This window comes from Heptranchias perlo, chromosome 10 (assembly GCF_035084215.1).
Source record: "Heptranchias perlo isolate sHepPer1 chromosome 10, sHepPer1.hap1, whole genome shotgun sequence".
Taxonomy (NCBI): domain Eukaryota; kingdom Metazoa; phylum Chordata; class Chondrichthyes; order Hexanchiformes; family Hexanchidae; genus Heptranchias; species Heptranchias perlo.
In genome coordinates this window covers 70,870,520-71,014,698 of record NC_090334.1, presented here as the reverse complement: position 1 = coordinate 71,014,698, position 144,179 = coordinate 70,870,520, and the positions used below count along the sequence as shown (strand labels likewise).

Genomic DNA, 144,179 nt, shown 5'->3' with positions numbered 1-144,179 from the left:
GACAGGACAGGATATCTATGATTTCTCAAATGATGAGTTCCATTGTCTCAGCCAGGCCATCAGAGAAAGACTCTAAGTGTAATGCTTCTATACAGAAAGTAAAACTTGCATTCATTTAGCGCCTTTCATGACCTCAGGACATCCCAAAGCACTTTACAGCCAATGATGTACTTTTTGAAGTGCAGTCAATGTTGTAATGTAGGAAACGCGGTAGCCAATTTGCACAGAGCAAGGTCCCACAAACAGCAATGAGATAATGACCAGATAATCTGCTTTTTTAGTGATATTGGTTGAGGGATAAATATTGGCCAGGAATATTGATCAGGATAAATATACAGCGAGGGAATAGACATTAAATTGGAGAGTTGGTCAAACACAGGTTGCTTTTGTCAATGTCCTAATACCTGGTTGCAAAATGGAACTGGAAAAAGCCTCAAGAAATAAAACTGGGGAAATGCATGTTCAAGCTGAGGCAGCTGATACTCGAGGGGTATCACAGTGTACCATTGAATATATATAGCATTCTATCACTCAGGTCAGTGTGACAGCACTGAAAATTATTTATGTGAACACATTTTCTTCAGGAGAAGTTGTCATTATGGATGCATTAAGCCCAGTAGAGCTATGTACCACTGGCCACATCTTCTCTTTCCAGTGGGTGAGTGGAATGCAGCTTAGTTCTCCATGGTCAATGTCAGTATTGCTTAGAAGCCACTCTTCTGTAGGATGCAAACAATCCTTAGTTTTACCTCCACCCTGAGAAAGAGCAATCCTATGTCACTCAGTATGGTCCCCGGCACTTTCTGCTCCCTTTGATCAAGTAACTCCTTTCCATACAATGCTCTGCCCAGCAACTCAGCTCCAAAATGATACAAATGCAGGCACAAAATGTTGGTCAAAGCTGATATGCAAACGCATGGCTCATCATGCATGGGTGTCATCAGTTCTAATTATTCAATTTATTTAAGGTCTTAAAATAGTGAGGATTATGAAAGGTGAGGATAATAAGTTTGTTTTGTTTCCTTTTGGTTTGGAGTCCTATCATCTTCAATTCTCTCAGTAACAATACAAAATTGCACTGAGCATGAAAAAATATTTTTCTTCCTTAACACGATTGTTACACACTTTTTTCCCAGAACATTCTAATACAACCATGACATTCAGTCTCAAAGGGAAGGAAACATTTGTATTTAATATGAAACCTTCTGCCACCTGTGGCTACTGCCTCCCTACTCTCTCCAGTATGATTGATGCAACTGTTGTATCAGAATATTGTTTAATTATATCAACTGGATCCTATATCAGAAATACTGACAGAAAACTCCACCAAAAACCATTAATCCCATTGTTTTTAAGGAATATGAAATATCCTGACAGCCTAATCAGGATTTCCTGCTATGCACAGCCAGCTGTGAGGAACAAGCAGACTTTGCTGACCTGGTCCTGGTACAGAGACGTAATACTCAAAAAAAAATTAACACTTTTGCCACCAACAGTTAAATACCCTTTTAGAAATAAATAAAAACAAATATAAATGGAGATAAAATAAGTGATACCCGGGTGAGAATTACAGACTAATCTAATCGAAGGCTTTCAGTGGTTTAACATATAGGTACGTGCATCTGCAGGAATGGCTTTTATTTATTTGTTCTCAGGATGTGGGTGATGCTGGCAAGGGGACATTTAATACCTATCTCTAGTTGCCCTGAGAAGGTGATGATGGGCCTTCTTGTTGAACCACTGCAGCCCTTGTGCTGATGGTTGTTCCCACAATGCTGTTAGGTAGTGACTCCAAGATATTTATCCAGTGACGACAAAGGAATGGAGATATATAAGTCAGGATATTGCGTGACTTGGAAGGAAATTTGGGGTGATGGTTTTCCCACAACGTTGCTACTCTTGTCCTTCTCGGCGGTAGAGATCGCGAAGGGGAGAGATGCTGTTGAAATAACCTAGGTGAGTTGCTGCATTGCATGTTGTAGATCATACAGACTGCAACCATAGTGCACCAGTAGTTTGTTGGGGTGGATATTGAATCTAATGACAGGGACACTTATCAAGTGAATTGTTCTGTCCTGGATGATTTTGAGTTTCTTGAGTGTTTTTGTGGGGCTGCAACCTTCCATATGAACGGTGATTATTCCATAACACTCTTAGACTTGAGACCTCTGGATGGTGGAGAGGCTTTGAGGGTTCAGGAGTTGAGCCACTCGCTGCAGAGTATCCAGCCTGTGCCCTGCTCCTGTAACCACAGTATTGATATTGCTGACCCAGGTTAGCTCCTGGTCAGTGGTGACCTCCAAGATGTTAGTGGTGGGGGATTTGGTGATTCTGGTGCTGTTGAAGGCCAAGGGGAGATAGCTGGGCTTTCTCATGTTCAAAACAGTCATTACCTGATTCTTAGGTGATGCGAAAGTTACCTGTCACTTGTCAGACTGGAATCTAATGGAGGAACTGGGGGGGGTTGATATGTTCTATCAGAGCAAAGCTTAAGGATTTATGACTCAGGCATGAGAATGCAACTTTGAAATCCAGTGCATGCAGTACAACAACTTTAGAGACACAGAACCCCATTTCACAACACCACAGCACGTTGCTTACCACAGTTTTGAACAAGTCCTGCTCAAAACAAAACAGAGGGCTAAAGCTACAATAAAGTAAAATAAAAAAAACTGTTACAAATTATTTCAGGAAACAGGAAAAGGAAGAAGATTGGAAATTATGCAAGAATGACTTAAAATTGAGAGAAGAAAGAGTGGAAAAACAAATCAGAAAAGAATTAGGGAAATTAAATAGAGATCCATTGTGTTATGCATGTAGAAAAAAAATGGGGCTCCTTTAAGGGTGAGAGAGGCAATAACAGTGTGACTCAATTTTAATGATTTTCTTGTTTTTTTCATATATTTTACCCCTGTGTTCTTCAGAATCCTGTATGAGGTTGGTACAGGATGCAAACAAGATCACAATTGTCACCAGGTTAATGACCAATAAGCTACTGGAAAACTTAAAGGCACAAAAATTAGAATCATAGAATCATAGAAGTTTACAACATGGAAACAGGCCCTTCGGCCCAACATGTCCATGTCGCCCAGTTTATACCACTAAGCTAGTCCCAGTTGCCTGCACTTGGCCCATATCCCTCTATACCCATCTTACCCATGTAACTGTCCAAATGCTTTTTAAAAGACAAAATTGTACCCGCCTCTACTACTGCCTCTGGCAGCTCGTTCCAGACACTCACCACCCTTTGAGTGAAAAAATTGCCCCTCTGGACCCTTTTGTATCTCTCCCCTCTCACCTTAAATCTATGCCCCCTCGTTATAGACTCCCCTACCTTTGGGAAAAGATTTTGACTATCTACCTTATCTATACCCCTCAAAAAAATTCCATCAGGACTAAAGGGAATGTATTTATATTTGAGGCGTGGGGAAAGAGTGCTGTAGTGGAATATTTTTAAAGCTCTTTGGATGTAGGGATATTCAAAAACTGGCTGTTATGATTCCTCACATAATATTTGTGGTTAAAGTGGAAGTTCACAGGTGAAAGGTGAATGCTGTAAAATGAGTAATAAAATTGGCTTGATAATGTGAAACAGAAGATAATTACTAACAGTATTCTCTCCACTGAATTGACTAGTGGCATTAAAGACTGTCTCAAGGGTCTCCGGCATTTGAAATTTATCATTAGGTTTGATAAAAGTATTTGAGTAGAAGTCTATAATTGCTGTTGAGGGAAAAGATGCAGGAGCCAGAGATCAAAGATGATTACAGTGCTTTCTCCTCTCCCCATTCCTCCTTGGTTCTATAAGCTATGCAGGTCAATAATCAATATTATTAATCAGTATTAATGAAATAAATTTATGTTGGAAATTGTGGCATATTTAAAAAATGACAATGCTGTAGTGGAGTGAGTTTCAATTATAGCTCACAAGGTCACATGTTGCTAACTTTTCTGCCCATTGACTATGAATGGGCAGAGTTCTAGCCCAAGATAGATAGTCATGAGGAAGCCTAATCAGCTGGAAAAAACTGTAATCCCCCCACCCTCCCCCAACTCCATCACTGTATCAAACTGTTTCTTTAACGATACCAAAGTTTTTACTTCCACTACCCCTCCTTGGAAGTTCATTCCATGTGCTGACTCTCTGTTTGAAGAACCTCTTCACATCAGTCCTAATTGCCGCCTTATCCTATCAAAGCAGTGTTCTGTATTTGGTTTTTATTATACTATTTGTTATATTTTATATTCGATGAGGTGCCCTCTAAGTCACTTCCTTTCAAGAATGAATAGCCCAGTTTCTCTAGCGTTTCCTCACAACTCATTCCTTTGATTCTAGGTATCAGCCTAGCTCCTCCCTGTACCTTCTCGGAGGAGGGGTGGCGGGCTGAATACCTCTCTTATGTGTCAATTACCAAAACTGAGACAGTACGCAAGGTGTGTGCTATGTAGAGCACTGTATATATTTAATGGAATAGCCTCCAACTGTACTCCACTAAATCAGTTATATCTATATATATTAAAAATATTCTGTACGCATGAATTTCCTGTCCAACTTCCGACTGTCACAATTTTTGGTAAGACGATATTTTATGTCAATATTTACAATGTCAAAATGTTATATAAATATTTATAACGGTAGTTTTCCCATGTAAGCTTTTGCCTGTTACAATATAGTTGCAGGCTTCGGCCACTACGTAGCACTATGGTGAGATTGCAAAGTATGTTTTCCAAATTGATTTTCCATTTTCTTTGTGCATTTTATGCAGGCCACTAAGTGCCATCTGGAGGATAACAAATTTCAAAACCAAAACAGAATTTTTTTGACAAGCTGCTTACAAGCATAGACAGAAGAATTTGAAAGCATTTTTTTGTTGTCAGGAGACTGACACCAAAATAACCCCTCTGCATCCCTCACACCCCTCCCGCCCGCCCATTGGTCTGTCACACTTGCGTCACATCTCAATTCATTCTGCTGGAGGGCCTGGGAATTTGACATTGAGCCAGTGTCACAAACCAGTACACGATCAGCATGTGAGCACTCTTTTTTATTTTATCTATTGCTGCCATTTTGTGAATAAATCCTCATCCTTAAATACATTTAATTTTAAAATTTAAAACCCATAGTAGTTTATTTTGTCTTATGCTGGCCTTTTTCGGTACTTCTTTCCCCAATAAATAATTATCTGCCTCTCATTTTGGGGCTTCCTACTCCTTTGAGATATATGTTGCTGCAAAAATGTCTAAATAGATCAATCACAAGAAGAGCGTTATCAAACAAAATTTGACACCGAGCCATATAAGGAGGTATTAGGACAGGTGAGGTAGGTTTTAAGGAGAGTCTTAAAGGAAGAGAGAGAGGTAGAGAGGCAGGGAGGTTTAGGGAGGGAATTCCACAGGTTAGGACCTAGGCAGCTGAAGGCACGGCCGCCAATGGTGGAGCAATGAAAATCGGGGATAGGCTAGAGGCCAGAACTGGAGGAGTGCAGAGATCTTGGAGGCTTGTGGGGCTGGAGGAGGTTACAGAGATAGGATGGGACAAGGCTATGGAGAGATTTGAAAACTAGGATGAGAATTTTAAAATTTTAATTTACTAGGCAATTATGACATAAGTAATCCTCATTGTTAATCCTGAAAATTAGTTCCTTTATTTTATCCATTACTGATGCAGCATTAGTGGGTCTACACTTGTCTGGGTATATTTTATCACCTTTTTTTGGAAAAAATAGGTCCCATGTTTGCTTGTTTCTAATATAGCATGTCCTCCCCAGCATACACCAACTCCTTCATGGTGATTACCAGCACCTCACAAATTTCATCCCACATCTCTCTTAGTGTCTTAGGATAAATGCCATCCATTCCTGAGTTTTGAGTCCTTTTATACTATTTAACACCTCCCTCTCACTAAGCTTTTTTGGATTATCTCTGATTATGGAGAGCATGTTACTCAGCCATTACTGTGCACAAATCCCTTGAATAAAATCACAGATTACTTTCACTGAAAGGTCGACAGACTTCTAAAAATCTTTTTTGCTTTGGAGTAAGAGGTACATATGAGGAATGTTCGAAACCCAAGACATACCAGCAGGAAGCTTTGTCATTGGAAGTCAAGGTGCCACTACACGCCCTCATTAGAGCTGCACCTGCTTAACAAGCCAAAGAAAAAAGTGAATGAACACAATTCATTCTGGAACATTCAGTCTCCCTCTCTCTCTCACTCACCGGAGATGGGATGCATATACTGGAAAGGCAGCAGGGAGATAATCAAACATTGATTTTGGTCCGTCCAATGCCACTGGAATGGTCATTTAAACTAAACCAGTATTAAATATTGCAAACATTGATTTTAACGCACTCCTAGCTGACTTTCTATAGAGCATCTGTCCAAGGTGCTGGTGGAAGATGAATGGCACCTTAAGAAATGTGTTAAACTATTATCACTGAGAAACTTAGCAAGACCGAGCCCATATGAATGAAGTCAGAACAAACTTGGAAGATAAAAGGAATTAAAAAAGTAATGAGGATTGGGAAACAGAGAGAAGCCATTTAAGATGACTGAAATGATTAGATAGGGCGAAAATAAAAAGGCAGGTTAGAAGAAATCTTCTCCCACATAAATAAGTAGAATAAGCTCTCATTAAAAAGGTTTAGTATTCTGTTGGTTGATTCCTGTATTAAGGAATTGGACAAATATCTGATTGGTAAAGAAACTGAGGATTAAAACAACAAGTATCAAATAATCTACAGAAGACTGTGAGGGAGATTTGAAGCATAACAGATGTAATATTCAATTAAAATAAGTCTTCTCAGAAACACAATTGGTGGAGTGCAATTAGTTAGCGTTGAATATATTGCAACATTAGACCAAAAACTTGGAGTTTTTGCTTGATCATCTATGGTGGTTCAGGAGAAATTTTGGAGGCTTATCTTAAAACGTTTACCTTGCTCAGGAGACTAAATAAGGTGGGGAATCTGACAGTGCAAGTTGTACACAACCCACTCCAAGGACTGACCACTGCTTCAAATATTTTACAATCACCTGGCCACTCTCGTTTATCTCTTACTAGCTGGCTAACAGCAACAATGGTAGGAAACCTGGCAGTAGGTAACTTGAATGCTCTCTGGATTGATGAGCTGACATAGACCAGCAAAACTACAAGGGGGGAAAATAGAGGGAAAGTTGAAGGATATAATATATATTTGGAAACATAAGAACATAGGAACAGGAGTAGGACATTTAGCCCCTCGAGCCTGTTCTGCTATTCAGTGAGATCATGGCTGAACTGTGACCTCATTCCATATATCCGCCTTAGCCCTATATCTCTTAATACCTTTGGTTAACAAAAATCTATTATAGAATCATAGAATCATAGAAGTTTACAACATGGAAACAGGCCCTTCGGCCCAACATGTCCATGTCGCCCAGTTTATACCACTAAGCTAGTCCCAATTGCCTGCACTTGGCCCATATCCCTCTATACCCATCTTACCCATGTAACTGTCCAAATGCTTTTTAAAAGACAAAATTGTACCCGCCTCTATTACTGCCTCTGGCAGCTCGTTCCAGACACTCACCACCCTTTGAGTGAAAAAATTGCCCCTCTGGACCCTTTTGTATCTCTCCACTCTCACCTTAAATCTATGCCCCCTCGTTATAGACTCCCCTACCTTTGGGAAAAGATTTTGACTATCTACCTTATCTATGCCCCTCATTATTTTATAGACTTCTATAAGATCACCCCGAAACCTCCTACTCTCCAGTAAAAAGTCCCAGTCTATCTAACCTCTCCCTATAAGTCAAACCATCAAGTCCCGGTAGCATCCTAGTAAATCTTTTCTGCACTCTTTCTAGTTTAATAATATCCTTTCTATAATAGGGTGACCAGAACTGTACACAGTATTCCAAGTGTGGCCTTACTAATGTCTTGTACAACTTCAACAAGACATCCCAACTCCTGTATTCAATGTTCTGACCAATGAAACCAAGCATGCTGAATGCCTTCTTCACCACCCTATCCACCTGTGACTCCACTTTCAAGGAGCTATGAACCTGTACTCCTAGATCTCTTTGTTCTATAACTCTCCCCAACGCCCTACCATTAACGGAGTAGGTCCTGGCCCGATTCGATCTACCAAAATGCATCACCTCACATTTATCTAAATTAAACTCCATCTGCCATTCATCGGCCCACTGGCCCAATTGATCAAGATCCCGTTGCAATCCTAGATAACCTTCTTCACTGTCCACAATGCCACCAATCTTGGTGTCATATGCAAACTTACTAACCATGCCTCCTAAATTCTCATCCAAATCATTAATATAAATAACAAATAACAGCGGACCCAGCACCGATCCCTGAGGCACACCGCTGGTCACAGGCCTCCAGTTTGAAAAACAACCCTCTACAACCACTCTCTGTCTTCTGTCGTCAATCCAATTTTGTATCCAATTGGCTACCTCACCTTGGATCCCGTGAGATTTAACCTTATGTAACAACCTACCATCTCAGATTTAAAATTAACAATTGAACTATCATCAACTGCCGTTTGCGGAAGAGAGTTCCAAACTTCTACCACCCTTTGTGTGTAGAACTGTTTCCTAACTTCACTCCTCAAAGTCCTGGCTCTAATTTTTAGGCTATGTCCCCTAGTCCTAGACTCCCCAACCAGTGGAAATAGGGTAGATAGAGTGAAACTATCAGTTCACCTTAACATCTTGATAACTTTGATAAAATCACCCCTTAATCTTCTAAATTCCAGGGAATACAACCCTAGTTTGTGTAATCTCTCCTCGTAATTTAAATCTTGGAATCCAGGTATCATTCGAGTAAATCTATGCTGCACTCCCTCCAAGGCCAATATATCCTTCCTAGGGTGCAGTGCTCAGAACTGAACACAGTACTCCAGGTGTGGTCTAACCATGGCTTTGTATAGCTGTAGCATAACTTCTACCCTCTTGTATTCTAGTCCTCTAGATATAAAGGCCAGCATTCCATTAGCCTTTTCGATTATTTTCTGTACCTGTCCATAACATTTTAATGATTTATGTATATGGACCTCTAAGTCTCTTTCGACCTCCACTGTTTCAAGCTTTTCACTATTTAGAAAGTACTCTGATCTATCCTTTTTAGGTCCAAAGTGGATGACCTCACATTTGCCTACAATGAAATTTATTTGCCACAGTTTTGCCCATTCACTTAATCTATTAATATCTCTCTGTAATTTTATGCTTCCATCTACACTGCTTACAATGCTGCCTATCTTTGTGTCATCGGCAAACTTGGATACGAGGTTCTCTGTCCCGTCATCTAAGTGAATAGTTGAGGCCCCAACACAGATCCCTGTGGGACACCACTAGTCTCATTCTGCCAATTTGAGTACCTGCCCATTATCCCTACTCTCTGCTTCCTGCCGCTCAGCTAATTTCCTAACCAGGTCAATAAATTGCCCTCAACTCCATGAGCTTCAACTTTAGCTAACAATCTCTTATGAGGGACTTTATCGAATACCTTCTGGAAGTCTATATAAACAATATCCATAGATATTCCCCTGTTCGCTACTTTAGTCACCTCTTCAAAAAATTCAATCAGGTTCATCAGGCATGACCTACCCTTTACAAATCCATACTGGCTCTCTCTGATCAGCTGAAATTTTCAAGGTGTTCAGTCACTCTATCCTTAATTATAGATGTAAGAAATCTTACAACACCAGGTTACAGTCCAACAAATTTATTTTAAAATCACAAGCTTTCGGAGATTATCCCCTTCGTCAGGTGAATGAGTGAAAGGTTCTCAAATCGCATATCTTATATTAGGCTGGGGACACTATCACACCAATCAAAAGGTGTCGTTGGTGTTAGACAGATTAGCGACGGAGAACAGTACGTCCCAGTACACTGAATATACATTGTGTCAAATTATACAGACAGAGAGAAAGAGACCCAAATGGCAGAGAGAGAGAGAGAATATTAAAAACAGATAACTTTTTTTTCCCCTTGCTGGTGGGGTTACGTGTAGCGTGACATGAACCCAAGATCCCGGTTGAGGCCGTCCTCATGGGTGCGGAACTTGGCTATCAATATCTGCTCGATGATTTTGCGTTGTCGTGTGTCTCGAAGGCCGACTTGGAGAACGCTTACCTGAAGACACGGATACCACCATCACACGAGAGGACACCACCCACCAGGTACATGGTTCATACTCCTGTGACTCGGCCAATGTTGTCTACCTCATACGTTGCAGGAAAGGATGCCCCGGAGCATGGTACATTGGCGAGACCATGCAGACACTGCGACAACGGATGAACGGACACCGCGCAACAATCGCCAGACAGGAGGGTTCCCTCCCAGTCGGGGAACACTTTAGCAGTCAAGGACATTCAGCCACCGATCTTCGGGTAAGCGTTCTCCAAGTTGGCCTTCGAGACACACGACAACGCAAAATTGTCGAGCAAAAATTGATAGCCAAGTTCCGCACCCATGAGGACGGCCTCAACCGGGATCTTGGGTTCATGTCACGCTACACGTAACCCCACCAGCAAGGGGGAAAAAAAGTTATCTGTTTTTAATATTCTCTCTCTCTCTCTCTGCCATTTGGGTCTCTTTCTCTCTGTCTGTGTAATTTGACACAATGTATATTCAGTGTACTGGGATGTACTGTTCTCCGTGGCTAATCTGTCTGAACACCAACGACACCTTTTGATTGGTGTGATGGTTTCCCAGCCTAATATAAGATATGCGATTTGAGAACCTTTCACTCATTCACCTGACGAAGGGGATAATCTCCGAAAGCTTGTGATTTTAAAATAAATTTGTTGGACTATAACCTGGTGTTGTAAGATTCCTTACATTTGTCCACCCCAGTCCATCACCGGCATCTCCACATCTTAATTCTAGATGCTAGTAATTTCACGACAACAGATGTTAGGCTAACTGATCTACGATTCCCTGATTTCCCTCTCCCACCTTTCTTAAATAGTGGAGTGATGTGCAATTTTCCAATCTAAAGGAACAGTTCCTGAATCAAGAGAACTTTGGAAGATTATAGTTAAGGCATCTGCAATGTGCTCACCTACTTCCTTTAAAACCCTGGGATGGAAACCATCTGGCCCTGGGGATTTGTCACTCTTTAGTGCCATTATTTTCTTCATTACTGTTAATTTCCTTACGTTAATTATGGTGAGTCCCTATCCCTGATTCAAAATTAGTTTCCTTGGGGTGTCTGACAAGCTATCCTCTTCCTCTGCTGTAAATACTGATGCAAAGTAATTATTTAACATGTCTGCCATTTCCTTATTTTCATTTACAATATCACCATTATCAGTTTTTAAGAGGCCCACATTGCTCTTGACCACCCTCTATTTCCTAATGTACTTGCAAGGAAAATCAAAATCAGCATTAAGCTGATTTTGATTTTCCTTGCAAGTTTCTTTCCACATTCCGTTTTTGTAGATCTTACTATCTGTTTTGTCACCCTTTACTGTTCTTTGTATGTCTCCCAGTCACGAGGATCTGTGCTATTTTTTGTATTTTTGTATGCTTTTTCTTTTAATTTTATATTGTCCCTTTACCTCTTCTGTCATTTATGGCTGTTTCTTTTGACAAGTAGAGCTCTTGCCCCTTAGGGTATAAACTGGTTCTTTATCACATTCAATTCTTTTATGAATACCTCCCATTGATCTTCTGTCGTTTTACCCATTAACGGATTTGCCCAGTTTACAATGGGCAGTCTCTGCCTCATCCCATTGAAGTCGGCCTTACCTAAATTTAGAATCTTAGTAGCTGATACAGATTCTTCCTTTCAAACACAACGTTGAACACGATCATTTTATGATCACTATTAGATAAATGTTCGCACACCGTTAGGCTGTTAACTAAATCTGGCTCATTACTCATTATTAAATCTAATATGGCCTGCCCCCTTGTTGCAGAAAGCTGTCCAGAATACACTCAAGAAACTCACTACCTTTCTAACATGAGCTTGTCTGCTTATCTCAATCTATATAAAAGTTAAAATCCCCCATTAAAACCACTCTGCCTTTGCTACATGCTTGTCTAATCTCTGCATTTATACATTCTGCTGCTTCACAGCTGCTACCAGGGGGCCTATTCACAACTTCCACTACAGTCTTAAATCCTTTTCTATTTCTTAATTCTACCCATAAAGTCCCCACTGCCAGCTTACCTCTCCATATTTCCTCTCTTATCATTGAAGTAATTTCATCCTTAATCACTAAGGCTACTCCTCAGCCTCTATCAGTTTCCCTCTCTTTCCTATAGACCTTATAACCTGGTACATTCAGTTCCCAGTCCTGACCATCTTGCAGCCATGTCTCAGTAATGGCTACCATGTCGTACCCTCTAAGTTGAATTTGCGCCTGTAATTCATTCAGTTTGTTCCTTATACTCCGTGCGTTTGTATAAAGAACGTTTATTTGGGCCACACGCCCTAACCTGTCCTTCTGCTCTAATGTTGTTTTTCTCATTTCTTATTTCTCTCCTGATTTAATTACTTTATATCTTTTAGTTTTCCCTTTACCTGTAGTGCCTAAAGCATGATTTCTATCACTCTACTCTCTTCCTTTTAGTTTGTTTTAGAATTATTATTTATACTACGTTTTCCACCTGAGCCCTCCCCCATTTACTAGTTTAAAGTCCTTGTGACTGCCCTATTTATCCTTTCTGCTAGGACCCTGGTCCCAGCTCATTTCAGGTGGAGCCCATCCCAATGGTAAAGTACCTTCCTTCCTAGAACTGGTGCTAATGTCCCATGCAATGGAACCCCTCTTTCCCACACCACTCCTTTGGCCACGTGTTCACCTCCCGAATCTGCTATCCCAACACCAATTTGCACATGGCTCGTATAATAATCCAGAGATTATAACCCTTGAGGGCCTATTTTTTTAAATTTAGTTCCGAGCTCCTGGTACCCTCTGACCAGGACCTCTTGTCCACTTTTTCCTATGTTGGTGGTCCCAACATGGACCACAATGACTGGATCCTCCCCCTCCCTCTCCAACATCCTTTCAAGTCGGTTTGAGATGTCCCTCACCCTGGCATCAGGTAGGCAACTTACCATGTGGGACTTTCGATCCTGCTTACAAAGGATGCTATCTGTCCCCCTAATTATTGAATCCCCTACAATTACCACATCATGCTTCTCCTCCTCCTCCCCCCTTTCGGAAGCTTCCTGTTCCAGAGTGCCATGGTTAGCATTCCAGTTGTCCTTCCAAGTAGCAAGTACATTGTACCTGTTGGATAGGATCAGTTTCTGTGGATCCTCGTTCTCTATCTCACGTGGGTGCCCCTTACTTACATAAGAACATCAGAACATAAGAAATAGGAGCAGGATTTGGCCAATCGGCCCCTCAAGCCTGCTCCGCCATTCAATAAGATCATGGCTGATCTGATCCTAACCTCAAATCTAAATTCATGTCCAATTTCCTGCCCGCTTCCCGTAACCCCGAATTCCCTTTACTTCTAGGAAACTGTCGATTTCTGTTTTAAATTTATTTAATGATGTAGCTTCCACAGCTTCCTGGGGCAGCAAATTCCACAGACCTACCACCCTCTGAGTGAAGAAGTTTCTCCTCATCTCAGTTTTGAAAGAGCAGGCCCTTATTCTAAGATTATGCCCCCTAGTTCTAGTTTCACCCACCCTTGGGAACATCCTCACCGCATCCACCCAATCAAGCCCCTTCACAATCTTATATGTTTCAATAAGATCGCCTCTCATTCTTCTGAACTCCAATGAGTAGAGTCCCAATCGATTCAACCTCTCCTCATATGTCCACCCCCTCATCCCCGGGATTAACCGAGTGAACCTTCTTTGTACTGCCTCGAGAGCAAGTATGTCTTTTCTTAAGTATGGACACCAAAACTGTATGCAGTATTCCAGGTGTGGTCTCACCAATACCTTATATAACTGCAGCAATACCTCCCTGTTTTTATATTCTATCCCCCTAGCAATAAAAGCCAACATTCCGTTGGCCTTCTTGATCACCTGCTGCACCTTCATTCTAACTTTTTGATTTTCTTGCACCAGGACCCACAGATCCCTTTGTACTGCAGTACTTTCCAGTTTCTTGCCATTAAGATAATAACTTGCTCTCTGATTTTTCCTGCCAAAGTGCATAACCTCACATTTTCCAATATTGTATTGCATCTGCCAAATCTCCGCCCACTCACCCAGCCTGTCTAAATCCCCCTGTAGGTTTTTTATGTCCTCCTCACTCTCCACTTTCTCTCCCATCATTGTATCATCTGCAAACTTTGATACGTTACACTCGGTCCCCTCCTCCAAATCATTAATATAGATTGTAAAGAGTTGGGGACCCAGCACCGACCCCTGCGGAACACCACTGGCTACTGGTTGCCAGTCCGAGAATGAATCATTTATCCCAACTCTCTGCTTCCTGTTAGTTAACCAATCCTCCACCCATGCCAGAATATTACCCCCAATCCAGTGATTCTTTATCTTGAGCAATAATCTTTTATGTGGCACCTTGTCGAATGCCTTTTGGAAGTCTAAATACACTACGTCCACTGGTTCCCCTTTATCCACCCTGTACGTTATGTCCTCAAAGAACTCAAGCAAATTTGTCAGACATGACTTTCCTTTCGTAAAGCCATACTGACTTTGTCCTATTAAATTATGTTTATCCAAATGTTCTGCTACTGTCTCCTTAATAATAGACTCCAAAATTTTACCCACCACAGATGTTAGGCTAACTGGTCTATAATTTCCAGCCTTCTGCCTACTACCCTTTTTAAATAAGGGTGTTACAATAGCAGTTTTCCAATCTGCCGGGACCTTTGCCGAGTCCAGAGAATTTTGGAAAATTATTACCAAAGCATCCACAATCCCTACTGCCACTTCCCTCAAGACCCTAGGATGTAAGCCATCAGGTCCAGGGGATTTATCCGCCTTGAGTCCCATTAATTTACTGAGTACCAATTCCTTAGTGATTTTAATCATATTTAGCTCCTCCCCCCCTAGAGCCTCCTGTTTGTTCAGTGTTGGGATATTCTTAGTGTCCTCTACCGTAAAGACTGAAACAAAATATTTGTTCAGCATTTTTGCCATCTCCATGTTTCCCACCATTAATTTCCCGGTCTCATCCTCTAAGGGACCTACGTTTGCCTTAGCCACCCTTTTTCTTTTTATATAACTGTAGAAACTCTTGCTATCTGTTTTTATATTTTTTGCTAATTTATTTTCATAATCCATCTTCCCTTTCTTAATCAATCCTTTAGTTACTTTTTGCTGTCTTTTGAAGACTTCCCAATCTTCTCTCCTCCCACTCAGTTTGGCTACCTTATATGTCCTTGTTTTTAGTCGGATACTATCCTTAATTTCTTTACTTAGCCACGGATGGCTGTCATTTCTTTTACACCCTTTTTTCCTCAGTGGAATATATATTTTTTGAAAGTTGTAAAATAACTCCTTGAATGAACACCACTGCTCATGTACAGTCTTACCCTTTAATCTATTTTCCCAGTCCACTTTAATCAATTCCGCTCTCATACCATCATAGTCTCCTTTATTCAAGCTCAGTACGCTTGTTTGAGAACCAACCTTCTCACCCACTAATTGGATATGGAATGTAACCATGTTATGGTCACTCATTCCAAGGGGATCCTTAACTAGGACATTATAAATTAATCCTGGCTCATTACACAGGACCAGGTCCAAGGTTGCTTGCCCCCTTGTAGGATCAGTTACATACTGCTCAAGAAATCCATCCCTAATACACTCAATAAACTCTTCCTCAAGGCTGCCCTGCCCAATTTGATTTGTTCAGTTAATATGATAGTTAAAATCCCCCATAATTGTAGCTGTTCCCTTATTACATGCCCCGACTATTTCCTGATTAATACTTCTTCCAGCAGAGTTGCAACTATTCGAAGGCCTATATACTACGCCCACAAGTGTTTTTTTCCCCTTATTATTCCTTATCTCTACCCAAACTGTTTCATTATTCTGATCCTTTGTCCCAATATCATTTCTCTGTATTACAGTGATTCCGTCCTTTATTAAAATAGCCACCCCACCTCCCCTTCCTTCCTGCCTGTCACTTTGTACACTATTGGTCACACCAACCCCATTCTGATCCCGTACCTCTCTATGAGGTGTGACTGAGGTCTGCAGCAAATGGTCCAGATACTCCTCCCCCTCCCTTATGTGTTAGTGTCTCCAACTGGCACTCCAGCTCAGTGACTCTGAGCTGGAGAGATTCAAGGTAGAGACATCTACTGAAGATGTGTTCACTCAGGACATTCTCGCTGTCCACAGCTCCCACATACTGCAGTCCAGACACACAACCTGCTCTGCCATATCTTAATCTATATTTATTTATAATTACTTTTTAGTCTGTTTTGGGGTTTTCTTTGCTTTTTTTTTCAAATTTAGCACCTCTTTCCCCCTCAACACCTAATTCTCCCTCTCACCAAATTCTCAAGTTCAACCGAATCTATTCGGTTCATGATTCACTCTCTTCACAATGCGCTCTGTGCTTCAGTTATTCGAAGGCCCACTGACTTTAGTAGTTGAATGCTAAAGAAGATGCTTCTAAGAATTTAATGAAAGCATTAGTCAGTGTTCACACATATATCAAGTGACTTTAAGGCAGGAGACATAAGCTTCCATTAATCTAAAGTCATTTTAAAAAATTTGTTCTTAGGATGTGGGTGACACACTGGCAAGCGAGTATTTATTGACCATTCTGGGTTGCCCTGAGTGTATTAAGAGTCAATCACATAGTGTGGGACTGGAGTCACATGTGGACCTGAGAGTGTAGGGGTGGCAGGCTCCCTTTGCTGAAGCACATCAGTGAACCTTCTTATGGAAATAAGTTAGATTACCTGTCTTCAGCAAAGACTTCCTCATTCTGTGATTGAAGTACTACAGCAATCTTCAGTTCTTATTCACAAAGCCACTTTGCAGAGGTGATTGTACCTATACAACCTGGAATCATTTAGAGCTCCAAATCCAAGGAAGGAGAAGAGGGGCCGGAAGAGTAGGAACTATATTTATGGAGAATAAACTGCAATCAAAAAATGAGGAAGACTTACCGAAAGAAGCTAAAGTAAAATTACGAACCCTCCATATGGTCTTCTTCATTAGATTGGGCCCAACATCAATGGAAAATCATTGACGTCACCAATTAAGAGTTTAGGCCTGCTGTACTCTCAGAAGAGCCATATGATCTTCCACAAGAGGAAGAGGAGGATAAAAGTCCATGACAGAATCACACCTAGATTCTGATTCCAGCAGGCGTGAGGGGCTGAATGGTCTTTACTGAGTGAGGGCTGTCATATGAGATATGTGTAGGATAAACTGAATGCACAGAATGAAGAGGACAATAACAACAGCAAATTACTTTCTTAAATTCGTTTATCCTCCTCATGTTAGGATTATGGCCAAAAGGTTGTGAAAAACAGATGGGCCAAAACAGCATTTTCCTTAAAAGATTAATCCAATTAATAGCGTTTAGCAAAGGCATCTGGATTGCTACACATGGCCAGCTTCCAAATTGAATCTATCACAACGTTTTTGATGATTGCCAATGAGGTGGCTGTAAGTGAAGTGGAATGAGTTTTTCTCTTTTATTGCCAGCTTTTGTACCTACCAGTTTATTATATCAGATACATTTTTAGGTGAGCTCTGGAATTTAAGTTGTCTAGCACCATAAAATTATTCAGTTCTATTGGAATAGTATAACAGAGCTCTGAAGAACTCTACATTCAATCTCTGAGGAATAAAGTGGCAGGAATAATACAATTCCATTATCTCTTAGTAAATCACAGCAAAGATTGCTTTAAGTCTGACCCAATAAGATGGTGGATCTGATCTGATCTGATTTGCTAAAAGACAGAAATGCCACTGAAAGAGATTCCCTAGGTTTTCCTTCTCCTTGGCTACGGACCGGGTGCTGGAAGGTGGGATTAGAATGGACACCTGGTTGTTCTTCAAGCCGGCGCGGACATGTGCCGAATAGCCCCCTTCTGTACCGTATCTTTTCTATGGTTTAGCAAAGGTTCAAAAGGAGTTTATATTGAATTGTGCATAACAAGGCTAAGATTGCATTATGATGTTAAGGATCGACCAAAGGACTGGATATTGTAATTCTCCTTCATAAACTACAACACTAGACATACAGAAAGGGGTGAATGTTTGCAATGGTGCCAAATGAACTCTGATGGAACTATATTTGCACTACATTCTAAACAAAACTGTCAGAATTTATAGCTGTAAAGTGATTATCCCAACCATAAACAAATCTCCTCACAAAAGCAAAATACTGCGGATGCTGGAAATCTCAAATAAAACAGAAAATGCTGAAAACGCTCGGCAGGTCAGGCTGCATCTGTGGAGAGAGAAACAAAGTTAACCTTTCAGGTCGATGACCTTTCGTAAGTATTTGCTTATAAACTGTTTAATTTCTGACTTCTTCCAGTTCTGATGAAAGTTCATCGACCTGAAATATTAACTCTGTTTTTCTCTCTCCACAGATGCTGCCTGACTTGTTGTGTTTCCAGCATTTTCTGTTTTTAAACAAATCTCCATTTGCTTTGCATGCCTTTAGAATGCCACATTTTATAGATGCCAAGTGTGAATAGAGAATCTTCACTGCATACTCCATTCTTCACAGTAGTAGAACCATGTGTTGTCAGTTCAGAGAGGAACTGTGCTGCATTCGACAATCCTTAGCCAGCCAATCCAACTTCTGAAGTAGAACTACAGATGGACAATTGTTTAATAGATCAAGTCTCCCAGCACAGGCACGATGGGTCGAATAGCCTCCTTCTGTGCAGTGAGGTTCTATGATTCTAATGAGTCAATGTTGCTCTATTTGCCCAAAGATTCTGAAGAGGGAATTTTCAATGGTTCACTGGTTACTCTCAAATCTACACATATAGAATTTCTTTTGTCCAATTTAATACCCTGACAAGAATATTCATCAAGGACACCAGACGAATTCTTAACCCTTCAGCTTAACTCCTTGTCACGGAATCGTCTGGGGTTTACTACCTAGTCTGTGCCTCGGAGTTAATGATGCCTATATTTGGCTCACCTAACTTATGTTAGCATTTACACTGCCAACCTCCCATCTGGATCTACACAAGCTACTGAGTGAATGAATTAACTCATTCTTACCAATTATCAAAGATGTCAGACAACAAAACCATGAATTAACAATTGTTTATTATAGATAGAATCATACAGCACAGGAGGAGGCCATTCGGCCCACCATGCCTCTGCCGGTTCTTTGAAAGAGCTATCCAATTCATCCCACTCCCCCGCTCTTTCCCCATAGCCCTGCACATTTTTCCATTTAAAAGTATATATTCAATTCCCTTTTGAAAGTTAACACTGAATCTGCTTCCACCACCCTTTCAGGCAGTGCATTCCAGATCATCATAACAACTTGCTGCATAGATACATTTCTTTCATTTATTAATCTTAGAATCATAGTTAGCAGCATTAAACATTGAGCGTGCAAATAATTAGGAGAAAGGGTTAATTGACTAAATAAATAATAGCTTCTCGGGTTTTTGATAACAAATAGGTCACACACACAGGTCTAGATAAGGCAGGATATCTTTATGTTCCCCTTAACCAACTGTCTCTGGGCTTATGATCTTGATGGCTTGTTGCCCATCCCTGGTAAGGAATGTTTTGTTTGTATAATCCATCATAGTTTAATTAGTATTTGCCCTTTCCTAGAATTTCATCTAACAACTGACCACGTTTTGAGAGTACATTTACAGCAATTCTTAGGGCATTTCTCCTACAAGACTCTTTCCCATTGGGACACAACCCACTTACGCAAATGTGGAGACCTTAGGTGCAGTTTGCAAATCCAATGCTTTGGGATAGGGCAGTACTGGAGGATCGTCATTGGTTGGACATGAAACAACTGTTGAGAATGGGTTTGAGTCCTTGCTAGTTGGATAGTAGATACTAAAAGGTAAGCAGCGCTCTAGATATGCATATGCTCTGCCTCCAGCTAATGCCTTGCCAAGTCTCCGAGCTTCATCGGCTACGTTACATTTTTGGGTCTTTTCAATCCTTCTTTTCTCTAGACTTTTCAGCTTTCGTATTTTAAAATCACTCTCCTAGGTGATTCCAAACTCCCTGCACATTCAAGAGAGTCTTCACTAGCCTTACTATCTAGGTTAAATATCCTGTGATGTGCCTGGGACAACCAACAGAAAACCCTGGTCTGACAATTATTTTTAAGCTACTTGAATTATTGATAAGCCTCCACAAAATGTATCTTGAGTCTTCGATAAATGATAGAACATCCCATCAGACTTCGTTATGGTTTAAGATATTAAGCAACTTAAAATAAACAATGAACAAGCAAACATGTAGGTTTATAATATATAGTAGAAATTCTATCATTGATCTCCTCAAAGGGGAAAGTAATAAAAAGTCATGATTCTAAATGCTAACCTATCATAGAATCATCTTACAGTACAGGAGGCCATTCGGTCCATTGTACCTATCTGGCTCTTTGAAAGAGCTATCCAATTAGTCCCACTCCCCTGCTCTTTCCCCATTGCCCTGCAAATTTTTCCTTTTCAAGTATATATCCGATTCCCTTTTGAAAGTTACTACTGAATCTGCTTCCACCACCCTTTCAGGCAGTGCATTCCAGATCATAACAACCTGTATCACCAAAAACAACTTACATACACACTTATATACTCCTCCTGCGAGAGACTAGGGGCCCGATATTAGGGGGGAGGCAGGTTGGCAGCGGGGGGTTGACTGGGCGCAAATCGGTGGGTTTGGCACGCGATCGTAAGTAAATTGAAGCCACTTACCTTGGCTTCCGGGTTTCGCGCTGCGCAGCGGGCGGACTGCGCACCCGCATCACAGGAGCCCTATTTAAAAGGGGCAGTTCTCCACTGACTGATGCTGCAGAAAATAGGCAAAATTACAGCATGGAGCAACCCAGGGGGAAGGTTGCACTCAGGTTTATTGATGCCTCACTCCAGGTCTTACTGGATGGGGTGAGGAGGAGGAGGAGGAGGAGGAGGAGGGAGATCTTCCACCTGGCGGATGGGAGGTAGTGGCCTGCCTCTGCCACCACGAAGGCTTGGCTCGAGGAGGCAGAGGAGGTCACCAGCACCACCAACATATCACGCACCTGCATACTGTGCAGGAGGCGCTTCAATGACCTAAGTAGGTCAGCCGAAGTGAGTACTCTTACTCATTCCCCTACACTCCTTCTGCCACATCACTGCCCCCACCCCACATCTCCTTCTGCACTGCCAACACTACTCTATCACATCACTCCTCACACCCACTGAACCCTTATCCTTACCTTACCTGCACTTCCTCACCTCCCCGGTACTCATCCCAGCACTACCACTCAACCTGATCCTCATACAATCTCATGGCTCTGTCTCATACTCACCCTCTCATGCATCTCTCTCACGGTCAGCCTCACCCAACCTGCCACTAACTGTGCTGCAGCCACAGAGCAGGCATCACGTATGTGTAGTAGGAAGCGTAAGGCAAACGTGTCATGAGCATGAAGGGGATGCACAAGATTTGAGGGTTTGTCATGGTTTTTAAACTTATATTTGATTTCTGATCAACTCACATTACATATTATATTGTCACCACTACTGCCACATCTTGGCCATTCTTGACTGGCTTGTGCAATAAGGCCCTATCATGAGGTTCTCCATGAACACCTTTGATGCCACCCATTGGGTCACCATACAGTGGGTGTATGTGTAGTTGCACGACTACTTTGTGCAGGTGCCTGTTGTGCAGCACTGTGTTGTGTAGCTCCACGTGGCGGAGGTGGACGGCGTGCCTGGCGAGGCTGGTGATGTTGCTCATCCTCCAATGGAGTGATGAATGCAGCTATGGAACCCCACCCATCCTGACGGTGAGAGTATGAGGGGGTCTGCAAAGTAGGTAAATGTGTTTGGACAGCAGAGTTTAGGGTATCATGTAATAATTTTGTGTGGAGACAACGGTGTGGCAGGCAAAACTTTGTCTGAGGTGATAGAGTGCCCTTCTGCAATGAATGAGGTATTCCCCCCCGCAACTGTCAAGGAATCCTCTGCATATCTGAAACACGTCTGCAAAAACAGGGAGTGTTTCCCACACTGAGGAGAGTCCAAAATCACATCCCTGCTAAAATCTCTTCCCAATGAGGTCTGTCAACGATCTTAAGTACCTCCCTAACTATCTAAATTGTCATCCCGCCAGCTTTAATTGCCGGTGGGAGTCCCGCATGCGGGGGCTGCACGCGCACCAATTCACGTCATTGGGGAACCCGGAAGTGGGCGGGTTGGAGCCGGGCTCCGGACCCACTCCCGGATTCCCCAATTTTAGGAAACCCCCCCTGCCACGAATGCACCCGCTCGGCCATCCTAAAATTGACCCCTGGATCTCAGTTAGTTTGATTTGAGTACACTTGCAGGACATTTTTTTAATAGCCAATGTTACTCAGAAATTCATAACTGCAAGCCTCATTCAAAAAAATTAGACACTGTCATATCCATAACTAAACTAGTCATGAAGTTTGTATATATTTGAAAATCATTTTCAACTGCCTCTGAAGCCTGTTACCCAAGAGACTAAATAAACTTTGCAATATATGTAATAAATTGGCTGAGGCTACAGGGGTCTTTTTATAAATTTGTATTGTGCCTGATTTAAAAGGGCAGCTACCTGACCAAAACAGAACAGAACTGCTTCACATTTGTCACAAGCTATACAATGAACATCTGCCTTCAGCATGGCAGAAGGACCTACACAAGACAGCTTGGGTCAGCCACCTTAATGTTCTAAATGTCTAAGTCCAATGGTGCGTAACAGGCTTGCTCATCACCCAAAACTTGGTCCAAATCCTTTCCGCATTCTGGCCATGAAGCTGACCCCCCCCCTCCTTGGTACGCAGACAAGTTGGTGTGAGCAGAGCCCTGTCTGCCTCGAGCTGCTTCTCCTTTTTCACACCTCACAGTTCGGGTGTGGATCTTGTGCTTGAATTAGAGGAAGCACTTTTTTTTTTAATACCCAGGAGTTCTGAACCACAAAGCAGAACTGTTTGCACACAAGTCCTATAAAGCACGGACTTAACCAACATTGTCTTCAATGGCAATAACAATATAGTCCCAAACATTGCCCTTTCCCCTTGCATCAGTATAGTGAGAAAATTAATTACCACTTATCCTTAAGGCAGAGGGGGAGGCCAATAACATAATAAAGGGATGAGAGAGGATGGTTAAGTCTCAGATTTGGCTGGCTAAGAGGATGTTGGTGCCATGGGCTCCATTATCCTGGAATTCAACACTGTCTCCTGCTGATAGCCAATATTGTTAGCCACAAATGTTAATGGAACAAAAAATGTAACTTGGTTGTGAAGCAGATATTCATCTTCCTGTACATTTTTTTTCTTTTAATCAAAGTAGCCGATATCCTATAGTGTTGCTTATCGCTTGTCTAGGGTTGAGAGCACACTTGTAGTGTTTGGCAGTTAATTTAGCCCACCGGTCACATACTCCTTATGGGATAAGTGGTATAAATAGGTCCTGAGGTTAATTACTGTCGTCAAAAGCTTCTCTATATTAACAGTTGTTTGGCTCCATTCCTGATTATCTCAAAAGCAGAAAAAAATAGAAGATAAATGGCTTTTGTTGTACGCTTTAAGATCGTATAAAATACCAATAAATCACAGCTGAACAAAGTGTGACATCTGGAGCATGGTGGATGCTCTCAAAACTTTTATATAAATAGATAAAATGTTTAATATTTTCTTCTGTTACATAGCTGCATTTCTAAAAAGATTCCAAAAACGAAAAAAAGAAATGACTACATCACATTCATTCACTTTTAATCATAAACAGTATAAATATTCCAAAAAAATCAAGAGTATCCATACCATCAAGCATTGCAAACAGCGCTCAAAATATAAAAGTATCTGTACCAGTCTTTTACAAATAAATAACATTCAGTTCACAGCTAAGCACTGTTGAGCTGGACTATTTACATGGTACAATATTAAAACCATCCCAGTCTGGCAATACTAGTGATAGAGTGAGAACATTTACATTGAAGTGGACAACACATGATCGGTACATTGTGTAAGCAAAGTGCTGGTTCTAGTTTAATTATTTTTTTCCTTTATACAGTCTCCAAGATCACCTCCCTACTAACTGTCCATCGGTATAACTAACGGAGCTACGCTGCTGGTGTCGCAGCCAAAATAGGTCTTTGCATCGGCCCTGTATCACGAAACCCTCACCCCACCATTTCTGAAATTCACAATACCATATTGTGCAGGTTGATTTTATTAATACTCTGGAATGACCAATGGTGACACATGGAACTCCAGATCAGGAAGGGGAACAACGATGGGATTAGCTATGTTTCAATGAACATCAATGCCTCCATGTGTTAAATCTCACCCATGATATTGGATAGAAAACCCCTGCAGACTATGTCCACTCGCCAGTGCTCAGTGCTGCAACAATCAAGCTATGTTAAAGCAGATTCTATTTACAGTAGAACTCAGCATCGACGAGCTGGAAATTAAAACAAATTTATCTCAATCTGCTTCTAAAAAGACAAATGATACAAAGCTTGGTGCTGGCCAGCAGACACACTCCATGGGGGCCCATCGTCTGAGCACGTCTGCAATGAATCTGATGGATTAAAACAAGACGACTCCTACATTCCATGGAAAAGCCCGTCAACAGACGAAACCTATGAAATGTTAAGTAAAAGCAGTAAAAACTGGAAGTACACAGCAGGTCCGTTAAACAAATTAACGATTCGGACATAGGTCCTACGTCAGAACTGGAAAGTGGAACTGATTTATCTTTCCATTTGCAGTTCTGGCAAAGAATCCACACCCAAATCTTTAATCTTTTCTTTTTACATCTGCTGACAGACCTGCTGTGTATCTGCAATACTTTGTTTTTATTTCAGCACTTGCAGTTTCTTTTTCTGTCAAATGACTGTGGGATCCACACAGGGCAAGTACTTTCCACTTAAGTGGTGACCCTGATACTAATGATCCCCAATAAAGAAATCCCATGCAGCATTTTGTTATCACCATGTCACACCCCTAGCTACTGTTTCTATGCACTTAAAAGATTTTTTAAAATTCCTTTCAGAAAGAAAGATAAGCCATCAACACAGTAAAAAAAATCCTCTTCAACTTAAACACTAGAGGGTAAAAAAACAAAAATCACCATTTTTATTAAGTCTGCCAATTAAAAAGCCCTCCTCTCTGGACATTTCTAACTTGTGTGTGCATTTCAGCTGGCAGCAATATGTCTACATTGGTAACAAACGTCTGCTAAGTATCTTTTCACAGCAGTAAATGTCTCCGCTCAGTAACTGGAAAACATCTGCTGTGAAGCTTTTTTTTAAACTGCATAGATAAAAATATTAAGAGTTAAGTTAGCACTCATCTCCTCAGTGTGATTATTGTGATATCCTTCCCCTGCTACACGTGCTACTCTTAATTCCTGCAACCCACCCCCGCCCACCCCCCCCCAAACAATCTGTTCACACCGTCCGTCTCAATATACTCACTCACTCACAGCATTGGAAAGGTTTTCCCCCAGCATACTTCCTCAAAGCATTTTATGAACCCTTTCTCCCAAAGGTACTCATCTTACTGCATTGGAAAAACCTCCTCCCCAATACAATTCCTCGTACCACTAGAACATTTCTTTCCCTCTCCTCTCCCCTCCCCTCCACCATTCATTCATGATGTACAACCTCTATCTACAGCTGGGAAAGCACTGAAGAATCTGAATCCGCTTTCCGGAGGCCCACACAAATCCTCCCTCACCAAACGGACAACACACTCGTTCACAGGGAAGCGCAGGCTGATGCCAGTTGGAAAATGGAAGCTTTCCACCATCTACTCACAGATGTACAAGAAAATGACTTGACCCAATAACACCTCCAGAAACAGTGAGATAGCATCTATGAACCAGTGACTGACTCCTCCCGCCTCCCCAACCTGAGAAGAATGTAAAATGACTGTGGAAATAGGCACAACTATGCTATTAATGTACCTTCTTGTAAATGTCATGTTAAGAAAATTTAGTAGAACTGTACCCAATATGTAAATCAGTGTACAATCTTTCTCTTTAAAGAATATATTTATTTCTTGGCTGTTAATTATTATATGTTTGGCTGCTTTCCTGTTTGGATTTATAATGATTGGCTTCAAGAAATAAAGTTTATTAAAAAAAAACATTGCTTGGCTTCACAACAAGAACTTGTATTTAGATTAGTCTCGCCTTTTCATACAACAACTTTGCAATTTAATCCTGTTTAAAGTGGTTTATCTATTAAAACAAGGAATTTTGTATTGAAAAAACACAGTACTTCCAGATGAGGAATAGAAAAAGAGACAGTGGACAAAATCTGCTGGCAGGAATGAACTGAGAAGGACCACACACACAAGTGAGCTTTACTGTGCAGTGGCTGTATTAAATACGCTTCTCCTCGTAACAAAACGATATCTACAGTGGTAAAAGAAAACCTTGATCTATGCACGCCTTCCTGCCTTGTTTAACCTAATAATGTGCTACATCTGCTGGATTATTTCTGCCCCTTAGCTCCAGGAAGACAGAGACTTCATACCTTTGCAAGGTCACATCTGAGTTTTGTGTCCAAGGGTACATTCATGCTATATTTGTATCTGCAGCCTGAATGGAGAGTCAGGAGCCAACCTGACACCAGAACAAAGAGGTCAGACACCCTGGTAGTTCCCCCCTTCTCTTTGGAGTCAGTTTGGGCCTTGACATCCAATTTCCACTCCAAAGTTTAGTATCAGTATGAAGCCAAAACTGCTTTGCACCAATTCTAAACTTCTAGTGTGAATGCACTGTTAGACAGAGCGGTCTCCTCTCACCTCATTACACTGAACATCAGAATGGGGTTCGAAATAACTCCAAATTCCCCTGCAATTCCGTCCCCAAAGTACAACATGGTCACAAACCAGTTTTTCTAGGCACTTAACTGCAAACCATTCTGGGATCTGGATTATGCACCCCAGAAATGAATTTGCAAATCAGACTAGTAGTTATAATGCAGAATGGGACTTCATCAAAATCAGCCACTTGAACTTCTAAATTACCAGTGCCTTCAGGTCAGCACCTGGGCTGGAGGAGGCCTCGTGGATGGGGCAGCCATTGCCAGCTCAGCTAAGCAGCTCTTTCCCCAGCTTTCAGAGCCAATGTTGCAAGTTTCTAGGAGCTACTGGTCAGGCTGTTAAAAACAACCTGAAGATATACTAATAGACAAACAGCACTATAGGGGATAGTACTTTGAAAGCAAAACTCCTTTTAATTTCATAAAATGCATTTTTTTTTAAGAATCAATTCCCATTAGTCAAACATTTATTTGCGCTCACCAACACACCCAGGTAGATGCCTGACACTTTAGATAAGCAGAGGCTTTAATGCCCAATCAAGAGGTGGCTACAGCCCTATTTCTTTAATGATTTTGTTGCTCCTTTAAGCAATTTAACCCCTTTAAATTGTGCACTGATGACATTACGTAGCACAGTCCAAACCAGAATATCGACTATTCAGGATTGAAAAGCATCACATCCCAACAACAAAAACAAACTAAACAAACAACGAGTGAACTTTGCTTGCAGCAGGAACGAGCTCCAGAATCCGAACTCCCACTTAAAGCACTTAAGGTTATTGACATATGATTCTGAGATATACTAGAGAGATAAGCAGAGGGAGGGGAAGAGACAGCCAGACAGACAGACAGACCAGCAAAGATAGGCACACATAAGATATGTCACTTACTGAGGAACGCGAGTAATATACGCAAAGTTTTTTTTTGGGGTGGAGATTTTGGAAAATGCAAAAATCCCCAATGTTTACAAGGGACTTAATGTCTTCAGAAAGTGAAATTATACGTTATGGACTTTCCTAACCTAGAACTCTTAGATCCTTAGAATCCTTACTCGAATAGTGCCTAAGGCCGATGTGAAAGACTGTTAAAAACTGCTCTTTATCTGTGCTAAAAATAAAATCAAACTCATTCTTTCCATTTCTTCTTAGAGGTGTGTATTGTGTAGTCAAGTTTCTTTAAATTCTGGCAGCTACAAATATATTTTGATGTTTTCTTGCTCTCTGACCTGTGTTGTAAAATCTGTACTGAGACCTGGCCATATGTGGAGGAGTTCAGGTTATGATTGTTTTTGTGGGAGGATGGAAGAGGGAAAATTAAAAAGGTAGTCACAACCAGCATCCCTCATTGTTACTGGTTACTATGTGTGATACCTGAGTGGGGAATGGAGAAAGGTTGAGCTGGGTGGGGAAAAAGAAACACTATTTTGAACTCTTCTTTTGTTTTATCTGTAGCTGTTTCTGTATCTAGCAAGTCTGTATCTGTCTCTTAGCTGAGACATTGAGGCCAGAGACAGTCTCCACCCTCTTGACTTCAGCTTGTGATAAAAAACTGGATCCATGCAGGTCTCCAGTAGTACAGGGAAACCTGTCTTTAAACACCACTTTATTCACATTAGACCATAGAGTAATCTACTAACTTCCCACCAGAATTATCTGCATTATACCACAACCTGATACAACATACATCTGCCCCATTTCAACCACATAAAATAATCTCTTCTTTCTAACATGATCCTCATAACAAGGCTCCTAAAGACAATGGTCCGGATTTTCCTCTGAGTGGCGACCGAATGGCATAAACTTTTCTTGTTTTTTTTTCCACAACAAGTTCCTCTCATGGGATGCTGAATCCAAAATGGCACCCTCTACAGGGCATCTGGGACCTGTGTGAACGGGGCAAGCAACTGCCTATCCCCTTAACCAATCACAGATTGAAGCATGTTAATAAGCAGTGAAGAGTCAGAACCAGGAAGTGTAAGTTAGATAGTGAATTCAATGTCAAATCAGGTACAGTAAGCGAAATAAAGAGAGGGTAAGAAATATTGAATTAAGAGACAGAGGGGTTGTTTGGCAGTCATTAAGACTTACCATGCCGTTAAAAGTGTGCTTAGACTTAAATAACTTGACATACCTTATTTTGGTGAAGATTACTTCGTATCCATCAGGGCAGTGCAGGAACTTCATGCTGTTCCATTCGTTTGGTGAATGGTGAGTCAGCCGGCAAGATGTCACTCTCGTGCAGTTTACGGAGGTGCACTAGTAGAGCAACGTCCGGATTTCTGCGTTTGACTGCGTACGTGCGGTCACCGGAAGTTGCTGTACTAAGTGCACAGAAATAACGGTGAGCGCTGTCAGCCTCGCCATTATTCTCAGATCAAAATCCGGCCCAACCTTTTAGAAACAATTTAGCATATAATTGAAAATTGGGTGCAGCCCTTAATTTCTGCTTCTAGAGATCTCTGGAATTTGTAATGAGTGTTACACGGTACTCTATTTACAAAAATGCACGAGACATCTAGTGGTAGAAATTCAGTGCTCCCACATTTCAATCCTCTTCAGTGTTGATCTACTCATTTTTCTTCCACTTCATTAACTTAATTATTTAACAACAAACTCCTGAAAATTGCATCTGGGAATTTGAATGACATCTTACATCAAAACAATTTCTCCCTTTTGTCAAACCTGTGATTGACTGGAAGAAGCCTCAGAGCATCAGCAACAATAAAACACGCAAAAAGTGCAGGTGTCTGAAGGTTTGTGAGGTTGGTTGTGCAGGTCATTCATCAAGGAGGAGGCTAACAGCCTGGCGGTAGTTCACTTAACAGGAGAATCTGGGCGACAGGGCACAGCACCTGGCAGTGCTTTTGGTTTCTATCACAGCTAAGTGCCTGGTACCATAGGATAACCTTGTAAGGTCAGAGGTCAGCACAAGGTCATCAAAACCCTCGACGGCTTGAGATTGGAAGTCCAGGTACAAGCCCTTTCTCAGTCGTGTGCACAAATGCTATTTGACACAGAATGCTGTGCGCCACAGCAACAGATCGACAAAGGGAGTCCGGTAGTTGCTTGCCAGCATTCCGAATGTGCTTTTTTAAAAAAAATCTTCTTCCTGACAAACTTGCAATCAGACGATGAAGTCTCTAAAGCATCTCCCAGTTTGAGCTATTGGTAAATCAGACAAATGCAGAAGGATCACTCTGATCACATAACCTGGAATACCTCCGCTTCATTTTGGAACTGAGCACTTGTTATGTACTTCTGGCAATACAGGCCAAGTTTGGAGAATGTTGACTGTAGCACGCTGATCTCTCTCAGTCTTTCAAACCTGCTCATCCAGCAACTGAAGGCGCAGGTTAGAAAAGAGCAGTGATTACCATTGCTGAATCCATTTCTTTCTTGAGAGCGGTATGGTAGATATGGGCAAACCATGGCAATCTTTAACCTGGCAGCCCGGGGGCCCTGCGCTGTTTTTCTCTGTATTCCACTGGAGAGATCCACATTTTATGTCCCTGGGCCTCACAATTACAGCATCCCAAATCCTTCGCTGCCTTCATTAATGGCCAGTTTCAGCATTTTGTGCAGCTCCTCATAGGAATCATAAGTAGGAAGGCACAACTGGTTAAAACTATATATACACATATAAAAAAAAACAAGAATTGGTCAGTGCAAAAGTCATTCAGGGTGGATCAATCCCTTCCTCCACCATTTTTGATAAAAACAATATCCTTTCCACCAAGTATCACCATTTCCTCAGTGTTAGCAATATAATGCCCTTTGCGTCCATACATGTAGTGGGGTGGGGGGGGGGGGTGGGGGAAGAGTCTGGGGTCAAGCTCCCCCTGAAATGTTTTTATTTTTGACACTCCATTGGGTGCATTGTAGGAGATTTTGCAGTAGAATTTATTACATTCTTTTAATGGCACCCTCCTTCCTCCCCAAAGCACCACTTCCAGCTTCTGTCCACTCCCCTCTCCCTTTCACTGCCATCCATGTCATGCCCACCTTTTTCGCCTCCCTCTTCATTTGGGGTCTCTCCTACCTCAGTGCTACTGTTAGTGGAGGGGGAACAGGTTCCTCTCTCCTCATCCGCTTCCAGCATCACACCCCTAGTGCCATTGCTAGTGGACCTTCCACCCCCCACCACCATCCCCACCCATGAACACCCCCTGCCCGGTGCTGCCACTAATGAACCGGCCCCTCTCTCCAGTTCATTCCCCATTGCTTCTGCTATTAAAAAGGGATTCCGCCTCTGTGTACTGCATGTGGGAAGTCCCACCTACGGTATACAGAGGTGGGAGCAGCTTTTGAGGGTTAGCACTGAGGAGATAAAAGTATACAGAATCATAGAATGGTTACAGTACAGAAGGAGGCCATTTGGCCAAATTGAGTCCATAATGGCACCATTTTCAGCAACTGAAAAGTGAGCATACACTTTTCTCCTGAAATGCCAGTGGGTGTGTACCCACAACTACACCCCGACTTGGACTCCTTTCGCTGAACTACTTACCAAGTATGAGCTGTGGGCAAGGAACTCTGGGTAGGTGCTGCGATGATCTGAAAAGACGGGCACAATGTCACAAATCCTCCTGGAGGCAGCTGGGAGGAGCCCGTCGTGAACTGCAACAACCGAGCAAGCTCTTCTTGGGTGAAACTGGACACCACTGTCCAGAACCACTTCATTACCTGTGGGTGGGGGAAGAGAGGGGGAAGAGAGGGGGAAGAGAGGGGGAAGAGAGGGGGAGAGAGGTGTGGGGGGCACAGATTTAAGAATTCTGATAATCTTATACGTTACTACTATTCAATGCCACTAATCTGGCTACAGTTCCTGGTTGGGGAAGGTACCAAACTATGACATTTGAAATCCTTATTCCTCAATAGCGCCAACAAAATACCAAATCATCATTCCACAAAAACGACTGGCATTCAGACCTATCCCCTCCGCTCCGTAAACAAATGCAAGACTTGTCCTGTTTCAGATTAAATTGATTGAAATAATAAAGATTTGTAAGGGCTGTGAGACACCACAATGGTAGTGCATATTAAAGAGAGGCTAGTACAATTTATTCTGACAAAGGGTGTACAGCCAAAGCGTTTACCAAACTTCTTTTTTTCCGTGGCAAATCCTGAGCTGCACAGACGACGGGAATTCACTAATGTTACAGTTCCACATCATATCACTATCTAGGGCTTACCTTCTCTCGGAAGTGCCAGGACCCTCCAACAATGACAGCATGGGTCTTGAAATCAGATACGTTGATGTTACCAGTCCCACACATTAACAGCTGGAGGTCAGAATTCAACAATGAGAGCCACAAAAGTTTTATCAATTTGCATAAAAAACAGTTCAGAGCAGCAAAGCACAGTCAACACTTATTCATTTTATTTAGGAAAGATACATCTTAGGTTACTGGGAAGTAAGGGTGGAAATTGCGGAGGCTCTGGACACAATCTTCCAATCCTCCTTAGAGATGGGGATGGTGCCGGAGGACTGAAGGATTGCAAGTGATACACCACTGTTCAAAAAAGGGGAGAGGGATAAACCCGGTAATTACAGGCCAGTCAGCCTAATGTCAGTGGTGGGGAATCTTTGAGAGATAATAATCTGGGACAAAATTAATTGGCACTTGGAAAAGTATGGGCTAATAAATGAAAGTCAGCATGAATTTATTAAAGGAAAATCGTGTTTGACTAACTTAATTGAGTTCTTTGATAAAGTAACGGAGAGGGTTAATGAGGGTAATGAGGTTGATGTTATGCATATGGACTTTCAAAAGGCATTTGATAAGGTACCACATAATAGACTTGTTAGAAAAATTAAAGCTCATGAGATTAAAGGGCCAGTAGCAGCGTGGATACAAAATTGGCTAGGGGAGAGAAAGCAGAGAGTAGTGGTGAATGGTTGTTTCTCAGACTGCAGGGAAATATACAGTGGTGTTCCCGAGGGGTCAGTATTAGGACCACTGCTCTTTTTGATATATATTAATGACCCTATAGAGGGTATAATTTCAAAGTTTGCAGATGACACAAAACTTGGAAATGAAGTAAATAACGTGGTGGATAGTAACAAACTTCAGGAGGACATAGACAGATTGGTGAAATGGGCAGACACATGGCAGGTGAAATTTAACAGAGAAGTCTGAAGTGATGCATTTTGGTAGGAAGAATGAGGAGAAGCTAAATGGTACAATTTTAAAGGGGGTGCAGGAACAGATAGACCTGGGAGTGCACATACACAAATCTTTGAAGGTGGCAGGACAAGTTGAGAAGGCTGTTAAAAAAGTATATGGGATCCTGGGCTTTATTAATCGAGGCAGAGTACAAATGCAAGGAAGTTATGCTAAACCTTTATAAAACACTGGTTAAGCCTTGTGTTCAATTCTGGGCACCACACTTTAAGGAGGGTGTCAAGGCCTTAGAGAGGGTGTAGAAGAGATTTACTAGAATGGTACCATGCATGAGGGACTTCAGTTCTGTGGACAGACTAGAGAAGCTGGGGTTGTTCTCCTGAGAACAGAGAAGGTTAAGGGGAGATTTGACAGAGGTGTTCAAGATCATGAATGGTTTTGATAGTTTCTCCTTATTTATTCTGTTTCCAATGGCAGAAGGTTTGGAAAAGAGCCAGAGGCAACATGAGGAAACATTTTTTTTTAAACGCAACCAGTTGTAATGATCTGGAATGCACTGCCTGAAAGGGTGGTGGCGGCAGATTCAATAATAGCTTTCAAAAGGGAATTGGGTAAATTGGGTAAACACCTCTAGCCAAGCTGTTCCAGTACAGCTACAACATTGGCATCTACCTGACAATGTGGAAAATTGCCCAGGTATGTCCTGTCCACAAAAAGCAGGACAAATCCAATCCGGCCAATTACCGCCCCATCAGTCTACTCTCAATCATCAGCAAAGTGATGGAAGGTGTCGTCAACAGTGCTATCAAGCGACACTTACTCACCAATAACCTGCTCACCGATGCTCAGTTTGGGTTCCGCCAGGACCACTCGGCTCCAGACCTCATTACAGCTTTGGTCCAAACATGGACATAAGAGCTGAATTCCAGAGGTGTGGTGAGAGTGACTGCCCTTGACATCCAGGCAGCATTTGACCGAGTGTGACACCAAGGAGCCCTAGTAAAATTGAAGTCAATGGGAATCAGGGGGAAAACTCTCCAGTGGCTGGAGTCATACCTAGCACAAAGGAAGATGGTAGTGGTTGTTGGAGGCCAATTATCTCAGCCCCAGGACATTGCTGCAGGAGTTCCTCAGGGCAGTGTCCTAGGCCCAACTATCTTCAGCTGCTTCATCAATGACATTACCTCTATCATAAGGTCAGAAATGGGGTCCGAGCCCACTTGCAGCAAGACCTGGACAACATCCAGGCTTGGGCTCATGGAGAGTAACATTCGCGCCAGACAAGTGCCAGGCAATGACCATCTCCATCAAGTGAGAGTCTAACCACCTCCCCTTGACATTCAACGGCATTACCATCGCCGAATCCCCCACCCTCAACATCCTGGGGGTCACCACTGACCAGCCATATAAATACTGTGGCTACAAGAGCAGGTCAGAAGCTGGGTATTCTGCGGTGAGTGACTCACCTCCTGACTCCCCAAAGCCTTTCCACCATCTACAAGGCACAAGTCAGGAGTGTGATGGAATACTCTCCACTTGCCTGGATGAGTGCAGCTCCAGCAACACTCAAGAAGCTCGACACTATCCAGGACAAAGCAGCCCGCTTGATTGGCACCCCATCCACCACCCTAAACATTCACTCCCTTCACCACCGGCGCACAGTGGCTGCAGTGTGTACCATCCACAGGATGCACTGCAGCAACTCGCCAAGGCTTCTTCGACAGCACCTCCCAAACCCACAACCTCTACCACCTAGAAGGACAAGGGCAGCAGGTACATGGGAACACCACCACCTGCACATTCCCCTCCAAGTCACACACCATCCCGACTTGGAAATATATCGCCGTTCCTTCATCGTCGCTGGGTCAAAATCCTGGAACTCCCTTCCTCACGGCACTGTGGGAGAACCTTCACCACACGGACTGCAGCGGTTCAAGGCAGCGGCTCACCACCACCTTCTCAAGGGCAATTAGGGATGGGCAATAAATGCTGGCCTTGCCAGCGACGCCCACATCCCATGAATGAATAAAAAAAAACTTGAAGGGAAAAAATTGACATTGCTATGGGGAAAAAGCAGGGGAATGGGACTAATTGGATAGCTCTTTCGAAGAGCTGACACAGGCACGATGGGCTGAATGGCCCCCTCCTGTGATGTACCTACTATGATACTAGGCGATCTGCCGCAACACTGCTCTCAGTCCCACTATCAGAGAGTGGGATACAGGAGTAGGAAGTCTATCGGTCAGGAAGCAGTAGGGGAAAGACTGGTGGGAGGGTATAATTACAGAATGACAAGGTCACATAGGCTGTTTCCATTATAATTGTGGGCATAGGAATTTATAACGGCAAAAGTTGACATGAAGTGTGTGGAAATGTAAGGTTTGTAATATATCATGTAAATGCAGGACATACATTAAGAGCACAGCTTCAAAAGCCACTGGTTGGAAGAAATAACTGGTGAAAGAACTACTGGAGTTTAATGACAAAAAGGAAAATGCGAATGCTGAAAATCTGAGAAAAGCTAGAAACACACAAAAGAGAAAGACAGGCTAATGTTTCAGATGTCACACTGGCTGTCTCTTTCAGAGGCTGTTAGACCCGCTGCGCATTTCCAGCATTTTCAGTTTTTAACTGTAGGATCTCAGTATCACACAGAGTAAGCACAGGTTTTTAACACATACAAGTGAGAAATCGAGATGCTGCAAGGTGCAAAAAGGCATAATCCAATAAACAGTGAAGACAGATCAAATTACACTCCTGGGATTTTTGAAGAGTGGGCAGAAATAGGTTGGGGAAATGAAAGAAATTAAAACAAGTGAGAACACTGAATTTAGAATTTAGCATTTAAGATTTTGTAAAAAAAGTTCAAGAGGAGAGAGAGAAGAGAAACAAAAGAATACTCTGTTCTTTTGTGAAAGGCAATATTCAAAGACCCCTTGCTACTTCAAGGTATTTTATACACATTTAGTTCAGTGTCAGAACAAGTTGCAGGGTGTAGGCTTTCACCCATAATGACGCACATGACAGATAAATTCTTGCCTGATGCTTTCACAGTAGGAGAAAGAGAAAGTCGGCAGTCCGGGGAGCCACTCGCATATAGTTCTTAAATCCTAAATCAACAGAGCCATAGCTAGAAGCCTGACAGCAGCCAGCTGTCCTTGCCTCTTGGTCACAGAATGGTAGCTTTACTCATCCACCAAGTGCTTCAGCTTTAAATCTCCTATGCTGCAGATCATAGCATTGTACTGCTGCAGTGCTGCACTCAACCTGTAAACAATTGTAAACAATTTTACAACACCAAGTTATAGTCCAGCAATTTTATTTTAAATTCACAAGCTTTCGGAGATTTTCTCCTTCCTCAGGTAAATGTTTCAAGATCTCCTTGAAGCCTACGCATTTATAAATGCGTAGGCTTCAAGGAGATCTTGAAACATTTACCTGAGGAAGGAGAAAATCTCCGAAAGCTTGTGAATTTAAAATAAAATTGCTGGACTATAACTTGGTGTTGTAAAATTGTTTACAATTGTCAACCCCAGTCCATCACCGGCATCTCCACATCATGACAACCTGTAAACAGACATTGTTGGTACCAGCTGGTATTCTAGGTGCATTAGTGCCATCTAGTGATATGAAGAGATTAGTGTAGGAATGTCTGAAGTTTGCTTCATAATCTCCACAACAAAAATCCCCAAAAATAGCATTAGAGCACAAAATTTCACTGGCTGTCCAAATGGTCGAGTGTCCCAGTGGTGAGCCATTCACACAGGTAAGGTTCCAGGTTTAACCCCGGTCTGTGCTGATCCCGGCCTTCAGCATCGGGAGAAGCAAAAAAAATCAGCCAGGGTTCCTGCAGTGAAGACAGAATCACGGTTGGCTGCAACATCCTTTTGTGTTAAACAGCCATCTCTCATACCTAGGTTCACATATGGAGAGTGGCTTTTGGCAGAGTATTGGAGAATCGTCAATACCAGTAGAACCATACCCTACACATGCTGAACAGCCATTTGGCCGAGGCAATAGAGGGCCACCAGCACCCAGGGAAATATACCCCAGCAGTAGTCACCACCTTCAGCGCAGGAATGGAGAGGAAACTGGAGGAGGGAAGTGGGAGAACCCCACCACACAAATAAAATGTCTGCCCCATGAATTCAAATTGTTTTACAGAGATAATTCAAGGGAGTAACTGATATGCACGCATTATGGACAAATCTCAAGAACATAAAGGCAACTACAATAATCAGTAGTCCACAGTATGGTGCCACACCACCCACAACAAGATGAGACAGCGCAGCAGTCCTCTATCATGAACAGCACACTGACACCCACAGTAAACTGTAAACAAAAACAGCAGTATATATGCCAAATCAGCTGATGTGGCAGATACTCCAAACATGCTCCAAGACTAAAACCTCTGAAGCCAAAGTCTCACAGAACCAATTTGAAAGTTAGTATTATAAAGCTTAGAAAAATAGAAACATGGAAAATAGGAGCAGTAGGCGGCTATTTGGCCCTTCGAGCCTGCTCCGCCATTCAATATGATCATGGCTGATCCTCTATCTCAATACCATATTCCCGCTCTCTCCCCATACCCCTATATATTTAAAGTTTATATTTAAAATCCTGGTTGGCAGCCAGCAACCCCTGCTTTAAGCATGCACATGTGACGCAATGGGTCAGGACAGGGTTTGGAGTCAGCTGTGACGTCTTCTATGGACAAACAGTTCACCAACAATCAACGCCCATGTTCGCACATAAAGAATGAGTACTTGAAGACAGCTGCTGCCTGTGGTACTGTATCCCAGCATGTATCACTCCCTTAGGACAAGAGTTTCAGCATCAGTCACTTCCAGGTCCAGTATAGTATGGCCACACTCAAGTTAGAGCTCCCTTATTTTAGCCTAACATGTCAAAACCCCAGCATCAGAAGAGCATTCCTACTGCAGCAACTTGACATTTCCATCTCCTGCACCAGCCATCTTTGTTTGCTGAACAACAGTGCCAAATTCTGTGTATTTTGTGCTTTCGACTCATGTCCATTGAGAACTGGATTAAGACTTTCCCAAATTAATTTCACTTGGGAATTTCAGACTGTTCTGGATTTGAATTCATGTTGCAGAGATGAAAGGAGAACATGCTGACCAACTGCATCCAGTTCTTGGAAAACCTTATAAATGTCACAATTTCACACTTGAACAAGAAGCCCCTCTTGCACTATATTGTGCCAGTACACTACTTTGTGTTGTACTGTAGGACCGAACTTTACATCTTTACATTTGAATAGGGGCAGGTGTTCAAAAGTCATCACAATCTCAACGTTCCATCAAAAAACACTGCTGCAATTATTTATACTAAATTACGTAGCATCTTTGTCACAAAAATCTTACAACAACTTGCATTTATATAGCACCTTTAACATAGTAAAACATCCCAAGGCACTTCACGGGAGCGTAATCAGACAAAAATTGACACTGAACCAAAGGAGACATTAGGGCAGGTGACCATGGTCAATGAAGTAGGTTTTAAAGAGCGTCTTAAAGGAGGAGAGGGGCAAAGAGGGAATTCCAGAGCTTAGGGTCTAGACGGCTGATGGCACAGCTGTTAAAGTCGGGGCAAAGGAAGTTCTCTTCAATTGTTGGGTGTACAGTGCAAGTGCTAACATATATCTCAATATTTAGACAAATTTGCCAAAATATTAGCATGAAAACAGAGTCACAACAATATTGAATGAGCCGCTTCAGGTTCCATTACGTACCTCCAACTCATTTTCGTCAAAGATAGCCAAGAGATTTTCTGGAATTAACTCGTTCAAACCTGCAAAAAACAATGTGTTGAAGATATCATTTAGAAAAGTTGTTTTTAATTCACATTTCCTTTTTAAAAATGTTTTAATCCTAATGTTTCCCTTTTCCCCCCCCCCCCCCCCCCAACAGCGACAACACTTCAAAAATAATTAATTAACTGTGAAGCACCTTGGGACGTCCTGAAGACAAGAAAGATATAACAAATGCAAGTTCGTTCTTCCTTTTTGTATTTTTATTCCAATTTTCTTTGTCTGTTTGGCCTATTGCTTACAGCTGGTAGGCTGAGCATATACCTTGCTCCCAAATCACTGTCAATGCCCTTGCAGCTAGGAGGCACCAGATTACCCAGACATGACCGAAAGACTCTACAGCCTCTGCATAGCACCTCTCTTCTCAATGTGGCCAGTTCAGGAAGTGAGGTAAGCGATTTGAACTTGCATCCATCCACAATCTGTGGCAGCAGTTACTTTTCTCACTTACTTCCAGAGTTTCTCTCTTCACCACTTTGGTACATCTGATTCAGTGTCAGATGGAATATCAAGCATTCATGAGGCTTTCACAATTGACACTGCACCTGAGAGGACATATGGCCAGGATGGAGGAGGCAGCACTTCCTATTGTAAAAGAAACATCTCCCCCCGTCCCAATACACGGATCACAAATATTTACAATACTCTGTTGTAATGAGTGTCTTCACCATTTTTTTTAAATTTTGGAAGCAATCACTCAATGTGTATTTCATTAAGTACAAATATGGATATCAAAGTGTATTGTGGTACCAAGTGCATGGGCTTGAACTCATAAAAGGAAAGGTGAATAGACACTTCAGATTTAACTACTTTACATGTGGAAAAGACGGTGCTAAAATATAAGGACTATTCATATAGTGGTCAGCATTAGCCAGGAAGGTGTGTTTAGGAAAAGGACTGGATGTCAGAGAGCAGACTGCCTAAGGCGGTTCTCTTACATCTCTCAGCAGATACAAACAGCGGCCGAACTCTAGATCTGTTGCTTGTACTCTCTGCTGAGAAGGGTATTGGGAGGCTCAGAAGAAGGAACTAGACAAAGAACATACTACACAAAATTAATTGGCTTAGCAAAACAAAAAGATGGAAATGTTGGCCCATGAACAAAGGGCAACCTCTATTCTTTATATTGAGCACTATGATTTAATTTTTGGCCACCCAGGCCATATAGGACTCTAGCAACAAAGGCAATGCCTCCATTTCATTTCTACTCATTTTTCATCACTACTAATTAGGTGCAATATCATACCTTTAAGGAAACACTCCACTTCCTGCCGCACCTGATTGGCCAGTCTGTATTGTGCCAGCATGTTCAGATAGAATATCTTGTTGTCATTGGTTACTGGTATCTGTGCACCTCCAGTTATTAGCTCTACAACCTGAAAGGGTATAAAATAAACACTCTCAAAGTGGTGACCCAAGAAGCGTCTATAGACTACCACATTGCAAATCTGACAAGATCCTGTTATTAATGGCGTGATTATAAGAAAGGATATGTGGAAGCTTTTCTTGTTCATACTACCAGTAGAGTCAATGATTCCTCGTGCCAGGATAAGGAGCAGGTGCAAAGCACGGAAAGAGGGAGAGGAATCAGCCAGAAGTTGAGATTCAGATCAGAACCCTCAATGTAGGGAATAACAGGATTCACATTCTACATAGAGTGTTTCAGGAGTTAAGGGATTGATTAAAATACAGTATCTAAAATGTAGTAATATTAGTATTAGTATCAGTGCCATCTGCTCACGAATACAGGAACGGACAGATAAGAGAGATAACATGCTGCTCCTCTAACAAGGAAGGAAGCTACGTGACGTGGTTCTGGGTAGTGAAGCAGGGCAAGTAGGTGACCTAGAGGTAGGGGAACATTAATATATTTAGGTTCAGTGCAAGAATAGAAAAGGAAAAAGAAAAAAAAAACAAATTATAGCAAGATAAAAAAGGCTCTCTGCTTAGATTAAATGGAAAGAAAAATTGACAAATAGAACTGTAGCTTACAATGGTATATATTGAAACAGAAGATGGAAAGGGTTCAAATTAAGTACATTCCAGTTAAGGAAGTATATAGAAGGTTGGGATTGATTGATTGATCAAATTTGAAATATGAAAAATAAAAGTCAGGACAAATATAATGAATAATATATTAAAACTACAAAAGGGGCATTAGAAAAGGATAAGAGGGAGCATGAGAGAAAAATGAAGGCTTTTTGCAGGCACATTAGTAACAAAAGATAGGGATAAAGGGAAGTTTCTCAGATTGGAAAAAGAGGGCCAGTGGTGTTCCACAGGGGTCCATGTTTGGCACTTCTTTTATTTAATATATACATAAATGATCTGGACAGGAATTGAAGGAGCAATATCAAAATTTGCTGATAGCACCAAATTGTTGGGGGAGGGAGGAGTATAGAAAATTTTACAAAGACTGCAAGACAGGCAGATAGATGGCAGATGCAATTCAATGCAGAAAAATGTAAAGTTTATACATTTTAGAATTAAGAGCGAAAATATTTATATGCTTACACTTAAATGCTATGATTTTGTGGAGGAGAGAAGTACATTACATAGTAACTACAGCACAGAAACAGGCCATTTGTCCCATCTGGTCTGTGCCGGTGTTTATGCTCCACACGAGCCTCCTCCCAACCCTCTTCATCTAACCCACAATAACATAGTGGAATTTACCAGATATTTTTGTGTCTTTCAGTATTTTCATTCATGTTTTTATTTCAAAGCCTCAGCCTGGCTCAGAAATCTAGGCTAGGATATTTTCCTCCCAGAATAGCTGAAGGGAGTTAACCAACCACATCTGTGTATTCTGAGCACAAGCAAGTGGCAGAATTTCCCAGCACGTAGGTGTCTCTGAATTTATGTACAAGGATTTGAGAGTTTTTTTCATGCTTTTTCCAGACTTGGAAACAAACTGGAGATTGAATTCCCAAAGCTTTATTTCTGCAAAGTTTCACATTGAAAATAACAACTGCTCCTTTTCTATTATAAATTGAACACTAAAGAATTAGAACAGAAAATTGCCAAATACGGTTAAGAAAACTGCCAAATACAGTTAAGAAAAACGTCCCTGGTGTGCATAGCCAACAGACAAAAACCGTTACACATGTCATGTCATATATACATGTCATCAGAAGTTGGCAGCTCAAGTAAATAACAAGAAATCCTTGGTTTTGTATCTAGAGGCACAGAACATAAAAGCAGTGTGGTAATATTGAACTTGTACAAGACCTTACTTCGGCTGCTCTTGGAGTATTAAGTACAGTTTTAGGCAGCCAAAAGAAGGATATAAAACCTGGAAAAGATGCAGCATAGATTCACGAGGATGTTATCAGGAATGATGGGTTGGTTACGAAAAGGGGCGTGAGAAGTAATGGCTTATTTTGACTGAAACTGAGAAGGTTGAGGGGGTGACCTGATAGAGATCTTCAAGACTATGAAGGGTTACAATAGGGTAAATAATGATCGATGGTTTCTATTAGGAAGCAAGAGGCCATAACGTTAGACCTCATTTCAGACACTGACGATAAAGTGCATTTATTGAACAACTCTACCTTCTCCAAATGTCCCGACTTGTTATATTTTTCCTCAGCAAAAACAAGGTCCATTTCACTCACATCATTCTTCAAGATGTAACACACTTTACTCTTGTAGAATTCTGGATCATCAGTTGCAAAATACTGCAAGCAGAGGTGATAAGACAGAGATGATTTGCAAGCTGTAATCACATAGGCCAACATTTTGGAGCTAGGCAAAGCAATAAAGACATCAACAGTGGAAAATGATATGTTTTCCCATTTGGGAAACTATTAACGAAAAAAGGACATATTTATGATTTCCTTTTCTTTAGTGTCAGTATGAGCAGTGGCCTACATTTATAATCTGTGTCAAGATCTGATCTGAAGTTAATGGGCAATTTAGGTCAAATGAAGAGTGCAAAGTAAGAAATGAATGCATGTAGCAAGAAACTTGCTTCAAACCCATCAATCTTGTTTCCAATAGACCAAGTATTGTATCATAGTAGGTACAGCACAGGAAGAGGCTATTCAGCCCATTGTGCCTGTGCCAGCTCTTTGAAAGACCTATCCAATTAGTTCCAGTCCTCTAGAATTTTTTTCCCTTCAAGTAATTATCGAATTCCCTTTTGAAAGTTATTATTGAATCTGCTTCTACCACCCTTTCAGGCAGTGCATTCCAGGTCATTACAACTCGCTGCGTAAAAAAATGATTCCTTATGTTGCCTCTGGTTCTTTTGCTGATCACCTTATATCTGTGTCATCTGGTTACCTTCTGCCGCCGGAAACTGTTTCTCCTTATTTATTCTATCAAAACCGTTCATGATCTTGAACTCCTCTATCAAATCTCCCCTTAACCAGCTTCTCCACATAACTGGAGTCCCTCATCCCTCGTACCATTCTAGTAAATCACTCCTGCACCCTGCCTTGACATCCTTCCTAAAGTGTGGTGCCCAGAATTGAACACAATACGCCAGCTGAGGCCTAACCAGTATTTTATAAAGGTTTAGAATCATAGAAAATTTACGGCACAGAAGGAGGCCATTCGGCCCATCGTGTCCGCGTCAGACTAAAATGAGCCACCCAGCCTAATCCCACTTTCCAGCACTTGGTCCATAGCCTTGTAGGTCACGGCACTTCAGGTGCACATCCAGGTACTTTTTAAATGAGTTGAGGGTTTCTGCCTTTCAAGTCGTGAGTTCCAGACCCCTACCACCCTCGGTGAAAACATTTTTCCTCAGCTCCTCTCTAATCCTTCTACCAATCACTTTAAATCTATGCGTCATGGATATTGACCTCTCTAAGGGAAATAGGTCCTTCCTATACACTCTATCTAGGCCCCTCATAATTTTGTACAACTCATTTAAATCACCCCACAGCCTCCTCTGTTCTAAATGAGAACAACCCCAGCCTATCCAATCTTTCCTCATAGCTAAAATTGTCCAGTCCTGGCAACATCCTCGTAAATCTCCTCTGTACCCTCTCTAGTGCAATTACATCCTTCCTGTAATGTGGTGACCAGAACTGTACACAGTACTCAAGCTGTGGCCTAACTTGTGTTTTATACAGTTCCAACATAACCTCCCTGCTCTTATATTCTATGCCTCAGCTAATAAAGGAAAGTATTCCATATGCCTTATTAACCACCTTATCTACCTGTCCCGCTACCTTCAGGGATCTGTGGACATACACTCCAAGGTCCCTCATTTCCTCTACACCTTTCAGTATCCTCCCATTAATTGTGTACTCCCTTGTCTTGTTTGCCCTCCCCAAATGCACTCCCTCACACTTCGACAGATTGAATTCCATTTGCCACTTTTCTGCCCACCTGACCAGTCCATTTATATCTTCCTGCAGTCTGCAGCTTTCCTCCTCACTATCATTCACACGGCCAATTTTTGTATCATCTGAAGACTTCTTAATCATGCCTCCTACATTTAAGTCCAAATCATTAGCATATATCACAAAAAGCAAAGGACCTAGTACTGAGCCCTGTGGAACCCCATTGAAAACAGCCTTCCAGTCACAAAAACAGCCATCCACCATTACCCTTTGCTTCTTGCCACTGAGCCAATTTTGGATCCAACTTGCCACACCCCCTTGGATTCCATGGGCTTGTACTTTTTGACCAGTCCGCCATGTGGGACCTTTTCAAAAGCCTAGCTAAAATCCATGTAGACTACATCAAATGCACTACCCTCATCGACCCTCCTTGTTACCGCCTCAAAAAATTCAATCAAGTTAGTCAGACACAACCTTCCCTTAACAAATCCATGCTGACTGTCATAGGAACATAGGAACTGACTGTCCTTGATTAACCCATGCCTTTCTAAGTGACGGTTTATACTGTCCCTCAGAATGGATTCCAATAATTTCCCCATCACAGAGGTTTAGACTGACTGGCCTGTAATTACTCGGTCTATCCCTCACTCCCTTTTTAAACAATGGTACAACGTTAGCAGTACTCCAATCCTCCGGCACCACACCTGTATACAGTGAGGATTGGAAAATGATGGTCAGAGCCTTCGCTATTTCCTCCCTTGCTTCTTTTAACAACCTGGGATACATTTCATCCGGCCCTGGTGGTTTATCTACTTTCAAAGATGCTAATCCCCTTAATACTTTCTCTCACTAAGTTAATCCCATCCAATATTTCACACTCCTCCTTAACTACAATATCTGCATCGTCCCTCTCTTTTGTGAAGACAAACGCAAAGTATTCATTAAAAACCATACCAATATCTTCCGCCTCTACATATAGGTTACCTTTTTGGTCTCTAATAGGCCCTAATCTTTCCTTAGTTATCCTCTTGCTCTTAATGTATTTATAAAACATCTTTGAGTTTTCCTTGATTTTACGAGCCAATATTTTTTCATTCCCTCTCTCTGCTTTCCTAATTTCCTTTTTAATTTCACCTCTGCACTTTTTGTACTCCTCTAGGCTTTCTGTAGTATTGAGTTCTCAGTATCTGACATAAGCTTTCCTTTTCTGCCTTATCTTACCCTGTATGCTCCTTGACATCTAGGAGGCTCTAGATTTGGTAGCCCCACCCTTTTTCTTTGTGGGAACATGTTTACTCTGCACCTCTTGAATCTTCCCCTTGAATGCCTCCCACTGCTCGGACATTGATTTACCTTCAAGTAGCTGTTTCCAGTCCACTTTTGCTAAATTACTTCTTAGCTTAGTAAAATTGGCCTTTCCCCAATTGAGGATTTTAACTCCTATTCTATCTTTGTCTTTTTCCAGAACTATGCTAAAACTAATTGAATGATGATCACTACCACCTCTCCTTAGCATTTCCTTAGCATAACTTCCTTGCTTTTGTACTCATATGCTTTTTTTTTTTTTACAGCCTTCTCAACTTGTCCTGCCACCTTCAAAGATTTGTGCACATATACCCCCAGATGTCTCTGTTCCTGCACCCCCTCTAAAATTGTGCCATTTTGTTCATATCGCCTCTCCTCATTCTTCCTACCAGACGTCACACTTCTCTGCATTAAATTTCATCTGCCATATGTCTGCCCATTTCACAGTTTGTCTATATCCTGCTGAAGTCTGCTACTATCCTCCACATGGTTTACTACATTTCTATGTTTTGTGTCATCTGCAAACTTTGAAATTATACCCTCTATAGGGTCATTAATATATATCAAAAAGAGTAGTGGTCCTAATATTGACCCCAGGGGAACACCACTGTATACTTCCCTCCAGTCTGAAAAACAACCATTCACCACTACACTCTGCTTTCTGTCCCCTAGCCAATTTTGTAACCATGCTGTCCCTTAAATCCCATCGGCTTTAATTTTGCTAACAAGTCAACTATGTGGTACTTTATCAAATGCCTTTTGAAAGTCCATATACATATCAACTGCACTACCCTCATCAACCTTTTCCGTTACTTCATCAAAGAACTTAGCCAAGTTAGTCAAACACTATTTTCTTTTAACAAATCCATGCTGATTTTCATTTATTAGCCTATACTTTTCCAAGTGCCAATTAATTTTGTCCCGGATTATTGTCTCTAACAGTTTCCCCACCACCAATATTAGGCTGACTGGCCTGTAATTGTCGGGTTTATCCCTCTCCCCTTTTTTGAAGAGGGGTGTAACACTTGCAATCCTCCAGTCCTCCGGTACTGTCCCCATATCTAAGGAGGATTGGAAGATTGTGGCCAGAGCCTCTGCAATTTCCACCCTTACTTCCCTCAGTAATCTAGGATGCATCCCATCTGGACCGGGTGATTTTGCTACTTTCAGTACTGCGAATCTTTTAAGTACCTCCTCTATCTGTTTTTATCCTATCCAATATCGCTACCACCTCCTCCTTTACTTCTACAATGGCAGCATCCTCTTCTCTAGTGAAGACGGATGTGAAGTATTCATTTAGTACCTCAGCCATGCTGTCTGCCTCCACAAGAAGATTTCCTTTTTTGTCCCTAAATTGGTCCCACCCTTCCTTTGACTACCCTTTTACTATTTATATGTTTCTAAAAAGACTTTTGGGTTCCTTTTTATGTTAGCCGCTAATCTATTCATATACTCTCTTTGGCCCTCTTATTCCCCTTTTTAGATCTGCGCTTTCTGTATTCAGCCTGGTTCTCTTCTGTATTATGAACCTTACGTTTGTCATAAGCCTCCTTTTTCTGTTTCATTTTAATCTCTACAATCTTAGTAATCCAGGGAGCTCTAGCTTTGGATGCCCATCCTTTCCCCCTCGTAGGAATGTGTCTGCTCTGTACCCGTGCCAACACCTCCTTGAAGGCCTTCCATTGTTGAATTACTTTTTTGCCTACCAATTTTTGATTCCAATCCACCTGGGCAAGATTCCTTTTTAACTCACTGAAATTTGCGCTCCTCCAGTTAAGCATTTTCACATTCAATTGCTCCTTGTCCTTTTCAATAACTATTCTAAACCTAATGATATTATGATCACTGTTCCCCAAATACTCCCCACTCCAACATGCTCCATCTGCCCCACTTCATTCCCCAGAACTAGAAACAGCACTGTTTCCTTTCTGGTTGGGCAGGAAACACAATGTTTCAGAACACTGTCTTGAACACATTTCAGGAATTCCTCCCCCTCTTTGCCCTTTCCATTGTTACTGTGCTAATCTATTTGGAATAATTGAAGTCCCCCATTATCATTACTCTACAGTTCTTGCAACTTTCTATAATTTGCCTGCAAATTTTCTCCTCTATCTCCTTCCCACTATTTGGTGGTCAATAGTAAACACCCAGTAGCATAATATCTCCTCTATTGTTCCTTAATTCTAACCAAATAGATTGTGTCTTTGACCCCTCAACTACATCATCCCTATCCAGTGCTATAACAGTTTCTTTGATCAATATGGCCACCCTTCCCCCACCTCCTTTCTTTCCTTCCCTTCCTTCCCTATCTTTCCTGAATACCTTGTAGCCAGGAATATTAAGTACCCAATCCTTCCCTTCTTTGAGCCAGGTCTCTGTTATTGCCACCATGTCATAATCCCATGTGGTGACTTGAGCCTGCAGCTCACCAACCTTATTTGCCTCGCTACGTGCATTTACACACATGCACTTTAAACTCATCTTAGATTGCCTCGCATTTGGCCCTTGTCTGATCCCTCCTATTTCTGAACTATTCTTTACTCTCTCGTGCTACTTATCTCTCCCTCTGTGCACCTTGTTTCTCCTCTGTTTCATCCTGGTGCCCATCCCCCAGCCAAATTAGTTTAAACCCCATGGACTCTAGATAACTTACTTAAGTAGAAATGTACGGCTACAGACAAGTACCGTTGCTGTAAAGCATTAACTCATCAAGTACCTCTCTTATTCTAGTTCCGATCACCTGAAGTTTTACTTTCTGAATAATCCGTAGCCCTAGCCCTGGGCGACTATTTCCTTCAGTAGTGTCTGAAAACAATGTAAGCCTGGGGGAGGAGGATGGAGAGAAAGAGAATCCATTCAGAGCACAGCGTGAGAGTCAAAAGCTGGCCTTGCAAATACCAATCAAGTCTGAGTTTTGTTGGATTGGGAGTGGGGGAGGAAGAGAAGGAAAAAAACGGAAGGAAACAAAGTGATATCCTGTACCACTTCACAACAATCATTGCTCAGCCAATCCAAATTCTTTATCAGGTCGACCCAAAATCAAGCAGGACTTTAGCCAACCCATATGTATTCTAAAACAAAAGCAAATACTGCGGATGCTGGAAATCTGAAATAAAAACAGAAAATGCTGGAAAATGCTCAGCAGGTCAGGCAGCAACTATGGAGAGAGAAAGAGTTAACGTTTCAGGTTGATGACCCTTTGTCAGAATTGGAAGATATTAGAGATTAACAGTTTTTTTAATCTCCAACATCTTCTAGTTCTGATGAAAGTGGCTTTGGAATACATATGACCTATCAACACTTGAATCAATAAACACTCATTACCTTATAGTGCATCCGGAGTCCAATAATTTGTGCCAAGAATGAACGGGTAAAGCGTGCGCAAACCAGCTGTTTGTAAGACCCACCCAGAGAAGATTCATATAAGCACTTCCCAACTACTTTCCCTGCAAACTCATATAACTTTGGTCGGTGATGAGGTGATCGGTCTGGATTTGGGTGCACCTGAACAGCCAAAGAAAGCAATAACTTTAATACCCTGAGTCATTAAGAAAATACAATATACAATACAAATATATTCTCAACAATATAGTATATAATCAGTAGCAGCCTACATGTGCAGACTCACAGGTACAAAGTTGTCACAAGTTGGTACTTCCTACTGCAGCAAAGAAAAAAGAACAATCTTGCATTTACATAGTGCCTTTCACAACCTCAGGACATCTCAAAACGTGTCAAAGCCAATGAAATATTTTTGCAAAGTAGTCACTGTTGCAATGTAGGAAAACATGGCAGCCAATTTGTGTACAGCAAGGTCCCACAAACAGCAATGAGGTAAATGACCAGATAAGCTGTTTTAGTGACGATGGTTGAGGGATAAATATTGGCCGGGACAACGGAAGAACGCCCCTACTTTTTTTTCCAAATAGCACCATGGGATCTTTTACATCTACCTGAGAGGACAGATGGTTTAACGTCTCAGCTGAAAGACGAGATCTCTAACAGTGCAGCACTCCCACAGTACTTCACTGAAGCACCAGCCTGGATTACGTCCTTATGTCCTGGAATTGGCCGGACATTCAACGACATATAAGGTAGCCAAACTTAGTGGGAGGATAGAAGATTGGGAAGTCTTCAAAAGACAGCAAAAAGTAACGAAAGGATTGATTAAGAAAGGGAAGTTAGATTATGAAAAGAAATTAGCAAAAAATATAAAAATAGATAGCAAGAGTTTCTATAGTTATATAAAAAGAAAAGGGTGGCTAAGGCAAACGTAGGTCCCTTAGAGGATGAGACCAGGAAATTAATGGTGGGAAACATGGAGGTGGCAAAAATGCTGAACAAATATTTTGTTTCAGTCTTTACGGTAGAGGACACTAAGAATATCCCAACACTGGACAAACAGGGGGCTCTACGGGGGGAGGAGCTAAATACGATTAAAATCACTTAGTAAAATAATGGGACTCAAAGTGGATAAATCCCCTGGACCTGATGGCTTACATCCTAGGGTCTTGAGGGAAGTGGCAGTAGGGATTGTGGATGCTTTGGTGATAGTTTTCCAAAATTCCTTGGACTCAGGAGAGGTCCCGGCAGATTGGAAAACGGCTAATGTAACACCGTTATTTAAAAAGGGTAGTAGGCAGAAGGCTGGAAATTATAGGCCAGTTAGCCTAACATCTGTGGTGGGTAAAATTTTGGAGTCTATCATTAAGGAGACAGTAACGGAACATTTAGATAAGCATAATTTAATAGGACAAAGTCAGCATGGCTTTATGAAGGGGAAGTCATGTCTGACAAATTTGCTTGAGTTCTTTGAGGATATAACGTACAGGATGGATAAAGGGGAACCAGTGGACGTAGTGTATTTAGACTATCAGGCAACGGAACCCTGTGTGAGAACCTCTCTGGATACATCGAGGGCATCCTGAAACCCATCGTACAGGGAACCCCCAGCTTCTGTCGTGACACTACAGACTTCCTACAAAAACTCAGTACCCACGGACCAGTTGAACCAGGAACACTTCTCACCACGATGGACGTCTCGGCACTATACACCAGTATCCCCCACGATGACGGCATCGCTGCGACAGCATCAATACTCAACACCAACAACAGCCAATCTCCGGAAGCCATCCTACAACTCATCCGCTTCATCCTGGATCACAATGTCTTCACCTTCGATAACCAGTTCTTTACCCAAACACACGGAACAGCCATGGGGACCAAATTCGCACCCCAATACGCCAACATTTTCATGCACAAGTTCGAGCAGGACTTCTTCACTGCACAAGACCTCCAACCAACACTATACACCAGATACATCGACGACATTTTCTTTCTATGGACCCACGGCAAGGAATCACTAAAGAGACTACACGATAACATCAACAAGTTCCATCCCACCATCAAGCTCACCATGGACTACTCCTCAGAATCAGTTTCTTTCTTGGACACACGAATCTCCATCAAAGACGGGCACCTCAGCACCTCACTCTACCGCAAGCCCACGGACAACCTCACGATGCTCCACTTTTCCAGCTTCCACCCTAACCACGTCAAAGAGGCCATCCCCTATGGACAGGCCCTGCGAATACACAGGGTCTGCTCAGACGAGGAGGAACGCGATGGACACCTACAGACGCTGAAAGACGCCCTAGTAAGAACGGGATATGACGCTCGACTCATCGATCGACAGTTCCGACGGGCCACAGCAAAAAATCGCATAGACCTCCTCAGGAGACTAACACGGGACGCAACCAACAGAGTACCCTTTGTCGTCCAGTACTTCCCCGGAGCGGAGAAACTACGCCATGTTCTCCGCAGCCTTCAACATGTCATCAATGAGGACAAACACCTCGCTATGGCCATCCCCACACCTCCACTACTCGCCTTTAAACAGCCACCCAACCTCAAACAGACCATCGTTCGCAGCAAACTACCTAGCTTTCAAGAGAACAGCGTCCACGACGCCACACAACCCTGCCACGGTAACCTCTGCAAGACATGCCAGATCATCGACACAGATACCACCATCACACGAGATGACACCACCCACCAGGTGCATGGTTCATACTCCTGTGACTCGGCCAACGTTGTCTACCTCATACGTTGCAGGAAAGGATGCCCCAGAGCATGGTACATTGGCGAGACCATGCAGACGCTGCGACAACGGATGAACGGACACCGCGCAACAATCGCCAAACAGGAGGGTTCCCTCCCAGTCGGGGAACACTTCAGCAGTCATGGACATTCATCCACCGACCTTCGGGTAAGCGTACTCCAAGGCGGCCTTCGAGACACACGACAACGCAAAATCGTCGAGCAGAAATTGATAGCCAAGTTCCGCACCCATGAGGACGGCCTCAACCGGGATCTTGGGTTCATGTCACGCTACACGTTACCCCACCAGCGAACAAATGTTATCTGTTTTTAATATAATGGGTCATTTGCTGGCTCTCTCTGCCTTCCGGATGTTTCTGCCTCTCTCTGTGTTTTTTTTCTCTGTTTTTTTCCCCTGTTTGTTTTTTTGTTGAATGTGTATTCGGGGGTTCTGCAGGTGACACCTCTCTGTCTGAACACGGTGATTGCCTTGGCAACGGGCAGTTGCAGGGGCAGTCTGTAAACACCATGTATTGTTCAATATGTATAAATGCGTAGGCTTCAAGGAGCTCTTGAAACATTTGCCTGAGGAAGGAGAAAATCTCCGAAAGCTTGTGAATTTAAAATAAAATTGCTGGACTATAACTTGGTGTTGTAAAATTGTTTACAACAGACTTCCAGAAGGCATTCAACAAAGTGCCACATAAAAGATTATTACTTAAGATAAAAAATCACGGGATTGGGGGTAATATTCTGGCATGGGTGGAGGATTGGTTATCGAACAGGAGGCAGAGAGTTGGGATAAATGGTTCATTCTCGGACTGGCAACCAGTAACCAGTGGCGTTCCACAGGGGTCGGTGCTAGGTCCCCAACTCTTTACAATCTATATTAACGATTTGGAGGAGGGGACCGAGTGCAACATATCAAAATTTGCAGATGATACAAAGATGGGAGGGAAAGTAGAGAGTGAGGAGGACATAAAAAACCTGCAAGGGGATATAGACAGGCTGGGTGAGTGGGCGGAGATTTGGCAGATGCAATATAATATTGGAAAATGTGAGGTTATGCACTTTGGCAGGAAAAATCAGAGAGCAAGTTATTATCTTAATGGCGAGAGACTGGAAAGTACTGCAGTACAAAGGGATCTGGGGGTGCTGGTGCAAGAAAATCAAAAAGTTGGTATGCAGGTGCAGCAGGTGATCAAGAAAGCCAACAGAATGTTGGCTTTTATTGCTAGTGGGATAGAATATAAAAACAGGGAGGTATTGCTGCAGTTATATAAGGTATTGGTGAGACCGCACCTGGAATACTGCATACAGTTTTGGTGTCCACACTTCAGGAAAGACATACTTGCTCTCGAGGCAGTACAAAGAAGGTTCACTCGGTTAATCCCGGGTATGAGGGGGCGGACATATGAGGAGAGGTTGAGTAGATTGGGACTCTACTCATTGGAGTTCAGAAGAATGAGAGGCGATCTTATTGAAACATATAAGATTGTGAAGGGGCTTGATCGGGTGGATGCGGTAAGGATGTTCCCAAAGATGGGTGAAACTAGAACTAGGGGGCATAATCTTAGAATAAGGGGCTGCTCTTTCAAAACTGAGATGAGGAGAAACTTCTTCACTCAGAGGGTAGTAGGTCTGTGGAATTTGCTGCCCCAGGAAGCTGTGGAAGCTACATCATTAGATAAATTTAAAACAGAAATCGACAGTTTCCTAGAAGTAAAGGGAATTCGGGGTTATGGGGAGCGGGCAGGAAATTGGACATGAAGCTGAGTTCGGATCGGTCAATGCCCTGTGGGTGGCGGAGAGGGCCCAGGGGCTGAGTGGCCGGGTCCTGCTCCTACTTCTTGTGTTCTTTAGATTTGTGGTTGCGATCAGATCAGCCATGATCTTATTGAATGGCGGAGCAGGCTCGAGGGGCCGATTGGCCTACTCCTGCTCCTATTTCTTATGTTCTTATGTTCTTATGACATTACCTTGACATTCAACGGCATTACCATCACTGAATTCCCCACCATCAACATCCTCGGGGGGGGGGGGGGGGGGGTCACCATTGACCAGAAACTTAACTAGACCAGCCACATAAATACTGTGGCTTCAAGAGCAGGTCAGAGGCTGGGTATTCTGCGGCGAGTGTCTCACCTCCTGACTCCCCAAAGCCTTTCCACCATCTACAAGGCACAAGTCAGGAGTGTGATGGAATACTCTCCACTTGCCTGGATGAGTGCAGCTCCAACAACACTCAAGAAGCTCGACACCATCCAGGACAAAGCAGCCCGCTTGATTGGCACCCCATCCACCACCCTAAATATTCACTCTCTTCATCACCGGTGCACCATGGCTGCAGTGTGTACCATCTACAGGATGCACTGCAGCAACTTGCCAAGGCTTCTTTGACAGCACCTCCCAAACCCGCGACCTCTACCTCCTAGAAGGACAAGGGCAGCAGGCACATGGGAACAACACCACCTGCACCTTCCCCTCCAAGTCACACGTCATTCCAACTTGGAAATATATCGCCGTTTCTTCATCGTCACTGGATCAAAATCCTGGAACTCCCTTCCTATCAGCACTGTGGGAGAACCTTCACCACATGGGCTGCAGCGGTTCAAGAAGGTGGCTCATCACCACCTTCTCTTGGGCAATCAGGGATGGGCAATAAATGCCGGCCTCACCAATGACGCCCACAACCCATGTACGAAATTTTAAAAAAAATGTTAAGAATTGGGCTTGAACTCTCAACCTACTGACTCAGAGGCAAGAGTGTTCCGACTGAGCCACAGCTGATTCCTGCATTTCTCCATGCAAGGATGTTCCCACAAACAGCAATGCGATAAATGACCAAATAAGTAACCTCCTACAGTTCTGAAGCACAAAAGTCAGTTTAACATTGATTATTAGAAGATAAGAACATAAGAAATAGGAGTAGGAGTAGGCCGTAAGGCCCCTCGAGCTTGCTCCGCCATTCAATCAGATCATGGTTGATCTTCGACCTCAACTCCACTTTCCTGCCCGATCCCCATATCCCTTGATTCCCCTAGAGTCCAAAAATCTATCCATCTCAGCCTTGAATATATTCAATGACTCAGCATCCACAGCCCTCCGGGGTAGAGAATTCCAAAGATTCACAACCCTCTGCCTGAGGATATTCCTCCTCATCTCAGTCATGAATGGCCACCCACTTATCCTGCGAGTCTACCCCCTAGTTCTAGACTCTCTAGCCAGGGGAAACAATCTCTCAGCATCTACCGTCAAGCCCCATCATAATCTTATACATTTCAATGAGATCACCTCTCATTCTTCTAAACTCCAGAGAGTATAGGCCCATTCTAATCAACCTCTCTTCATAGGACAACCCTCTCATTCCAGGAATTAATCTAGTGAACCTTTGTTGCACCGCCTCAAAGGCAAATATATCCTTCCTTAGATAAGACGATCAAAACTGTATGCAGTACTCCAGGTGAGGTCTCACTAAAGCCCTGTACAACTGTAGTAAGACTTCCTTACTCTTGTACTCCAACTCCCTTGCAATGAAGACCAACATGCCATTTGCTTTCCTAACGGCCTGTTGTACCTGCATAATAACTTTTTGTGTTTCTTGTACGAGGACATCCAAGTCTCCTGAACACCAACATATAATAGTTTCTCACCATTTAAAAAATATTCTGTTTTTCTATTCTTCTTACCAAAGTGAATAACCTCACATTTTCCCACATTATACTCCATCTGCCACCTTCTTGCCCACTTGCTTAATCTGTCTATATCCCTTTGCAGACTCTTTGCGTCCTTCTCACAGCTTACTTTTCCACCTAGCTTTGTATCGTCAGCAAACTTGGATACATTACACTCGGTCCCTTCATCTAAGTCATTAATATAGATTGTATATAGATTGCGGTACCCCACTAGTTACAGCCTGCCAACCTGAAAATGACCCATTTATCCCTACTCTCTGTTTTCTGTCCTTTAACCAATCCTCTATCCATGCCAATATATTACCCCAACCCCATGAGCCCTTAACTTGTGTGACAATCTTTGATATGGCACCTTATCGAATGCCTTTTGAAAATCCAAATATACTACATCCACTGGTTCCCCTTTATCTACCCTGCTAGTTACATCCTCAAAAAACTCTGATCGATTAATTACTAAATAGTCAGCCCCTGAGCGAGGGAGATTTCTTTAAACTCACTTCACGTAGGGTTCTAACAGCCAGCAGAGAGGCTTTCACACCAATATCTAACACAGGTACCAGCAGCAAAAGGACAGGATTCTAACTCAATGCATCACCCAGTCCTCCCATCCCTCCCTGTCACCTTTAAAATATCAGTTGGTTCAGAGACAAATACTCTTTTCTTGGGGCTTGAAAAACACTAACTTATTTCAAGCTGAAATTAAATCTTATTATGGAAAATCTTCAACTTAAATGAAATAAATACTCACCAGTCCCTGGTTATTGTCACTGAAGTGCATGAACAGACCATTGCTTGTGTCAAAGAGAGCTTTACAGGTCAACTCAAACCACTCCCTGCGTGGTCCGCCCCAGTCCAGTGCTGAAACAATGCACAAATGCATCATTAAATTCTTCCAGCATCACCTCAGGAAAGTAAGATTACCTCCTTTCAATATAATACTGACAATTCTCAAGGTAAATTTAGGACTGCTATTAGGAAATCGTTCTTCACACAAAGAGTGATCAATACATGGGTAGAGTAGTGGAGGTGAAAACTATGAAATCGTTTAACATATAATTGCTGCAATAGGGGTTCTTTAGGGCTGTTCTGGATGGGTGAATTAAGATGGGCTGAATTGCTTTCCTCATCTGCAATTATCTCGTGATCTTATGTCAAAATGCTTTTGATAGTTGATATGTAGATAAATGTGGCAATTTGTCGTTAAGCGTGGATCTCACGAAGCAGCGAGAGCAGTGGTTCGAGGAACATTGAATATCACAGAGATATCAGTGATCAAGGTTGGATCCAAAGCAGGAAGGGTGGAATTTAAGTTATAATCCATGAGGAATAAGTCAAAGCCGAAGACAGTTGCTGAGGAAAGAGATGTGGCTGTGAATGCAAGTTTTAGCAGACACACAGTCAAACACAAGAAGGGAAACAGATAGCAATGAAGCTGAAGAGGGTAACTCACATCTTTGATACTAGGGATCAGCCTCATAGCTGTTCTCTGCACTGCCTCCAGCACTTGTATTTTGGTGACCAGACATGGACACAGTATGCAAGCTGTGGTCTGACCAGTTCAGTGTACCAGTTTGGTCACAACTTCCTTGGACATGAATTCGACTGTTTGTGCTATACAGTCAACATTCTATTGGCTTTGCTATTTGCTACTCTGCATTGGTTGAACATGGTTTACCGTTGAGTCCACCAAGACTCTTGGGTCTATTACCACTTCATCCGTAGCTATTTCAACACCTTTCATGGAGTACGTGCATCATGCTATTTTTCCTTCATATGATCAAATAGAGGTGAAGACAATGTCAAAGCTATAGGTTGGAACCGGTCAATGATTAGGGAGCAGAAAAGAAGGAGTACTATTTCCAATGGAGTTTAACATGATAATGGTGCTATATAAATATAGTGTTATTAGCGGAGTAGAGAAAGAATTCAGCTGTGAAATGGTCACTGTTGCAGGGATTTTCCTTCATTGAATAATGGGCTAATATCGATGGTGGATTTCATCTCCCATATTGTGTTAGGCGGCTGCTCACACCCACCTCCCAACCAACGGACTGGGCAAAATATATCTGCCCCACTGCTAGGGTATGCAAAAAATAAGAAGGGAAAGAGAACTGATTGAGGTTTGATTGCTTTCCCTTTCTCAGGGGAAGGGGCCTTCAACCTGGTGGCTAAGCTGAGACCTGAAACACTCTGCACAAATAATCATGGGTGTGAACCTCTGCTGTATCAGTTAGCACACTCAGCCACATAGGATTTTTTTTTAATGTGTCGGTGTTCAAAAAAGAGAGAAGGCAGCATTGGAGGATGGAACATATTGCACCTTACAAAATGTACAGATGCCATTGGGTCAGGTATTATAGCTTAGAAATAAAGGGATCCATTTCTATCAGCTGGATGTAAAACTAAAGTTACAATAAGGTGGCATGACGTACTGGAGTGTCAGGATGGGTCAAATGAAAGCCAGATGCTTTGGAGTGGGAGGGGGAGGATCCAGTTGTCATGGTCCACGTAGGTACCAATGATATAGGTAGGACTAAGAAAGAGGTTCTGCTGAGGGAGTTTGAGCAGCTAGTGACTAAATTAAAAAGCAGAACCACAAAGGTGATAATCTCCAGATTATTACCTGAACCACAAGCAAATTAGCACAGGGTAAATCAGATCAGAGAGATGAATGCGTGGCTTAAAGATTGGTGTGGGAGAAGTGGGTTTCGATTCATGGGGCACTGGCACCAGTACTGGGGATAGAGGGAGCTGTTCCGTTGGGATGGGCTTCATCTGAACCATGCTGGGACCAGTGTTCTGGCAAACCGAATAACTCGGGCGGTAGAGAAGGCTTTAAACTAAATAGAGGGGTGGAGGTCTCAGGTGGGGCGAAGTTTAGATTGATAAAGAGAAAAGACAAGGAAGTAGTACAGGAAAGTGATGGGGGTAATGATAAACAGAGTGTGTCAGGAAGGGACAGAGCGTACAAACATAAGAGTGCACTAGCAAATGGGGCCTGGGTAGGAAAGAATGGTAAAAAGACAAAATTAAAGGTTCTTTATCTGAATGCCCGCAGCATTCGTAATAAGATAGATGAATCGACGGCACAAATAGAAACAAATAGGTATGATCTCGTGGCCATTACAGAGACGTGGTTGCAAGGTGACCAAGGTTGGGAGCTAAATATTCAGGGTTATTTAACATTCCGGAAGGATAGGAAAAAAGGTAAAGGTGGTGGGGTAGCTCTGTTAATAAAGGATGAAATTGGTATCATAGTGAGAAATTATCTTGGCTCAGAAGATCAAAGTGTCAAATCAATTTGGGTGGAGGTAAGAAATAGCAAGAGAAAGAAATCACTGGTGGGAGTAGCATATAGGCCCCCTAACAGTAGCTACACTGTAGGGCAAAATATTAATCAGGAAATAAGGGGGGCTTGTAAAAAAGGTAATGAAGTAATCATGGGCGATTTTAACTTTCACATAGATTGGACAAATCAAATTGGCAAAAATAGCCCGGAGGAGGAATTCATAGAGTGTATTAGGGACTGTTTCTTAGACCAATACGTCAGGGAACCAACCAGGAAACAGGCCATTTTGGATCTGGTAATGGGTAACGAAACAGGATTAACTAATGATCTCAAAGTAAAGGATCCCTTGGGAAGCAGTGATCATAACATGATAGAATTTCACATCCAGTTTGAGAGCGAGGATCTTGGGTCTGAAACTACTTAGAGGATGAGACTGGGGAAATAAGGGCAATTATAAAGGAATTGAGGGTGGAATTGGCTAAAGTAGACTGGGTAAACAGATTAGATGGTATGATGGTGGATAAGCAGTGGCAAACATTTAAAAAGATATTTTATGACTCGCAACAAAAATACATCCCTGTGAGGAGGAAAGATTCCACAAAAAGGGTGAACCAACCATGGCTAACTAAGGAAGTCAAGAATGGTATCAGGTTAAAAGAAAAAGCATACAACATGGCAAAGATTACTGGTAAGCCCGAAGACTGGGAAAACTTTAAAAACCAGCAAAGGATGACTAAAAGAATAATAAAGAGGGAGAAAATAAATTATGAGTGTAACTAGCAAGAAATATAAAAACTGACAGTAAAAGCTTCTACAAGTATATAAAAAGTAAGAGGGTAAACTAAAGTAAACATTGGTCCCTTAGAGGATGAGACTGGGGAAATAATAATGGAAAACAAGGAAATGGCAGAGGAATTGAACAGATATTTTGTATCTGTCTTCACAGTAGAAGACACTAATAGCATATCAATAATAGTAGAAAATCAAGAGGCAAAGGGGAGGGAGGAACTAAAAACAATCACTATCATTAGAGAAAAAGTACTCGGTAAACCAATGGGTCTAAAGGCTGACAAGTCCTCTGGACCTGATGGCTTGCATCCGAGGGTCTTAAAGGAAGTAGCTACAGAGATAGTGGATGCATTGGTTGTAATCTTGAAGAATTCACTAGATTCTGGAAAGGTCCCAGCGGATTGGAAAACCGTAAATGTAATACCCCCATTCAAGAAGGGAGTGAGACAGAAAGCAGGTAACTATAGATCAGTTCGCCTAACATCTGTCACTGGGAAAATGCTAGAATCCATTATTAAGGAAGTAGTAGCAGGACATTTGGAGACTCATAATACAATCAAGGAGAGTCAACATGGTTTTATGAAGGGGAAATCGTGTCTGACAAATTTATTAGAGTTCTTTGAGGAAGTAAGAGGCAGGATGGATAAAGAGGAACCAACGGATGCAGTATATTTGGATTTCTAAAAGGCATTCGATAAGATGCCACATAAAAGAATACTGCACAAGATAAGAGCTCATGGTGTTGGGGGTAACATACTGGCATGGATAGAGGATTGGCTAACGAATAGAAAACAAAGAGTCGGGATAAAAGGGTTATTTTTCAAAATGGCAATCTGTAACTAGTGGGGTGCCGCAGGGATCAGTGCTGGGGCCTCAACTATATACAATGACTTGGATGAAGGAACAGAGTGTCTTGTGGCCAAATTTGCCGATGATACAAAGATAGGTGGAAAAGCAAGTTGCGATGAGGACACGAAGGCCCCAATATTATCAGGGAGGCGGGTTGACAGCGGGGCGGGGGGTGGGGGGGGGTGGCAACTGGACACGTGGGTAACCCACCCAGTAAAATCCATCCATTCCCCGCATCACAGGCTATCAGCTGGAGGAGCCCAGTCCTCCAATGACTGATCCTGCAGCAAACGACACAAGACCACGGAGCAGCCCAGGGGAAAGGCTGCTCCCAGGTTTAATGATGCCTCACTCCAGGTCTTACTGGATGGGGTGAGGAGGAGTAGGGAGATCTTCTACCCGGCGGGAGTAAGTGGCCTCCCTCTGCCACCAAGAAGGCCTGGCTCAAGGTAGCAGAGGAGGTCAGCAGCAGCAGCAATGTCTCCTGCACCTCGATACAGTGCAGGAAGCGCTTCAATGACCTAACTAGGTCAGCCAATGTGAGTACACTCACTCATTCTCCTACACTCCGTCTTCCACATCACCGCCCCCACCCCACAACTCGTTTGGCACTGCCAACACTACTCTATCACATCACTCCTCACACCCACTCAAACCTCATCCTCAACTTACCTGCACTTACTCACCTCCCCAGTACTCATCCCACCACGACCACTCAACCCAATTCTCATACAATGTCATGGCACTGTCTCATACTCACCCTCTGATGCATCTCTTTCACGGTCTCACCCAAACCAATGCATTCAGCGGTTGGCCATGTCACCACCCCTCACTCACGCCTCTCTACTTTCTCCCCTTATAGGAGAAGAGAGCCCAGAATGCACGGGAGAGGGCGAAGACCGACGGGGGGCCGCAACATCAGGTCATCCTCACAGGCGCGGAGAAGGAGGCTCTTGAATTGAGCCGCACCCTCGAGTGCCTGTCCGTGGGGAACGCCGAGACTGCCACTCGACAAACGGTTGGTGTCAGAACTTTAACATTCAGCACTCACAATAGCAAATGTGTTAACATGCCTTGCCATCTTCAGCACCTCAACATCTGTCATCATGCTTAACATTGCCTTCTGTTCTCTTACAGGGCCTTCAGCGACTGCTGTGGCGGCGGAGGGCGAATCCTCAAAGGACCTGCTGACCTCTGAGGCGACACAGTCACATCTGGGCGAGGCATCCACCAGCGCAGATACACACTCCTCAGTGGGTCCCCGTCCTCACTTAGTTGGTGTTGCACATGGTGAGCACGAGCAGACACTGGTGGCAGGGGCAGCTGTGGAGAGTCTGCCTCGGTGGGAGCATTCTTCTCCAGGCTCTGATCAGCTGGACACAGATGCTGAACCCTGCGGACCATCCTTTAAATGCAGAATGATCGAGGGGCAGCAGCACATTTAAAGATGCTGGAACAGGTGCCACGCGCACTCTCCACAATCGCGCAGAGGATGGAGGAGTCCAACTCCTGCATGAGTGGAATGGTGGCACAGGTACAGGAGGGGATCTCTGAGATACTGTCACAGGGACATGAGGGCATCTCTGAGATAGTGTCGCGGGTAAGTGTGGGAATGTCTGCGATGGAGGGAAGGCTAGCCTCCATCGAGCTTCAAGCACGGCTCACCAATGAGTCCATTGAGGCCCTGACAATGGCCCTTCAGACTCAGGGTGAACAACTTTCTGCCGCCTTAAATGGGCAGGCAGATGCACTCGCACTGGCCTTACAAGGCTTCACACATGTCCTCCAAACTGTCGCCCAACAGGGTGGTTGGAGTGATGTGGGCCTGGCCCAGGAGAGAGATGATGGCGAAAGGGGACATGGAAGTGGGGACACCACTCAAAGCGCTTCCACGCCTCACCCGTTGCCCCCCTCTCAACCAGTTCCCGCAATGCTGCCTCCTCTCCAGGTGGCCGAGTCTGCACCTGCACAGGTGCAGTTGGAGCAGTCTTTGGAGGCGTCTTCACAGGCATCAAAACCCAGAGGGCGTTGGCCCAAAGTATCTAATCGGTCAGGGCATGGACAAGAGCAACCTGCCTCTACCTCTACTGCAGCCACAGGGGAAGCACCACGTAGGAGTACTCGTAAGCATAAGGCGAAGGTTTTGTGAGCACAAAGGGGATGCACAAGGATGTTTGACGGTTTGTCATGTTTTTTATTTATATTTGATTTTTGTTAATGGCACATTAAATATTATTATTGTCACCACTACTGCCAAGTCTTGGCCATTCTTGACTGGCTTGTGTAACAAGTCCCTTTCATGAGGTTCACCATGAACACCCACACTTGATGCCACCCATTGGGTCACCCTACAGTGGGTGTATGTGTTGTTGCACGACTATTTAGTGCAGGTGCCTGTGGCGCAGCACTGTGTTGTGGAGCTCCATGTGGTGGAGGTGGATGGTGTGCCTGGCGAGGCTGGTGATGTTGCTCGTCCTCGGATGAAGTGATGAATGCAGCTATGGCGTTCCCTCCATCCTGACTGTGTGAGTTTGAGGGGGTCCACAAAGTAGGTAAATGTGTTTGCACAGCAGAGTTTAGGGTACAAATTAATAATTTTGAGTGGAAAGACAAAGGTCTTGCAGTCAAAACTTTGTCTGAAGTGACAGAGTGCCCTGCTGCAATGAATGAGGTTTTCCCCCCACCTATCAAATAATCTTTTGCATCTCCCACTGGCTGCTGGCTGAAACACGTCTGCCCCAACAAAGAAGTGTTTCCCACAGCACGGGAAACACGCCGAGGATCCTTCAAAATTGCACCCCTGCCAAAATCTCCATTCAATGAGTTCTGTCAAGTACCTCAAATATCTAACTAACTATCTAAAGCAGCATCCCGCCGGCTTTAATTACTGATGGGAGTCCCGCATTCGGGAGCTGCGCGTGCACCCGAACACGTCACTGCAGAACCCGGAAGTCAGCAGGTTGGAGCCGGGATCCGAACCCACTCTGGGGATTCCACCATTTTAGGAGCCCCCCGCCCCTGACGCACCCGCTCGTCCATCTGAAAATCGGCCCCAAAGTGTCTGCAAAGGGATATTGACAGGTTAAGCGAATGGGTAAAAATTTGGCAGATGGAATATAATGAGGGAAAATGTGAAGTCATCCACTTTGGGAGGAAAAATAAAAAAGCAAAATATTATTTGAATGGAGAAATACTACAAAATGTTGTGGTACAGAGGGATCTGGGTGAACTCGTACATGAAACACAAAGTCAACATACAGGTGCAGCAGGTAATCCGGAACGCAAATGGAATATTGGCCTTTATTTCTAGGGGGATGGAGTATAAAAGCAGTGAAGTCATGCTACAACTGTACAGGGTGCTGGTGAGACCACACCTGGAGTACTGCGTACAGTTCTGGCGCCCTTATTTAAGAAAGGATGTACTTTGCATTGGAGGCAGTTCAGAGAAGGTTCACTAGGTTGATTCCGGGTATGGAAGGGTTGTCTTATGAGGTTGAGCAGGTTGGGTCTATACTGATTGGAGTTTAGAAGAATGAGAGGGGATCTTATTAAACATACAACATCCCGAGGGGACGCGATAGAGTAGATGCTGAGAGGATGTTACCTCTCGTAGGGGAATCTAAATCTAGGGGGCATAATCTCAGAATAAGGGGTCGCCCGTTTAAGACAGAAATGAGGAGGAATTTCTTCTCTCAGAGGGTCGCGAATCTTTGGAATTCTTTACCCCAAAAAGCTGTGGAGGCTGAGTCATTGAATACATTCAAGGCTGAGTTAGACAAATTTTTGATCAGCAAGGGAGTCAAAGGATATGGGGAAAGGGCGGGAAAGTGGAGTTGAGGTAAAAGTCAGATCAGCCATGACCTCATTAAATGGCGGAGCAGGCTCGAGGGGCCGATTGGCCTGCTTCTGTTCCTATCTCTTATGGTCTTATGGCCACAGGGAGGGAATAATAATGAGTCAGCTGGGCCACTCTGAAGCAACTCCTCCCTGATAATTATATAGCAGCATGGTGCAGATCCAGGAGTAGGTCATCTCAAGGCTCTCTCAGCTGGAGATGTTGCATAGAAATCATAGAAAAGTGAAGCGAACAGTAACTAACACACATTAGCACCAATAGAACAGAACTGACATCTCTTTCCCTTAATACTTCTCTTGTTTCTCAGATCGAGACTGTTAATTTGTGCTAATTGGTGATAAATATGAATATAGTTGCAAGCTGCGGGTTTAAATCCTGAGGGAGGTGACTAATAAAAGGCAAAACTTCCAAGGCAACTAGGTTCCATGAAATCCTGCACCCTCCAAAAGGAAACCTTGCAAAACCACAGTCATATCAACTTATCATCACAGCCTACATTTGTCAACCGTGACCAATTAGATTCTACAGCAAGTAGGTTTTGTCCCATTAAAGCAAACACCACTTTTTGGAAAATTTCTACTACTGTTTAGTACTGACCTTCCTCATCCTGGAAAATCACCTCGAAATTCTTGCTCCAATCCGAGACCGAGAAGTTTCGCGTGGCTTTCATGGACTAGTGGCATACAGAAATTTAAAACAGAAATAAAAGACAAACAAGGTTATTAATTAGAATTACTTTCAAACTAAAAAGTTTCTTTATTGAAACACAATTTTTTTTAAACCTGAATTTACATCTTAGATTAGATCCCTAAAGTTACAAAGCTCTCATGTCAAATGAATGCTTTAACTTAAACAGATAAATAGCACACTAACGAAGCACTCCTGAGTAAGGAAAAAACATTAACTTTAATGGACAGTTTCAGGTATTACTATGTTAAGGAGGAATGGTTTTGGACACTACAGTTCTAGTAATAATGTTAATTATCAAGAGTATATACATTGCTAATAACGCAATTAGCACATTAAACCCACCGACTCAAGGAAACTTTGGCGGCTGACTTTTAGTACGATCTTCGTATGCGGTCGTTTCACGTGCATCTGCCGAAGTTCCCGTTGAAAGAAATTCACTTTGTCTTGGAACGTTTCAGAACCGCCTGGAGAGGGGAAGAGAAGAATGAAAATGCTTTTTTATAATATCTGTACAGGATATGGAAGAGACACTGACAATCCACGAGGTCAGATTTATCCTTATTAGTGGGACTGATCTGCACAAAAATCAATCACAAAACAAAGTCAAGGATAAATTGCTGTCAATACCCCCAAGTGGGATACACCACCAAATCATATACCACGGCTCTTTAAATAGACAGGTCGAGCCCCAGTTTAACATCTCATCAAAGCACATCACTTCTGACAATGCAGCACTCGCTCAGTGTTGCCTGGAGTACCAGTTTAGATTATGTGTTCAACTCCTGGAGTTAGGATAAACAGCACAGTGTCACCTTGGTACAATTAAAATGACAGATTACATGGTAGATAATAATTTCCAATGACTGATTTACAATGTGTGGCACAAACATGTCAAGGATCATGGTTGCTGACTGTATTAAAAGTCAGAAGCAACTCTACAGCAGATATTTCATACTAAGTATATTTATACAGGAGGGTAGGAATGGATTGTAGTCACGAAAGACAGCTGGACACAAGGTAACATGAGTAGTAAATGCAGACTGATCGAAATAAGACCAGCCTTTTCTTTTTAACACAAATTTACAATTTTTCTCCTTTCCTTAAATGGGACTCTCGTGCCCATTTACATGCAGTAGTCCTCAGGCCACAGGATAGGCAGTAACATGATCTGGCTACATGAAGATGTGGTAGAGTGATCCAAAATGACTTAGCTGCCAATTTTCCTTCCCTTTTGCACCCTAATAAGTGTCTAGCATGCACTTGGCAGCTCCTCCGAATCCTCTCTTTGCCTGACCTGAAGACATGGGCGATTTGCCGCATGAGGAATCAGGGGACAGAATTCTCATCCAAGTAGTACTTGGCAGAGTTTTGACGCTCTTTAGCTGTCCAGTTCAATTTTCCCTAAAGTTAACAGCAATGTTCTCTTTCTCTCTCTTGACATTTACACACCAGTGAAGTACAGGAGTTGAAGATCTTCATCCTTACCGATGTTTTTATGCAAGAAACGGATAAATGTTGCTGCCATGATGTTTCGCTCCTTGAAGCTGAGTTCTACAGGAGGTTGTATCCCATCATCCACCACTAGTGTCAAGAACTTATGCACTGGGTCTAGACCATGGTAGGAAAACTGAGAAGACAAAGGCATCATTTTATTTTATTTCCCACCAATTTTCTCTCTTCACTTCTCCTCTACTCTTTTGAAGCTAAGAGCATGCTGAGATTCTATTCCAGGTCCTGCTAGCCCTCCAATATCCTACCCAAGCAGCCAATCTTTATTAGTGTGCCTGGATAGTGACAGACTGTTTGATTTGGAGTGGGGGGTGGGGAGAATCACAACTGAACTTGACCTCACTGGGTGCCTACACACTGTAGGCATCCAACAGAAGCTCACTGAACAGCAATGAGGCTGAGTAACCCTGGCTGAGGATACCTAGGCAAGAACCATAAAAGAACCCCACGCTGCTTGTTAAGGGTGCGGTTGAGTTGTTTACTGGACATTGTGCAGCTGGAACATCCTGCGGTTTGGAAATGATTATCTTGACCTTCAAGTGTTTTGCTGTAATGAAGGAACAATGTAACCAGGGCGTGACTACCAGAATGCGTACGTGTACCACTTATGATTGGCTCCTGATAATTGTCGGTTATGCTAATGCTCTCGCTGTAACTGTATAACTATGCAACGCACTGAATGTAACTTTGCTTGCTCTGTTGGACTCGACGGACTCTGGTAGGAGTCACTGCCGGTGCACTAGAGTAAGCCCCGCGGATAATAAATTCTGTTGAACTCTGAAGGTGTATTCGACTCAGTGATTGCTGAACCAGACTGAGGGTAAAAGAATCCAGATCAACATGGCTAATTCTTCCCGTGGATCTGTGGTAAAGGCCAATTGTAAAACCCTCATACCGCCCTCGCTGAGATTAACTAACTCTTAGCGATCAAACCTAGGATAGATCTGGTCAATATACATAAGTAGCACACTACATGGTGCATTTACCCACTGTGCCTGCCCGCTCCCCCCCACCCACCATAATGTGACATTATTAAGCACCGACTGAAAAATCAACCCCCACTGAGTGTGCACAGTCCAGACCCACCTTTGTTCCCGGACATACTCTGAAGGTGAAAAGTCTCCAGGGGATGATTTTCAGGTAAAACTCCTTCACTGAGAATTGCTGGAAAACAAACACACAGAAGTTTACACCAGCTGACAAGTAAACTGCGGTTAATTGTTTAGGGTTTTGTATTTTAAGCATGTTTCAGTGATAGGTAAGGGATGAGAAAGAGATACCACAAACTCCGACATAGTGACTTTCTGCCTCCAGCAGTGTTGCTGGGTTCAGGGGAGTGTAGAGCATGGGAGATGAGGACATGAAATAATTGGCTGCAGCACCCTTGGTTAAAGGAAATGAAAAAAATAATCAATCGGCCAGGGTTCCTGCTCCTGATAGGATCAGGCTCAGCTGCAATGGCCTCAACAGTCAGATAGCAACCTGATACTCACTATAAATGGCCAGATGGCCAGAAGGCAGCTGGCACCTAAGTAAACAGACCCCAATAAAGAGTCTAAATGTGATTGCACTAGAGAGGGTACAGAGGAGATTTACGAGGATGTTGCCAGGACTGGAGAATTTTAGCTATGAGGAAAGATTGGATAGGCTGGGGTTGTTTTGTTTGGAACAGGGGAGGCTGAGAGGGGATTTAATTGAGGTGTATAAACTGCTTTTTTTGATATATATTAATGACTTGGACTTGAATGTATAGGGCACAATTTCCAAATTTGCAGATGACACAAAACTTGGAAGTGTAGTGAATAGTGAAGAAGATAGTGATAGACTTCAAGAGGATATAGACAAGCTGGTGGAATGGGCAGACACGTGGCAGATAAAATTTAACACAGAAAAATGCGAAGTGATTCATTTCGGTAGGAAGAACGAGGAGAGGCAATATAAACTAGAGGGCACAATTCTAAAAGGGGTACAGGAACAGAGATCTGGGGGTATATGTGCACAAATCATTGAAAGTGGCAGGGCAGGTTGAGAAAGTGGTTAAAAAAGCATATGGGATCCTGGGCTTTATAAACAGAGGCATGGAGTACAAAGCAAGGCAGTCATGATGAACCTTTATAAAACACTGGTTCGACCACAACTGGTGTATTGTGTCAAGTTCCGGGCACCGCACTTTAGGAAAGATGTGAAGGCCTTAGAGAGGGTGCAGAAAAGATTTACTAGAATGATTCCAGGGATGAGGGACTTTAGTTACGTGGTTAGACTGGAGAAGCTGGGGTTGTTTTCCTTGGAACAGAGACGGTTGAGAGGATTTGATTGAGGTATTCAAAACTCATGATTTTGAATAGATAGAGAGAAATTGTTCCCATTTGCAGAAGGGTCAAGAACCAGAGGACACAGATTTAAGATGATTGGCAAAAGAACCAAAGGTGACATGAGGAAAAACTTTTTTAAACAGAGAGTGGTTAGGGATCTGGAATGCACTGCTTGAGGGGGTGGTAGAGGTAGATTAAATCGTGGCTTTCAAAAGGGAACTGGATAAGTACTTGAAAGGAAAAAATTTGGATGGCTACGGGGATAGGGTGGAGGAGTGGGACTAGCTGGATTGCTCTTGCATAGAGCCTGCATGGACTCAATGGGCCAAATGGCCTCCTTCCATGCTGTAACCTTTCTATGATTCCATGAAAATTATGAGGGGCCTAGATAGAGTGGATAGGAAGGACCTATTTCCCTTAGCAGAAGAGTCAATAACCAGGGGGCACAGACTTAAAGTAATTGGTAGAACGATTAGAGGAGGGCTGAGATAAAATATTTCACCCAGAGGGCAGTAGGGGCCTCGAACTCACTGCTTGAAAGGGTGGTAGAGGCAGAAACCCTCAATGTATATAAAAGGTGCTTGGATGTGCACTTGAAGTGCTGTAACCTACAAGGCAATGGACCAAGAGCTGGAAAGTGGGATTAGGCTGGATAGCTCTTTTTCAGCCGGCACAGACACAATGAGCCAAACGGCCTGCCTTCTGTGCCGTAAATTTCAATGATTCTATGAATGTCTTCAAGAGAGATGGGGAGAAGACAAAATTGGTAAAAAGAAAGAATTTATAAAAAGGTACCGGTTGCCTCCTTACTTTATCAAGTGGGGAAAATGGTGCCTTACCTGAAGGCAGGTCTAAAATGTACATTTTTCAATTTGGACAAGTTAAAGGCAAGTTAAGGGACATCAAAGAAGACGGACTACCCAACTAGTCTTCCTTGCACCACAGGAGCCTAACCTAGCTTGATGAATTCTAGGAAAACTATACATTAAACATGCACATGAAAATGACAGTTCCATATGTGTTCTCATAGTCCCATAACATATAAAACCCAGGAACTGCATTCATTGTTCTAGATTGTTTGAATCTAAAATATTTAACACCTCAAAATTATATCCTGCAGGCACAGTGCGTGGAGCATACACGTCATTTGAAAAATAAAGACGACCTTATGAAATAGTAAATCTATCATTCCTCATCCTTCACACACTGTGGTTGCATGTCAAAGTACTACAAATTTAGTTGGGGGAATCCTGTGCATGTGAGTCATAACACCAAGGTTTGGATTTTCCACTACCGACCGGTCGTTGTCATGACGTAAATTAGGCAGCTGGTCGTGGAAAATGGATGGGAATTCCATCCCACCAGAACTCTGCCCACTTTGCATCCCAACATAGTATCTGGGTTCTGGAGCCAGCAGTGGTGAAAGCGCTCACCTCAGACAGACCGGAGCTTCCATTTAAATATTAATTTTGGGGTGTGTCCATCCTATACACCATTTCCCGCTGTTCTGGTAAATATAAGGAAAGTCATGGAAGGGACACAGTAATGCTAGATAAGTGCATTCAGCCAATTCTTAATCATTTTGCTTTCCTACCGGCACTTTGGTTCTCAAATCTTTGTGCCAATTATTACAACTCAGTCATCTTTTGTTCCTGCACCATTACTGGCATCAATGGGTTTCCCAATCCTCCTATCTCAGGTGTTTCGAAGAAGAGGACTAATGAAGGGATGTCATGCAGTTCAAGCTGCAGTAGAGATGCTCCGTACCTACTTGCCAGTAACTGTACACTAGCATCTACTGGCAAGTGAACTTAACTTGTTTTAGCAGACGAATTAACCCCATGTGAACTGAATTTAATCTCATGGCAACATCAAAATGCATATTAACCTGAAAACCTCTTCCAGACCAAATAATCAAAAATTGTGAAATGTTAGAATTTTTTTTTATTATTCATTCATGGGATGTGGGCGTCGCTAGCAAGGCCAGCATTTATTGCCCATCCCTAATTGTCCTCGAAGGTGGTGGTGAGCCACCTTCTTCAACCGTTGCAGTCTGTGTGGTGAAGGTACTCCCACAGAGCTGTTAGGTAGGGAATTCTAGGATTTTGACCCAACGACGATGAAGGAATGGCTGAGGACTCCTATTATCAAAAGAAGCTGTAAAGGCAAGCCAAATGTCATGTCTAAGATAGGTGAATGCCTAACAGTACTTTTGGATGCTTCCTCAGAAGTACCTCAATCGCAGAATGTTATGTTTTCAGTGGCACTGCATACGAGGGCAATCAACAGCCAGCGTAACCCAATTGGCCACACCCAGCAACATGTCACCAAGCATATCTGCAGGCCTTGACACATCTACCTGACAATGACTGCATGGAATTGTCTTCACAGGATCCTGGTCAGCAAAGGGCCAGATGCAGAGCTTTACCATTTGCTGCAAGGATACTTGCAGCTACCAGGCAGAATAGAGCTGGCACATCCATTGACAAGCTACTATGAATCAAAACTTGGATCCACCTCCTTGCAAGAATGCTGCAATCTTGACCTATGGGGATGATGTAGTGGAATGGCACAGACGGCAGGCATCAAACAAAGGGTCAGGTACTGGATTGTTCCATTACTCGTCTGCAGACACATGCCTGCACCTTGGGCTTTCTTTCCCTTCATTTCCATTCATATTTTCTTAGTTTCATGCCCCTTCAGTCTTGGGAAAGGCTAATAATGATTTTTGAAGCTCTCTAAAGACGTGCAGATTTTTGAAGCTCTCTAAAGACGTGCAGATTTTTGTCCCTCCGACTACGTCACTCCACTTTAAATGCCTCCACACCGTCAAATTTCACTAACACACAAATTTTCCACCCTCAAACTTACACCTATCCTAGTTTGCATCTGAAACTATTCTAATGAGCTAACCTCATAGAATTGGGTGCAAACAGCACACTTCCATTTGAGTCTGTGTAAAGCCCACCAGTAGCCATTCAGGTCTAAACCACTCAGGAACACCACCACCTGCACGTTCCCCTCCAAGTCACATACCACTCTGACTTGGAAGTATATCGCCATTCCTTCATCGTCGTTGGGTCAAAATCCTAGAATTCCCTACCTAACAGCTCTGTGGGAGTACCTTCACCACACAGACTGCAACGGTTGAAGAAGGTGGCTCACCACCACCTTCGAGGACAATTAGGGATGGGCAATAAATGCTGGCCTTGCTAGCGACGCCCACATCCCATGAATGAATAATAAAAAAAAATTCTAACATTTCACAATTTTTGATTATTTGGTCTGGAAGAGGTTTTCAGGTTAATATGCATTTTGATGTTGCCATGAGATTAAATTCAGTTCACATGGGGTTAATTCCTAGGATTCCCCAAGTTATTTAGGATGTTGATTGAGACCCTTAGCTGGGGTACCAGAGGGAGTAGTAGACAGAATAGTGTTTTGCACATGCCAGATTAGTTTGAGATATGGAAACTGTCCACAACCTGAGAATTGTCATCCTTGTTTTCAAATCCCTCCATGGCCTCGCCCCTCCCTAGCTCTGCAACGTTCTCCCAGCCTTACAACCATCCGTGATCTCTGCGCTCCTCTGGCCTCGTGCGCATCCCCGATTTTCATTGCTCCACCATTGGCAGCTGTGCCTTCAGCTGCCTGGGCCCTAGCTCTGGAATTCCTGCCCTAACCCTCCTTGCCTCTCTATTTCGTTAAGACGCTCCTTAAAATTTACCTCTTTGGCTAAGCTTTTGGTCACCTGTCCTAATATCTCCTTGTGTGGCTCGGTGTCAAATTTTGTTTGATAACGCTCCTGTGGAGCATCTTGGGACATTTTACTATGTTAAAGGGGCTATATAAATGCAAGTTATTGTTGTTGAGATATTCGCACGCAGAATGTTGGAATAGATTCCAATCAGTGACCACAGCGGGAGTCCTAAAGCAGTTGCCATAGTCCCTTGCACCAAGGGGAAAGTGGTAGTTTTTAATGACAGCTTGACAAGCCGATCCTCGATACAGAGAGCTGGGGAAGGGGCAAAGAGTAGGCTTTTGGCTTTATCTCTCTCTGTGGAAAAAGAGCAGTTTGCAGGAAGTCTGTGTCTGGTCAGTCAGACTTAGAGGCCTCACCTTCTAAATTAGTGCCAGTCAGTCAGCAGCAGTGACTTGTAAAATGAGGTAGGCCCATATCAAGGGTAAAGTCTGAAATTTATTATCTTTGATGTTACGAAGAGCAATAGGAAATAGGCGAAACTTGCTGTGATAACGGTGTTCTGTTCATTCATATAGTTCAAGTAAAATGAACCAGATTATTGCTTTGCAATTGTGCTTTGTCTCACTAGAATACTGATCAGTCCAGCTTCCAGAAGAAAGGAAAAATGCACCTTTGCGCATACAAAGGTCACCCTATCAGGACGCACATTTCAAGTCCTGGAGTGGAGCCTAAACTCACGGCCTACTGACTCAGAAGTGAGAGTACTACCAGTTGAGCCAAGTGACATTACTGATTGTGTGAACATCTTCAATTTATCTTGATTTAGGCATTGATTTAGTACCCAGATGTTTAAAATATGGTACAGTTCCCAGTCTTTCAGGTCTACAAGATACCTAGATTCAAACATATTCAACTCTTCCCATCGCCCTGATGTTAGTAGTTCATCTATCCAGCAGAAGACAAAATGGTCTCATGGTGGCCCAATCTAATCACATTGTGGAATTGACAGGGTAGCGCTCTCCGATAGTCTGCAGCGATGCTTCCCTATATGGCTACAAACTCCTGAAGATGGCCCTCTACCCGAGTCCCAGGTGGGAGGGAAAATGTGGCAAGTCATTGATGCGAGGCCTGAGGCAGCATAGACAAATGGAAGGGTTCTTGCTAGAAGTCTCTAGCTGGTATATAGCTCAAAAGCATGCTTCTAGGGTATGACACCAGGAACTTTCAAACAGCCCCATAAAAAGGTTGAACTGAGCCAGCGTTGATGTAGCCTGTAAATTGAGTGTGGGTGAATGGGGTTCTTAAAAGAGCTTCTGCTTTCCATAACACGTATGTTCTGCTATTTTTTTTTTTTTAAAAGATTCCAAAAGTTTCTCTATCTGTGCCCCAAAAATACCTTTCCTGTCAAAGGGTAGCGGTAATAGTGCTGCTAGTTCTCTCATTAAAGCAACATTAAATGCGGCTATGCAACGCCTTGGATCCTGTTGCTGAGTGGAGGCTACAGGACGCTGCTTCTTGCTGCAGTGCAGCAGCATGAACTTGATCTTCAATCAGGGGCAGCAACTGACCTTCGAAAATATCCAGATCCATTTTAGCAATTGTGGCCATTCATGGAGCAAATCCTACACACTGGACCTACTTGGATTCTTGGTCTCCTTCTCCTGCATGGCAGATTTTCTAAAGCAGAAAGCACCATCAACATCCTGGGGGTCACCATTGACCAGAAACTTAACGGGACAAGCCATATAAATACTGTGGCTACAAGAGCAGGTCAGAGGCTGGGTATTCTGCGGCGAGTGACTCACCTCCTGACTCCCCAAAGCCTTTCCACCATCTACAAGCCACAAGTCAGGAGTGTGATGGAATACTCTCCACTTGCCTGGATGAGTGCAGCTCCAACAACACTCAAGAAGCTTGACACCATCCAGGTCAAAGCAGACCGCTTGATTGGCACCCCATCCACCACCTTAAACATTCACTCCCTCCACCACCGGCGCACCGTGGCTGCAGTTTATACCATCTACAAGATGCACTGCAGCAATTTGCCAAGGCTTCTTCGACTGCACCTCCCAAAACCGCGACCTCTACCACCTGGAAGGACAAGGGCAGCAGGCGCATGGGAACAGATCCAACTGCACGTTTCCCTCCAAGTCACCCACCATTCTGACGTGGAAATATATCGTTGTTCCTTCATCGTTGCTGGGTCAAAATCCTGGAACTCACTACCTAACAGCACTGTGGAAGAATCTTCACCACATTGACTGAGGCGGTTCAAGAAGGCGGCTCACTACCACCTTCTCAAGGGTAATTAGGGATGGGCAATAAATGCTGGCCTTGCCAGCGACGCCCACATCCCACGAATGAATTAAAAAAAAAACTACCAGGTCATCCATCAGCCTTCTCTTTTGTAGAGAAAAGAGCCCTAGCCTGTTCAGCTTTTCCTGATAAGGATATGCTCTCAGTTCTGGTATCATCTTAGTGCAAAAAAGATTCACATTCTCCAATGTCTCTATATCCTTTTTATAATATGGAGACCAAAACTGTGTAGAGTACTCCAAGTGTGGTCTAACCAAGGTTACATGCCAGGTTAAGGGATAATTCTATCGCTCTAGAAATGAACCCCACTGCTTGGTTTGTTTTTTTTAAATGGTATTATTAACCTGTGTCAGTACATTTAGTGATTTGTGTTTCTGTGCCTCTAGATCCCTTTGCTCCTCTACCGCATTTAGACTCTTATTGTCCAAGCAGTATATCACATGAAAGGGCGGGGGCGGGAGTCCTGAGAGGTGAACGCAGTGCAAGTCTAAGGCAAGTCATGACTGCACAGCTCGCACCTGTGATATGCTCCTCCTGCACAATGTGGTAAGTCATGGACACTACCGTGTCCCTGGCAACCATGTGTGCAGGAAGTGTGTCCAGCTGCAGCTACTGGCTAACCGTATTTCGGAGCTGGAGCTTTGGGTGGATTCACTGTGATGCTGAGATTATCGTGGATAGCACGTTCAGTGAGGTGGTCACACCACAGGTAATGATTACGCAGGCAGAAAGGAAATGGGTGACCGCCAGGCAAAGTAAAAGGACTAGGCAGGTAGAGCAGGAGTCCCCTGGGGCCATCTCCCTCTGAAACAGATATACCACTTTGGATACTGTTGGGGGAGATGACTTATCAGGGGCACCACAGGTGGCTCTGCTGCACAGGAGGGGAGGAATAAGAGTGCCAGGGCTATAGTGATAGGGGATTCAACTGTAAGGGGAACAGATGGGCGTTTCTGCGGCCGCAAACGTGACTCCAGGATGGTGTGTTGCCTCCCTGGTGCTAGGGTCAAGGATGTCATGGAGCGGCTGCAGGGCATTCTCGAGGGGGGGGGGGGGGGGATAAGGAGTGGTGAACAGCCAGTAGTCGTGGTCCATATCGGTGCCAACGACATAGGTAAAAAAAGGGATGAGGTCCTGCAAGGTGAATTTAAGGAGTTCGGAGATAAATTAAAAAGCAGGACCTCAAAGGTAGTGATCTCAGGATTACTACCAGTACCACGTGCTAGTGAGTATAGGAACAGGAGAATAGACCAGATGAATGCGTGGCTGCAGGGATGGTGTAGGAGGGAGGGATTTAGATTCCTGGGACATTGGGACCGGTTCTGGGGAAGGTGGGACCTGTACAAGCGGGACAGGTTACACCCGAGCAGAACCAGGACCGATGTCTTCGCGGGGGTGTTTGCTATTGCTGTTGGGGAAGGTTTAAACGAGAGTGGCAGGGGGATGGGAACCTGAGCAGGGAGACAGAGGAGGGGGAAACAAGGATAGAAACAAAAGACAGAAAGGGAAGAAGCAATAGTGGAAGGCAGAGAAAACAAGGGCGAAAAACAAATAGGGCCGTGGTGCAAAATAAAACTAAGATGACTAGCAATCTTAAAAAGACAAGTCTAAAGGCATTGTGTCTTAATGCGCGGAGAATTCGCAATAAGCTAGCTGAATTAACAGCGCAGATAGATATTAACGGTTATGATATAGTTGCGATTACAGAGGCATGGCTGCAGGGTGACCAAGGATGTGAACTGAACATCCAGGGGTATTCAATATTTAGAAAGGAAAGGGAAAGGAAGTGGGGTAGCGTTGTTAGTAAAGGAGGAAATCAATGCAATAGTGAGGAAGGATATTGGCTCGGAAAATCACCATGTGGAATCTGTAAGGATTGAGCTAAAACAGAAAGGGGCAGAAAACATTGGTGGGGGTTGTCTATAGGCCCCCAAACAGTAGTGGAGATGCAGGGGAGGGCATTAAACAGGAAATTAGAGACGCATGCAAGAAGGGTACAACTATAATCACGGGTGACTTTAATCTACATATACATTGGTCAAACCAAATTAGCAATAATACTGTGGGGAGGAATTCCTGGATTGTGTCCGTGATGGTTTTCTAGACCAATACGTTGAGGAACCAACAAGAGAACAGGCGATCCTAGACTGGGTATTGTGCAATGAGAAAGGATTAATTAACAACCTTGTTGTGCGGGGTCCCTTAGGGAAGAGCGACCATAACATGATAGAATTCCTCATTAAGATGGAGAGTGAAGTAGTTGAATCCGAAACTAGGGTCCTGAATCTAAATAAAGGAAATTACGTAAGTATGAGTTGCGAGTTGGCTATGATAGATTGGGGAACTTTACTAAAAGGGATGACGGAGGATAGGCAATGGCTAATATTTAAAGAATGTGTGCAGGAGTTACAACAATTATTCATTCCTATCTGGCGCAAAAATAAAACAGGAAAGGTGGCTCAACTGTGGCTTACAAAAGAAATTAGGGATCGTGTTAGATCCAAAGAGGAGGCGTATAAAATTGCCAGAAAAAGCGGCAAGCCTGAGGATTGGGAGCAGTTCAGAATTCAGCAAAGTAGGACAAAGAGATTGATTAAGAGGGGGAAAAATAGAGTATGAGAGTAAACTAGCAGGGAACATAAAAACTGACTGTAAAATCTTCTATAAATATGTCAAGAGAAAAAGATTAGTGAAGACAAATGTAGGTCCCTTACAATCAGAAATAGGGGAAATTATAATGGGGAACAAAGAAATGGCAGAACAATTAAACACATACTTTGGTTCTGTCTTCACAAAGGAGGACATAAATAACCTCCCAGAAATGTTAGGGAACCAAGGGTCTAGTGAGAGGAAGGAACTGAAGGAAACCAGTATTAGTTAAAAAAAGTGCTAGGGAAATTAATGGGGCTAAAGGCTGACAAATCCCCAGGGCCTGATAATCTACATCCCAGAGTACTAGAAGAAGTGGCCCTGGAAATAGTGGATGCATTGGTGATCATCTTCCAAAATTCTATAGACTCTGGAACAGTTCCTACAGATTGGAGGGTGGCAAATGTAACCCCACTAATTAAAAAAGGAGGGAGAGAAAACAGGGAATTACAGACCAGTTAGCCTAACATCAGTAGTGGGGAAAATGCTAGAGTCTATTATAAAAGATGCAATAACAGAACACATGGAGGGCATTAACGGGATTAGACAAAGTCAGCATGGGTTTATGAAAGGGAAATCATGCTTTACAAATCTACTGGAGTTTTTTTGAGGATGTAACTAATAGAATAGATAGGGGAGAACCAGTGGATGTGGTGTATTTGGATTTTCAGAAGGCTTTTGATAAGGTCCCACACAAGAGGTTAGTGTGCAAAATTAAAGCACATAGGATTGGGGGGGAATATACTGGCATGGATTGAGAATTGGTTGACAGACAAAAAACAGACAGTAGGAATAAATGGGATCTTTTTCCGATTGGCAGGCAGTGACTAGTGGGGTACCGCAGGGATCAGTGCTTGCGCCCCAGCTATTCACAATATATATCAATGATTTGGATGAGGGAACTAAATGTAACATTTCCAAGTTTGCAGACGACACAAAGCCAGGTGGGATGTGAGCTGTGAGGAGGGTGCAAAGACGCTCCAATGTGATTTAGACAAGTTGGGTGAGTGGGCAAGAACATGACAGATGCAGTATAACGTGGATAAATGTGAAGTTATCCACTTTGGTTGTAAAAACAGAAAGGCAGATTATTATCTGAATGGTGATAGATTAGGAAAAGGGGAGGTGCAACGAGACCTGGGTGTCCTTGTACACCAGTCGCTGAAAGCGAGCATTCAGGTGCAGCAAACAGTTAAGAAGGCAAATGGTATGTTGGCCCTCATTGCAAGTGGATTTGAGTACAAGAGCAGGGATGTCTTACTGCAGTTATACAGGGCCTTGGTGAGACCACATCTGGAGTATTGTGTGCAGTTTTGGTCTCCTTATCAGAGGAAGGGCGTCCTTGCCATGGAAGGAGTGCAACGAAGGTTTACCAGACTGATTCCTGGGATGGCAGGACTGACGTATGAGGAGAGATTGGGTCGACTAGGCCTATATTCACTAGACTTTAGAAGAATGAGGTGATCATCGAAACACATAAAATTCTAACAGGACTAGACAGACTAGATGCAGGGAGGATGTTCCTGATGGCTGGGGACTCCAGAACCAGGGGTCACAGTCTCAGGATACGGGGTATGCCATTTAGAACAGAGATGAGGAGAAATTTCTTCACTCAGAGGGTGGTGAACCTGTGGAATTCTCTACCACAAAAGGCAGTGGAGGCCAAGTCATTAGATGTATTCAAGAAGGAGATAGATATATTTCTTAATGCTGAAGGGATCAAGGGATATGGGGAAAAAGCAGGAACAGGGTACTGAGTTAGACGATCAGCCATGATCATTTTGAATGGCGGAGCATGCCTGAAGGGCTGAATGGCCTACTCTTGCTCCTATTTTCTATGACCTCCTAATTCTTCCTACCAAAATGCACCACCTCACACGTATCAATATTGAAACTCATTTGCCAATTACATGCCCATTCTGTAAGTTTATTAACGTCTTCTTGTACTTTGTCACATTCTTCCTTTGTACTAACTATATCCCCCAATTTGGTGTCACCCACAAATTTTGATATTGTACTTCCAAATCCCAAGTCCAAATAGTTAACATAAATTGTGAACAACAGTGGTCCTAGCACTGATCCCTGTGGAACACCACTTCTACCTTTTGCCAATATGAGTAGCTACCCTTAACCCCTACTCTCTGTTTTCTGTTTTGTAGCCAGCTTGTTCTCCATTCAGCACCTGTCCCTTGACTCCACATGCACTGACTTTAGTCATCAATCTACTATGCGGTACCTTATCGAAAGTCTTTTGAAAATCCAAATATATTACATCTCCTACATCACTCTTGTCCACCCTTTTTGTTACTTTTTCAAAGAATTCAATAAGGTTGGTCAAGCATGACCTTCCTTTTTGAAATCCGTGCTGACTATTCTATTATATTTTCAGTTTCTAGATGTTTTTCTATTACATCTATGAGTAAAGATTTCATTATCTTTCCTATCACCAACATTAAGCTAACTGGTCTATAGTTCCCTGGACTTGTTCTATCTCCCTTTTTAAATATAGGAATAACATTAACTGTCCGCCAGTCCTCTGGCACTATTCCCTTTCCTAATATATGTGTGTGTGTGTGTGTGTGTGTGTGTGTGTGTGTGTGTAATGGATCTAATAATGCCTTTGCTATCTCTTCCCTAACTTCTTTTAATATACATCAATGCAATCCATCCACAGATGGGGTTTTATCCTGTCTAAGTTTGATTAGTTCATCAATTATCTCCCTTCTTTCTATCTTAAATGCCTTTATATCTTTTTTGATCTCTTCTAATATCATGCCCACCTTGTTAGTCTCCCTGGTAAATACTAAAGCAAAGTAACTGTTCAATATTTCTGCCATCTCCTTGTCATTACCTGTGAGTTATCTTTTGCATCCCTTAGTGGCCCTATCCCTATCCTGATTTTCTTTTGTTTTTTATGTGTCTGTAGAATATTTTATGATTTCTTTTTATATTCCTTGATAATTGTCATTTATTGTCGATGTATTTAGTATATGCCTTTTTCTTTAGTTTCAATTTTACCCTTATCTCTTTATTCATCCATGGCTAGATTGTTTTTGTTTCTTTTTAAGAGGATTATATTTCTCCTGAACTCCACTGATTATTGTTTTAAATATTTCTCACTGCTGTTCTATCTCTTTGTCTGTCAAATTGTTTTCCAGTATATCTTCACGAGTTCCATTCTCCAATCCTTTCAAAGTTAGTTTTTTATCCAATCTATTACTTTGGTCTTTACCTTACTTATGTCCTTCTCAATCATTATTTTAAACCTTATTATGTTATGTTCGCTATTGCCTAGATGTTCTCCTATGCTTACTTCTCTTCTCTGCTCTGCTCTGCTTCATTTCCCATTACTAGATCCAGCAGTGATTCCTCTCTTGTTGGGCTTCTCACATACTGGGTAAGAAAGGAGTCCCGTATGTGCATTGCATTCTTATTATCTCTTACTTACCTTTTCCTCTCCACATCTCAATTTTTTATTTCCCTACATAATTCCAGGTCTCTCTCATTTAGTACTTACCTTTTCCCTCCTCATCTTTATTTTTAAATGTTGTTTGTTAACTCATCTTTCATTTTGTATTTACACCTTTTTCTCACAATTCCAATCTTTGCTTTTCAGCTTGTCCTCTCTGTGTAATCTCTCCTTTTCATCTCACTCATTTTTCTGTATTTTTTGTTTATTACTTTTCTTAATTGTACCTTCATTTTTTCCTCTGCTCATTTGCCATTTTTCCATTTCCCCCATTTAACAACTTCTCATTGCTCTCATTTTCTCCTTACCTTTTACAATCCTGAACTACTTTTACTGTTTCAATTTTACTATTTTATCTATTTTCTCATCTTAATTCTGCTTATCTTTGTACTGGTTACTTTTTCCCCCCACCTTCTCATACCCTTTTCTGCTGAGTATTTCTCACTTACCTTTTCCTTGCCTCATCTCTCATTTTTTAATTTCACTATTTAACTCTGCATCTCTCTCATCTTATACGTACCTTTTCCCTTATCTTTCATTTTTAAATTTTATGTAACTCCTCATCACTGTATTCACACCTTTTCCTCCCCGCATTTTCGATCTTTGCTCTTTAGCTGGTCCTCTCCATATATCTCCTTTTCATCTTACTCATTTTTCTATATCTTTTATTTCTTGTTTTTCTAATTCTAACTTCATTTTGCTTTGACCTTTTCCTCTTCTCTTGCCCTCTTTTTCTATTTACTTTTTTAGTCTCCACATCTTTTATTTTTCTATTCTCCTTCTTTGCCTCCCTTCTATTTAACTTTCCCAACATTGACTGGGACAGCCATAGCATCAAGGGCTTGGATGGAGAGAAATTTGTTGAGTGTATTCAGGAGGAATTTCTCATTCAGTATGTGGATGGCCCGACTAGACAGGGGGCAAAACTTGACCTCTTGGGAAATAAGGAAGGGCAGGTGACAGAAGTGTTAGTGAGGGATCACTTTGGGACCAGTGATCATAATTCCATTAGTTTTAAGATAGCTATGGAGAATGATAGGTCTGGCCCAAAAGTTAAAATTCTAAATTGGGGAAAGGCCAATTTTGATGGTATTAGACAGGAACTTTCAGAAGTTGATTGGGAGAGTCTGTTGGCAGGCAAAGGGACGGCTGGTAAGTGGGAGGCTTTCAAAAGTGTGTTAACCAGGGTTCAGGGTAAGCACATTCCTTATAAAGTGAAGGGCAAGGCTGGTAGAAGTAGGGAACCTTGGATGACTCGGGAGATTGTGGCCCTAGTCAAAAAGAAGAAGGAGGCATATGACATGCATAGGCAGCTGGGATCAAGTGGATCCCTTGAAGAGTATAGAGATTGTCGGAGTAGAGTTAAGAGAGAAATCAGGAGGGCAAAAAGGGGACATGAGATTGCTTTGGCAGATAAGGCAAAGGTGAATCCAAAGAGCTTCTACAAATACATAAAGGGCAAAAGAGTAACTAGGGAGAGAGAAGGGCCTCTTAAGGATCAACAAGGTCATCTATGTGCGGAACCACAAGAGATGGGTGAGATCCTGAATGAATATTTCACATCGGTATTTACGGTTGAGAAAGGCATGGATGTTAGGGAACTTGGGGAAATAAATAGTGATGTCTTGAGGAGTGTACATATTACAGAGAGGGAGGTGCTGGAAGTCTTAACGCGCATCAAGGTAGATAAATCTCCGGGACCTGATGAAATGTATCCCAGGACGTTATGGGAGGTTAGGGAGGAAATTGCGGGTCCCCTAGCAGAGATATTTGAATCATCGACAGCTACGGGTGAGGTGCCTGAAGATTGGAGGGTAGCAAATGTTGTGCCTTTGTTTAAGAAGGGCGGCAGAGAAAAGCCTGGGAACTACAGACCGGTGAGCCTGACATCTGTAGTGGGTAAGTTGTTAGAGGGTATTCTGAGAGACAGGATCTACAGGCATTTGGAGAGGAAGGGACTGATTAGGAACAGTCAGCATGGTTTTGAGTGGAAAATCATGTCTCACGAATTTGATTGAGTTTTTTGAAGGGGTAACCAAGAAGATAGATGAGGGCTGTGCAGTAGACGTGGTCTACATGGACTTCAGCAAAGCCTTTGACAAGGTACCGCATGGTAGGTTGTTACATAAGGTTAAATCTCACGGAATCCAAGGTGAGGTAGCCAATTGGATACAAAATTGGATTGATGACAGTAGGCAGAGGGTGGTTGTAGAAGGTTGTTTTTCAAACTGGAGGCCTGTGACCAGCGGTGTGCCTCAGGGATCGGTGCTGGGTCCGCTGTTATTTGTTATTTATATTAATGATTTGGATGAGAATTTAGGAGGCATGGTTAGTAAGTTTGCAGAGGACACCAAGATTGGTGGCATTGTGGACAGTGAAGAAGGTTATCTAGGATTGCAACGGGATCTTGATCAATTGGGCCAGTGGGCCGATGAATGGCAGATGGAGTTTAATTTAGATAAATGTGAGGTGATGCATTTTGGTAGATCGAATCGGGCCAGGACCTACTCCGTTAATGGTAGGGCGTTGGGGAGAGTTATAGAACAGAGAGATCTGGGAGTACAGGTTCATAGCTCCTTGAAAGTGGAGTCACAGGTGGATAGGGTGGTGAAGAAGGCATTCAGCATGCTTGGTTTCATTGGTCAGAACATTGAATACAGGAATTGGGATGTCTTGTTGAAGTTGTACAAGACATTAGTAAGGCCACACTTGGAATACTGTGTACAGTTCTGGTCACCCTATTATAGAAAGGATATTATTAAACTAGAAAGAGTGCAGAAAAGATTTACTAGGATGCAACCGGGACTTGATGGTTTGACTTATAGGGAGAGGTTGGATAGACAGACTTTTTTCCCTGGAGAGTAGGAGGTTTCGGGGTGATCTTATAGAAGTCTATAAAATAATGAGGGGCATAGATAAGGTAGATAGTCAAAATCTTTTCCCAAAGGTAGGGGAGTCTATAACGAGGGGGCATAGATTTAAGGTGAGAGGGGAGAGATACAAAAGGGTCCAGAGGGGCAATTTTTTCACTCAAAGGGTGGTGAGTGTCTGGAACGAGCTGCCAGAGGCAGTAGTAGAGGCGGGTACAATTTTGTCTTTTAAAAAGCATTTGGACAGTTACATGGGTAAGATGGGTATAGAGGGATATGGGCCAAGTGCAGGCAATTGGGACTAGCTTAGTGGTATAAACTGGGCGACATGGACATGTTGGGCCGAAGGGCCTGTTTCCATGTTGTAAACTTCTATGATTCTATCAATCTCATTTTCTACCTTTTTCCCCTTGTCTCATTTTTGTACTTTTATTTCTCCTCTTCTTTCTTAATTGCATTCTTATTATTTCATGAATATAAATATTATTTCTTATTAGTGAATTGAATTGCTCATACAGTGTTTATGTGACAAGCATTTTATTAAACCATAGAGAATGCCAGCGTTTTGCAAAATATTTAGAGACTTTTGCAGATGTTGGTTCAAACATGCTAACTCAACTAGGGGGGAAATTCAGTTTGTTTTTTGTGCAGGGAGTGCATTGTATGGGTTTGTGCCTCATGGTGAACGAGGCAGGGTGCACAGAGCTCAGCAGCGCACATGTTATGTGCCGAGTATAAAATTTCTGCTTTCGCTATTTGCCTGCTTTATTTGATCTTTACATGACAAACTGGGAGCAAAGAATTGATTAAAGAGCAGTGAGTTTCTCTCTTTTGTATGTTTATCCTGAAAAGGACAGCCTAGCAAAGGAATTTCTGGTAATTTATCAGCCATTATGAAAACGCATTATCACCTTAAAATTCCTGGGAAACCTGAAAAATAAACACAAAACCCCAGACCGTTTGGATTAACTAAAAGGATATTTGATACTCTAATGTCTGACTAACCTAATCCTGCAGAGAGACTGAAGATTCTGTCTCACACTTTTGGTGGTGAGAGGTATGATATGAGGAGCCAAGAACTATTAGCTGGGGAAAAACAAACTGTTGCAATGGTGCAGGTCCTTATGTGAAGTAGGAACATTCACATCAGATGATATTTTCACATCCGTGCTCACCATGTGTTTACCCTAGAACTATACGTCTATGAACCAAGCTTTTCTCTCAGTCTTCCTCTCCTGGTTTCTGCTGCCAGAGTCCCTTGTTACTTCTCTTCTGCTTAGTCATTCTTGCCACACATCAGCGAATTGATACCACTCTACCCTATTACAGCTTGAACTGGAAGTAGACATAAGAAAATCAAGCCACTTGATCAAACAGTTTAAATGTGAATGTCCAATCTTATATCCAGCATCAAATATCCAACTATTTGAATGGAAACTTGAGAGTGAAAGACTGTGCTCCGCCTGACTAAATTGCTACAGGGTACAGAGGTCAGTCGGTTCTCCCCAGGAACTTGCTCCAAAGCACCTGGCAATATCACTGTTGAGCCGCTCATCATGAACAGCACAATTCATCCTCCAATATTCTCCTCCCTTACTACGAGGAAGGAAGCAACTGGCCTCCACGTATCACTTTTCCCCACTGACTGAAATCCAGACCTCTCTACCTGAGCAATTATGAGCATTAACCTCTATCACAGCACCCTAAGTGGAAAACACCACCCTAAGTGGAAAACACCACCTTATAGTAACATTGTTTGCTTACGTGCTATCTTTGGGAGCCGTACAACGATAAGTGTAATAATGCAAAGGTATTTTTTTTATGAGCATTCCCTTTTACAGTAGGAACCATGAAATTGATTATATTGAAGGCGATCTAGAGGCCTGATGTTTTAATTGCAATAGTAAAATGCAGGACATATCTCACACACTCACACTACTTTCTTACCTTTGGTGATATGTAACAATAGACCTTTTTGGGTTTCTTCACTTTCTCGGCTGTCTGATTTTCCTGATCCACATCTTTCTCATCATCTTCCTCATCTGTGGTGGCTGACAGGGGTCGACCCATGGTGGCAAGTGTGATTGGTGATAATTGCCACTGAGAGTGAGCATAATTTGTTGTGCTGTACAAGTACGCCTCAAAATAAACACTGATTCCCGGAGTTGATACGTTCTTTTCGACCGTATTCTTTTCATTTTCTGTTGTTAAAAAAGTGCAAATAGTTAATACACGTAATTTTCTCCACACAGAAACCCCTTCAATTGGGAGGGCAGGATGCTTTAGGTCAGTGTTAATCACTCACTTTTTGTCAAGGGCTAAAATCCCAAGCAATGTCTTTCTCAAGGGTCTTTTTTCAGGAAAGCTGCCACAAGGAATGATGGAATGCAAGTCTACACATGTGATTCCCCAGACTGTGAGCTCTAGTTCAATCCTGCAGTTGTAGGTAGTTGCCACATTTCCACAAGGCAGTTTCCCACAGGAAGACTTTAAAAAAAAAATTAAAGCCCCAAGTCCTAACAGTATTCCCTTGCCTTCTCTTATTGGAAAACAACAAGCAGACTGCATTCAAAAGCAAAATACTGCAGATGCTGGAAATCTGAAATACAAACAGAAAATGCTGGAAATGCTCAGCAAGTCAGGCAGCATCTGTGGAGAAAGAAACAGAGTTAACGTTTCAGGGTGATGACCTTTCGTCAGGCTGCATTATTAGTCATGATGTAGAGATGCCGATGATGGACTGGGGTTGACAAATGTAAAGAATCTTACAACACCAGGTTATAGTCCAACAATTTTATTTGAAAATCACAAGCTTTCGGAGGCTTTCTCCTTCGTCAGCCTCCGAAAGCTTGTGATTTTCAAATAAAATTGTTGGACTATAACCTGGTGTTGTAAGATTCTTTACATTTTCATTATTAGTGTCAGTGCCCCAGGTCACGACCTGGTCCTGAAATGCCATTCTGACAGGCTGGCCTGATGTGGAACTAAAAGGGGCAAGCTGGATCACAAGAATTATATAATTTAGGCTTCAAATCCTACTCACCACTAAGAATGATGATGTCGAACTCCCCGTTACCAATCAATTGATCCCAGTAGGTAACAGATGCCCGAAAACAACCCCTTCTCCACAACGTCAAGTTCAGAAGCACCAGGCACATTGTCTTATTCGAAGAAATGGTTTTGTTAAACAAAACATCTGACGTTTCATTTTCAGGGGCACCAAGCTAAAATACAAGTGAGGGATAGATTAATCAGCTGTAGACTAACGGTGAGTTGCACTGTTTACAGGCTGTTTCCACAATCTCAGCTTAAGTATTCTAAAATTCACAAACCTACAAGCCACGCAGTGTACATAGTGTAAAGGACTGGATACGAATTTACACCCATATCCTCCATTTGCTGAGATATTGATTTCAGCTGCTTTGCTATGGGGCAGTGCAGAGTGGAGCCCAGGCACTTCGCACAGGGAGTCGGAAGAAATCTGGAAGGAGAGCCCTTCCATGCTAATGTTGCACACCTCCTAGCCTTCAATACAGAGCAGCATCGGTGAAAGCCTGGGTATGTAGTACCTACCTGGTCCCCTCCCCTCTATCAAGAACAGTGCACAGTATGGAAAAAACTTAAGTGGGTGAGAAAGGGAGAAAATAACTTACAAATAAATTCATAGTTTTAAACTCCATTCCCCCCCCCCTGAAAAAAATAAATAGCCACTAAGGAACATAAATCCTTACATTTAAACATATTTCTATTTGAGGGTAAAACGCCTCCATTTTTCTTCCCTTTCTCTACTCGCCTTGAGCCTTGCACCATCTGTGGCCAAGACAATTTCCTCTCAGGCCTCTGCTTGTGGCACTTTGAATCAGCGCCTAGAAAGAATGCAAGAGCAGCCCAGGGACTAATCTTGCTTTAATTTACTCTCATTGTAGGGAAGGGCCTCGTCTCCATGCAGCTCCTCTACAACAATTAGTTTGAACCTGTGTCCTACCAACTTTGAGCAACACAACTGTAGTCCAATACACTACCCTGCCACCCCTCATCGCAGCAATTTGTAAATTTTTAAATGTTTAAAATTCAGCATTTTCAATGAGGAAATCACCTCATAACAGAAGCATTATTTCTTAGTGTAGTGCAAGGGTAGGTGGCGCTGGTTAGTCCAACTCATCCAATATTTTGCCGAGCTCAATTTCTGAAAGTTGGCAGCTCTGCTAGTTGAAGCAATAGTGTTATGTTGTTTCCGAAATAGGATTTTTAAAAGTCAGTGACCTTCCAGTGGGGTGTGCTAATTAGTCTGCAGATGCTTCCGAATGACATTTCATTTGGCTTCATTTGGTTTCCAATTCTATTCAATGAATCATTCCAACATTCCCTGCTTCAATTTACTTTGCTATCCTGTTTCAATTTATCCATATTTCCACTCTTCCCTAGGACACCCAAATAAAAGCAAAGCTGTCATTGAGGGTACTTTGTGGACTGATGAATGGGAGGGAGGAGAGTTGAAGTTGGCAATGTTAAAAACTTCATGGTAAATAACCCATTCACATACGTTAGATTCTGGTGAGGAGGTCAGGAGGGCAGCAGGGAGAATAGCAACTATGGAAAAATGACTTGCTCTCAAAAAGCAAAACGCCTGGAATGCCTACATCAAGGACACTAGGAAACAGCAAGGTAGTAGGAAACATGGTAAAGCTTTTCACTCTGTTATGACTAGAGCTTGAAATAGAATATAGAGAAATGCTCAGATTCTTTTCATAGCACCAGTGTAACACCCAGGAATTACTCCGAAGCTTCAAGGTCAATGCAGGGTTTTAGTAACAGCAGGCATTGAAAAGAACAGAAATCAGTCTTAATTTTAATGCAGGATCTCCAAAGTTGTTCCCCAGGCTGGAGATTCACTAACAGCCAGCTTGTCACTCACCTCTTTGATCTGCACTTTGTAATTATCCTGGTCAATAATGGCCAGTGCATTATTTGTCGGGTTATCGTATTCGTCGCGTGGGGCGATCTGCAACGTGTGCTGCTGTCCACTGGTCAGCACCAGAGTGGAGAAGTGGTAGAGAATTTTTGTTTTTGCTGGAAATACTATTCCTATAAATGGAGGGAAAATAAATTTCAGCTGTTTTTTTTCCCCAGTTTCAGTGTCAAACACAGTAACAGGTCACTTTTTTTTTGACTATCGAGGTGAGAAAATGAACACTTTTTCAACTTTTTGGTGCTAGTGTCAGCATCAAAGCAACTCCTAGGTAAAATATAGCATGGGCTAGATGCAAAATAAAGATCTCTTTACATTGCTGCAATGGTATACCTTAACACCCAACTTGAACTCCCCCCCCCCACCCCATCCCCATTGGCACCAGAGTGACATTTCAGTTTCCTTATGATCTTCAGAGTATGGCAAGATCAGAAGATAATTATGGATGAGGAATGCTATTCAAGCCATCTTAATTCACCCTTCGAGATAGGCCCTAAAGTCCCCCTGTTGTAGCATCCAATAGTTTCTTAAATTATTCTGGGGCTTTTGCCTCAGAATAATAGTCTTCCTGGAAGTCTATTCCATATGAAGAACTTGTAAACTTAGCTTTTACAAGTTTAAACTTGGGTCCCACTCTTGCAATTTAGTTTAAATTAATATTTCGGGAAATCTTTTTCCATTTCCTTAACAATCTTATAAGCCTCTATAAGATCAGCTCTCAGACAACTTCTTTCTCGGCCAAATAGCCCAAGTTTCTTCAGCCTTTCTCACAACCCAGAACCCTAACATTAGAAATCAGCCTAATGGCTCTTCTCTGCAGTGCTTGAACGTCTCTTGATTCTTACTAACCAGAACTCGAGGTGCAATCTGACGAGAGTACTGTGCAATCAATACCTCCTCTGACTCGTATTCTAGTGTTTTGGCGATGCAGTTCAACATTCCATTGGCTTTGTTAATTGCTGCTCTGCATTCATTGCATAATGTGGAGATGCCGGTGATGGACTGGGGTTGACAATTGTAAACAATTTTACAACACCAAGTTATAGTCCAGCAATTTTATTTTAAATTCACAAGCTTTCGGAGGCTACCTCCTTCCTCAGGTGAACGATGTGGACGAGTACCTGGCCTCTGCTTGGTCCCTCCCCAAAGTGGTGAGCATGAGATCAAGAGTTCAGTATGCATGGAACCATGGTCACAAGCCCACTCATATTGGCCCTTTTTTCTCTGATTCTCTCTTCCTGTCATTGTTCATTGTGCATTTGGATGTTCCAAGTGCAGCCTAGATTTGTTTTATCTTGTTGGCAGTACCGTAGACTTCGCTGCAGCAATGCTCATATCTTTTGTTTATCATGTATAATTAACCCTGGTAACTGCTCTTCTGTCCCATCTGCATGGGTGAAGTTCAGTTAGTTATTGTTAAACATACGTGAAGACTTACATCCTGAATCCTCTGAAATCGTACTTGTGAGTTTCAGAGGATTCAGGATGTAAGTCTTCACGTATGTTTAACAATAACTAACTGAACTTCACCCATGCAGATGGGACAGAAGAGCAGTTACCAGGGTTAATTATACATGATAAACAAAAGATATGAGCATTGCTGCAGCGAAGTCTATGGTACTGCCAACAAGATAAAACAAATCTAGGCTGCACTTGGAACATCCAAATGCACAATGAACAATGACAGGAAGAGAGAATCAGAGAAAAAAGGGCCAATATGAGTGGGCTTGTGACCATGGTTCCATGCATACTGAACTCTTGATCTCATGCTCACCACTTTGGGGAGGGACCAAGCAGAGGCCAGGTACTCGTCACACACCCCACCAGCCCTCAGAAAGAAAGAAAAACTGGGGAGAAAATTGAAGGACAAGTCATGTTGATTGCTTTTAGGTACCATTAGTGGCCAATTACCTACAGCGCCACTTATAGAGACCTGGATGCAAGGTGCTTGGTTATCAATGTCGCCTGGTGGGGACAGACCAATAGAGTGAAAAAACAAATAGATAGATAATCTCACCCCTAATGGAAACATACACACACTTACACCTACCAGGTTGAAATGTTTTGTAGTACGGGCTGTAGGCAACGTTCAATCCTCCGAGTTTGACAGTGATTTCGTACCTTCCCGCCTTCCGCACTGTGAAGCCCACCTTCACCACATTCTTGTTCTGCGCCTGAAGCCCTTCCTGCGTGATGGGAACATCCAACCCAAGCTCCATATGTGAGATGTGAATCCGTAATCCCACTGGGCGATGTGCAGGAAATGGTTGCCCATTCTTGTAGAACAACTGCACAGCAAAATAGGAAGAATTTTTTTCTGTAATAAATCTTGCATTAACATTCCTCCTTGTTGTACATACTCTTGTCAACTATTAATGGCAGGAAGGCAGAACAAGAGAAGAAATCAGCACATTCAAGTGAAATTAAAATTCCACCAAAAATATTGAAACCAATCAAGAGTGCACAAATCACTTCCAAACAAAGAAAAATGTTATGAATTAAGATGTCATTTGCACCCATGGCAAATCTTAAAAGATCTTCCTGCAATTAGTCCCATCCATCCTTTATCCCAAATATGACTTGGCAGTTGATTTCTTTTTAAGAATTGCGTTTCTTTTAAAATGCACCTTATGGTACTAAATATTCCTGGATACAAGGTGTTCAGGAAAGATAGGGAAGGAAAGAAAGGGTGGCAGTATTGATTAAGGAGAATATTGCTGTGCTGGAGAGAGAGGATGTCCTGGAGGGGTCAAGGACACTATCTATTTGATTAGAGTTAAGAAACAATAGAGGTGCCATTACACTACTGGGGGTGGTCTACAGGCCATCAACAAGTGGGAAGGATATAGAGGAGCAAATTTGCAGGGAAAATACAAAGAGGTGCAAAATCCATACAGGGGAACTTCAACTATCCTATATTAGATTGGGATAATAATAATACAAGGGGCAAAGAGGCGGAGGAATTTTTGAAGTGAGAACTTTCTTGATCAGCATATTTCCAGCCCAACGAGGCATAGCTGGATTTGGTTCTGGGGAATGAGGCAGGCCAAGTGGAGCAAGTGTCAGTGGGGGAACATTTAGGGAACAGTGATCATAGTATCATAAGGAAAAGGACATGGACCACTCTAAAGTAAAAATACTCAATTAGAGGAGGGCCAATTTCAGTGGGATGAGGGCTGATCTGGCCCAGGTAAATTGGAGTTGAAGATTGGCAGGCAGAACTGTAATTGAACAGTGGGCGGCCTTTGAAGAGGAGATGGTTCAGGTACAGTCTGGGTACATTCCCACGCGGGAGAAAGGTAGGGCAGCTAAGGCCAGAGTTCTCTGGATGACACAAGAGATAGAGAGTAAGATGAAGCAGAAAAAGGGGCATATGACAGATGTCAGGTTGATAACACAAGTGAGAACCAGGCCGAATATAGAAAGGGGAAAGCAGCAAGAGCCAAGTTCGTGGCACCACGGGTGGCTCTGCTATACAGGAGGGGAGGAAGAAGAGTGGCAGGACTATAGTGATAGGGGATTCAATTGTAAGGGGAACAGATAGGCGTTTCTGCGGTCGCAAACGTGACTCCAGGATGGTATGTTGCCTCCCTGGTGCTAGGGTCAAGGATGTCGCGGAGCGGCTGCAGGGCATTCTGGAGGGGGAGGGTGAACAGCCAGTAGTCGTGGTCCATATTGGTACCAACGACATAGGTAAAAATAGGGATGAGGTCCTGCAAGGTGAATTTAAGGAGTTAGGAGATAAATTAAAAAGCAGGACTTCAAAAGGTAGTGATCTCAGGATTACGACCGGTGCCACATGCTAGTGAGTATAGGAACAGGAGAATAGACCGAATGAATGCGTGGCTGCAGGGATGGTGTAGGAGGGAGGGATTTAGATTCCTGGGACATTGGGACCGGTTCTGGGGAAGGTGGGACCTGTGCAAGTGGGACGGGTTACACCCGAGCAGGACCGGGACCAATGTCCTCGCGGGGGTGTTTGCTGGTGCTGTTGGGGAAGGTTTAAACTAGAGTGGCAGGGGGATGGGAACCTGAGCAGGGAGTCAGAAGGGAGTAAAGTTGAGAGCAGCAAGAGAGGGCAAGACCCAGGGGAAATTTACAATACAAATAGTACAAACAGTTGTTCAAGAACAAGTGAAAGGGAAAAGCGTAGAGCAGTGGAAAGAAAGTGTACTTTAGGCACTACAGATAAAGTAAAAACTAGAAGGCATAAGGTGATTAACCCAGCATCAAAGCTGAAGGTCAGGCTAGGGTGTGTGGCCCAACTAAGAGTTCTATATACAAATGCACGGAGTATAAGGAATAAATTAAATGAACCACAGGTTCAAATTCAAATTGGAGGGTATGACATGATAGCTATTATGGAGACATGGCTGCAGGATGGTCAGCACTGGGAACTAAATATACCGGGTTATAAGGTCTACAAGAGAGATAGGGAAAATGGAAGAGGGGGAGGAGTAGCCTTAATGATTAGAGATGAAATCACTTCAATGATAAAGGGGGATATAACGAGAGGTAAGCAGCCAACAGAGACCTTATGGGTTGAATTGAGAAATAGGAAAGGAGTTGTACATAGGAGCCCTGGCAGCAGCTCTGAAGTGCTAGATTGTATAAATGCAGAGATTAGACAAGCGTGTAGCAAAGGCATAGTGGTCTTAATGGGAGACTTTAACCTTCACATAGATTGGGAAAAGCAGACTAGCAACTGTCAGAAAGGTAGTGAATTTCTTGAGTGTGTCCAGGATAGTTTTCTACAGCAGTATGTCCTAGAGGCAACAAGGGGGCAAGCCATACTAGATTTAGTAATGAGTAATGAACCAGATTTAGTTAACGGCTTAACTGTGCGTGAACATCTATCCAATAGTGATCATAACATGATTGAGTTCAATGTAGTGTTTGAAAGGGAAAAAAGTGAATCATCTGCTAAGATTCTAGACTTGGGTAAGGCCGACTTCAATGGGATGAGACTGTTGGCCAGGGGTTGCAGAAACTACTGTGATTCCGAACTGCTGACACACAGGCAAAAGCAACTTTTGAACTGAAGTAACCTGAGTTCAGTCGCTGGCCTGAGCTGGCTGGAACCGGTTTGAATTAGCTAAGTTTTGTGAAAGACAAAGGAGATGTGATAAGACACAAGTCCTTATTTAGAAAAGGAGTAATGAGGTAATGCTACCTAAGTCCTTGGGACAGAGCCAATGAGGAGAAGACACAGACTAGGCGAGCAAGCCTAAACCAAAGGGAGAGAGAGACAGCACAGCTTGAAGAGATAAGATTCAGAATAAGAATGAAGAATCTGGGGCGTGGAGCCAGAGCGAAGACTCCAGAGACCAACCATCGCGGAAGTGGAAGAACCTACGTCAGGGACACAGAGACGACGTCGAAAGAGAGAGAGAACGGAATGCTTGGCCAGCGTCAGCTCTCCTTTTCGGGTATTAGCCTTTATATTCTGTGACCACTCGGAGTGTCAGAGAAACCTAGTGGGTGTGCGTTTAGATCCTAGTTTGGGTATAAAACTGTATAACCTGGTGCAAACTGCATGTCTATATCTAACCAGACGTATAAGCTATATGTATATGATCTAACGACGTGAATAAAGCGAATTGAGAGTTAAGAGAGAATTGACTCTTCTCTTTGTACGAAGCCAATAACCGTAACCGGTGACCTCCGGTCAACAAGACAGAGACTGTCCGCAGTAAATTGGGCAAATCTGTTAATGGGTAAAACGACTGATGATCAGTGGGAAATGTTTAAAGAAACTTTTAATGAGATACAGAATTGGTTTATAACCCTGAGGGGCAAGAACTCTACTTGCCAAAAAAAACAGCCATGGACAACTAAAGAGGTAAGGGGCAGTATAAGACATAAGGAAAGGGCATACAAAAAGGCAAAAAATGGCACAGATCCTGGCAAATGGGAAAGATACAAAGATCAGCAAAGGGTCACAAAACAGATAGTAAGATCGACAAAAAGAGAGTATGAAAAGAAACTCAAGGGATATCAAAACCAATACGAAGAACTTTTAGTTATATTAGGAAAAAGAGGGTGGTCAGGAGCAGTGTTGGCCCCTTAAAAACTGAAAGTGGGGATATTGTCACTGACAATGGGGAAATGGCGGACATGTTGAACAATTACTTTGCGTCAGTATTTACAGTAGAAAAAGAGGATAGAATCCCAAGAAAACTAATATTGAATCGGGGACAGGGATTCGATAAAATTAACATAAGTAAAACAACAGTAATGAAGAAAATAATAGCACTAAAGAGTGACAAATCCCCAGGACCAGATGGTTTCCATCCCAGGATTTTAAAGGAAGTAGGTGAGCAGATTGCGGATGCCCAAACTATAATCTTTCAAAGTTCTCTCGATTCAGGAACTGTCCCTCTAGATTGGAAAATTGCATGTCACTCTGCTTTTTAAGAAAGGAGAGAGAGGGAAACTGGGGAATTATAGACCAGTTAGCCTAACATCTGTTGTGGGGAAATTGCTGGAGTCTATAATTAAGGATAGGGTGAGTGAACACCTCCAGAATTTTCAGTTAATCAGAGAGAGCCAGCATGGATTTGTGAAAGGTAGGTTGTGCCTGACAAACCTGATTGAATTCTTTGAAGAAGTGACTAAAGCAGTGGACAGGGGAATGTCAATGGATGTTATTTATATGGACTTCCAGAAGGCATTTGATAAGGTCCCACATAAGAGACTGTTAGCTAAGATAGAAGCCCATGGAATCGAGGGAAAAGTACGGACTTGTTTAGGAAGTTGGCTGAGCGAAAGGCGACAGAGAGTAGGGATAATGGGTAGGTACTCACATTGGCAGGATGTGACTAGTGGAGTCCCGCAGGGATCTGTCTTGGGGCCTCAATTATTCACAATATTTATTAACGACTTAGATGAAGGCATAGAAAGTCTCATATCTAAGTTTGCCAATGACACAAAGATTGGTGGCATTGTAAGCAGTGTAGATGAAAACATAAAATTACAAAGCGATATTGATAGATTAGATGAATGGGCAAAACTGTGGCAAATGGAATTCAATGAAGACAAATGTGAGGTCATCCACTTTGGATCAAAAAAGGATAGAACAGGGTACTTTCTAAATGGTAAAAAGTTAAAAACAGTGGGTGTCCAAAGGACTTAGGGGTTCAGGTACATAGATCATTGAAGTGTCATGAACAGGTGCAGAAAATAATCAAGAAGGCAAATGGAATGCTGGCCTTTGTATCCAGAGGACTGGAGTACAAGGGGGCAGAAGTTATGCTGCAGCCATACAAAACCCTGGTTAGACCGCACCTGGAGTACTGTGAGCAGTTCTGGGCACCGCACCTTCGGAAGGACATATTGGCCTTGGAGGGAGTGCAGCGTAGGTTTACTAGAATGATACCCGGACTTCAAGGGTTAAGTTACGAGGAGAGATTACACAAATTGGGGTTGTATTCCCTAGAGTTTCGAAGGTTAAGGGGTGATCTGATCGAAGTTTATAAGATATTAAGGGGAACAGATAGGGTGGATAGAGAGAAACTATTTCCGCTGGTTGGGGATTTTCGGAGTAGGGGGCAGAGTCTAAAAATTAGAGCCAGACCTTTCAGGAGCGAGATTAGAAAACATTTCTGCACACAAAGGGTGGGAGAAATTTGGAACTCTCTTCCGCAAACGGCAATTGATACTAGCTCAATTGCTAAATTTAAATCTGAGATAGATAGCTTTTTGGCAACCAAAGGTATTAAGGGATATGGGCCAAAGGCAGGTATATGGAGTTAGATCACAGATCAGCCATGATCTTATCAAATGGCGGAGCAGGCACGAGGGGCTGAATGGCCTACACCTGTTCCTATATTCCTAAATGGTTCCTGCCCAATGCAGTATATCAAGGAAGAAAGTATTTTGGGGTGGGGGGGGTGGGGAGAAATAAAATTGTACTTGGACTGACAGGACTTGTCAAACAATACTGCTCTGGAATTGGAATAATTTTGAAATGATGGAATTTGCCAATACCATGAAGAAAAAGAAACTAGCAAGCAGAAAGTTATTACCTGCAATACATTGCGTGTGAAGCAACTAGTATGTGGAAATGCGTGATGAGGATGCAGTGAAGAACGGGTCTCAGACATGTTCAGTTACTTGACAACAGCACGACATAAAATGGTTAATGTGGCTCAGGAGAGTGAGAAAACCTATTAAACAAGACACTGACACATGGTCCATAGAGAAACTGACTAATTAATGAAAAAAACAGGAAACACTGGTACCTATCAGGGGGACTGAAATTAAAGTAGAGTGACATAGCAATTTGGATTTTCAAAATTCAGGGTTAGGTTCCTTTCAGTTAACAATGAAATTGGGCTAGGGAGAAATAATACTTAGCAAAAATATCCACAAGATGGATACTAGTAAAAGGAGAACTGGAGAATATTTTAAGTCCATGATTTATTGATATAATACACTGCAGTTTTCTGTACAGTGTATTATGATTTTCTTTTTCTATATCATGATGTGTAATATTAACCAAATGTAACTTAGAAGCAATATGTATATCTTATGTGTGTTTACATGAATATAATGTCAATAAAAGGTAAACTCAAGATGATCTCAGGGAAGACAAGGAAGAAAATTGAGGGATAAAGTGAAAATTGAACCAGAGAGGTTTCACTCAGGTTCAAAAAGATGGAGATGTAAGAATATGGTTTAAAAACAAGCATGGTCAAGATTCCCGTCTCCCATAGCGCCCAAACATTTAGCAAGAGGGCAATGTTGAGGAAGGCGCAGTTTAGCACCTCTGTGAGAATAAGGACAACTTACATACTGAACAGCAGGGAGTAGGAGGCTGACATTCCATAATAGGCAACAGTCAGAGATTGCTTACACAAGTAAGAATTATGGAGACATGCTATAACGGCAGAAGATGGTCTACAACAAAACAAGAAATGTGGTAACCAAGGAACCAACATGTCTCAGAACTGATAGCATTGAGAAAATGTTGAGACAGTGAGCGTAATGGAGCGAAACAAGACATTCGAGGTCATAAACACAGATAAGGAAGGGGGCTGCACATTCCTCAGCTTGTAACAAGAGATGCAGCTATAGGTGATTAGTTACGCAGAGTAGAACAGCTCTTTTGGGTTGCTAATGTGGCACCAGCCTGACGGTAATTTATAACCAGCAGATAAGGCAAGAGATGTGTACACGCAGAACATAGCAGCCAAAGAGTATAAAGATAGAGCACGCTCCCTCCCAAAGGTTAAAAGCTCTCGAGAGGACATTCGGAAGACCATAGCCAAAGGCAGCTTAGGGAGGACAAGTCTGATCATTTTGGATCCGTGGGATAATCAGGTTGTATTTTTTGCTTGCCATTTAACGTAATGCTGAAGACAGTTGTATTATCATAACACTGTTAAGTCAATATATTAAAGCTTGTTGTTTAATAACCACTTGGTCCTGTATCATGCGGGATTTATTGTTGAAGGACTAACAACCCTTTTGTTGAGACAGTAACGGGAAAAATCTGCTAACATCTTACTATCTCCCTCCCCACTTTCAAAAACCTATCATGTCTTCAGCTCTGACCCCACCCAGCCTAAATCTCTTCATTTTCCCTTTTTCCTCCTGATTACCATCCAGTTTTTTCCCCTCCTTAATGTAAAGCACTTGTAGATGTCTTCACGCAAGTAGAGACTATAAAACTGTCAGTTGTTGTTTTGAATGGATCTCATCTAGGTCCAAAATTTTGGGAAAGACCTGGTTGTCCAGAACTTGACTATATTCAACACTGAACATGGTTAGGTCTAGCAGTATTTAACTGTCTCAGATGGTTGTATCTCGGAATCAGAAGGTTGAGGATTTAAGTCCCACTACAGGACTTGACCACACAATCGAAGCTGACATATCAGAGGTGTAGAGAGTGCTCTTCACTGTCGCAAGAACTGTCCTTTGGATGAAATATTAAACAGAGGCCAAGTCCACCCGTTCCAGTGGTTCAAATGGACTTTAAAGCGCTCATGACACTTTTGTCGAAATAGCAGAACTCCTGGAGTTCTGGCAATATCTTTGCCTCAACCAACAGCACAGATTAACTGGTCATTCATCCCATTGTTGTTGTGGACCTTCCTGTGCAAAACTGTCATCAGGTTAATTATAATTTTTTTATTTGTCGTGGAATGTGGCCGTCAATGGCAAGGCCAGCATTTATTGCCCATCCCTAATTGCCCTTGAGAAGGTGGTAGTGAGCCGCCTTCTTGAACCGCTGCAGTCCGGGTGATGAAGGTTCTCCCACAGTGTGATTAGGTAGGGAGTTCCAGGATTTTGACCCAGCGACTCTGAAGGAACAGCGATATAATTCCAAGTCGGGATGGCGTGTGACTTGGAGGGGAATGTGCAGGTGGTGTTGTTCCCATGTGCCTGCTGCCCTTGTCCTTCTAGGTGGTAGAGGTCGCGGGTTTGGGAGGTGCTGTCCAAGAAGCCTTGGCGAGTTGCTGCAGTGCATCTTGTAGATGGTATAAACTGCAGCCACGGTGCAACAGTGGTGGGGTGGGGAGTGAATGTTTAAGGTGGTGAATGGGGTGCCAATCAAGCGGGCTGCTTTGTCCTCGATGGTGTCGAGCTTCTTGAGTGTTGTTGGAGCTGCACTCATCCAGGCAAGTGGAGAGTATTCCATCACACTCCTGACTTGTGCCTTGTAGATGGTGGAAAGGCTTTGGGGAGTCAGGAGGTGAGACACTCGCTGCAGAATACCCAGCCTCTGACCTGCTCTTGTAGTCACAGTATTTATGTGGCTGGTCCAGTTAAGTTTCTGGTCAATGGTGACCCCCATGATGTTGATGGTGGGGGATTCGGCGATGGCAATGCTGTTGATTGTCAAGGGGAGGTGGTTAGACTCTCTCGTGTTGGAGATGGTCATTGCCTGGCACTTTGTCTGGCGCGAATGTTACTTGCAACTTATCAGCCCGAGGCCTGGATGTTGTCCAGGTCTTGCTGCACACGGGCACGGACTGCTTCATTATCTGAAGGGTTGCGAATGTGAAGGTCTTTGAGACATGATGAAGTGTTGTATAACTGCAAGTCTTTTCTTTCAGCTGGATGCAGCTACTGGCACATTACACTACTGGCAGATACTAGTGCACCAGATTGAAGATCAACATTTTCAGCAGGTCCAGATTCTCCTAACCCCCATTAATCTATATTAAAAATCTTACAGCTGCATGCTTGCATTAGTCCACAAAGCCTTACTTCCTTTTGTCATGGTTTCATCACATTTTTATGTTAACTTCTTCCCATTATAAATTCCTACGTCAACATTTGTAATGAAAACTGTCTAATTAAACTTTCCCTGCTATAATTACACCCTTCTGCCAGTAACTGTGCTGTAGTGCATCTCCCAGCTTCTCAGCCTTAGTGCAAAGAAAGTCCAACACTGCAACAAACTCTACTTCTCTGCTTCCTAAAGTTGCCATCAGTTCTGTTATTTACTTTATATCAAATCATAGTATTATAAAAATAGTAAGGACATAATATACGACTTTAAAATGGGAATCGAACTGCATCTGTGCGCTATGATCCAGTTATCCCCTGTCCTTTAACCTTGGGTTGCCAACTGTGGTTGGACGTATTCCTGGAGATTTCATCACACGACCTCCGGCCTCTAACTGCTCCGCCCCCACGCTCTAACCATTGATCACCCGACACAACCATCCTTGTGGCACAAGGCCTTCCCACTCCAATTGGAAAGCAAACAGTCTCTTAATTACCCAATTGGATGATGCTTGACCATCAGTCAAACAGCCTTTTTATCCCATCTCCAATATTTTTATGACTAATAAATGTTTCAAGAAATGAACAAAATCTTGGGCTGCTCATAGCAGTGTCATGGAGATTAATCTGTAATTCCTGGAGACTCTAGGACAATCCTAGTGGTTTGGTAATGCTACTTTCACCCCACTTCACCTGAAGACTACACATGGTCTAGATTTAACCTGTGCAATGAGACGAGAGAGCAAGACTTAAATATTAAAAAAAACAGCAACAAACTTCAAACCAGTGAGATTTCCAATATTGTTACTCACATGTACTCTAAAGGTCATGATGCGCCCTACTTCCTGAGGGTCCTTCCAATCCCAGGTGACTAGGCATGACCTCGGATCTAGGTAGTTCCCACGGACATAGTCGTAGATGGTGCGGTTCCCTCGCCTACCTCTGTTGTCATTCTGAAGAAAGCTGATGACCCGTGCCACTAGCTCGCAAAGAAACTTGACAGTAAAGAAGAACGCTAAGATGGAAACTGCGATTCCACCTGTACGTGAGTAGAGAAATCATACCTCATCTGACAATTTTTTTTTCCAATTAACAAAATAGGAACGTGTAAATATTTTAAAAAGACACAAATTCTAACAGTGGTTTGGCTAACATAGAAACCAGATGAAAAATTATTCTACAAAAAATCCCTTGCTGTCAGGCTTCCAAAGACAGTGCTATAAGACAGGGTGAATTGTGCTTGGTGTTAGTCACTGGTGCTACCAGTGAGCTATGTTAAATTCACTAGCAGCATCTGCTGGTGGAAGCCAAGTATTGCAACCCGACAATCCCACCTTTCTCACTGGTCTGGCAGACTTGTTGAATTTTTATTATTTTTGAAGTATTGGTGCAAGTTTTTTTTGTGTGTTTGAGTAATTCTTTTTTTTAAAAAAAAATGCAGCCCTCCCCTCAAAGAGCTCAATCACTGAGATTGCCAACCCCGGTGTGCTCTATGGAAGGAATTCAAAATGTACTCACCAACGACGACAAACATCAGGTCTCTCTTTACAGTGCAAAGTGTGACACTAGAGGCAAAAACCACTGCTCCCACTGAAGAAAAGAGTTGAAATTAAGGACACAAAAACTTCCCCCAAACTGAGGAAAAAAGGAAAAGCAGCAAAACGTTTTTGAAAATAGCTGAATTTTCACATACCCACAGACCACTTTTCAACTCTGCGCCTTTGGGCTAAGTTGTGAACAAGCTTTAGCTTGTGCTCCCACTCCAGATGCCCCCTTGAAATCTGCAGAATCTTGCTGCCGAACTTGTGGTAGTCGCCGTAGAAGTAGCTCCAGGCTGTGAGAGCTACCCGCAATTTGTCGTCAAACTGGATCAGATCAGTAAGGGTGCTGCAGCCCAGTGATTTCAGCCTGTATGGAGGCAAGGAATCAAAAAACTGATATTGCATCTTAAGCCAACTACCTACTGTTTGACACCTGGCGTCCATTAGAAAGCAAATAATTCAAGAGTATCTAGTGAGAAAAGAGGATAAATGCAACCCAATCATCTTAAAAATGAATACATTTATTGGAATGCTGAGGATAGGTTTGGTCGATGGTAGGGAAGTGGTGCATGCTACATATCTGCACTTTCCGAAGATATTGGAGAAGGTCCAAGTTTTAAACAAGGAAGAGGATCAATAACACAGGTGCAGCAAGGGCTACTATGTAAAAACCAGCAAAGGAGAACGGGAAGGCAAAGTAAGCTAAGAAAATCCATGAGCTAAGCTAACTTTAGGAATAATTTTCTTAGGCCTTGAGTCATTCATAAACTACCTGGTACACTAGATGGTGCTCTGCTAAAGCATTCAAAAGGCAAATGAGTCAAATTCTGTCTCATCAGAGAGTAAATATGAAGCAGGAGCAAGAAAAAGGTAAAAAAAAAGATTGAAACAACAAAAAAACACAGAAATTGCTGGAATCACACAGTCCAGTCAGCACCTGCAGAGAGAACAGACAAGTGAACTGTTGTGAAGAAAATGGAGGATATAAATAAGGCCTGAAGCTATTAAAGTCAATGTTCAAGGGTGCTGGTGATGGAGGGTGGGTCTGTCAGTGTCTGGGGGGGGGGGTGGGGAGGAGTGGGTTGCCATTTGGGGTGAAAACCTCAGAACACAGTGCTGGGGGAGGGGGGAAATAAATTAACTTTGGCCTTTTTTTCTTTTTGGAACTGACACATCCAGTGTGTTGCCAGCATTTTCTGATTTAAGTTCACACCTGATGGACAGGTTATCTGTGTTTCAATTTCTCAACTTTTCTACGGATGCGTCTCTCACTGCCTTAGTTATTCACACATTCTTCGCTTCATTAATACTCCTTTCCATTGCCTGACTGAGGTGATTGTTAGATCACCCAACAACTAATTTACTGATACTTCCTCTCTGCATTTGTTTATCTATTTGATTTTCCCCCTCTCCCCTCCTTGTTTTCTGATGCTATTAAAACGCTTGTTCGTCTTTCATTTTTCAGCCCTAAAGGTGGACATAGCCCAAAACGTTGACATGTCTGTTCTCTCCACAGATGTGGACTGGTCTGTGCGTTTCCAGCGGTTTTCATTTTTGTTTCAGATTTCCAACTTTTGAGGTTTTTTGCTTTTAATTTGTGAAAAATACTCCTGTTCTGAAACAGAACCTAGCTGAAGGGCTTTCTCTCACCTTTACTTAGAAGCCAGTGCCATCATAACAGGCTACAAAACCCTTTTTTGCACCAAATACTTCTTTCTCCCTCAACAAATCTTACTTCTCTATCAAGCCTAAATGCAACCAAGACTTGAATGCTGCTACTTCTAGAGAAGCTTTTCTAACAACTCACACTCTCCCAGGGAGCATACAAGATAAAGCTTGTCCAATAGACAATCTGTCTCTCGTGTTGCACCTCCAACCTCTCTCTAACACAATTTATTACTCCTTAATCAATACTACCACCATGAATGCTCCTCTTGAGCTTTCCTCTTTCATTCTTCTCAAGTTGCATCTGCACCATCCTCCTTCATACATCGAGTGTTGAAATCATGGCTCATTGCATAGTCTCATAATCTATAATCCTCTATTTCCCAGGACCTCAAAATCATGGAACTCATTATCTCTCTCAATCTTTTCTTCTTCCTATAATCTTCAAACTTTTAAAACCTGAAAAGGTTTGGTGTCACCCAATCACTATTTCTTGGTTTTAAATCATCTTCTCTTCTGTTGTGAACCTCGACTATGGACTATGCGGCTACATTCTGTTTCTTTCAATTTAAAAAATAAGCTGAAGACAACTGAGATAAGGACCATTGTTTCACATTTGTCTTTAGTGGCTGTTGCGCCAAAATATTCTCCGATATTCTTATGTTGCTCACAGGTTGAATGTGTAATTTGGAATTATTAGTTGGGTAAGTAATAGGAAACAGAAGGCTCTTATTAATGGTAATAGTTTCAATTGGGTAGCTACTCAGGGATCAGTCTACAGATTCATCCTGTCCTTAATGCTTACAAAAGCACCAAAGGTAAATTGTCGAATTTTGAAGACAACACCATATATTATGATGAAATAGCATATTCCAAAAAGTGGATATTGATCAAAAATATATATGATTACTTAAGATGGAAAGATGAGTTGCAACTTTCCAGAAAGCTCTCACAATGGCTGAGACTTTATCCACTGAATACAGACCAGATGGGCCTCAGGTTCAATGCCAATCTCAAGTGATAGTAGTGGGGTTATAGTTGGCCTCAAAGCCTAGGATTAAGAAGGGAAAATCAGCCAAAGTTCCCACTCCTGATTGCCATTCAGCAACTTATGCAGAAAATATGCATGCCTGAATTCCAGATGAGGCACAATTAGGCTTGGCCTCAGAAGGAAAGGAGATGGGGAAAAGAAATTAATGCGCAAATATACATTATATTAGTAACATCATAACAATTTCAGGCAGGAGAAGATCTTTGATCGATCTAACTCACCTATCCTCAGTATTCCCTTGGCACATTTTTAATAACCCTGAATCTCATTTGACAACAAGAACCTGTCTAATTCCTTCTTGAAACCCATTAAAGTTGCTTGTTCAACCATCCGTAATCTGTTCCACATACTTACCACTCTTAGTAAAACAATTTCCTCTTGCATTTCCTATTTTCTTTTGTTGTCCTTAATTTGTAAACATGACTGCCTATGAATCAGAAGATGCAGGGTTCAAACCCCTCTCCAGACAATACCAGCGAGTGGAGACCAGGCCACTGGCTCTGAATCTGGGTTGACATCCAGCGGAATACTCACAAGGTGGGTATGGTGTTTCCCCTTCTTCATATGGGATGTGGAAACCCATAAAACTTTTTTGCCGAATAGGACTAACCACCCTTCACCTTGCAGCCTGTCAGACTGCAAATCAGCCTGTGAATCCTTCCATTACTTCACACTATTCTCCATGGGAAGAGTATAAAGATACAAAAACAACAACCCCTCGTTCCTACATTCTGCATATGGCAGAAAAGCTTATTTGACTTCAATTTGTCCAAACCTTTCAGAATGTTAAACACTTCTGTCTTATCCCCTCTCAGTGTTCGCTTTTCAGGAGAGAAAAGATCCAGGGTAGTCAATCTTTTCTCAGTTCTGTGATCAACCGTGCAGCCCTTTTCTGTACCCCCTCCAATAACTCAAAATCCTTTTTGAAATAGGGAGACCAAAACTGCCCACAATACTCCAGATGCGTTCTCACGAGGGCCAAATACAGTTTTAAAATGACCTCTGTGGACTGATATGTTAAATCACTTGCTATGCATCCCAGCATTCTGTTTGTTTTCTTTTTTAACAGCCTGGGAACATTATACTGATGGTTTTAGTGACCTGTCCAGTAAAAGTCCAAGAATTCTCTCCTGCTCTGATAGCTCAAGTACATTCCCATTTATCACATAATCCACATCAACCTTCCCTCTGCCAAATCTCATAAGTTTAGTATCCTCTGTATTAAATTGCATCGGTCATTTCTCTGCCCACTGTTTGAGCTAGTCAAAATCCTTTTGAATTTGTGCGTATTGACATTCATCAATTTCCACTGCTCCCAATTTGGTATTGTCTGCAAATGTGGACATAATTTCTTCCTTGAAATCATTTATATGTATTACTACTCATTGTTGTCTGCCAGCCAACCATTTGCCAATCCATTTTAATGCATTATAATCTAACCCAATGGCTTGGACCAGAACGTAAAATTGCTCTCAGCTTCTGCCAATGCCAATGCCATTCTATAACTGTCCATTAGGAGAAGTCTCACCCTTCAACCCCATTGTGGGGACCAACCTTTCTTCCATCTCCCAAACAATCACGGGGATCACCTGATGAAGATTTGAATCTTACTGTATGAAGAACCACAGCACAAACATACATTCTGGGACACTACAATGGAACCTCAATTATACAACATTAAGTTGACAATGGAAACTGGTACCAATGTGGTGATCAGACCCATGTAGAATACAAACAGAAAGTTTTTAAGAACAAGATAAAAAATGTGGAAGATAAATATGCACCCAAAGTCAAAAGAAGGGAGTGTGGCAAGAAAAAGCTACAGTGGCTGATTGGTGATGTACAAAGACAAATAAGATGTAAACAAAAATGTTTCTACAATCTAAAGGCATCTAATACTCAACTAAACAGAGTTAAGTACAAAGAAGAGCTAAAGAAAACGAAGACTGCTACTGGATCAGCTAAAAGGGCAATGGAAAAGTAGACCGTAGACAATTGTGGAAAGCTTTTTCAGTTATGTGAAGAATCAGAGGACTGTCAAAGATTGTTTTGAGCCAATGAAGGATGCTCAAGGACAGGTTACGAAGGACTCACAGGGTATGGCAGAAATATTAAATGAGTACTTTGCATCGGTCTTCACTCTTGAATACGATGCTTGACTGTTGGAATTTAATGATGTTAATAATAAAACTAGTAATATAGATGAACATATTGTTTTAGATAGAATTAAGAACCTGAAAAGAGAGCAGCCAGGCCGGATGATATCCACCCGAGGGTCCTCAGGGAGATGGGACACGTGCTGTGAGAGCCCCTTGCCTGTATTTTTAATAGCTCTCTGCACTCTGGGACAGTTCCCATAGACTGGAAGTAGTCCCCATCTTTAAAAAAAGGAGACAAGGCAGACCCGGGACTATATGCCCATTAGTTTGACATCAGCAATAGGAAAGATGCCTGATGGAATCATTAGGAATCTAATATATGATTAGTTGGATAGAGAGGGATATATTAGAGAGACCAAACATGGCTTCAAAAAAAGGTCATGTCTTACAAATTTGATTATATTTTTTGAAGAAGTCACCGAGATGATAGATGAGGGAAGCCCAGTAGACACTGTCTACTTAGACATCCAAAAAGCTTTTGACAAGGTATCACACAAGATGCTTCGCTACAAAATCAAAGCCTCTGGTATTAGTGGTAATTACTGAGCTGGTTTGAGAACTGGCTGGAAGGCAGAAAGTAGTTATAGATGGATTTGGATCTGCTTGGTGTTAGGACTGTTGCTCTATTTTTATTAATGGTCTAGATGTAGGCGTTGGAGCACAATCTGCAAATTTGCAGATGATGCCAAGATCTGTGCGAGTGTTAGGACTGTAGACGATGCTTGACTGCTTCAGGTGGATCTTGATGTGTTGCGGGATTGGGCTTGTGACTGGCAAATTATGTTTAATTTGGAAAAGTGCCGTGTTATGCATGTGGGCAGGGCAAATGCTCAGCATACATACACCCTTCAGGGGAAAGCATTAAAGCAGGTAGAGAAAGAAAGAGATCTGAGCATTCTTGTGCATTGATCTCTAAAGGTTCATCAGCAATGCTGTGAAGCAATAGCTAGAGCAAATAAGGTGTTGGGGTCCATTTATAGGAGAATTGAATACAAGTCAAAGCATACTATTTTGTCCTTGTACAAGACCGTGATCAGGCCTCAGTTGAAATACTGTGTCCATTCTGTGGAGTACTGATTAATAAGGGAGTCAAAGGTTATACTCGGTAGACGGGAAAGTAGGGTTGAGGTCGCAATCAGATCAGCCATGATCTCATCAAATGACAGGGCAGGTTCGAGGGGCCGAATGGCCTACTCCTGCTCTTAATTCATATGTTCGTATGTATGTTGGTCTTCTCACATTGTGGGTGATATTGAGGCTTTGGAAAGGGTGCAGAGGAAGGCCACTAGAATAATTCCTAGTTTAAAGCATCTTAGTTATCAACACAGGCTAAAAGAGCTGGGACTCTACACTTCTGAGAAACGTAGACTTAGGGGTGATCTTGTCGAGGTTTATAAGATGATGAAGGAAATAGATTGTGTTCGAGTTGACAGTTTGTTCCAATTAAATAGGTTATGAGGACCAGTGGGTCACAATTTTAAGTTGTTCAAGGCCAGATCTAGGTTAGATGTCAGGAGGTGGTTCTTTTCCCAGAGAATAGTTGATCTCTAAAACAGGCTGCCAGCTCGAGCAGTGGACACTGATTCGCTGAATTCCTTCAAGCGAGAACTGAATATGTTTCTGGCTGGGGTGGAGATCACCTCTTACAAAAGGTAGGTAATGCATAGAATTCAGGGCCAGAGTGATCTCCTGAACTAGTTTTGATCGCCAAAGGGGTCAGAGAGGAATTTCCCAGATTTTTTTCCCCCCCAATTTGACCTGGGTTCTTACCTGGTTTTTCGCCTCTCCCAGGAGATCACAAGGTTTTGGGTGGTGCGGGGAATATATATCACAATTGTGTGAGACAAGCTGGATGGACCAGAGGGTCTTTTCCTGTCTGTCATTGTTCGTATGTTCTATTCTCTGAACCTATATGAAGCTCACAGCCATTGGTAGAAAAGAATAAATTACCACTATCCTATCAAAACTTGTGTTTCGGTTGTACAGTGGTACCGCATAAAACGTGCTTCAAGTTGAATTTGACTTTTATAAATTGAAAACAAGGCACTGAAATTCAACACCTCGGTCTGGTGCAGCACAGTTCAGAGCCAGGTAAAGCTCCCGTTTCTTAGAACCAACAATTTATCTTATCTTAGAGAGAAGGGATAGTATAGGTTAGCTGCAGAGTAACCTGCCCCCATCAATCACTCTCAGGTCAGGTATAGCACAGGTTGCATGCACCCCTTCTATGTTGTACCCAATGTACCTGATTCCCAACATCAGAGGAGCACTCCCTACTGCAGCAATATGACACGTCAATTTTCCACATTAACCTTCCTGCAGGCTCTCTGACTAATTAACACCAATTTGGTAATCTTAGAGTTGAAAAGGCAGCTTTTTGCTGTGGCCCACACTAATGCAGAATTATTTAATTTTTTTATATAAAAGCAAAAGCAAAAACAGCCCTGTTGAAAACCATGGGATTGTGTATAACTGCAGTTACAGTGATTTAGAGCCTGTATAAAGTTAAGAAAAAAATCAATGGCTGGACTGGTGGATGCTGGATATAGGGTGGGTTCAATCCAGATAGGTAGAATGGTCTATTCCAAAGCATGCCTGATACTCACAACATCTGCCTACCATTATCGTGAGGAGTTTACTGGGTTCTCTGCCAGACTGCTAGATGAAGCGCCTCACAATCAAGGCACTTTTCGACTCTGGGAGAGGGAGAGAAATAACATGACCATTATCGCCAAGCTTTGCTTGTGCCTCCTGTTTGCTGTCATAGGGCTATATATTTGATGCCATTTGTGAACAGGCACTCATTCCTGGACAGTCTGACCCTTCCCAGCTAAAAGAGACAGCATACAACCAAAGAGAAGAAGGAAATATTAAGATTTTTTTTTCTTTTAAAACATACGTGTGATAGTAGTGCTCCAGACCCTGTGTGCAGAGCCACTCCTGCAGCGCTAACTCTTTCACCAGCTGGCGCTGGGCTGCTTCTAACTCCTGAATCGCACTGTCCTCAAAGGAGTCTCCCTTCAGAAGGGATAAAGTACTCAGTACTGCCAGCTCCTCTAAACTCTGCACATCTGCAAATAAAACAGACAGATTATGAGCTTGCACCTTTTCGCTCTTGGACTGACCAGGTCGCCAACAGCATTATAGTGATGCCGCTGGGGAAACAAGATTTGCATTGTCTAAGTGCAAAGTGGAGTAAATATGAAGAGGCATAAAAATCTTGGTTATTGCTGAAGTGTCACCAACCTGATTTTATGGCATTTGCTTTTAAATGAATCATCCTGGAAAAAACCCTCGAGCAGCTTTATGCTCAAGAATTCTAATTTTGTTTTACGGGAGAAAAAAAAAGTTATGATGGTAGTGGTTAGCTTTCCAATTATAACAACCAATACTGATACGGACTGAAGTGTTGAGGTAAATTAGCAGAACCAAATGCCAAGATTAATTAGGGACTGTAATTTGAGGTAATGAGTACAAATCAAGGAACCCGAGAGTTAGGCCGTGCTAGAGAAGCAGGATCCAGTACTGCAGTCTCTAAACAGAAAGGAAGCCAATGAAATGGGACACTTATACTTAGTTGGCATTACCACAGTTATTGTCACACATTATTGTAGTATTACCTAATATACTGAGCCGCAAGTTGAGATCCCAACAACGGTTAGCTTCCTTACTGACCTCAATAAAGGATTAACGTTATCCATAATGTGTGTATAATATGAGAAATAACTGACATTTATATAGAGCTTTATATAACATCAAAACAGCTCACATTATGATTCAATTTTGAAGTGCAGAGATGCTTACGTAAACAAGCATATATGTCGATGTATAAGCAGGAATTTGAAACAGTCAGAGTCTAAAGATAGGTGGAACATTAATTAGTACCGGAAAAAGGCAGTAAAAATGTCAACATACTTAGTTTATAATTAGGTGAAACTTTTTCCTTTCAAATTTCTCTTCTTCGCTATCCACTTCTCATGGTTGCCGAAAGCCCTTCTATGCCTTATGCAGGCATAAAGTCCTCACGTCTGAGCCGCCTTAGTAAGTGTTTTCAAACACCAGGGAGAAAGGAACTGGATCTTATCATGTGACATCATATATGACACAAATTCACTTATCAGCAGGAACCCTGGTCAGTTTTCCTTATCTAGCCCCAGGTCACCAAAATCTATTGTATTGGCCCCTCCCACATTCCTCGCTGCCTTTGTCCAAGATCAGCTAACTCGGTGCCAACCAGGAACCATTGTGGGCTATATAACTCCGTGGCATGTTTCCCCATTGAGTCACTGGGGCAATCCCAGCAGCTGCAGCATTTTAACCGGAGTTGAATTACTCACTCTGTTTCAGCCTCTTAACAACAACTTGCATTTATATTGTGCCTTTAATGTAGTAAAACATAACAGGAGCGATTATCAAACAAAATTTGACACCAAGCCACATAAGGAGATTTTAGGACAGATGACCAAAAGCTTAGTCAAAGAGGTAGGTTTTAAGGAGTGTCTTAAAGGAGGAAAGAGGTAGAGAGGAGAGGTTTAGGGAGGTGATTCCAGAGCTTAGGCCTAGGCAGTTGAAGGCACGGCTACCAATGATGTCGCGATTAAAATCGTGGACGTGCAAGAGGCCAAAATTGGAGGAGCGCAGCGATCTCTGAGGATTCTAGGGCTGGAGGAAGTTACAGAGATAGGGAGGGACGAGGCCATGGGGGGATTTGAAAAATAGGATGAGAATGTTAAAATCGAGGTGTTGCCGGACCGGGAACGAATGTAGGTCAGTGAGTGCAGGGGTGATGGGTGAACGGGACTTGGTGCGATACAAACAGCAGAGGTTTGAGTGAGTCAAGTTTATGGAGGATGGAAGATGGGAGGTCGGCCAGGAGAGCACTCTTCGATCCAGTTCTAATTTCCTCTGCTCAGACTGTGCAAGAGTGCAGCAGAAAAGGAATAGTCGCAAGTTCCAATGCATTTAGATTATTTAGCTAACTCACTTAATTTGACTCGTCTCGAAGTTTTCATTACTGCCAACTAAGGCATTTGTCTGAGAGTTGTTGTTAATTGGGATCAATGGCAGCCCAGCCCAAAGGGCTGTCATTTGGAGAAAGTCTACATTACAGGACAGAGATACAACGACTCTACAGCACAGAAACAGGCCATTCGACCCAACTGGTCTATGCTGACGTTTATGCTCACATGAGCCTCCTCCCTCCCTACTTCATCTAACCCCTTCAGCATACCCTTCTATTCCTTTCTCCCTCATGTGCTTATCTAGCTTCCCCTTAAATGCATCTATGCTATTTGCCTCAACTATTCCTTGTGGTAACACGTTCCACATTCTTACCACTCTTTGGGTAAAAAATTTCTCCTGAATTCCCATTTGGATTTATTAGTAACTATCTTTATGACCTCTAATTTTGGACTCCCCTACAAATGGAAATATTTTCTCTACTTCTACCCTATTAAACCCTTTCATTATCTTAAAGATCTCTATCAGGTTTCTCCTCAGCCTTTTCTTTTCTAGAGAAAAGTGTCTCAGCCTGTTCAGCCTTTCCTGATAAGGATATCCTCTGAGTTCTGGTATCATCCTTCTGAATCTTATTTGCACCTTTTCCAATGCCTCTATATCCTTTATTAATATGGAGACCAGAACTGTTCACAGTACTCCAACTGTGGTCTAACCACATTTCTATACAGGTTTAACATAACTTCTCTGCTTTTCAATACCATCCCTCTAGAAATGAACCCCAGTGCTTGGTTTGCTTTTTTAATGGCCTTATTAACCTGCGTTGCTACTTTTAGTGATTTGTGTATCCGTGCCCCAAGATTCGTTTGTTCCTCTTCCTCATTTAGACTCTTATTATCCAAGCAGTAGTATGTGGCCTCCTTATTCTTTCTGCCAAAATGCACCACCTCACACTTATCTATATTGAAATCCATTTGCCAATTACATGCCCATTCTGCAAGTTTATTAATGTCTTCTTGCATTTTGATGCACTCTTCCTTTGTATTAACTGCACCACAAAATTTGATGTCGTCCGCAAATTTTGAAATTCAACTTCCAATTCCCGAGTCCAAATTGTTAATGTAAATTGTGAAGAACAGTGGTCCCAGCACCGATCCCTGTGGAACACCACTTCCCATCTTTTGCCAGTCTGAGTAGCTACCCTTAATTCCTACTCTCTGTTTTCTGTTTTGTAGCCAGCTTGCAATCCATTCTACTACCTGTCCCCTGACTCCATATGCTCTGACGTTAGTCATGACTCTACAATGTAGTACCTTATCAAAGGCCTTTTGAAAATCCAAATATATTACATCCACTGCATTGCCCTTGTCTATTCTTTGTTACTTCTTCAAAGAATTCAATAAGTTTGGTCAAGCATGACTTTCCCTTCTGAAATCCGTGCTGACTATTCTTTATTATATTTTTGTTTTTTTTAAATGTTTTTCTATTACATCTTTGAGGAAAGATTCCATGATCTTTCCTACCACCAATATTAAGCTAACTGGTCTATAGTTCCCTGGATTTCTTTTATTTCCCTTTTTAAATCTAGGAATAACATTAGCTGTCCGCCAGTCCTCTGGCACTATTCTCTTTTTTAATGAATTTTTATATGTATATGCAATTGTGCCTCAGCTATCTCTTCCCGTGCTAATCAAAAGAAGTCAGGGTGTAATCCATCAGGCCAGGGGTTTCATCCTCTCTAAGTTTGATTAGTTTATCAATTATCTCCCTCCTTTCCATCTTAAATGTCTCAACATCTTTTTTGATCTTTTCTTCTAATGTCATGCCCACCTTGTTAGTCTCCCTGGTAAATACTGGGGCAAAGTAACTATTGACTATTTCTGCCATTACCTGCGAGTTTATCTTGTGCATCCCTTAATCCCTATCCTGATTTTTCTTTTGTTATTTAGGTGTCTGTAGAATACTTTACTATTTCTTTTTATATTCCTTCATAATTTAAGTTCATAGTTCCTATTTGCTTTCCTAATTGTTTTTTTGACGTCTTTCCTGACGTCTTTGTATTCCCTTTTGTCATCCTCTCCTTTATTGTCTATGTATTTAGTTTATGCCTTCTTCTTTAGTTTCAATTTCACCCTTATCTCTTTATTCATCTATGGCGTTTCATTATTGGCTACTTTGTTCTTGTTTTTTAGAGGAATATATTTCTCCTGAACTCTCAATCATCATTTTAAATATTATCCACTGCTCTTCTATCTCTTTATCGTCTGTCAAATTTTCTTTAGAATTTACCTTTTCTAATTCCATTCTCATCCCAAAATCAGCTTTTTTCCAATCTATTACTTTGATCTTTGTCATACTTATGACTTTTTCAATCATTATTTTAAACCTTATTATATTAAGATCGCTATTGCCTAGATATTTCCTTACACCGACTTCACTTTTCGGCTCTGGTTCATTTCCCATTACTAGATCCAGCAGTTATTCCTCTCTGGTTGGGCTTCTTACATACTGGGTAAGAAAGGAGTCCTGTAGTAACTGTAAAAACTCCATTCTCCCTTTCCTACCTCTTCTTGCAAGTATATTTGGGGGTAGTTCAAATCTCCCATGATTGGGTTCTCATCGAATAATAAAAAAAAGGAAAAAAAGTATCTTGCTTGGGGGAAAGAAAATGTCTCTGGAGCTTTAACCAGATCTCTCTCTCTCTTATGCAAACACGCATAAACAGCACACTCTTCCGAAGTTTGTAATTAGGACTTACCCTTTCCTGTCCTCAGTGATGGAGAATAGGGCAGATTTTAGACAACTTTCACTTTCATTTGGTAAACACACACACTGCAGTAAACATCCTGTCAGTCACGCTTGGAGAGTGAGACTATCTGTTTACAGAATCAGCTGAATGGGATTCTGGTACTTAAAAGGATCACAAATCAAAAGGTGGATATGAAGAGGATTGGGTAAACCTCATTTGTCTAGGGGGCTTTTGTACTATGGGCAGCCAATAGTGTTTTCAAAAGCATTTTGCCAACGGTACAGAATAATAATCCATCACTCAATGGGAAAGGAGAGAGCACAAGAAGAAAAAAAATCAGAGATGCACACAAACACATTATCGAAAAACTTTCCTATATAAAACACCAAGCATGGAAATATTTTGATTGCATTGCATGTTTAGCAGGAAAACCGATTGGAATCAATGCACTATAACATGTGTTGTAATGAACCTAGTTAAATTTTTTTTTTGAAAAGTACTTTAGTGTCCCCAGCTCCCACTCCCGTCAAAGAATAGTTGATAAAGATTGCCGAACTTCAGTACAATTTCCTTCATTCTCTGAACATACAAGCTCTGTACCTTTAGCTGATGCCAGTTAGAGGAGGGGAAATCAATGAATAAGTGGTTCTCTCCAGTTTTATACAGTCTAAAGTCATGAAATTCATGTTATCTTTCCCCAGTACCACCTATATAAAACCTCCATCCAAAGATTAGTTTTTTTCAACAAAGGCAGGTTCTGGTGTTGGATAGTGGTTTCACAGTGAAAGGGAGCAGTTAAAATGAAATAACATCTAAACATGTCAAAAGTTTGAAATAGTGAGGGCCATCCCAGTGGCGAGGGCCGCCCCAACAGGTCAGGGGTAAATCAGCCAGGGATCCCACTCTTGACTTTTATACAGTGACTCCAATTGGCAATGCACATGTCTCAATGCTGGTTGATGACAGGATCAAGATTTGCTGTGATGTCCACCACAGTCAGCTAGAACTCAGGCAGTCATTGTCAAAATGTTTACATGTGAATAATAGCTACTTTGATGAGAGTAATTGCTGGAATGAGAGAGGAAGTCACCTCCTTCAGAAGAGATGAGGGAGGGGAGAATTACAACAATGACCATACTTCAAAAATACTTTATTGGCTGTGATGTCTTTTTGGATTTCCCGAGGATGTGAAAGGCACTATATAATGCATGTTATTTCTTCACTTCCCCACCTTTAAAAGCCTCCTTAAAATCTATTTTTTTTTGGCCATGCCTTTGGACAGTATCATGCACTAATTCGTCTACTAGCACTTGGTCCGTTCTATCATATGTTAAGCACCTTGGGACATTAAAAGGCATTATATAAATACAAGTAGTTATCGACCTACAGCCAGAAATTTACAATCACCAGCCAATCTGCAAAATTCCCTCAACAGCAGCAATTAACCTCTAATACAAATAGACCCATTCACAGCAATTAGACTATAGAGCTTTGAGGGACAGTTCAGATTAAACACTGTTCCACCTCTGTAGCAGAATAATACGTCATGTAACACTCCTTTCATTATAAAACAGAATATCATCAGAGTTATCATGAGCAGTGCCACGCGCGATCTGCTAATATCTTAAAAACAAATTGATGCATGGGCTAGATTACAATGAATCACTTAATTGTTCAAATGTTACAATAAATACCCTTAATGATATTTTGTTTTAATCAATCGTAGCTATCTGCTATTCTAAGTAAATGCAACCTTGCATTAAACCCTGTGCTGTTGCGGCTTAATTATTTTCACTGCCAATACAGCCGTCGCTTGCTGTCAGTAGAATAGTCCCAGATGTTAAAATGGTCAGGTCCAGAGAACCAAGAGAATTATTTTATCATCACCCCTCCTACCTCCCGCGTGATAACATTAAAGAGACAATTTGTTAAAGTCTTTGAGAAAGCATCACAGAGGTCCACTACCCGATTCAATAGATTGCACAATCCGAAGGGCACTGAATAAAGTAACGTTACTTCTGAAGTACGGAACGAATTTTGAATTATACATGAAGGAGTCATGGAAGTGACATTGCAGAAAATTCTTTTTTTTTATCATTTGAAGAAGATGCTCAAAACATAAAATGATGCTACACCCACATTATACAAAAATGTACTGAACAGAATTTGCATTGCCAGCAGCTGCTTTGAAGCCAAACCAAAAAGGAACATTATATGTACTAGTTCACCTCATTTTTATCATGTTCTCAGAATACATTGTGACCTTTGGGATACAACTTGTGTACCACATCTAGTACTGACTATAATTCACTTGCAACTTACCCGATTTGTTCATGGGTTTCAGCCAAATGGCATCTGGTTTACAAGTTCTGTTTTAAATTTCTATCTCAATTCATCTCCGATTTTGTTTGTCCGACATAGGCCACCCAGCCCGACTCAACGTTCTTCATCTCAAAATTCGGAGATGTGACCCACTTCCAGAAAGCGACTGTAAGTGCTTGTATCCATCTGGCTCTTATGAATTGCTTGAGCACCCTGGGGACCTTAACTGGGAAGGGGGACAAAGGGAAAGGAGAAAGGAAAGGACCTGGTCTCCCTTTATCACCTCCAAGACTAGAAGCTCCTTATTTAAAATGGATCCAAAGGCCACAATTATAGACATCAGATACGAATAAACAAATACTTCAAGACAGAGAATCAACGGGGGTGGGCGGAGGAAAGGAATATTCTAACTGTTAGCAAGTTAATCAGCTGATACCAGTAAATATTCTATGAATTCAATGTCTAGCAGGTCTTATTTTCATCTGAGTACCACACCGATAAGATCAAGCTTGAGTAAGAAGAATTCTGTTACTGAGAATTTACTTGAGATCAGATTAAAAATAGGTCAATGGTAGCCTAATTGAAAAAATCCAGCTTGGATGTTTCAACTGAAATATACACCATAATTAAAATCATTAAACTTTAGTTACAGGCTGTTAAGACTGTCCCTGAACAATAGATGTTAATCTAAAAAAGAAATTATTGGAATATGTTTAAAAACTTATTGACCTGTTGGGAACGGGCTTGAGGGTTACAGAACTGTTTCCAAGAGAGCCAGCAGCCTGATATCAGTTTCAAAACTAGCAAGTGAGCTGCATAATTACATAGAAATGCAAGAACCGATGCACAAAAATTCAAACACCCTCGTACACAAAAACTGCAAGACCCCCATGCACAAACGTCAAAACTCCCCCCCCCACCATATCCACAAAAAGCACGATTGCATTTTAAATATTTTCCCCTGTTCACACAATTTTCTCCACTGCTCAATGCGACTGACGGTTGCTGGAGTACGTTCCATAACTGCAGGCTGGCTTCCAGTATCTCAACCAAAAGGACATTCTTATATTCTTTTTTTCCCCCCAAAGTCCCACCCAGAGTTTCTCCCCGACATATCCTCCCTCGCCCTCTGCACTAAGCAACTCATCCTCATTGATTTCAATCTCAGTCTCAGCTCACCTTCTTCCTCTGCTCTGAATTCATTGCCCTCCTGTCCTCCCGATAACTCTCCCTCCCTATGTTTCCTATCCATTTTCCCCAGCCATCCTCTCGACCATGCCATCGAAAGTGGCCTCTTTACTCCCATGGTCGCAAGCAGTGACAAAGCCAGCCCCAGCAATTTCCTGGTATCGCTCACCACCCATATCCCCGTAGCCCCTTCCAAATCCGCTTCCTTCTACATGTGACCCTGGAATAAACTCTCCTCCGGGCCATTTACATTTGTACTTTCAAGCTGCCTACTGTCCAGCATTTGGCCCTCCATTCGCCACTATACTTCTGCAGCTGTTGATTTAATCAACTATTCCCTCACCTCCACATTTGATGCCCTTGACCCCAGCAAAAGCTTTACTCTCTTCCATCCTGGTCATTTCCCTTGGTATGCCCCGATCTTCACTCCCTCAAGTCCATGGGGTTCAGACTTGAGTGTATTTGGGGTACAACAAATTTAGCAATCCGTTACCAAGTTTGATTGGACCACATCAAACGCTATCAAGCCTCACTCTCCTCTGCCCAAACCACCCACTCCAGGATTATCCTAAAGAGCAAAGATAACCCTGCCCCCTCAACTTCTTTTCTCCACTACCAACTGTTTCCTTAAAACCCTCCCCGACCTCTCCTCCCTCACCTCCAACAAGTGCAAGGATTTCTTTATTACTACAAATAAGGCCATGCATTCAGCTGCTTCTGCTGTTAATCCTCGCCCCACGTTCCCCTTTGCCCATCAAGCACCTCTCCACCACCTTCCTCAACTCCTCCACTGCATTTTTGTTGTCAGACTGCTTTTCCAACATCCAGTCTTGGTTGAGCTACAATTTCCTGCAATTAAACATTGGGAAGACCGAAGCCATTGTCTCCAGCCCCCACCACAAACTCCAAACTACAGCCACAATTCTATCCTCAGCCCCGGCCACTGTCTCAGGCTGAACCAGACTATTTGCAAACATGGCATCCTCTTCGATCCTGAGCTAAGCTTCCCAACCCATATCCTCTCCAACGCAAAGACCACCTACTTCCACCTGTAACACCGCTTGCCTCCACCCCACTTCAATCCATCTGCTGCTGAAACTCTCATCCATGCTTTCGTCACCTCCAGATTTGACTATTCCAATGCTCTCCTGGCCGGCATCTCATTGTTCACCCTCCATAAATTTCAGCTAATCCATAAATCTGCTGCCCGCATCTTATCCCACACCACGTCCTGCTCAGCCATCTCCCCTATCCTTGCTGACCAAATTGGCTCCCAGTCCTTTAGCATGTCCAATTTAAAATTATCATCCTCACATTTAAATCTCTTCATGGCCTTATCCTTCCCTGTCTCTGTAACCTCCTCCAGCCCTACAACTCCCAAACACAGAACTTTCTGTTCCGGACTCTGGACTCTCGTGGATCCCAAATCCCTTCACCCCACCATTGGCAGCTGTACCTTCAGCCGTCTGGACCCCATGACCTGCACTTTCCTCCCTAAATCCCTCCACCTCCACTTCCTTCTTGAAGGCCCTCCCTAAAACGTAAATCTTTGTACAAACGCCCCCCCTCATATCCCCTTTTTTGGCTTGCCGTCCAGTTTTTATTATTGTGTCTCTGTGAAGCACCTTGGGATGCTTTTCTACATTAAAAGTGTTATATAAATGCATGCTGCTTTTGTTGTTGTTGCATGCTTTTTTTATATACCAGAAGTAATGATCAAATATCGATGTGTGTTATCAAGGAACAGCTCATAGTGGACATTCATCGCAAGAAAATTGGGTTGTCAAGTTAGATCATTACTAGGATACATCAGTTGGATTATCAGTATAACTTGGGAAGATCAATACTGGTACAATATCACAATTGGTATACTGATCTCTCTCAGTACTTCATTTATATGCTTGGTGGATTACTAAATGCTGCTGAGAGACAGGCCAAGAACAGTTATCAAAGTAGGTGCAGTCCACAGCCCCAGAAGACCATAGACCTTAAGAGATAGGAGCAGGAGCAGGAGTAGGTCATTCGGCCCCTCGAGCCACTTTCCTGCCCTTTCCCCATATCCTTTGACTCCCTTGCTGATCAAACATTTGTCTAACTCAGCCTTGAATGTCTTCAATGACTCAGCCTCCACAGCTTTTTGGGGTAAAGAATTCCAAAGATTCACAACCCTCTGGGAGAAGAAATTCCTCCTAATTTCTGTCTTAAACGGGCAACCCTTATTCTGAGATTATGTCCCCTAGTTTTAGATTCCTCCATGAGGGGTAACATCCTCTCAGCATCTACCCTATCGAGTCCCCTCAGAATCTTGTATGTTTCAATAAGATCTCCCCTCATTCTTCCAAACTCCAATGAGCATAGACCCAACCTGTTCAATCTTTCCTCATAAGACAACCCTTCCATCTGGAATCAACCGAGTGAACCTTCTCTGACCTGCCTCCAATGCAAGTATGTCCTTCCGTAAATAAGGGCACCAGAACTGTACGCAGTACTCCAGGTGTGGTCTCACCAGCACCCTGTACAGTTATAGTATGACATCCCTGCTTTTATACTCCATCCCCCTAGAAATAAAGGGCAATATTCCGTTTGCCTTCCAGATTACCTGCTGCACCTGCATGTTGACTTTTTGTGTTACATATACGAGGACACCCAGATCCCTCTGTACCACAGCATTTTGTAGTATTTCTCCATTCACATAATATTTTGCTTTTTTATTTTTCCTCCCAAAGTGGATGACTTCACATTTTCCCACATTATATTCCACCTGCTAAATTTTTGCCCATTCGCTTAACCTGTCAATATCCTTTTGCAGACACTTTGTGTCCTCATCGCAACTTGCTTTTCCACCTATCTTTGTATCATCAGCAAATTTGGCCACAAGACACCCTGTTCCTTCATCCAAGACATTGATATATATTGTAAATAGTTGAGGTTCCAGCACTGAGCCCTGCAGCACCCCACTAGTTACAGATTGCCATTTTGAAAATAACCCTTTTATCCCGACTTTGTTTTCTGTTAGTTAGCCAATCCTCTATCCATGCCAGTATATTACCCCCAACACCATGAGCTCTTATCTTGTGCAGTAATCTTTTATGTAGCACTTTATCGAATGCCTTTTGGAAATCCAAATATACTGCATCCATTGGTTCCCCTTTATCCACCCTGCCTCTTACTTCCTCAAAGAATTCTAATAAATTTGTCAGACATGATTTCCCCTTCATAAAACCATGTTGACTCTCCTTGATTGTATTATGAGTCTCCAAATGTCCTGCTACTACTTCCTTAATAATGGATTCTAGCATTTTCCCAATGACAGATGTTAGGCTAACTGGTCTATGCCTACCTGCTTTCTGTCTCACTCCCTTCTTGAATGGGGGTCTTACGTTTGCGGTTTTCCAATCCGCTGGGACCTTTCCAGAATCTAGTGAATTCTTCAAGATTACAACCAATGCATCCACTATCTCTGTAGCTACTTCCTTTAAGACCCTCGGATGTAAGCCATCAGGTCCAGAGGACTTGTCAGCCTTTAGACCCATTAGTTTACCTAGTACTTTTTCTCTAGTGATAGTGATTGTTTTTAGTTCCTCCCTCCCCTTTGCCCATTGATTTTCTACTATTATTGGTATGTTATTAGTGTCTTCTACTGTGAAGACAGATACAAAATATCTGTTCAATTCCTCTGCCATTTCCTTGTTTTCCATTATTATTTCCCCAGTCTCATCCTCTGAGGGACCAATGTTTACTTTAGTTACCCTCTTCCTTTTTATACTTGTAGAAGCTTTTACTGTCAGTTTTTATATTTCTTCCTAGTTTACTCAATTTATTTTCTCTCTCTATTATTCTTTTAGTCATCCTTTGCTGGTTTTTAAAGTTTTCCCAATCTTCAGGCTTACCAGTAATCTTTGCCATGTTGTATGCTTTTTCTTTTAACCTGATACCATCCTTGACTTCCTTAGTTAGCCATGGTTGGTTCACCCTTTTTGTGGAATCTTTCCTCCTCACAGGGATATATTTTTGTTGCGAGTCATAAAATATCTTTTTAAATGTTTGCCACTGCTTATCCACCATCATTATTTCCAATCTGTTTACCCAGTCCACTTTAGCCAATTCTGCCCTCATTCCTTTATAATTGCCCTTATTTAATACAGTAGTTTCAGACCCAAGATCCTCGCTCTCAAACTGGATGTGAAATTCTATCATGTTATGATCACTGCTTCCCAAGGCATCCTTTACTTTGAGATCATTAATTAATCCTGTTTCATTACTCATTACCAGATCCAAAATGGCCTGTTCCCTGGTTGGTTCCCTGATGTATTGGTCTAAGAAACAGTCCCTAATACACTCTATGAACTCCTCCTCATGGTTATTTTTGCCAATTTGATTTGTCCAATCTATGTGAAAGTTAAAATCGCCCATGATTATTGCATTACCTTTTTTACAAGCCCCCCCTTATTTCCTGATTTATAGAACTCAACTATAGAAACATAGAAGCATTGAAACATAGAAAATAGGAGCAAGAGTAGGCCATTCGGCCCTTCGGGCCTGCTCCACCATTCAAAATGATCATGGCCGATCGTCTAACTCAGTACCCTGTTCCCGCTTTTTCCCCATATCCCTTGATCACTTTAGCATTAAGAAGGATATCTATCTCCTTCTTGAATACATCTAATGACTTGGCCTCCACTGCCTTCTGTGGTAGACTATGACGTTGATGACAAGGGCAGAATGCAATAACAGCTTTAAAAAAAACTGTTCCCAGGCTTTCTCGGACGAGTGCTTTGGAAACCAAAAAAGGAGGAAACGAGGCTGTAAAAGACACACAACAGCTGTTAACGTTCTTTTCAACAAATGTGACCATTCAGATGAAGAAATCTCTCTTTTGAAAAAGTGGTTTTTAATTAAATCGATGGTCACAGAATCAATAATAACACAATTCTATAACAACCACCTGCCAAATAAAAACATTAATTTTTTTTTTAAACATAAATGTAACTTTAAATAGAGAGACCTTCAGTAATCTCACTGTTTTCACTGTGGGCAGCTATGAGCAGGCTGCAGCTGCACATTTCCACCCACCTGCAGCCTGACCCTGTTTCACAGATTACCCATAGGACAGTGAAGGACACAGAGATCTCTTTGTCATATTCTATGCTCCAACTAATCTACTGGGAGGTGGGACCAGCTGGATGAAACATGGTCAAGCAAAAAATAAAAAATGTTACAAGTATCTGTCAATTTTACTTGCTTTATAGTAACACAGAAAAGGATTTAAGGTGCCCTCATTTAAGAACACTATCAATGAACACTTCATGGAGGAGTTACAGGCAAATTCTTTCCCTTGCTGTACTGAGTTTCCAAATTTAGGCAAGCAGAAGTCAGGCGCATCCCTACAAGAGGCAAAAGGAGGAGTCTGCACCAACTACTATTGTGCATTCCTGCTAGTCAGCTAAAACTAACATTGCTGGTTGCATGAAAAAAACCTGGCCGCCTGCCCTGCCCTGCCCTCTTATTTGCTGCACATGTGACCTTGAGGTGGGAAAGCTGCCATTGTGGCAATGTACACATCCTGAAATAAATGGTATACTGCTCCTTTTCCATCAACGGATCAAAAGAACACCTTAGAAAATAAAACATCATATTGACCTTGGTTTTCAAGTGTAGTGGGTTTAAAGCCCAGTGGGTTAAAGCATCTCATGGGGTTGCTCAACTCGGAGTCCCACTCCTGACCACTATCCAGTGACACCCCTCTCTGGAAAATGCATGCCTATGGACATTGGATGTGGACTGGGTTGGACTGGACTGTGATTAGCCTGCTAATACCATCCAGGGCGATATAAAGGATGTTGAATTAGGCAAGATACTGTTGGAGCTGGGGAAATTTTAATCAGGAGTGAATAACAAGTTGCATTTACTTGGCGCCTTTAATGTAGGAATAACATCCTGAGACGCTTCACAGAAACATATTTGGGCAAAAATCAACACTGAGCCAAAGAAGGAGATATTAGTAGCTTTTGAAGAGGGTCTTCAAGAAGGAGAGGTAGGTGGAGAGGCAGAGAGCTTTCGGGAGGGAATTCCAGAGCTTAGGACCTAGACAGCTGTGGGCAAGGCCACCAATGGTTGAGCGAAAGACTTTCAGGATACACAAATATAGATTTGGTCTCAACGCAACCTTACATTCTAGCGCTATCATAGAATCCTTCATTAATACTACTACCCCACCTTCCCCCCACCCCCCCACTGTCTTCTTGGAAACAAAAGTCCCCAATCCTGTCCAAACCTAAGCCACGTCTCCATTATAGTTATTGTATTATATCCCTTCAAAGTTATTAACGCTCATGAATTCTCCAATTTTGATTTGAATGCTTTGTGCGTTCACTTTCATCCCACTCAATCCTGACTTGAAATTTTGGAACATTGATCCTTATTTCCTGGTCTTCTCGTTTAACTTATTGATATTCCATCCGCTTTCTACAACAGTGCTTTATTCTATCACTACCTCAAGGCCTCTGTGTCCCTTTTCCCTCTGGTAATATTTTCCATTTATTACAACAGCCTTATTAATCCTGCTCTCCCTCCCAACCACAAGACTAGACTTTCCACATGCCCCTCCTTACTAGTTGAATTCTCTGTTTAATAGCGCCACAAGGACATCGGTGCCATTTCTGTTCAGGTGAAGGCCTTCTCTTTGAAGTAGTCTTCCCTTGTACCAGAACTCTGGCTGGAATACAAAGGGGTGGATGTTATGCTACTTTTGTAGAAAGCTGTGGTTAGTCCGCATCTGGAGTAATGCGTTCAGTTCTGGGCACCACACCTCAGGAAGGATACATAGGCCTTGGAGAGGATGCAGTGCAGATTCACCAGAATGACACTGGGGCTAAAGGGCTAAATTATGAGACAGGTTGCATGGACTAGGCTTGTAATCCCTTGAGTGCAGAAGATTAAGGGGCAATTGAGGTGTTTAAGATGACTAAAGGATTTGATAAGAGAGAAACTATTTCCTCTGGTGGGGGAGTCCAGAACAAGAGGGCATAACCTTAAAATTAGAGCTAGGCCATTCAGGGGTGTTGTCAGAAAGCACTTCTGCACACAAAGGGTAGTGGAAATCTGGAACTCTCGCCCCCAAAAAGCTGTTGAGACTGGTGGTCAATTGAAAATTTCAAAACTGAGATTGGTAGATTTTTGTTGGGCAAGGGTATTAAGGGATACATAACCAAGGCGGGCAAATGGGGTTAAGATACAGATCGGCCATAATCTAATTGATTGGCTGAACAGGTCCAAGGGGCTGAATGGCCTACTCCTGTTCCTATGTTCCTTACTCTGTCCAATTCCTCAAGAATGTGAACCCTTCCCTCCTGCATTAATCCTGCAGTTAGGTTTAGACCTGCCTTATTGAACTGAAAGTACTAAAGAAGCTGTACATTTTTAAGTACAGTGTTCTAGTCAGAATCTCCAACACTGTATTTTAAACTGTAGGCACATTTTAAATTTTAATTTCAAACCACCGTGTAGAAAGTATTAAAACAATCTGCAGAGTTCATCCCAATGCTCATCAGGCCTGACATTTTTAATATGTAGCTCAGTGGAAGGAATCAGGTCTAATTTGTATGTTTGTGGGGACACACACTGTAGAATCATACAACCTGGCTGCCTCACTATGCAGTTATAAACAGACTTTCATTGTTAAATATATGCTTGGAAAATACTGTGAATAAGAGTTCCGACACCATCACTTTAAACAACAAAGCCTTGTTCCTAGATTTTTGAAAATGTTCACATTTACCCCAGAAAGTCCCCAAAAACACCAAAATCGAGTACTCATTCTATCGACCAAAAGTCAGTTTAGTTTATATCAACAGTGTAAGGAGACTGCTGAATGCAAAGTAACAACATTGCAAGTGTGTATCAGAAACAGCCAAACGAGCAATCTACACCACAGCCTTCCCCCATTTTCACATTCAGACATGGTGGGATTTACTTCTATTATGTTCCAACTTATTTCTAACTATCACACCATCTAATAATGGGAGTGCATGAAAAACAAATCTGCATTTTGCCTTAATGTATAGCACATTCGCACACACTCACCTCTTGTTTTGAAAGAGCAAAAAACACTCATGACAACCTCCCTCTAATTAGATCACCCAATTTCAAGGGTCTGCAACATTTTTTTTAAAAAGTAACCAAAACACATCAACATAAACAGACAAGTAAAACTGCAGGATCCCAGAGGTATGGTAAAAGTGCCACAGCTCACTCAATCCTTATGTTGCGACCTATCATTGATCAATATACTAGTCGGATATTGTTTCCCATGTATTAAGGGAGAAGCAGCACTAAAAGCTAGCTTCTACTATGCTGTGCCTGCTCACCTGTGCATTAACTCACTCTCAAAGTTCCCTCTACTCTGACTCACAAACAGGTGGGCTCTGTGAAAATTAGAGAACCTGACTTAAGATGCCTTTGTGTCTTACCTTCAAACAAGTTCTTGTATTTGAGAAGGTCGTTAGCATTGAGCCATTCTTTAATCTGTTTCTCACCAAGGTTCTTCCACCTCACTTCCCAGGCCAGCACCCAAAGACAAAAGGACAGCAGGAAAGTCAAGATGCAGCGGTCCATCAGGCCATCGTAAATGAGCACGACAGGTATAATACAATCCTAGGTTTCAGAATACAGTTAAAACATAGAGACTCTCGCAACTCTTTGCTGAGTTTGCTGTTAATTTGCTGTGGCAGTCTAACAACATGTGTGCTCCAGGCTGAACTAGTCCAGAAAGCAAGGACATCAGTCACTCCCAAACCCATGTATCAGCAGCTCATGGCCTTCAGTGCTCAAGCTGTTCTGCAAAGAAGAAAATACAGTTTGAGAAAATCAGAACTGAAGAACACATTTTTAGTATCCTCCACTATTTCTGCTCCACTAAAATGAAACTTAGTGGTGTACACCACAGTAAGAGAGAATCTACAAGAGTATGTCTAACGTACATAACAGTTAATGAGCAATAAATCATGTATAGCTTGTGCCCAAATTTTCAATAAGCATTTCCACCCCAGCAAGCTGTTGTACTAAAGCGCTACAGAGGAAAATCTGCCCTGAAGCTCACACAGTACTGAGTTCAAATTTTTAATAAAACCATTATTGCTAGCACTTGCTACACTTCCTAGCACTTGTATGCAAAGAGCAGAATCATTAACAAAAAAAAGAGGACTGAGTGGGGAAGTGCATTATTCAATAGAATTCACCTTTCAATTTTGGATCCAAATCCAGCCTGGACTGATAGGATAAAAGTCTCCTCAATCTGCTGGCTATAACGGTTCCACATAAAATTAGTTTACACACTCTCAATCCAGTTTCATGTGTGCCTAGGATCACAACACAAAACTGTCCCTAATTTGGTGCTAATAAAAGCTGACATGGGAAATGGCAACATGGCACATAGATGCAGCAGGAGGGCAGGCTGCTCTTAGTTTAGGACTAAGACATATTGTCAGGTCAGAATAGAGGGAGTTTCACCCTTCAACTAACTATCTTGGAAGTCTTCCATGTTGATGACAGCTGTTCAAGCTGGAAAAAGTTCCATTGCGCAGCACTAATATTCTTCACATCAATGAATAAAAGAAAACTGGATAAATGCACTACATGGTGTGGCACTGACCCATATAAGCCAGAGCCTATATAGCCAGAGAACACAGATTTATGGTAATTGGCAAAAGAGCCAGAGATGAGATTTTAAAAATTTACGTACCGAGTTATTATGATCTGGAATGCACTGCCTGAAAGGGTGGTGAAAGCAGTTTCAATAGTAACTTTCAAAAGGGAATTGGATAAATACTTGAAGGGGAGAAAATTGCAGGGCTATGAAGAAAGAGCAGGGGAGTGGGACTAATTGGATAGCTCTTTCATAGAGCCGGCACAGGCATGATGGCCTGAATAGCCTCCTTCTGTGCTGTAAGATTCTATGTCCCAGCCAGGAACGTGCCAGCTTTGATCCCCGATTTGTGCGTGGACTAACCTCAACTGTTCTGACAATACCTTGCCAAAGGGGAAAAAATGGATGTAAAAGTAAATAGAAATTTGCCTGCAAGAAGCTTTCACAACTATAATAAGAACATGAGGAGGAGTAGGCCATACATCCCCTTGAGCCTACTCCACCATTCAATAAGATCATGGATGATCTTCGACCTCAACTCCACTTTCCTGCCCAATCCCCATATCCCATAATATTTGTAATGGTCTGGTGGTTCAGTGTATTCCACCACTAAATATAATTATTTTGGGGGGGGGGGGGGTGGGTGGGAAAGAGGGAGAGTTGTAAAGCATAAAATTCACCACACACTAAGTTTATAATTTGAGCTTTTAATAACTCAATCATCCATCTACCAGTAACAGCGGGATCCTGAAAATACATCATCTACCTTCGTTCTCATTGAGCAAACCTAGCATACTAAGCTAGCACAGTATTAATAAATAATATTCCGGTCAAGAAACTTCTTACTCTTTGCTCCCAATACACTTTTCTTATCAAACAAGCATGTCTTTTGTTCTGGACACCCTGTATTTCACGACATAGATACAGATGAGAGGTGCCATTTGGCCCATATTTGTTCATCTATCCAATTTTTAAAAAAATTTACATTCCCCATCACAACATCTGTCTCTTGAACGAACCCATTATGCTCTAAAAGACTATAACAGCAGAACAGAATCAATCATACAGCACAGAAGGAGGCCACTCGGCCCATCGTGCTTGTGCCGACTCTTTGAAAGAGCTGTCCAATTAGTCCCACTCCCCTACTCTGCTCTGCTCTTTTAATACTGGCTTAAAAAAAGCACCATTCAAAAAGAAACAATTTTTTCACGTTAAAAAAGAACAAAATAAACAAAGTCACAATACCACAACCAGTACGAATTTTAGCTTTTTAACACTTTCTACCTTCTTCCATCAGAACCCTTATTATCTATTATTATCTTTTTTTTATATATATTATGATTTCTCCCCTTCCCCTTCCCCTTCCCCTTCTCTCTCCCCTTCCCCTTCTCTCTCCCCTCCACATCATGGCCCTTCATATTTAAACAGCTGTCAGGCACCAACCTGTGTCCAGCACCCCAGCTGATACTCCCTCTTCCATATTGTCTCTGCACACCTATAGCAACCGGAAGCTGGAGGGGAGGAGAGTTAGTCGCATCTCGAGCGACGTCATCGGGCGGCGCTTACACGTGACGTCAGCGTGAAGTGGGAACCACGAGCAAGGGCGAAATGGTAACGATGCGAATGTCGGTGTACCGGAGCGTTGATCGTTGTTATTCGTGTTTATTATGTGCTGAAAATGTCGTTTGTCCCTTTAATATCTGTCTGTAGTTGTGTATTTTCAGGGACACTTGCTCAGGCCGTTGTGCCCCACCCCTCCCCATAGCAACGTCCATAGTACTGTAGCCTCATCAAATTGCACGCTGTCCCGTCCCAAAGTTTGCGTTGAGCTGAAATGCCCCGTTTAGTTTAAGCAGGTTTGACTTTCCTTGTGCAAATGGAATGAAAGATTCTTCTGTGCTGTGACTACTTATAAATATTTTTTTAAAGCTAGAAATTTAGGAGCAGGCGTCAGTTCTCCATGAGCAAAATACTGGAAATCTGAAAAAAAAAGGTGCTGGAAACTCTCAACAGGTCAGGCAGCAACTGTGGAGAGAGAAACAGTTCACATTTCAGGTCGATGACCTTTCATCAGATAATGAAGCAGTCCGTGCCTGCATGCAGCAAGACCTGGACAACATTCAGGCTTGGGCTGATAAATGGCAACTACCAGTTGTGCCAGGCAACGACCATCTCCAACAAGATAGAATCTAACCACCTCCCCTTAACATTCAACGGCATTACCATCACCAAATCTCCCACCATCAACATCCTGGGGGTCACCATTGACCAGAAACTTAACTGGACCAGCCACATAAATACTGTGGCTACAAGAGTAGGTCAGAGGCTGGGTATTCTGTGGCGAGTGACTCACCTCCTGATTCCCCCCCCCCCCCCCCCCCCCCCATCTACAAGGCACAAGTCAGGAGTGTGATGGAATACTTTCCACTTGCCTGGACGAGTGCAGCTCCAATAACGTTCAAGAAGCTCGACACCATCCAGGACAAAGCAGCCTGCTTGATTGGCACTCCATCCACCACCTTAAACATTCATTCCCTCCAACACAGGCCCACCGTGACTGCAGTGTGTACCATCCACAAGATACACTGCAGCAACTTGCCAAGGCTTCTTCGACAGCACCTCCCAAACCCACGACCTGTACCACATGTAAGGACAAGGACAGCAGGCGCAACCTGCACGTTCCCCTCCAAGTCACACACCATCCTGACTTTGAAATATATCGCTGTTCCTTCGTTGTCGCTGGGTCAAAGTCCTGGAATTCCCTAACTAACAACACTGTAGGAGTACCTTCACCACACGGACTGCAGCGCTTCAAGAAGGGCATTTAGGGATGGGCAATAAATGCTGGCTTTGCCAGTGATTCCCACATCCTATAAATGAACAAAAAAACTGGAAGGTGTTTGAGATTTAACAGCTTTTAAGCAATTGTAGAGCTGGGGAGGGGGAGGGGGTGGAGAGGAAAGAACCAAGCACAGTAGGATAGTCACTAAACAGACCCACACCTGACATATGATGAAGCAGCTGAAGATGGTTGGGCCAAGACACTTCCCTGAGGAACTCCTGCAGCAATGTCTAAGGGCTGTAATGAACGCCCTTCAACAGCCATGATCATCTTCCAGCCACTGGAAGGTTTTCCCTTCAATCCCCATTGCCCTTAGTTCAGGTAGGGCTCCTTCGTGCGATATTCAGTCTTATGTTGAGGTTAGCTACTCTCACTTCTCGTATTTAGCTTAATCCATGGATTAAGGCTGTGATGAGATCTGGAACCTAGTTGTCTTGGTGGAACCTGAACTGAGTGTCACCCAACAAATTTTAGTTGAGGAGGTGTCACTTGATTGTACCCTTGATGATTTCTTTCATTACTTTGCTGATTATAAGGAGACTGGCACAGCTAGATTTGTCTTGCTTTTAGTGGATAGGACACACGTCCAATTATCCACAATATCTGGTAGATGCTAGTGTTATTACTGCTTGATCGGGAGCATAGCTAATTTTGGTGGGCAGGTCTTGTCAGAGCCCATAGGCTTCACTGTATCCAGTGCACACAGCCACATTGTAATGTCACGTGGAGTGAACTGAATTGGTTTGATACTGGCCAAGTGGGAATTCACTTTTGGCTGAATAAATTTGCAAATATTTCAGCCTTGTCTCTTGTGCTCACGTACTAGGCTCTGCCTTAGCTGAGGATGGGGATGCTTGTGGAGCCTCCTCCTCCTAATATTAAAGGTATGTCACCATAATTCAGAGTTAAGTTTACAATTAATACATTCCTGTTTATGCACCTGCTACCTGTGGGGAGGGGTGGAATGCAATGCTTGACTTTTTTCCCCCCCTCAAGGGGACACGTTAGACATGCAAGTGATTTGCTAATTTTTATCCATTATCATTAATGTCTTGGTTGTTAATATTTGAGCTATCTACATGTGTCATCTGGGCCTGCCCCCTGATTGTTGTTTTGTTTCTATTTTCCAGGGAAAAACAAAGAAGACTAGAAAATATGCAACCATGAAGCGAATGATTAGTCTGCGAGATACGAGAATGTAAGCTTTTTGAATTGAGGTTGGAGGGGACTAGGATAGATTGGGCTAGCAGCCTCCATTTCTCTGCCATTCTGTTTCACTGCTTGAGACTTTCTACATGGAAAGCAAGGGAGTCTTCAGATATCCAGACCAAAGGATTATTATTCTGTTAACGTTTGGTGCCATTTTCATGGGAGGAGCTTTCTGTACTCTAGCAACTTGCTATGAAAAATGTGATAATGGGTATTAAATTTCTCCAAACTGATGTTCTCAAAATGGCAAGTTGCCAATCTTGGTTAGGCCCTTGATTTAAGACACAGAATGCAAGCTACAACTTTCTTCCATTCATAGCAGAAAAATCCCAGGTTCAATCCCTAGTCTGTCCTGAGTTAGCTGATTTCAATCAGGACAGTGGTATGATCTCTGCAATTAGCCTCAGTGTCCCTGCATTGAGGAGGGGAAAATGAACCTGTGGTTGCTGTTCCAGATCATCGTTCAGTGACTCTTGCTAGAAGTATGGGTGTTGGATAAAATGGGAGGGGGTGGGGTGGCATTTAGTCAACTGTGCTATGCTCTGTAGGCAAGTAACCTACTGACACACCGTCATGGTTGTTACATGAATAATGGCCACTTGTGCAAGGTACCATTGGATGACTGGTATCCTTGAAATCCCAACAAGGAGTCAATATATTGAGTGGAGGCAGAAATGTTGGCAGAAGGAGAAAAAAATTAACACATCAGTGTGATATGTCTAACTTAGGATTTTGTGCCATTTCTCTGCAGAAAGGTAAGTATCTGTTACTTCACCATAGGGTGAACTGTGTATTCAGATCCCAAGTGTTAAGCAGTTATGCCTCTGGGGGGTGGTTGATTTAATGTAGAAGTTAGTAAATTTTAAGTTTTCTTTTTTTTTCAGAAAAGAAAAAGACAGAGCAAAACCCCAGAAGACGATAAAAGAGGATCCCAGTGCCCTGAAAATAAAAGAAGTGTATGTTTCAAACTAAGATTTAAAGATTATAAAACAGATTAAAAACAGAAAATGCTGGAAATTCTCAGCAAGTCCAGCAGCATCTGTGGAGAAAGAAACAGAGTTAACATTTCAGGTCGAAGACCCTTCGGCAGGACTTCCTCCACCCTATCAGAGACCTTCCCTTTTTTTTCTTCCCCCCCCGCCCCCCCACACCCCACACCCCTTTTCCTGGCTCTGTACTTACTTAAAAACTGTTTAATCGTTAAATTTTTCTAGTTCTGACGAAGGGTCATTGACCTTAAACATTAGCTCTGTTTCTTTCTCCACTGATGCTGCCTGTCTTGCTGAGTATTTTCTGTTTTCATTTCAGATTTCCAGCATATGTAGTATTTTGCTTTTGATTTAAAGATTATATATTTTAAAATGGTGGTTTGGACTGCTCGGAATGGAATATTTCTCTGCTTTGCATATGCTGACGGCACTGACCACTCTCATACAACAAATGCAGATGGAAGCAGCATCTGTCTCCTCCCTCCTTCACCACCTGCACTTGCATTATCCTGACATTGCATGAGTACTCACCTAACCTGTGTTCCTGAAACCTGTGCATACATTTTGAAATCATAATTGACCTGAAAAAGGTATCAAAACTCACTATAGTACTTTGCACTTCAAAGGAATGCTCTAAACTGCACTGTTATATAAGAAAGTGAGATTGCCCAGCTGCTACAATTGAGTCTCTTCAGAATGCCCTCCGTCCTATCCCAAAAAGCATATTAACAACCGTACTTGATCGCAAAACAAGACTTTCTGACATTAGCTTGTGTTGACTACATTTAAAGCAGGCGGGCCATTTGATCAGTCTCCCCTAAATTTTCTCCAAACTGGCTGTTGGCTGATGTGCCTTATAATTTCTTCCAATGCCAATGACTGATTCTAAGTGTTTCGCTTGACAAACTACTTGTCCAGCTAAGAACTGATACCTGCACTCGTTAGGACAATGGCTTGCAGAGTTATCTAGAGCCACATGGAAATAATCCCACCACCCAATGACAGGACTACCCCTTCAGTTTCCATTAGTATGTACTCTTTCTCTTTTTCCAGCCTCCCTTCCCCAAACGGGAATTACTTGACCAAGTTGCTATGAGGTACATGGTACACTAGCAGCATCTGTTGGATGGGATGAAGTACTGAAAAACATGGTATTAAGTAGATGCAAACATTTCCTCTGAGAACCTGAACATTTTCACTCTGTTGATTCATGGACAAATATATCTGCACAAAGTTTTTTTTAAATCATCCCCATATATCTACAAAAATAAAAAAAATACATGATGAATGATATAACTTGTCTAATTAAAAGAAGCTGAAGCTAAAATTTAGTCATTAGAGAAATTACAGATCATTTTCTTTTTACTTTCCCAGGACAAAGTATCCTTCCTGTCTATTTTTCCAATATAACACGCAGCTGGGTCCTCCCTACTACATCCTTGTCGACACCAATTTCATCAACTTCTCCATCAAGACCAAGCTGGACATTGTGCAATCGATGATGGACTGCTTGTACGCAAAGTGTAAGTGCCAGTCAGCTGTCCAGTCTACTAAATTAGTATTGTATATGCTCCATCATCTCTCCTTTGTGTTGGATGAGCTTTTGGTGTGAAGGTATCAACTCCTTTATTTTTTTCCCCTCAGTTCTTCTGGTCTCCCTAAGTCATGTACCAGCTTCAGACATCTTTGCCAGCTTGGAGGAAGCAGGTGGACCAGGGATGGCTTTCCCTCTTTTTTTCTCCTCCCTTCTGGGATGACATCTTGGTACCTTCCCAGAACAATACACAAGAGATCAGAACTCCACAGCATTAGGGCTTGGGATGTAAATTGAGCTTGCATTCATAACTGCAGGGTTAGACAGTTACAGGAGCACAGCAACAGGAGTAAGCCACTTGGCTCGTCAAGTCTACTCCACATTTTGTGTTTTCCATGACAGCTCTCTTTTTAATCCTATTGCCGGACCTTTTCTCTGGTGTAATTCTGTGCTTTCGTCAGGGAGACACACTCAAGAAGCACAGTTCAAAGAGCTGGGACTATAATGTTGTAGCTCCTCCAACCTGTGCTCATTGTGAGCACAGCTTCCTGCTGGAACTACACAATTGCCCTCATATCACTTAATACCCTTACTTCCCAAGTAACTATCTCCCTTTTATACACCTCAGTTGACTTTGAATCTGCAGACCTCCACATTCTCGTAACTGTTTGTGTGAAGAAGTTCATGGCTTGGATTATAAGATTATGTCCCTGTGTTCTGGATTCCAGAAAGGTTGATTCCCTATTTACTCTGTCAACTGCCTTCAGTCAAATCATCCTTTAGCCTCCTCAACTGCAGGGAATATAACCCAGTCTGCTTGGTGTCTGAGCATAATTCAGTCCCTTTATCCCAGTAATCATCATGGTGGATCATCACTAAGCATCCAAAACTGAACGCAATATTCCAAATTAGGTCTGAGCAGTGCTCTATATAATTATAGTGATTTGTCTTTACTTTTATATTCTAAACCTCACATTGAAGAGCAGCATCCTATGAGCCTTCCTGATTGCTTTTTGCACCTTCAAGTTAACTTTTAGTGACAGATACTTGGACCTCTAAATCCTTTTGTTCATCTGCTTCCTACCTCTTTCACCACTTCCCTCCCCCCCCCCTCCCCCCTCCTCCACTCTCCATCTAGGATACTTTTGCAACCAGCTGGGTTATGTATGGGGAGCTATATTGCTATCAATAAAGATAAAGTCATTAAATTTGATTGCTTCAGTGCTAATGTCAGTTGAGATCTTTTGTTCTGTTGGATTCAGAAACTGCTGACATTTTTTCTAAAACTATCAGAACCACTGATGCCCGAGGTGGGAATCCTGTCACCTATATTTGCAAATTATTTTTGTTGCAAATTTAGGCATAAAAGAAGCAAATTAGCAGCATTTCAAAATTTTATGTTAACATTTCAATTGGCTTCTTCCTGGATTTTGAAGATGGGGACAAGTCTTAGAGGAGCAAGAATTTGAGTCTTCTGCCATCGGGCAACATTTTCAAAATCCAGAAAGTGACGCAGGTGAGCAAGCATGCAGCAGTCAACGGCTTGTGAATACCTCTTGGGTCGGGGAGGTCTTCAAGCTGTAGGGATCAATGGTAATGGGCAAGAGAGAAAAGAAAGTGTGTTTTTTTTTTCAGGCCCTTGCCATTTGAGCTGTGAGCTGAATCTGTACAAGTTACTGTCAATTCACCAGTACTATGCAACACTGAATGTAGGGGGCATAGAGTAGATGCTGAATATTGAAGGGGGGGGAGGTCAGGTTATATTGTGGGAAAATATTTCTGCGAAGTAAGATTTTTTTTCTTCATTGCCTGTTTTACTTACTGGTAAAAATGAAGAATATGTACAATGTTTAGGGTTTATTTAATAAGTGGATCTATACAGGGAAAAATAATAGAACCACTTTTGCACTTAAATTAAAACTTTATTATCTCATTCACACACTCCTTTCTTGCGTGCATGCATACACACATTCACTCGCACACTCCCAGTCTCTCAATTACCAGGATGAGAATCATGGGGACAGAGAGAAAGAACCACAGATACACATAGGCATATTGAAAGATGGAGAACCAAATATACAAGAAGAACCACAGACATAATACCAGAAAGGGAGAGCGCGAGAAACAGATAAACATTGGGACAGAGAAAGAGGTAATATATTAGCATGGATTGAGGATTGGTTAACTGTCAGAAAACAGAGAGTAGCAATAAACGGGTCACTTTCGGGTTGGCAGGTTGTAACTAGTGGGGTGCCGCAAAGATCAGTGCTCGGGCCTCATCTGTTTACAATCTATATCAATGACTTAGATGAGGGGACCGAGCGTAATGTATCCGAGTTCACTGACTATACAAAGCTAGGTGGGAAAGTAAGCTGTGAGGATATAAGAACATAAGAAATAGGAACTGGAGTAGGCCATACGGCCCTGCTTCGCCATTCAATAAGATCATGGCCGATCTGCTACCTCAACTCCACTTTCCCGCCCTATCCCTATATCCCTTGATTCCCTTAGTGTCCAAAAATCTGTCAATCTCAGCCATGAATATACTCAACGACTGAGCATACCCAGCCCTCTGGGGTAGAGAATTCCAAAGATTCACAACCGTCTGAGTGAAGACATTTTTCCTCATCTTGGTCCTAAATGGCCAACCTCTTATCTTGAGACTATGACCCCTAGTTCTAGATTCTCCAGCCAGGGGAAACAGCCTCTCTGCATCTACCCTGTCAAGCCTTCTAAGAATTTTATACATTTGAATGAGATCACCTCTCATTCTTCTAAACTCCAGAGAATACTGGTCCAATCTACACAATCTCTCCTTATAGGACAACCCTCTCATCCCAGGAATCAATCTAGTGAACCTTTGTTGCACCCCTTCTAAGGCAAGTATATCCTTCCTTAGGTAAGGAGACCAAAACTGTGCACAGTACTCCAGGTGTGGCCCCATATAATTGCAGCAAGATCTCCTTACTCTTCCACTCCAACCCCCTTGCAATAAAGGCTAACATACCATTTGCCTTCCTAATTGCTTGTTGTACCTGCATGTTAACTTTCTGTGATTCATGTACATGGACACCCAAATCCCTCTGAACATCAACATTTCTTAGTCTCTCACCTTTTAAAAAATATTCTGCTTTTCTATTCTTCCTACCAAAGTGGATAATTTCACATTTCCCCAAATTATACTCCATCTGCCTCCTTCTCGCCCATTCACTTAACCTGTCTATATCCCTTTGTAGCCTCAGGGAATCAAGGGATACGAGGATAGGGAGGGAAAGTGTAGTTGAGGTAGAAGATCAGCCATGATCTTATTGAATGGCAGAGCAGGATTGAGGGGCCGTATGGCCTACTCTTGTTCCTAAGACAAAAAGAGTCTTAAGATACACACAGGCAGAGAGAGAGAGAGATCGATCTCCACAGACGCATACAGAGATAGAAACAAACTGGGAGCCGCACACAAAACACCACAGACACGAGGATACAGAACTATAGACGTACAAGAGAGTGGATTTGATCATTTACTGTAAAGGATGGAGTTGCATGAGACTAAATAAAATTGTGCATAATTAGACAAATAAATAGATGTTAAGCATTACTTCTTGGAAGATGGGTATTGTTGGCGAGGCTCTCATTTTAAGTAGAACGAGAGAGAGAGAAAAGTTCCAGTGTAAAATAGAGCATAGGATGTAAAGTGTGACCTCTGAATTTTCTCTAGGTGTTCCCTGTATCACAGACTGTGTGATGGCAGAAATTGAGAAGCTGGGACAGAAGTACAGGGTTGCACTCAGGTAAAAGAACTTCTCCAGACCTGGTTCATCAGTGTTCCACCTAAACCCAAACGCATCCAGGAATGTGTGTTGTTTTCTCCCTTTCTCCCCCTCCGCCAGAAATTGTTGAATTGTGTAAGTGAATTGTTCTATAGATGCCAATGATATTTCGCCACCCAAGTGGCTGTTCTTAGTATAGGAGCCTGGTAGTGAGCACTGGCAGTATATTTGTCGCCAGGAGCCATTAAAGCCAAACCTGATCCTGATCCTGTCTTATGCCTGCAAAAGTGCATTAAAAACCGGGATCACTGTGTAATGGACAGCAACAATGGTCAATGTCTTTTTACCCTCCAATCCCCACTCCAGGAGTTAAGCACAGAACCTAGGCTGATAATTCAGCACACTACTGAAGTAATGCTGCATTGTCAGAGGTGCCGTCCTTTAGATGAACCACTTGTTCTATTATTTTACTTGCGCTTCTGTGAAGCACGTTGGGATGTTTTTCTTTGTTAAAGCACTTTGTAAATGCAAGTTGTTGATGGTGGTTTCTGTCCTGGCGGATCAGATGGAAGTTTTGAACTTTTTGAAGAAGAGCATTGAATTCATCTGGTGCCTTGGGCAATATTCCTTCAACTAACTCCATCAGAAACAGATTAACTGGTCATTCATTGCTGCTTGTGGTACTGTGCTGTATGCAAAATAATTGCCACGTTTACCTACGCAGCAACAGTGACTACACTTCAAAGCAATTCATTGCACACACAGCAATTTGTGACATTTCTGAGGGACATGGTAAGGCACTATATAAATGCAAGTTGTAGTCTGGGGATGCTGAAGCCAATTGTAATGTCGCCTCTGCTACCTAGGTTGAGTTTGGCTAGCTCACTGATCAGGAAATCAAACCTGGGTCGGGGCAACTGATTTCACAATGTGCAATGTTGCACAACACGTTCTGCGAATTCCAACACTTACTGCGGCAGCCCGACGTTCTGTCCAAATGCCACAGTTTTACTTAGAGTTCCAGAAGCAGTGCAAATACCAGTTTCCGAACAATACCTATTCACTTTGTGCGGTGAATTACTTGCCTAAACATGACATCTTTTGCCTTGGACTCACACTGAATTGCAGGAATTCTTCCAACTAAGAGGGTTATCTGTTTGGACATGCTACAAATTTATCTAGATATCTGGGCAAGTGAAAACACACTTGCTGGGATATAGGAATCTAAGGTTCACCGACTGCAATAGTCTAAAACATGGAAGCCAAAAATATCTAGAGGAAAGAAATCACAAATACGTCCAATGTCGGTCATTGGGAAACCATAACACTGCCTCTGAATTTATAACTTTTTTTTACTTTTCAAGAATAGCAAAGGATCCACGGTTTGAGCGACTACCCTGCACACACAAAGGAACATATGCTGATGATTGTCTCGTGCAGAGAGTCACACAGGTAAGAGAAAAACACACTAGACTGGTCATTTGTCAAAATATTTTAAAGCATTGGTATTTTAGTTAATTTTTTCCCCTCTAATCATTGCCTCTCCTGAAGGCATTGACTCATACTGGGGTATGGTTTCACAAGCAGTAGCAGCTCTCTTATACCTCATACAAATGGCCATGTGTGGTCGTGAGGGATAGCACAGCCAAGCCCCCTTCTGTCCTTGTCCATTATCTGTACGCATGCACATTCCAACAAGGCTCATTAAATAATGGGTGTAACCCTGGGACACGGTGGGGGCGGGGGCAATTATAGCACCCCCACTATCACTCCAGTTGTGATCACTTGATAGAGCCAAGGCTGGTATTTGAATGTGAGGCCTTCCTGGACTGTATGTCTCAATGCCGTACCTGGCCCTGCATTTACCTGCAGAATTGCAGGCGTAGACCTGACTGTTTATATTTTATCTTGAATGACATTCCTATGTACATATTCAGGGTTAAAATGTCCAAGCAACTTTTAATAATCCTTGTTTTTTCACTTACAGCATAAATGTTACATTGTAGCAACGGTGGATAGAGATCTCAAGAGGAGGATCCGTAAAATTCCAGGGGTTCCTATTATGTACATCTCTAATCATAGGTAAGAACATAAAAACTAGAAAAGGCCATTCGTTCTATCCACTTCCATCAAACAGGACCCAATCTTGACCATCTTTTTCTTAAACAAAATTCGAATCCATCTAGTCTCTGTTGTACCCAAAATTTATTCAGTTCTCTTCTGACTGCTTCAGCTGAGTTGCTATTTATTAAATTTGAAAGTTTCCAGCTATTGGCTTATCATTTTCCCAGCATTGGTCCAAGGTTGTCCTATCTTGAGGCTCTGTGATACTCATCTTTGTTGTGGGATAGGGTTCCTCTCATGTACGTACTTTCTTGTATGTATGCTGGACAAATTGTGATGCCATGTTGTTTGATAACAAGTGCAACTTATTTTTTTCTTTTTCTTTCAGATACAACATTGAACGGATGCCAGATGACTACGGTGCCCCCAGATTTTAAAAAGGCAGCAAATTTTTACTTGCACCAAGGACTGGTGTTCGCTGTTTGACAGATGAAATACTATCGTCTCAGTACCTTCTGAATAAACACTTGGCACGTGAATGCTCTGCATTTTCTAGAAAGGATTAATTTTGTTTGATATTAAATGAAGTTGTTATTTTGGGACAACTAGTTGTAATCTGCTCTAAATGGGGTCTGCTATGTGCTTTTTTTAATTTTGCAATGTTCTCCCCTCCTCTCTTTGACTCATTTACTGGGTATGGTTCTATGGGCAGTGTTACATTCCAGTGCCTAACCCAAGCGGTCACCTTTGAGTCTTGACAATGGGATCAGTAGTCTTGGTGGAACTGAAGGAAATGACAGCTGAACCTCATTTTGTCTTCACTCAGTGTCCTCACATGGGTACTTGCAACTGAAGTTATTGTTTAACAGTTAGGAACAGGAACTCTAACGAATTTTCCTAAATGTAGGGGAGCTATGTCTGGTAGCATCCCTCCCAAAGTGCTGGCTGAGATAAGATAACTCAGCAGAGGTGAAGGATTCAAATGATATCATCCTCTGTATTGCTGAGAGATGATGATGATTTTACCTTGTGATCTCCTGGGAAAGGCAAAAATCAGATAAAAGCCCAGGCCAATTTGGTGTTGGAGGGTTGGGGGGGGGGGGGGTGGTGGGAGGAGGAATCTGAGAATTTCATCTTTGATCCCTTTAGGTGATTGAAGAGATAACTCTGGCCCTGATAATTTTTTGCGGTACCATAATAGCTAATTTATTGTCCAACCATTTTTATTTAATATGGTCCGATTATTTTGTAAAATTTTGTGACTATCGAGAGATGCTGCTGGCTGGTAGAAGTACTTCTTAAGTCATGTATTTCGTGTTCGATACAGAATAAAATTACCACTGCTGTGTCCTTCTGCACCCCTCAAAAAGTTGTTTTGGTTTAAACCTCAGAAAAGCGCCCTCTACTACATCAGAGTTTTGTTTCCATTGTCATAGCAGTCTGTGAGTGAGGCTGCCCAGTTAGTATAGAACTGTGGATAATTTGCTGTGGGCCCGTGTCTACTAGTAACTACTGAGACTTTTTGATCCATTTTTACTTGAGATGTTTCAGGAAAAAAAAATTTATAAGACAATCCTGGAACAGAGCGAGTTAGCCATGCTGTGGAATTAAAACTCACAAATTTTCAATTTGATTTCAAAACGTGCAAAATGCAGTAACAAATTATTTTTCCATAAGTTAGAGATAATTCTGTACTTCATATGTATTGAAGACTATTGTTGAGATGAGTAACTTTAACCTAAATTACTCCACTAAAATAAAAGCCTATTTTAAAAAAAATTGTTACGAATCTCCCTTGCCTGAACTGCTGTCTCCCCTCCTCTTTCCCCCCCCCCCCCCCCCAATTCCTATTGAGAAGAGAAAAGGATTGGTGTCCTATACAGAAAAGACCCATTCAGAAAGTCCGTTTTTTCAACTCACAAAAGCCTCTTTCTGCTTGCTCTAAGAGCCTGCCATGGCTCAGTTGGCAGCACTCGCGTCTGAGTCCGAAGGTTGTTCCACCCCAGAGACTGGAGCACAAAATCTAGGCTGACACTCCAGTGCATTACTGTGGGAGAGCTGCACTGTTGGAGGTACCATCTTTCGGATGAGATGTAAAAGATCCCATGGCAGTATTTCGAAGAAGAGCAAGGGAGTTCTCTCCGGTGTCCTGGCCAATATTTATTTCTCAACCATCATCACAGATGATCTGGTCATTATCGCACTACGCTGGGACCTTTCCTGCTTCCTTTCCTACATCACAACAGTGATTGCACTTCAAAAGTATTTCATTGGCTGTAAAGCACTTTGGGACGTTCTATGATCTAGAGAGGCACTATATAAATGCAAGTTTTTCTTTTTCTATGGATCCTATGCGTGGCCACCCGTTACACACCTGCCAAATTTTCCTTTCCATTGGAATCAATCGGGCAGGGTGTACAACGGACAGCAGATCTACTACCACCCCTATTATGCCCCACCAAAGTTCCGCGCTGGGTGACGTTAGTTTCAGTGGTCTGAGTCCAGTTTGTAGTGGGTGCACAACAGAACTGCTTACAAGGATGCCTGCGAAGTAAGTGGCAATAGTTGGGGCAGAGTTGAAGGAGCTGTTGTTCTACATAAAGCCTGTACCTTACCTGATCTGCAAATGCTTGGTGTACTAGTTAACAGAAATAGAAAAGTGAACCATTTCCCATGACTGACGATCCTTCACCTTGAATACAAAGTTACAAACAGCAGACGTCTCGTACATCAAGGCTTCATACAACTAATGTCGTCAAAAGAGTTTGTTACACAGAAATTCTACTCTTAAAAAGTGTGTATGTATATAGTTTCACAACTGTATTTAATTGCTCTAAATAAATCAAATCAAATCAAATTCAGTAATTTTAGAACACTTTTTTGCTTCTCATCTAAAATTATTGTTATGGAATGTCTGATTTCTGCTCTTAATTCTCTTTTCTCCCATTCTTATTACTAGTATCAGTTCTGTTGGCACACAGCAGGAATACATCACCTTTTGATTTGAGATTTTATTTTATTTAGCGTTGTCAGTCAATGATTTCCTAGAAGAATTAGGTTTTCTTTGTTACAGGCTGGAAGGTCCCAGGTTCACTTCCTGGTTACTGCTGCTATTAACTGATAATAGCACGGGCAGCAGTGGATGGGTTCTATAGTTGCTTCAACGTCTACAAGCTAAGCAGGAGGAAAAATGGCCAGAGTTTTACTCTGGATCAGCAACCAGTTACTGTTGCTAAAATGTGCACATGTGGAGGTTGGGTAAGGATAAGATTGGGTACTATTGCCTCCCATGTTAAAGTAGTCTAGGTGTATACACACGCACAAAGGGGCTGCTGATGACTGGCCCATACCCAATTTTTATTTTAAAAATCAATTTTCTCTAGAAAACAGGCAAAAATTGGTTTTAAAGCTGATTTCCTTTGAAATTCTCCATAACGAAACAGACCCACCTCTACGACACATTGTATAGTATCTAACTTCTCGCACTCCAGCATTCTCGTGTGACTTTTCTTCCCTCTAATGGCAATTAATTCTCAGGAAAGAAAAATAAATTTCTTAGGACTAAACTCTCCAATGACATATCAGTTGTGTTAAGCCTCTATAATTATGAATTCTAATTACATTATTTCATGAAAAATAATTTTGAATATTAATAGAAGGGAATTATTTTATTTATGTTTTAAATTTTTGAGGGGTATTGGCCAAGGCTGGTTCTGATAAGTGGTAACGATCAGTGGCATTGATTACCATCGGATTTTTTTGGCTGTATCGCTATCGTTTTGTAATCCATAGGCAGGTGGGTTAACAAACCTCCCCTTGGCATGGTGCTTGGGTTATATGGGGGATGTTGTCAAAGTGCCGGCCAATTTTTGTCAGTGAACCAGAAATGGGGACCACATATCAAAGAATTTCTCATTTTTCAAGTCTCAGCAAGTAGGGTATTTTTCAGACTAAGCTCCTTTCCATAATGTCCCAATCCTCTCTGTGGGTGGGGGTGTAGGAGTCGCTGCTGCCTTCTCACCTTCTCAGCAAATGCACCATTAGGAGAAAACCTAGAAGTTTACCCATGTTAGGGTCCAGGTGAAACACCATTAAGAGGCACTGAAGCTGGTATGCTGGATGTGGCTCATTAGTGTGCTTGGTGATTTTTGGATTCCATGCAGCACTTTTTGCTAGTAGAAAACATGTGTCCTCCAGCATCCTGAGGCCTCTGGGCCCCATTCATGCTGACAGAAGTCTGTGTGATGCCTGAAGATTGATTTCAATTTGCCCTTTTGTTGAAGGTGGAAAGTGTATGCTTTGAATGCATTTGCACTCCTTGTTAGGGAGTGCAGCTCCAACAACACTCAAGAAGCTCGACACCATCCAAGATAAAGCAGCCCACTTGATTGGCACCCCATCCACCACCCTAAACATTCACTCCCTTCACCACCGGCGCACTGTGGCTGCAGTGTGCACCATCCACAGGATGCACTGCAGCAACTCACCAAGGCTTCTTCGACAGCACCTCCCAAACCCGCGACCTCTACCACCTAGAAGGACAAGGGCAGCAGGCGCATGGGAACAACACCACCTGCACGTTCCCCTCCAAGTCACACACCATCCCGACTTGGAAATATATCGCCGTTCCTTCATTGTCGCTGGGTCAAAATCCTGGAACTCCCTTCCTAACAGCACTGTGGGAGAACCGTCACCACACGGACTGCAGCGGTTCAAGA

General features: G+C 42.4%; 2 protein-coding genes across 4 annotated transcripts; one reads left to right on the top strand and one right to left on the bottom strand.

The window, feature by feature from the left end:
- Positions 1-23,845: 23,845 nt before the first annotated feature.
- On the bottom strand, positions 23,846-128,552 carry arel1 (apoptosis resistant E3 ubiquitin protein ligase 1). Its single transcript, XM_067991996.1, has 22 exons — positions 128,503-128,552; positions 125,885-126,251; positions 109,101-109,272; positions 101,479-101,693; positions 101,304-101,375; positions 100,598-100,824; positions 90,598-90,835; positions 88,494-88,663; positions 86,622-86,802; positions 85,526-85,779; positions 67,346-67,423; positions 66,236-66,377; positions 65,093-65,214; positions 64,658-64,733; positions 56,026-56,135; positions 48,808-48,987; positions 42,436-42,561; positions 40,128-40,257; positions 38,804-38,862; positions 32,119-32,208; positions 31,434-31,609; positions 23,846-30,551 (listed from the first exon to the last, which is right to left on the bottom strand). The coding sequence occupies exons 2-22, from the start codon at positions 126,027-126,029 to the stop codon at positions 30,449-30,451; spliced, it is 3,066 nt and encodes a 1,021-aa protein (XP_067848097.1). The 5' UTR covers positions 126,030-126,251; positions 128,503-128,552; the 3' UTR covers positions 23,846-30,448.
- Positions 113,648-142,318, top strand: fcf1 (FCF1 rRNA-processing protein). Of its 3 annotated transcripts, none has more exons than XM_067991998.1 (10): positions 113,650-116,396; positions 125,977-126,055; positions 128,561-128,670; positions 131,032-131,099; positions 131,995-132,066; positions 133,474-133,622; positions 137,346-137,418; positions 138,762-138,849; positions 139,385-139,479; positions 139,850-142,318. In XM_067991998.1, the coding sequence occupies exons 3-10, from the start codon at positions 128,668-128,670 to the stop codon at positions 139,896-139,898; spliced, it is 597 nt and encodes a 198-aa protein (XP_067848099.1). In that variant the 5' UTR covers positions 113,650-116,396; positions 125,977-126,055; positions 128,561-128,667; the 3' UTR covers positions 139,899-142,318. The 3 variants fall into 3 exon arrangements, with proteins under 3 accessions (XP_067848100.1, XP_067848099.1, XP_067848098.1); XM_067991997.1 differs by having other exon boundaries at positions 125,955-126,055; XM_067991999.1 differs by lacking the exon at positions 128,561-128,670 and having other exon boundaries at positions 113,648-116,396; positions 125,955-126,055.
- The last annotated feature ends 1,861 nt before the right edge of the window (positions 142,319-144,179 follow it).

Coding starts and splice junctions, on each gene's coding strand:
- arel1 (XM_067991996.1), bottom strand. CDS start 126,029: ATGGACCGCTGCATCTTGACTTTCCTGCTGTCCTTTTGTCTTTGGGTG. Junction 65,215..66,235: donor TTTCTTGCATAAAAACATCG/GTAAGGATGAAG, acceptor TCCCCTCTCCAG/GCGGTTCTGAAACGTTCCAA. Junction 40,258..42,435: donor AGTCGGGACATTTGGAGAAG/GTAGAGTTGTTC, acceptor ATACCCTTTCAG/GTTGTAGAGCTAATAACTGG.
- fcf1 (XM_067991998.1), top strand. Junction 137,419..138,761: donor AAGTACAGGGTTGCACTCAG/GTAAAAGAACTT, acceptor TTACTTTTCAAG/AATAGCAAAGGATCCACGGT. Junction 138,850..139,384: donor TCGTGCAGAGAGTCACACAG/GTAAGAGAAAAA, acceptor TTTCACTTACAG/CATAAATGTTACATTGTAGC.